The 121,896-nt window shown below is 40.1% G+C and overlaps 1 non-coding gene across 1 annotated transcript; it reads right to left on the bottom strand.

Moving 5' to 3' along the window:
* Window positions 1–9,294: 9,294 nt before the first annotated feature.
* LOC104693102 lies at window positions 9,295–68,953 on the bottom strand. The gene is made up of 5 exons (XR_002046829.3): window positions 68,822–68,953; window positions 41,975–42,091; window positions 12,375–12,575; window positions 10,714–10,833; window positions 9,295–10,217 (listed from the first exon to the last, which is right to left on the bottom strand). It is a non-coding gene; the product is annotated as an uncharacterized LOC104693102 (transcript).
* Window positions 68,954–121,896: the final 52,943 nt, after the last annotated feature.

The following is a 121,896-nucleotide window of genomic DNA, read 5'->3' as shown; positions in this document are numbered from 1 at the left end:
ACACAGATCCTTGAGCTGAAAGGAGCATCTTCCCCTTGTGTACCAAGAGAGCAGTGCAAGAGGAAAATGCACATGCAGGGAACTTCTCTTTATCCTGCACACACAGACCCTCCCCTACCCCCGTACATTTCACAGGCACCCCTGCTTCCCCTGCACCTGCCACCAGCCTGCAGCGGAGGCACCGGGGCATTTGGGGAGCCCATTCTCCCAGCTCCTCCCGGTGGTGAAAGGGAAGAAGAGCACAACACGACTTGCTTCCAATGTCTACATTCTCTACATAACCAAATCTACTCTCCACAAACTTTTCTGGACATTATCTCAAACGCCCGAGCTGCCCCTTTCCCAGACCCTTCTGACTGAAGCCTCAGAGTAGCAAAGGAGATGCTCAAGACAGACACTTGTAACACCTCAAATACCTGTGCATTCTACCACAGCCTGTCCAATCTCATCTGGCACTGACCATGGTGGTCTCTTTTCCTTAACCTCTGATGTTACACACTGGGAAGGACCACCCAGCCTCTTCTGTCACCTCCTGCATGCTCTTTGCAATATCTTGAAGGGGAAGGGAAATGCAATACTTCAACAGTCTTGGGTGGTGTGCTGCCCAAGGAATGTCAGATTGGAAGCAGCTGTGCTGGAAGGTACCATCTGCAGTTGCAATATAGCTCTTTCATTTTCAAATGACTGGATGTACAGGAAAGGTCCCTCCACCAAAGCAATGAATATTTATTTCTGAAGTCTGCTGACAGAAAATCCTTCCACCGCGTGCAGAATCTTTGCAGGCAGCAAATTTAGCAGCAATGAAGTGACCACAATGCGCCCCACACATTTTTCCTATATAAAACCATCCTTTCCATCTCTACAAAGTACAGTATTTCTGCCAACCATTCAGCCTCACGCTGCTGCAATACAAAAGTGAAACCATGACTGTATGGAAGGGGTAGGTGATTTCTGAGAGGTTTTTTGATGAAAAAACAACAATCCAATTAAAAAGACCAGTGATGGATGTGTGGTTAAAGATATTCCCAAACTTAGTGTCCTTTGACTTCTCTTGGCTACCACGTTTGGCAGCTACACAACAAAAACAAACCCTCCCTCCAGGCTAATGGTTTTAGCAGCCAAGAGCTGAAAAGCATCCACCACCTTCTCCATGGGACTTCCAGCACAAACCACGAAAGTACTCAGTCCAGCCCCACTCCCTGGCTTGCAATACCAGGTCTCAGAGGTGGAGGGGACCTTGCACAGAGGAATGTTGCAATTAGCAATAAAAAACCCTCTTAGAGATGATGGCTCTTAGTGTATTTCTCAAGTTCTGATTCAAGCTCACTGGCAGCCTCATCTGCAGTACAAATAACACTGGGGTACCACCTACTTTTGCCTTGACCTGTCTGTAACCCAGCATTTGAATTTGTTAGGAATTGATGCCATCAAGTTCTTGTACAGGACGCCTCAGAGTGGGGTTATAAAGCTTATGAGAGGAGAAAAGGTTTTCTTTACAGGAATTTGGAAAGATTCCTATTAACTCATCATGCCATGTTGGCAGATGTCTTAGCCCACTCCTGAGGAGAGGCAGGAAGTGCATTAGCAGTAAATCCATATGACAGTATGTATAGTGGGAGCCAGCCTTGTCTTCATACCTGGTACAAAAATGTCTGTGCAGTCAAGGGAAACTGAACTTTTTCCTTCTTCCTTGCATACTAGGGCATGGATGAATTGTTTCCTAGAGTGTGAGGGTAGCTTTGCTGGAACTATTGGTGTTGCAGCACTCCAAAGAAGCAATCCCTTTAGTTGGAGATGCTTGTTTCAACAGCCCACTAAGGATGCTGGGGTCTGCACCCTCCTTTCTTCTTGCTTGGTTAAGACCAGAGGGAGAAAGAAAATAAAGGAGAAAAGGAGTGAGGTGGGGTAAGCAAGAAAGAGACAGAAGGACATTTTTACTGTGATGCTGTACTCACGATAAATGGATTCTCCATTACAAACTTGACTTGTAGATTTGTGTTATCTCTTCCTCCACCTGCATGGTTCTGCACCACAGACATGAATCTAAACTTGCCAGCTAACCAGAGCTGGGGAATTATTCCAACTAAATCCCTTCAAAAAGGAAAAGGGAGGTTGTAGCACTGGCCAGGGGTTGCAGACAGCACAGAGTTAGTGGGAAGCTTCTGTTCCTGTTCACTGAGAGCACATCTCCTCAGCTCCTGCTGTTTCTGACACATTGCCATGCATTCTGCTGGGGGTGTGCACTTCAGCACCATGCTCAGCAGAGAATAAGCAGGTCTTTCCTGGCATCATGGGGGGATGATGAATTGTCATAAGGATGTGGGGAAACCATATTTCAAACCAAGTTGTTAAGAGTTTGGAAAAGACTGAGGTCTGAAGAACACTAAGAGAAACATCCTGCTCCTTTCACCTCAGAAGAGAGAGATTTCCCCACGGGTGTGGAGAGCTCTTCTGAGCACACTTCTGTGTCTGCTGTGAGGCAGGGGACACTGGAAACCTTGGGGAAGCAATGAAAAACAAACACCACATTCACAACAACTTTTCAAAATATCAGAGACACTGAATGTTGGATTTAGAGAGGTGAGAACATCACAGTGGCACCAATAAGGTGGGGAAGAGGTTGGGTTTTTTCCTTCAGATCTTTCTTTACCTCTTCCTTGCTGTTTTTCTGCATAGGTTCATAATCCTGCTTGGCATTTCTGTACATACCCCTGGCCTCAGTAAGGGAATAGTTTCCTGCATCTTATTTTTGAGAGACGGGAAGCTGCAACCCACCATCAGCATTACTGAAATCACAGTAATGGCACAATGCCCTTGGAGAAACTTCTATTTTCTCCCAGTAAAAAGTGGCTGAACATATGCTGGAGTAGGCTTTTTTTTTTTCAAGAGAATGTAAATATCCTTCTAACTGTGCTCATTTTATACTTTACATCAGAGTATTTCCTGAGGCTCTTGCCAGCTTTTCTTTTATTTCACTGCTTCTTCAGTCAATAAGTCATCACGAATCTCATTTCCATTTGTAAGTCCATTACTGCAGCCATTAAAGGGTACCTACTACTGCACTTCTAATAATACTGTGCCTTTTTTGTGGAAGCAAGTTTCCACTTAATTTTGAAAACATCTGCCCAGACCTTGAAACGTTGTCTGACTTAGAGGATGCCAGTGAGTGTGTCCTGGCAGAGGGGTTTGGTTGCCCTGGCACCCCTTCATTAAGTCACTGGAGGCATTTTATGTGCCAGCAAGAAAGGAAAGGCAATTAAAAGAAATAGGAAGGACAGAGAAAGTGAAAAAAGAGAGAAAATTTCACTTGACAAGGGTGAAATTGTTGCCTTTTCCACACAGAGACAATGTTTTGCTGAAAGTACAAGTTTAAATTCCAAGCCAATATCCCAGAGATTAAAGAAGAAGGTCAGAAGAGAGTAAATGCAAGTAAAAGAACTTGGTTATCAAACCTGATCATCATCAAACCCGACTGTACTAATCACACCTTCATTTCAGGCTCTCTGAGATGGTGCAGCACACTTGCAATGCACCTCCCATGGCTGATATCTCCTCATGGGGTTGATTCATAATAATCCAGTGACCACCAAACTCCCAAGTCCAGTGCTTGAATAAACTAGATTGTGCAATCTATCTTCAGGACTAAAACCTCCCACCAGCAATGATCCAAAACCACAAACAAAATGCAATTTCTTAAATCTTACAGGAGTATCTTCCAGTTAGCACGGTAAGCTTTACCAATAAAAAAATGTTATAACATGTTTGGAAGATTTTCTGGTACAACATTTCCTAATGGCACGTCCAGGTCATATGCCTACAGAGCTTAGCTTTGAACTTAATTACTAGCTAGGCAAAATTTGCTTGAGCTTCAAGTGCAAACTTGGGTTTCTGTGTGCCATCAAAAAGCGCAGCTCTACCCTCAACAATCAGGTACAGCAAGAGAAAACCAGAGAAAATATTAATCCTATTCAATTCTCATGCTACTGACTTTTCTTTCTTCTTGTCTTGACAAAATATGGTGATTTTGGGGAACCTGAAACTAATCTCAAAACATTACCAGGTAATCCTTTGTATTCTTTGCACCATTAAACTGAAATTCTCCCAGATACAATATTTTCTGTCCTACTTAATTCTGCAGATTTCAGAGTGACTTTACTTGCTTAAAACTGTTCAATTGCTGCTGAAAAGTATCCTAGAATTGTTTAAGTTGAAAAAGACCTCTAAGATTATCAAGCCCAACAGTAACCCCAGCGCTGCCAAGTCCATCACTAAACCATTCCCCCAAGTGGCACATCTACACATCTTTTAAATCCCCCCAGGGATGGTGACTCCACCACTGCCCTGGGCAGCCTGCTTCAGTGCTTGGCTACCCTTTCAGTGAAGAAATTTTTCCTAATATCCAATCTAAACTTCCCCTGGTGCAACTTGAGGTCATTTCCTCCTGTCCTCTCCCTTGTTATTTGGGAAAAGAGACTGACTGTCCCCTCGCTACAACCTCCTTTCAGGCAATTGTAAGAGAGTGAGAAGGTTTTTCCCAAGTCTCCTTTTCTTGAGGCTAAACAGCTCCAAGCTGCTTCCTCAGCTCCCTCAGCTGCTCCTCACTGGACTTGTTCTTGAGACTTTTCACCAGAATAGATCTGATGCTCTTCTATGACTTTACACCATGTGAAAAACATCCTTGGGACACTGCAAACTGAGCTTACCTAAAGCTCAGCCCTTTGCAGCAGAAGCACAAGGCACTAACTGTGGTACACGTTGCTAAAGTAGCAACAGCCACTCCAGGTAACAGCATCTTTCAGTGCCTCAGTTATTCATTACCTTTGTTTACTACTTTAGACTGAGTTACCATTTTATTTACTGATGACTTTAGGGTGCAAGTCTCTCCAGCAAGGTCCAGACACGACATCTATTAGCAGTTTCCATGCTGGAGATCTGCCCAGAACAGGGTCAATGCTGTCTCCTGCACTTGACAAGGACTATACTGCTGAGCTTATCTGAACCTAATGACAAACTGACTTCCAGTTTACAAAAGTGCACTGAGAGCCAACAAATTAGGGAGAACTTCTGCTATTTCCGCTTCTCTTCTCGCCTCTATTGTGAGAGGAACATGCAAGAAATACATTTTAAGTCTCAAGACTCCATTGCCCCTCCCCAATTGGTTTTGTATCCCTGAGTTACAGGGCAGTTATTTGAGGCCCTACAATTTCCATGTCCCAAGTTTTGCAGTAAGACATAAGTCCTAACAGAAGGGCTTTAGTACAATTGAGATTTAAAACTATAATAGTGTAAAACAAATGACTACATTTTCAAAGAACTTTCAGTTAAGTTTGCCACATTATGCTTATGTCCAGAACCCCTTCAGTGACCAATGTCACAAAGTCATGGCACAAAAGAAACAAAGTGTGTGTTCAAGTGCAGTAAAAGTCGTAAGTGTGCTCTTCCTGGGTACCATGAACTCTCTCCCAGCTAGGCTATGCTAGGACAGGACTCCCAATCACCTAACCAAAAATAGCTGACTAGAAATTGCTTATACTGATAAACTATCCTAGATGGTAAAAGGATAAATATTGCTGTATAGGTCCTTTGTACTAGCCCTGCTCACTCTTTTTTAGCCAACTAATTCCTATTTTAAAAATACACCTCAGTCAGGTGTCACGATCCGCTAATGCAAGCGGGGGTCGTGACAGTCAGGGAACAAGAACTGTAGTATTTTTATGACCAAGAGGAAGTCATCCTAATCCTTCACCCGCACTCAGTAAAGAGAGAAGGAATTAAAGCTATCTTTCCAGGTACACTGTCTGATCTTTTCTCCCATCTACTCTCTCTGTCCTTACTCTGCTTCTGGCTCCACTGCTGCTAGACACCCACACTCATTTTCCTTCATGGCTCTCATACTGCTTGACATTCCTCATTCCTTGCTGTTAACCTCTTTCTCACAGCACTCTTTTGCTGTTGCTTTTCAGTTTTTCACTTCTCTTCAGCTGCTTTAACTCTGCTTTTCAGTTTTTCACTTCTCTTCAGCTGCTTTAACTCTGCCTTGCTGAGTAGTTTATTGGTAAAAGAGTTTTCCTCCTAGAGCTGGAACACAAAATTTTTTCCTGAATACAACCAATTTGGTCAATGTAAACAATAGAGAGGACTCAAGTCTCTCAAAACTCTACACCGTGAGGGGAGAAGGGAGAGAGAAGAGTTTGGCTTTTTTCCCAATAACATAGGAAACATAATATCCTTTTTCAGTAACTACAGTAATGCTGCAAGCCTCTGCTGCTGGTTCAGCATGCAAGTGTAAATAAACACAATTTACAGAGTTACAGCATGGATATTATTGGGTAATCTGGGTAAATAGGATAACAAAATATTTATATTGTATGTTTATATAACCCTGCTATGTCCTTGGAAAGGCCCTTTGTGTGCTTCCTCCCATGCTCCAGTGGTGGCACAGCCTGGTACAGACTGGCAGTGCCACACTTTCCGTGTGCTCTGTGTGTGCCCCACCCACGGCTCGCTGCCAGCATTTACCTGTGTCCCTGAGGGAGGGCAGCAGGAACCAGGTCCCACTCCAGGCTGTGGAAATACAGCAGCTTCTCCCCCATCTGCCATTACATCATCTCCTCGTGCTCTTACCCATAGCTACAAGCATGGCTGGAAATTACTCTTCCAGCAGGGTAACCTAGGAGCACACTGGAAAAACAATTTAAATTCCCCATTTGGCTCAGCGGCATGAATATGCCCTTGCTGGTTACGGTCCGAAGTAAGGGTATCGGTAACTCGGTATCCCTGCTGAAGCAGTTTCCGGAGATGCTCCGAGCTCCCGGCGGGTGCCGGTGCCGAGGTGCGGGAGGCGGCGGGAGATGGCAGCAGAGAGCCCCTGCGGGAGCGGCGCGACCCGCGGGCACCCGGCGCCTTCTGTCCGCGCCGGGGAGGTTCTGATGCGTTTGGATTTAAACCCAACGGGGGAAGTAATCTTAAAATAATCTGAAAACAGTCTCACCTCAGTAACTGGTTCGTAAGGACACTGGCAGTCACCCCTGGAAGGATCCAAGGCTCTTCCCTTCCGTGACTTTTTTCATCGGGCAAGAGAGGAGCTACAGGAATGACGAGGAGCGGCTCCTTCAGCCGGCGAAAAGTCCTGGCACATGCCACAGGTGTACAGGGAAGTGGGCAAAAAGAGCACGGCAAGAGCCACCCTGCAGGAACGTGACCCCACTGGCACTGGCAGCTCTGCAGGGGCAGCTTCAGGGCACTCCCCGAGCACTGAGGCAGGTCCCACATTTCCCTGCTTTGGCTCCTTAATGTGTTCCTAGCCCTGGTATATTTGCTTATGGAAACAGATCAGTGCCCTGCTCTGGTAAGGAAGTCAGATGTCTCCGTCCTCATTTTGATTGCCAGCAGCTGATAAGGCCTGACACACCATATCATGTGCTTGGGGGAGCTCCTCTCTCTGAGACGCATCCACTACTAGAGCAAGCACATGGGAGACTGTATGTGCAGTTCTTACATCTCAGCTCACAAAGGGCTTGTGTCCATATGTTCGTAGCTAGAAGCCTAGGAAAAGTCACTTGTTCAGTCTTCCACCTGCTTTGGGGGTTGAAAACGTGCTTGGAGAACTTGGAAAACGAATCCTTTCATTCCCAAAGCACAAAAATGAAGATAAAAGTAGGGAAGAATTACAAGGCATCTGTTGCACGATGAGTTGTCTCCAAATTCCTGAATAATCATGTTTATGGGAAATCTGCTTTTCTTACATCAGCTCTGGGAGCGCTGATACAATGGAAAGATATCCCAAAGGGTATGGATGATGCTAGGAACTGTAATGTTGCTGCTGTTAAATGTACAGCATTGTAGGCCTGTGCTGTACATTAATAGCTTGGCATCTCTGTCATCAGTGTGAGCTCTTACAGCTCTGAGAGCTGTGCTTGCAGCTGTGCTAATGAATACTTTCATGTGGGATTTAATGTAACAGGTAAAGAAATAAGCTTTTCTGTCGTAGTCTGGAATGGCAGCCCTGCTCTGTGTTTCTCTACAAAAACACTGCACCACCTCACACAAAAGGTTCCCAAGGTTGTTTACTGCTAGGGTTGACTTCTAATGAGGGAGATCTTTCAGGAGTCATTTGAAGAATTGTCATGGAAGGGCTTACTCCGTTTATCAGTCAGTTCGATTGGCCATTCTCCATGGATACAATACAGGGCAAAGAATTGGGACCAACTCAGCAAGAGACCAAATGTATTTCAGAGTGGCTGGAAAGCTCTGAGTGCTAAAGAATGGTAGCTGGAGCCTTGAGAACTTTTAGCTTCACCAAAGGTCAGACAAGATGCACATTAATCTGAAAAGCTCTGTAGAACTATCAGTCCCACCCTCTGAATCTCTACTGATTTCCTCCACACTTGTCAGAACTTTGATATTGAAGGCTATTTCTTCTCTGGAAGAAACAAAAAATTTCCAGCTGTGTTAGTCTTCAGTCCTGACTTGGGTAAGGTAAGGTAAGGTGAACATCACTATTTATCCCTGCATGATGGAAGTATGTCTTTTCCTCTATGGAGCTGAACTTCTGCAGGACAATGGAAAATGAAAAAGAAAATTGGCATTTTGTTTCCAGGCCACTTAACTGATTTTTCATTTTGATTCCATTTTATGAGCCTACAGACCCTCACACACATGCATAGACATCATCTCTCTCTTTTCATCCAGCTGTCACCAGCCAGTGTTGCAAGACACTGACCTTTGATTGCAGCTGAGGTCTGCTCCTCCAGCTTTACTGTCTGTATTGATATGGTGTCACAGTCAACATAAATTGTCTCTTCCTTTGAGAAGATCCAGCATCAGAGGGTTAATTCTGTCAAGCATCATTCTTGTGAATTGGTAAGAGTGCAGCTTGTGCATGACAGGCTCCAGAGGTTTCTGTAAGATGCAGATGAGGTGAATATTCCAGTTAAGATAGTACCTCATAAATTATTTTCTAACAAGTCTCCCCTTGGGAACTGCAACCCTGTTTAGGCTTGTACAGACTTGTCATCAGGTATGAGATTCTGAAATCTAGTAAAAAATTAGCCCTAAACTAATACCTCAAAGTCATATGTGCAAAGTAATATAAAGTGAAGAGAAGCAAACCTTCTAGAAATCAACCTCTTATAACGCCAGGATAATTGTCAATCCTTTCTGCAAGTCTTTAAGCAAGAACAACTGGTTTTGTCCTTTTTTTTTTTTTTTTTAATTACTATATTCAGTGATACTTTAATATCCTTGATTTGTCCTTAAATATCACATAAAGTCACTGTTTGATTTATGAGGTTTAAAAAAGTCTTTATTAATGGTATTGTGGGGGTTTCACAATAAATGTAACAGCATGGTGCCTGGAATAAAAACCAAACCTCATTCACACTCCCAGGTGAGAGTTACCAATACCTTTTAACCATCAGATTGGGGAAAAATGATGAATTCCTCTAATGAACAAGTGAATTGGGGGGGGTCAAACCAATTGGCAAATAAGCTTTTATTGAAAGGGAAGTTTAAAGGTTCTCGTGAAAGAGAAGATAAAGCCTGTTCTGTCAGTTATTGCAGTCTGTTTGAGAGCAGTTCCATCATTAGGAAGCTGCTGCACTGAGGCTGGGCAGTGTGTGCTTTCAGTTCTGCTCCTGTTAACAAAAAAAAGGATTTGTTTCTTCATGTGACTCTACCAGGCCAGTCACCACAGCCCTAAAAGGGTCTGAATGTTACTGCAGCATTAGGATCTTGGTAACTGGACAGAGTAAGACTGAAAAAACAAGACAGTAATGGCTGGAAACTTAGAGATAACCAGAGCATGGACAGAAACACAAAATTGTTTTTATAAGAACCTCACAAAGCTTATCTTGTAGGGAAACATCCACTGAGGGGTGTGTGTACACCTATAACCCAATTAATGCTTCCTACCCAGGAAAGCATTACTGAGAAAGGTACAAGGAACAGAGCAGCAAATTATTCTGGAGAAGTGGCTCACAATTTCCCACAGCACTTTGTAATGTGCTCTTAGTTCATCTGATCTAGCTTGTGACTTCTTAATGGATGTGCTTTTTTTGCTTTAATTACTTCCACAAATTGTCAAGATGTCAACTGTAATTTTTTACCCTAGTTTATATGAGTTCCCTTGCCCAAAGGATTGTCCAAGAGGACTTTGCTTGCTGTGTTTCCTCTTCTTGATTTATTCTGAAAAGCATTGACAGGAAAGCTAAAAATACCTGCAAGATAGTTAACAAGAGAGTTTTAATTGCAATAAGGGCAACAACACATTCAGAATTGAAAATTATCTTGCACATTCAGGAGCCATGAAATCAAAACTTGGACGACCTATCTAAAAACCACAGTTACCAGCCTAGGACACAAGCTCTAGTTTGCATGTTCTAATCCTCTTGAAAAGAGGGATTTAGTAGCCTTATAAGCTGTATTCCAGCTCAGTGATTTCAGAGTGACTTTCAAAGGGATTTCATAGAAGAGCTCAACTATGCTTAAGTGCTCTTAGGACCAGGTCACAAAACTTCACTTCACTTCTTGTGTTTCTGCAAAGAGCTCAATCTGTACTCAAGCTTTGGTTTCTAGAAGCTCTTTCCAGGCTTGTTTAGAATTATTATTATTTTCCCTGGATAAAATATCTTGAGATTCATAGGATAATATGCAACTATTAAAATACAAACACAATACCTACTGTATGTGGTTTAATTTCAATTTTTCACTTACCAGTGTCTCCCATCTTTTTTGTGTAGGCATTCACAGTTCCTCATGCACAGCCTGTGGACTGAACAAACTCTTCTTCCTGTTGAGTGACCCACAACAAAGGATTCCTGATCAGCCAGAACCCTAACAAGAAACAGTTTACAATGATTTCACAATTTATTAAATAACTATTTCAAAATTATTTCAATTGCATCTGGATCTTTTTAATCTTTTACCATCACAGAGGGAAACCATGTTATTCAAAATCACACCTGAGCTGTCCATGCAGCACCACTTATCTGTGCCTGACAAATCAGGAGCACGGCCCAAAAAAGCAGGAATCCTTACACAGCTCTTCCTTTGTCTACACTACACACTTCCAAGTCTTTTCACTTCATCTAGGCTTTCTATTATTGTAGAGATAGAAAATTAATCAGACTAACCATAACTTCCCAGCTCTGGAATTCTCTGGGAGATTCTTGAATTATTTGGGAGATACTCCTTGATGTAAAGAGCTGGGGCATAATCACATTACATTTTATCTTATGTACATTTCCAGCATCTGTAGTTTTGGAAAAGAGATTGGCATTTACATGCAGGATAATTTAAAAGTCAGGCAAATAAATCACTTATTTGAAATCCTGAGCTTTTAAAGCTATCTCAAGATTTTTCCAAGAACTTTCCAAGAAATGAAACACGGCCTTAGGTGAAAGATGGCCTTTGGAAAAATTACAGGGCTTTGCCAAAATGGTGCCAAAGTCAACATATGATACACAAATATCACACTTGTTTCATCTCTTTCTGCTGCAAAAAACCTCTTTCAAAGTGTTTCAGTGGTTGTCCTGCACACCTTGCAGCTCAGCTCTCACCACAAGCATTGCATTGAATGCCTATCACTCACTTGACCATCTATTCTAATTTTTGTTATATCAGCAGTTTGTGATGCTAATTAAAAGTAGATTTACCTATCTCACACTACTTACATTTATTTTTTGAAATGAAAGTAATTCACCCTCCTGCATGAATTAAGTCTTGTCTGCCTGTGTTTTGTTTTTAAAATTTTTTCTTCAGCTATTTGGTGGAACAGGCTTAAAACAAGGTCTTGAAGTACTATAATGAGATTTCCTACTACAGGCTATAAAGATTATTTTCATAATTTGAATAATCAACACCCTTATCTCTTTGTCAATTTAAACACTATGAGCAATTCACTCATATAGTTCTGACTAGAATAATGTTTAAAAAAAGTGATAAAATGAGGAAAAGCTGTTTAATTGCACCTAGGTTCATCACAAAATACTTAGCTTTTACTGATTCTGACATTAAATACAGCACCCTAAAAGCTGGCCCTGTTAAGGACTGAGGAATGAGTGGAGTTTGGTTCTTTTAATGCTGTGTGGAGTTTTACAAAGGCCTCACGGTGTGGTAAGGAAAGTGTGGTGCTCTCCTTGCAGCAGAAACCCTGAGGTCTCTCCACTGGGATGGCAAGATAGTTCTACATGTTTAAGCAGCAAGATTCCTCTCTCAAGCTCAGGCGAGGGGAAATGACACCAGAAGTAAAAAACCCAGGAAATGTTTTCCCAGACTGTGTCAGTTTATGTCAGTGTTGGAAGGAGAATTTTATCTCCACTTACCATCTTGTCTGAAGCTGACATTGTCTCCTTTGATAAGGAACTGATACTTACACTGTTTCATCCAGTTACTTCATCCAAACACTAAAGCATCAAAGCTGAAGCAATGACTCTTAAGCGTGATGAACAGGAAAGCAACACAGAGAAAGTTCCTGTTGATGTGGTATAGATGTGCTCAAAATTTAATATGGATGCATTTTCAGGTTGTCCCATTAGATGCTCGATCTCAAATTTCGCAGCCCAGAGGAGGTTCTCCTTTGGAAAAAGAATATCAGAGTAAAGCTGTTTGTAAACTAACTCTGTTACAAATAATTCAGGTTATTCACAGTTTGCCTCTATCTGCAATTCATTACAAGCAGCACTTCTTACAAAGAGAACAGAATATTTAATTATAAACTAGTACCTCAGATCAGCTTAAGGCTACATACATCAATACTCTGGTGAACAAACAGCTTGTGCCTTGAACAGGTTTGTTGGTTTCACCGTTTTACATTTGAATTGTGTAGGAATTAGGATAAATACTAGACCATTTCAACACGGGAAGGGGCAGGAAAAGTACCAGAAACAGTTCAGATATAGAGACAGGAGGAGTATGTGAGAATCAGCACCACCAATACCCAGCAGAAGAAATGACCGTAACATCTGAAGTGGCTCATGAGATTTCACAGCAGATATTCACAGTGAAACTATAGAGAGAATCCAAGATGTACCTACTTTGATCTCTTTCAAAAAGGTTTTCTTATAAGGTATTAAAAGGTTAATGATACAGTAATACTTTACAGCAGAAAGTGAGTTCTCTGTGCAATGGGACTTGTCACTGACATACTCTTTGGCAGCTTAACTTGCAGCAAAGCAAAGTATGAAACAATGTATTATCTCAATTAAGATTATTTAATGTTGTTATAGATTCCTGGGAAAAAAGGCAAATTGCAAGCAAGTACCACTCAACTTTTCTAATGAAATACGTAATCTACTAATTCTAAAAAGTTGTATAAAAATAATTTTTCTCACAGCAATTACACCTCAATCTGTTTTGGAAAAGGAGAGGCATTTTAACATAAGTTTCCAAAGGTGTGGATTACTTTTCAGCCCATTGTGCTCTTATGTGCTGTAACTCCCATTGACCACAGAGAGGCCGACAAATTACGTGCTACTTCTGCTGGCTGCCTTCAAATTCACATTAAAAATCAGTTTCACAAGATTCTTACAAAACTTGTTGCAAGTTTGCAACACTTGTGGTAATATCCTAGCTCCATAGCATCCTTTTTGTTCCTTTTACTTACAATCTACAGAGCACTTTTGTTTTCAAAATATAGAAAGGAAATGACAAAAAGGACTAATTTCATAATTCTGTTTTGGCTGATTCTGTATTCCTGTTGTTACTCTCTATGCTGATTTTTTTTAACACATCCATCCCACATTCTAAGAATCTAAATCTTTCCTGACTTTCTTTTGTCATTTAGTTCCATTTTAGTTATGCTTAAATACTTCTAACTCCCAATCAGAAACTCATTTTTTAAGAGAAAGTCAAAGTAATGTCAATGAGCTTTATATCAAACATATAATGTTAAGAAAGCAATTAGAGAACTAATGGTTTTGCTCTATTTTTTAAATTAAATGTCAAGTAATTTATAGCTGATTTAAAAATTCTAGTGTTGCACTGGTGCCATGGGATCCTGTTTGTTTCAAGCAGCTATAAACCTATGCTTTTAAAGAAAAACACCCCACAGAGTTCCCAGCACCAAACCCACAGACTTCACGTTGTAATAGACTTTGGACAATAATAATTATAAATTGAGAAGTTCTGTTATAAATTATTCTGGCCAGGGCTATCTGCTGACATAATTCAGATGTTAAAGAGATTGCAAACTGACCTTGTTTGTTGGCAAAGCCTGAGAGGAACTGCCTTAAAGAACAAGAGTAGGAGTGTTTCATGCCTCTGCTCCACTTGTCGCAGAAGACTGGAAAGTGGATGTTGGTAATAAGAAATAGGTTGGCCAGCATCCAGCTCATTCCTTCTATTTTTCATGTGTTTGATGTACAATTTAAATACAACTTCCTCCCCTTTCTGAAGGGCTCAGTTGATCAACATGTATATACACATATTCCAAAACACTACTCAAAACTATTTCCTAACAATATCTGACACAGATGTGTGCCAACCAGCAAGAAAATACCAGTAACAAGCTTCCAAAACTAATAAAAAAGGTCAGGTCTGCTTATCAGTATTGTTTGCCTAAACATGGATTCAACTCACACCTACCCAGAACAGCCATAAACTTCAGACACAGTCTGTGTGTACATGTGCTGTACTGTGACTGCCATCCCTGCCTCACTCTGCCAGGGTCCTACAAGTGTCCCTGGAAAGAAATCCTATTTCAAGCTAGTACAGAGGACAGAGTACTGAGAGCAGAAAACAGTTATGTCATTTTGCAGATGAGCTGGAAATAATTTCCAGTTCATTTAGGTCTCTTTTCTTTGTCCAGAATCTTAAGGAACCAGGTTGTTTCCCTTTAAAAGCAAACTGGTGCTTTCTTTTTTTCTCCCCCCATTGCCCTCAGTCCGGTCATTGCCTTAGGCTGGTTTTGACACAACGTTTGTTACAGGCATTAGCTGATGGCCATGGACCCTGTGCTGTACATCACAATACAGATTGTTTGGGCACTTCAGTGACTGGTAGAAGCTCTAATGACTAAACCCTAGGTGTTGTTGCCTCTTGGTATTTTAAAGCTTAAACACTTGTTTCCAAAATTACTTGAAACTAGAATTCCTGGTGACAGTTACAACCTTGGGGGCAATTCAGTGCAACAGGAAACCTCTAGTTGAAGAGATGGATATGTGACAAGCAAATCACTTCCTTACTCTGCGGATACAGTTTCATGCCAGTCACTTTAATACAATAGTATGTAGGTGGCATTTGGCTTGCAAGGGTCTCATCACTAAGGAAATAATTTTCCATGCAGGTGCACAGCCTCCCATAAATATTGGAAGCTACACACAGTGTTTGTGCTATCACTGCCTTCTGTTGGGTGCACTGTTGGGTATGCAACAGCAATTCTTTCCAGTTCGAATACATTATTCAGCCTGGGTCTTCTTCACCTTTTCACAACCAAGAAAAGCCCTTCCAGCCTTTTGCAGCAATGAAACATTAAACTACTTCGGTAGTTTAAAATGGCCACAGAGTCAGGCCTGTGGATCTTTCCAACTGGTTTTGTTGCATAAGAGCCAAAGTGAACCACTGGGAGCCCAAACAATACTTTTATTCAGTTTGCAATGTTTCTGATATGATAGGCTTGTCCACAGTGAAGATTCTAGATGTGGCTAGAGTCAATGCAGTTTCAGGAACAGTAGAGATCCATTGGTATAAAAGAGTTGGAACCCTGGGTTCAGAGAATTCCAGTCTTTCAGTGCTGACAGGCAGTGATCCTCAAAAGCACGCTGCATTTGACCTGAGGCCTTGGAAAAAGCTTCCCAGATTATGTGATATCACTGAGATTGTTGCTGTGTAATTAAAAAAGAATTTTGTTCTATCACTGGGTGGAATATGTAAAGATGTAGAAAATTTATGTTTCTGGGATATAGAAATATACATGTAACAAGATGAAGGATTTTGGGTGTAGGCTAGTTCTTCCTCTTTCTTCTTCTTCACAAGCCTAAGTGATGTGGTATTGGTTCAAAAAACCAGCAGTGCAGAACATGAGTGATTAGTTACTGGATTATAAGTAAAACTAAATTAGTTGGCATTCCATAATTGGGTAGTTTGGGCTTTAAAAGACCTTGGAAGGTAGAACTCTGGGGCCACTATCACCTTGTTAACTTAGAGGCACATTCTGTGCAGCTACACTATAGAGAAGAAATAATAAACATCTGAGTCCGAAGAAAAATTCCACATCTCCTGCATTTCAATCCAAACTCTGAGTAAAAGGACAAAAGACAGAGGCAGAGAAAGAAAGAACAAAATGGAAAATTTAATATAAAAGCACCTGCAAAATCAGGTTCTAATTCTGCCAAAAGTGCAGTGAAGACATCACATATTGGGATTAACAGTCTTCTGAAAACTGAGCTATTACTCTGGATTTTGGAGCAGTTCTCCAACTGATGGGAGCCTTAGGACAAGTTATCTGCCTTACAGAAGACACCAGTAGCCTCCACAAAATATTGTGAGGGAAAAACTCATTCAAGAGTCTAAATTAGTTTCCTGAAGGTTGACTTCATTGCTTAGCTACATAAACTAAATTCCTCTTGCCAGATTTCTCATGGTTATGTATTTCAACAACAGCATCAAGACAATCTCAAAGCAGAATATTCATCTTGGAATCATAGCAGTCATGAGATCATAGCTTTTACAGTTTGCCAACACATACTTTGCCTTGTTGAGCTTTGCTGTTCAATTAGAAGATGCCACTTCAAACGCTGAGAAACAAGCCTGATGGTAACAGTCATGCAATTATGGCTGAGTACTCATATTGTTAGAACATGATAGACCAGGTTTCACAATTATTAAAGTAATTAAAAAAGGTCTTTGGTCAGCTGGCAGCAGCAGAACTACCAGGGTGGGTGAAGAAGGCACAGTCCTTGAAACAAGAGATGCTGCTGCATGTTCCAGGCTCCAGTCTGGTTTTGAGGCCAAAGACTCGTTTACAGCAGGAGCTGTATATGGCTGGGTTCCATATACAGCCATATACATGTATATTATATATACGTGTGTATATATATACCTAGTTGCAGGTACTGTTTGATACACCTTTCTCAGTCTTTCTCTGTAGCATTGTACAACAAACATGTCATGCAATGATATTGGACCTGGCTTGTATCTTCTAATCCTAAGAAGGACACTGACATAAAGAGAGAGAAATGCTATCATCCCTGTATCATGCACCTTTCCCTGATTCACTGGAGAGCATGTGGCCTTATTCCTGAACCCTTCTTTTCATTTTTCTTTGTATCAGAACCAAGTCAGAGCCTTTAGAAACAATGCTAAACAAAAAAGAAGGGTAATTTCTGCTTTGATCACATGATACTCTGTCCTTACATACAGCTATCTTAAACTAGATTTGTGTCTACTGAAAGTACTTTCCAAAGCATGGTTAAAAGAAAAGAGTCCACGTCTTAGAATGAAAGCAATTGATAGAAACCTGCATTGCAGTTGCAGCGAAGCCCTTTGGACATACTTTGGTGGAGGTCGTCATGCTGCTTGTGTGGTGAAAGGCATGAGACCATCAGAATCCCCCTGAAGTAGCCTGGGATGATGGAATAAAGCATGCCTTATTCTGTTTTAGTACTCAGATGAACCACGCAATTATCAAATTAGCACTTCATTCGCTTTGTTTTATTGAACCTAAGTCATAGCATATTTTACAATTCCACAGGACTTGAGCTACTGTGGCTTAAGAATAAATTACAGAACAGTAGTTTAATGAAATTCCATGTTGGCCAAGAAAATATAACCTAATTTTGCTAGTTACAAGATTTGCAGGTTAAACAGAGTTTCATTAGTTCAGTGTACGAAGTCAGCATGGTTGTTGAGATAATTTAACGATTCTGTGTGTAGAGAACCAAAAAAAAATTGTTTCTAAGGCAGTGAGGTGGAACTCATGCTTTTCTTTCCCTTTCTGCTTGAAATCATGGGATCCTTTACAACAAACCTTGAAATGGATAAAAACCTAAAAATTGATTAAAAACTAAAAATACAATGGCTAGAAGAATCAAATGCAAAATTCTAAAAAACTCACTAAAATTAGGAATTATAAAGATCCTGAGGAAACCTAATATTGCTAAATACATTACCAAAGCTGTATTTGGTACTCCTTTTTTTTACTAAGATACGTAGCTGGAAAGGCTGAATTAACAGGTTAAAACGAGCAACAGCTGTAAAATTCTCTACAGCTAAAAACAACTGGTTTTAGTAGCATATCTCACTTCTACTATGAAATTCATGGCCTTGTAGTGAAGACAGACTTAAAGAAGGCATCCTTTTTGTCTCTATCACACCAAATCACTTTTAGCTGCTGCTGGGGGCCTTGCTTAGCTGGAAAGTGTGTAATATGCTGCAAGGTTTACCCAGGATTTTCATTTCTATTTAGACACATCTCCTTATCTGAGTCACAAGTTTTGTTGTCGAGGGACAAAGGTATAACTTTACAGACACTCCAATACAGGGGTTTGTATTCTTCGGGTAATGAGAAAGTAAAAAATCCATTTTCTAGAGTATTTTATTAATGCACAGATATTTTTATTTTTGGGTAATCTTGTTAAGCAGAATGACAAGCCTTTCTAGCAAACACAGCCCACTGGCATGTGGCAAAACACTGTGCACACTTTAAGGAATTGGGATTACTAGCTGATACTGCTGAAGAAGGGATTGTCACTGTGCAAAGGCCAGGAACTGTGTTCTCCCCATTTATGCTGTGTAGACCCTTTCTCCAAGCATGATTTCTCCAAGGATTAGTTTTCTCCTCGCAGTTGTATAGTAGAAATCACTTAGACTTTACAATAAATACTAATTCTCATGATTCTGAGGCAAACACTGGAACTAAAGAGAGCAATTTCTCAGCTGATACGGAGCTTTGGAGTTATGTTGTCATCAGCTGAAGTTCTAGTCTTGAATCGAGAGAGGGAGAGATAGAGAAAAACAGGAATTGACCTTATTCAGATGTGTTCTACTTTTCCAATATTTACAAATCAGAAAATATTTCCTCAGTGTATATAAACTCCATGAATATTAATTATTTAAACATTTTAAATCTACGCCATGGTCAAGCAGCCAAGTGTGGGGCCATATTTAATAAGTGTTAAGTACCTCCTCTTGAGAAATGAAGACTCCTGGCTTTCAACACAAGTTAGGTGGTAATTTGCTGTTGGCATTGGAATATACAAAATGTCAGCTCTCCTGGAATACTGATGGGACACATAAGAATGCTAGTGGGGTACATTCCATCTCTGCCTTCATTCTGCCTTTTGGCCCTGCTCCCGTAGGTGCACTCAGCTGTAATCTCAAGGCCTGAACAGAGTAGTTTACACTCAAGCTTACATTAAAGATATAAGGCCTAGTTAAAAGGAAAGACCCAACTCTTTCACTCTGCAATTCACTCAAATATTCACCTCTGATGCTCCAGTAGCACTACTTCCCACAGGTAGAAGGGCAGCACAGTCCATGCTCACCATGCCATCCACCAGCACCTCCAGCAATGGAGCAGGCTGCAGGAGGAGCCCCTGCTGACTCTTGACTTTCCTTCCATTCGTGGCTGAGTCAGTGGCACACTCTACCAGAGAAGCTTTATCCTTTTCTTCCCAGTGTGCAACCCAGAAAGATTTTTAGCTACGAATTTTTTAAAGTTATCAAAAAATGTTGACTTAGCAAAGATTTTATCAGCTTTGCCTTAATTGCTAGGAAGGAATAACCAGTGATAAAAATCATGTGCCTTATTAATATATAAATAAATTATGATAGCAGTCTTTCTATCTCTAGGAGGTTGGCTGAAAAACAGCTTGTCATGGTTGGGTGGCATTTACTTTTCTATCTGTCAATATTTGGAGGATTTTATTACTTTGCAGTGCCAAGTTTAAAATGGCTAATGGAAATACTAAAATGGAATTAATCTAACTAAATAAAACTGGTTCTCTGTGTGCTATTCCCTTGACAGTAACTTAATGTGCTTTCTGAAACAAAGCTATGGTGGAAAAATGGGTTATGTTTAAGTTTATATGTTGTTCATTTACTTACTCTCAGAAACTTTCTTTTCCAGCAGAGGCAAGCCATGGTGCTTTATGATAACTATACCTCAAATATTTACACAGGACAGAAGGTTAGAGGTGGCCAGAGGGTTTCCAGATCCACTGACTCACCAAATGTTCTATTTTTGGAAAACACCCATAACACAGTGGCAGCTAATTACCTGTGTCAGTAGCAGCACTGCGCTCCACAGGTCAGTCCTACGAAGTCTGGCCAGCCTAACAGGGATGTCGTAACATGAAAATTACACACACCTCTAGCTGGGACTGCAGTGTTTAACAAAACTCTGGGTGTCAACAGAAGACCTGTGCCAAAAAAGAACCCTCTTGCCAAATTAGCTTTGCTGCCTGCAGTGGCAGCACCATTTTGTCATCTGTGGGCTGGATGCAGCCTGCATTTTCTGAGGGGCACTCCATCATACCTAGAATAGTTGCTGTCCAGAGACATCAATAACAGGAATATTTCTAGTCTATTCATGAAATAATCACAGAATAAGATAATTAATCTCCCTTTATACTTCTCATTGCACCATTTTTAAACTTTATACACTGACTTCTATCCTTTTCAGAAGAGTTTAATGAGTTACTTCAGTAAAGAAATACACACTTCCACTTTGGAAAGCAGGACACAGAAGACCCAGGAAATGAAACAAAACTCTGAAAAGAGTGCAAGCGTTAACTGCTGAAAGAGAGTTGAACTGAAGAACCAGCAAGGCACCAGAAGCTGAGAAACACAAAAGATGATCTCATTGTCAAAGCAGCAACTACTCCCAGCCAAGATCTGGGAGCTGTGGGAGGTAGGCAGACATGCCTCAGGTATCTGCAGTAGACCTCCTGTTCCATGCACACACACAGGGGTGCAGCTCCAGTGGATCCCACAGCTGTTACCAGCAAAGCTCTCTCACAGTTGTTGGCACAGATGCGTAAGGAGAGTCCAAGGCAGAAGCAAGACACGCTAATAATGCACACGGGACTTTGAGATGACAACAGCCTTTCCAATCTAGGCACTGAAAACACAGCAGGTGTTTCAGAAGTACATTGAGAGAAAAGGGTATGGGAAGAAACTACAGCACAAATGTTCTTTTGAGTTCACCCACCTTGCTTACAACTCCCTGACATTTACTTCCTACCTACAGATTCACGTTAGACAAGTCATTAAGCTTTGTCATTAAGCTGAGCTGAGCTCAGACTTGGTCCTAGTACAAACACACCACAAGTGTGGGACTTTTTGGCACCTTGGAAAGATTCATGGCAATTCCTTCTTCCCTTCCCACAGCCTATGTGAAGTCTCATTCACTTCTTCATTTTAATATTTTAAGATGTCACTATCAGCACATCCAGGTGTTACCTATCACTGCAGGGAGCCTCTGGAAACTATGCAGATACATCATTAGTCCACAAGAGATAGATGCAATCCAATTATTTCTAATTTACTACAGAGTATCAGCCATGACATCCAAGTCACCGAAAAGGAATGCAGTAGAGACCGAAAGGCAGAGTTTCTGTGAGCCATGCTCCACCTTCTGGCTTCTTATCAGTTTCACTTTTTCAAATGCCTCAACTTGTCCAAGGTCCTTTATCACTCATTTGTAAAACTGCCATTCAGATGAAATGTCACTTTTTATCTTATGTCTACAGAGCCATGCTGTCTTCTGCCATCATCATCTTCAATGGAACCTTTTCCACTCTTCCCTTAAAATTTTCTCTGAGCACCAGAGCCCAACTGACACTGGAGGGATTCAAGCACCGTGACTCATTCCAAAAGAGATGGAACAAGAAGGCTGGAAGTGACTCACAATGAGATAGCACAACATTTTGTCTCTTGGGACAGTCATGGTGCCTGTACATTACCTCACATCAGAATAAGGCAAAGTCAGTCAGCTCAGTCATTGCTCCAGAGCATGAAACAGGGTAATAAGATAACACAATCCTCAACCTAACTCTACTTCATAATTGCTTGCAAAAATACTCAATTCATAGACCAAATTATCTTTTTAGCAATAAATATTCTGCTGAGCAAGTCTCATTGGCAGCAGCATAGCATTAGCTGGGTAATCTGCTGGGAGTGGACTTAGTAATGCTACATCAGTCTTGATCTTCATTCCAACTTCTTTTAGACCTGGAACTGGTCTGCAAAAGATCCTATCTGCACTGTCCCATGTAAAACTCAACATTCAAGACCACGTAACGCCACTGCTCAGAAGTTATACAAATTCACTTGACCTCTGAATTAAATGCAAGAATTAATGTTGGATTTTGTGGCCCTTCCTTGAGCATTTCCCGGCAGCATCAGCTCCTCCTGTGACTCTGCTTTCAGGGATATTTGGTTGTTAGTCTACATGCAGAAACACTTTCTCTTAAGACACACCTATAACTGAAGAATCTAGAATTATCTCTAGAATTATACATGTAGCTTTAAAGTCATGAATTCTGGCACTTATAGCTAGGACCCTGGACAGACACATTGTCAAAAATGTCACAGTATATAATGCTATACAACTCACAATTAAATGGTATAAAGATATTATCACTGCAAGAAATATAAAGCTCCCTAACAAGTTAACATTGAGCCATGCCTCTTCCAGTCTGCAGTTACAAAATAAAGAAGTTACAGGAGTCTTGAGCCTACAGAAAAATTTATACACAGGGTGCAGCCTTGTGTTCCAAAATTATTTTTCCACAAACTGATGAAAAACATGTTGACAGCAACTATTTGTAATCCATCAGTAAATCAATTTTTCCCTATAGACTCCTGGGTTGTAATGAACTTGTTCATTCTGAGTGCTCTGATCTTACAGATTGAAATGTGAATCTTGTTGTCGTTGTGGTGTGGTTTACATATAGGGAGGTATAGTTTTGTGGGAACTAGCTTTATCCATAGCAAGGAAAAAAAAAGAAAAAAGATTTGAGTCCCTTCTCAGGACTGGAGTTCAATGTCTATTAGGTTGTAGATGAAGCAGCTCTTAAATCTGGGGGTTTTATATACCAGATAGACTCTTCAAATCATAAAAATACTACCAGGATTTCTTTAAAAAATATTCTGTGGAGGAGTTGTTCATTTTGATGGGACAGCATCACTTCTGCTGAATTTGTTTAGCTGAATGCATTGCACTGAACTGTAGACCTTTAAATTGATTTCTCTTCACTTTAATAAAATTCTCTGATGCTAAAATGAGTTTATTACACTTATGTATTTGTTGGCCAAGTAAGATCAATATTAAAGGTAGGACCTGTAAAAGTTGGTGAGTTTGCTCCCAGAATTTAAAAGACTAGCTGCACATGAAGGTCCATGTTGCTGCTTATGGGGTGCCCTGTGGTTCATGCATTTCTTCTTCTTGTAGAAACTGTTCCAAATATTTTTTGGATATGCAAGTACCATGAAGGTGATTTAGTGGTGTTTGTATTTCCAGGGGATTTGACTCTGCAGCTCATAGCCTGGAACATTCCCTAACCTGTCATTATAAAACTCCAAGTCTCGCTCCCTCCCATCACCATGGAGGAGAGATACTGACAGCAGCTCATTGTCATTCCCATGTGCTTTTCCCATCACCAGAAGTGCTGCTTATGCAGTTCCATTATCAACTCATCCTTATTCTTCTCGTTGCTGTGCTGTCAAATTCAGAATCTTGTCACTGACACTGATGAGTGATCTCCTTGTTTGCCCAGCCATTCCTTGACAGGTCTAATGCTGTTGCACTTGCTCCTGACAGACCGAGGCAGGGAAACCTGCCCATGCCCTTGGGAATTCATCAAGTCTGTTTTCTGCTTATGGACTTGCAAGCAATTCCATTGTGTGCTGTTCTCTTTTGTTACGGCTGTGCCACGAGTTTCTTTTTGAACTTCTGGGGAGTTACCAGCCCAACCAAGGAAATGGCAAGTGAACTTCACCTCCCAGCTATCCAAACATTGTTGGATTGGAAGGGAGATGAGGAAGCAGTGAGCAGAAGGCCAAGAGAAGGGCAAGAGGGCAATAAGTGGGATTCTGTGGCAATCTCTTTCAGGCTGTTGCAGTGCCTGAATCAGAAAGTATCTGAATCAGAAAGAGGTTTCTGTTCCAGGCAAGTGAAACTGGATCCTCTGTGGTAAAAATCTCCACAAACTCTTAAGAAACAGAACGATGGCTGAAAATAAACAGTGGCCGAGGAATGTTTGCCTTACAAAACAATTTCAAGAAGTAGTTGAAAATGTTCTTGATGCTATTTTATACTGATACTCCATTTTTATACCCTAGAGCAGATAAAAACTGTGATAAAAACCAGCTCTTGTATTAGTGGTACCTCAAGGAAGGCTTAGTCTGACAAAGTGGTGAGTGCCCTAAAATGCAGTTCTACAGTAACTGAGGCTGGGACATGACTACAGCATTTTTTTTTCTTTTAAAGTTGCTCTTTTGCATCAATTCCTTAAGCTATCACTTCTACCTTAGTCAAATTATTTCCTACAATCAAAAATTTCACTGTTTCACACATGAACATGGTTAAAACCAGAGAGGCTGCCAGAGCCTCTGAGAGAAGCACAGACAGTGAAGAAGGGCATAGAAGAACATGTTTACCTGTGGTTCTTCCAGGCCTACACAGCTGCAAAACTGCAGCACCTAATCTGCACCAACAAATATTGCAATGCTTGAACTAGTAGAAGCCATGAGATATTGCTGATTTAAATATACAAGAGTTAGTAAAGGACTAGGAAGTAAGTCTGCCTCATCATAATGTTCACCTGACCTTTCCAACACCCTCATTCCCACTCAGTTCAGAAAGTGGCATTGCAGACATTATAACATTTCATTTGCATGTCTAACAAATATTACTTTGACATGTATTATCAAAATGTGTCACTTTTGATAAAGATACTATAAATCTTCCATATGCTTAGTCAGTTCTTTAGTTCATCACTAAGTGGGGTACTAAGAGATCTGGAACGTTCCACAGTTGAGATCAATTCTGAGACATAAACTATGTAAAATTGCACACAGAAAGTGAAAAAAGCAATTTTAACATGACAATGAGGTGTCCTACATGCCCAAAGTTCATTGCCAGGAGCTTTTTCTAAAAAGCAGCCCAAGTACCTGGAGAATCATGTCTACTGTTGAATTATACTTAGCCATCTTGCTTTGTTTACATACTTCAGATGTTGCTGTTGAGCTCTCCTCTAGGCATGAAAGACGTTGAAATTTTACCAAAGGCAAAAGCAATATGTCTGCAGTTTGCAAAATGATTTAATTACTTCTCAGTTGGTTGGCAGGAGTGATGCTGAAAGCCACACAACGAAGTTGCAATCAGTTGTGTGCATATGCAAGATTACATTTTAAGGAAAGGAAAAGAAAAAATGGTTGTTGCAAGTGCAAGACATGAAAAATGACCAGAGCACTGAAAGCTGAGGCCAGAATTTCTGAAGATATTTAGGTAATAAACTGGTCATATGTGGTCAAGATCAACTTTCTATCAAGTTCTAAATTACTATATTTTGTTTCATTACTTTTTAAATGTCCCGAGTCTTGTAGTAAAACAATTTATTAGTTTTGTTTGCTTTTCTCTCTTCCTTCAGATGGAGAAACAAATTTCAGATTTTCTGATTTACACTAAATAGTGGGGAGGAGGATGATTGTGAGGATTTTATTGCCGCAAAACTGGCACATCAGTTATTTGGGGAGGTACTTGCTCATCTCGTCAGCTATCTTGTGTACTAATTAAACTGATAGATTATTAGCTAGGGAGAAATCTTCAAAGCTGTTTTTGGAATGCTGGAGGCACTTTGCCGAATCAAAAATGCAAACATCTTGATGGTTAACAGGATGTAATTAAATGCACAAGTGATGTTACAGCACTGCCTGTGGGTTTTCACAAAGCCTTCTTCCTGCTCCCACCCCAAACCAGGTATGTTACTGGCACTACACTGAGTAACCCCTGAACACTTACCTTTAATATGCTGCTGGCTTGTTCTTTGGAGAAGCTTATTCTTTATTGACATTTTTATTTGCTTAGCATATTCTACCTTGCATGCAGTGTTGACACTACACCCCAGCCGAGGTCTGCTTGCACATGGGGTCACAGGCCAAGTCATTTGTGCAATATGCACAGAGGCAGCAATTATACCCTCCAATATTGCATTTAAATAAACCTTAGAAAAGCCTGAATAACCCTGAAAAGAAAAATCCTATTCAGCATGTTATTTCTATCCAAGCAAGTGTACAGTCTGATCCCATGATGATAAAACCTGTGAAAATATTTAGTAATATTCAGAATATTTAGTAATAATCAGAACTTAATTGAAGTGTCTGAGACAGTAAGTACCTGCATATTCTGGCAAGATGAAATTAATTAAATGATTTAATCTTCATCAGTTTATCAAATTTGTGTTTAAGGGTGACCCATTCAGTACAGGTGCAATAAAATCACCTTCACATATTCAACTTTCCACTGGAAAAACAGGAAAATTTGAGAAACAGAGAAAGCAGGAAAATTTGCTAAACTGTGGTTCTGCTATCACTCCTGCTCAGAGCAAAACTAAATGACACAGGCTTATCTGTGAGTAGGTGTGTATAGACCAGAAGCTGTAATGGTGTGAGAAATTATGTGCAAGGAAGCTGACTACTAGTTCAGATGGATCAACTTCATGTTTTCAGCTAAAAACAGAGCAGAGTTTTAGTTAGTGCTGGCAGTTGAGTTGGAGCTGTTTATTTTCCAAAATGAATTTGAGCCAAGTATTTGATGGTATTCAGCAGTTTACTCTGATTTTTCCAGCCTCATTTATGAATAATGGCAGGACTCCAGTTTTTATGAATTAAAAAAAAAAAAATTACATGAAAGTGGCTAAATTGGATTCTATCTGCCATTTGGTAAAAATACAAAGTTGATGTGAATGCTATTAACGGATTTTAAGTTTGACATGTTGGGCCTTGTTAGCAAATCCCACCCATCTAAAATATTCTTCTTAATCACATCACTAGCATGCAGAACCTCCATGTCAACAATCACTCTTTCAGGAACTCACCATGTTTCAGAGGAAATTTTGGCTGAAGAATAAGTGCTGCAGGGTGGGTTTTTTCACTACTGTGGTTCTTGTAAAGAAAAAAGCTTACTGAGAGCTGTTCCTTTTGTTGTTAGGTCACAGTTAGGTCTTTCTGATGTCAAAACAAGAGTAAAACATAAGAAGTCCTCTACCCAGAACCTAAACCACAATTTAGCACATTTCTGAAGTTTCCTCTATAGGTGTGTTGTGTGACTGGAGATTCCTTAACCAACCCAATTTGATCTAAGTTCTCCTGTGATATCCCATTGGGGTCTCAGCATCCCCAGGATCAGGATCCCTCTTTTTACCAATGGAGGGACTGTGGACATGGAGAGTTGCATTACCTGTGTTGTCTAACATCACTTACACAAGCTGGGACTTCCCATCTGAGGACTGATTTTTCTTGTTGCTTGCCTCTGATTCACTCAGCTACATATATGCCCCAAAATGTATTTTGTACTATTTAAGTGCTTTCCAGAATGATATGATGCTGTAAACAACTTAGCTCCAAGAAATTTCAAAACAGAATTTCTCACAGAAGCCACTGTGAGCAAGACATTTGCTGTTACTCTGTCTGTAAACAACCAGGTATTTGACCTCTATCCCATACGTCAACAACAACAGGGTGGTCAAATTCACAGGAGCCTGCATGCTCCTCCCTAATCCCACATTGGTCCATGATAGTTACAGGAGGCAATTCCAGCTCTCAAAGCAGATGTGATGAAGCTCTTGGATTCCTTGTCTCACTAATACTGATTTTACCCATGAGGAAATAGCAGCATCTGGCCAAATAAGGCAACAGTATTATATGAAATTCACTTTCCATTGTGCAGGGGCAGCAAGTACTAAGGAGGGAAGGAAACCCCAAAAAATAGCTGCTTACTGATGTCTGAGCAGCTTTACCTGCTGTGCAGTCCTCACTACCAAAAAGTTAGAGGTCTGCCTAGGTGCTTTAATTGAGAAAAAGCAAACTGCATGTCTCAGGGCAAAAACCAGTATGATTACACTGGCAATGAGGCAGAGGAGACAGAATGCGTCTGGCAGAATCAGGACTTGGACAGTGTAGTTAAATTGTGGTTTAGGGACCACTCCTACAGTGAAAATTTACCACTGGAAGCAGAAAGGTAAACTACTGCTCTAATGCTGAGGTCCTGTTAAATTCACCTCATTTGAGTAGCCCTGCACTGTCTGATGAGACTGTATTATATAAAACTTATTTCCAGCACAAAAATCTTTGGCTGGCTGCAGAATGGTGCTGACATGTTTGCTCTAAAGCAAGTAGTATCTGGAACATGCTGAAGAATGGCACTGAGCAAAAGATTAAGAAAAAAAGTGCATTGCTGTCATTACCTTTCTTATGAGGAAATGGAAGTTACATATAAAGTGAAAAGAATCAGCACAGGACACCACTGACGTGGGTACTGATTATGGAAACAGGCTCAAGCAAATATCTTCCTTCATCCTCAGGCTTCAAAAGCCGTTTCACAGTGCACAAATCACTGCTGGTGTTTGTCACTTCCACTGATCAGACACAGAATAAATGACAGGCCAAAGAAGAGCAGGAAAAACCCCAGAACTATTTATGGTCAGAAAAGTGTTTAATGTTACTCAGCAACGTTATTTTACCTTTTCCCCATTTGTAAGAAATAAACTCTTTATGAAATGCCTTGTTTCTTTAGGCCACTAGCATTAGAAAAAACTGGATTTTTAATTAAAAGCCTTCCTCATGTTCTCTGACAGTAACCAGGAAAACAAGTTCAGGCCATTTTCTCAAGCACCTAGGCTATAGAAGCTGCTGACAGCTTGCTGGAAGAGAAGCTTTTAGCAAATAGCAATATGCAGTATCCTTCAGACTTCAGCAGCCAAACAAATGCATTTTCTAACCCTGTTATTTGAGAAGTTCCTACATTAGATGCACATTAAGGCACTGATGCCTGGACAGAACACAAAGGTGACCCTTCTGCTTGAATCATAAATTATATTAAAATAAAAGCAAGTATTTCTAAGCGGTATTAACCTAAAAAATTACAAAAGGCAGAGAACAATTATTTAATACACAGCAGAGAGGACTAAATAAAATACTCTGTCCATTATGGGGTATTATTATGAGAAGTGCTGTTCTTCTGAGATGTTTTTCTACCTTGGTGGGAAGAGTGGTATGTTTAACAAGTGCTTTGTCCTACAAGGGAAAGTACAAGCAATGTGTGTGTAAGAAACCCAATCAACACCTGAGAAACTGCCTTCATTTTTAAGTATCTAGGTTCTAGATCAGGAAAAAGAAGACCTGTAAACCCATATCGGTGCTTAATTACCCTGATGTACCTACTGTCTTAACATTTTTATAATGCTAGAGATTACTTTGCATTGGCTGCAAGATGAGAACATGCAGTCAAGCAGGTACTGGCAAATGGTGGCACCAAACACCCGAAATTTGACTACTTATGATAACTTGTTATTACTTATCTCTGGCACCTGAGGCTTTGGGAAGAAGAATTCGAGTTGCCACTCCTAAGTAATTCCCTCTCTTCAATATTCTTCTTCATCAAAGCTTCCTGAAGAACATTTTCCCTTTTTTTTTTTTTAACAAGGCCTAGTACCAAGAAAGTTAAGATTCTATAGGAAATTTGGATTAAAGTTTAATTTATTTCTTCTGATAGGTTTTACTTATCAGTGTTCTTGTTTCAGCAACCTCTACAGTTTATGGCAGCATGTACATTTCTGTATTGTAATAAACCACTCTTCATGGTTTAAAAGTGAATATGGAGTTAAGGATTAGCTGGCAAATATTACTGCTGGCCCCAGACATCTTTCAGTGCCCCATGACAGTTTGGTATAATGTTTCCTCTCCAGTCTGCCTGATTTTCATGGGGATTTTTGATTTTAATTCACATAGGAGTCACTTTTTATTACATTCTGGGATTTATAGATAAGAAAATTGGGCATTTTTCATAGTTTTTTTGTTTGTGTAGCACTCAGCATACTTAAACCCATTTTGGACGCTTGCTGACCTGAATTCCTCATGTGCTGGGCTAAACTGATCTGCCATCTCTCACACAGAAACAAACCGTGATCAGTGCCACAGTTTTGCTTTTTCATCAAGCTTCAGCCCTGCACAAGTGTGTGTGTTCACTGAGATGAGGAGGAGAGGGGTGGTTTGCTCAGGACATAGGGAAATGTCTGTAGAATCATAGAATATCCCAAGTTGAAAAGGACCCACAAGTGTTACAGCTGGGATTCTGTAACACACGTGTATCAAACCAGGAGGCCCGTAGAAAGAAGTATATAAGGACAGACTCTTGGTAGCTGTTTCAGAGATGTTTATTTCTCCAGCCGCATGGCCGGAGCTCTGCCCAGGAACTGTTCCAGTCACGGGCCCAAGGGTCCTTCTGCCTGCGCAGGGAACACAAACCAACCCATGGGAACGAGGCTGAGCAGGGGCAGGGAAGCCCCGTGTCTGTGCCCTCAGGGCCCCTCTCCCAGGGCTCCATGGCAGGGGGAAGGGACCCCAACATTTCACCCGTTTATTTTAATAAAAGGAGAATGAAAACAACTGGATAAACATAACAAGAACAGTTTTAAAATAATACAAGCCACCCTCCTGAGCCTTTAAATGTCCAAACAGATTCTGTGGAACATCTTAGGGCTGACAGAAGGGAGACAGAACTCTCTGAGCATGCTTTGTGGGGAAACTGAGGCAGGAGAGGGTTTAATTTCTTCCCTCCCCCCTCGGCATCGGAGAGGAATTGTAGGGAAAGGGAATTGTGTAGGGAAGCCATGGGGTGAAAAACGGATTAGGAATAAACTGGGGATGGGGTAAATTTAGGAAGGGGTTCATATTGGGTATAGGGTAAAAGGGGAAAGTAGGTTGTGGGTAGGGGAGTTGCTGGGATGGATGTTGTTTATAATTTTGTGCATAATGGCTGCCTTTGACTGGAATACCTCCAGGCCCAGTAACATTTGCTGCTTGTAAACCCTTCTTTCCTTGCACTATATCAAATTGTACAACTTCCCCATCTCCTACACTTTGCAGGAAATTTTTAGGGTTATTCCTTTTAATGGCAGTTCTATGGATGAATAAATCTTCCCCTGTATCATCTCGTGTTATAAATCCATAGTTGTTTTTTACATTGTACCATTTCACAGTTCCTGTGACTTTCGTTGCTACAACTCCTCCTATCATGTGCTTGTGTGTTTGTTGTGGCTGCTGGTCTTGCGTGGCCACTGCCTTGCTGACTCCGACGTCTTGGCTGGGCCGTGCTGCGGCTGCTCCGCGCCCTCTGAGCAGCGCTGCTCTGCTGTGTGTCTGGGCTCTGCACGGCCCCGCATTGCCATCGCTGCTGGCCCCGTGCCCTGTGAGCGGTTCCACTCCGCAAACTCCACGCTGCTTTGGGTGCGGCCCCATTTCAGCTCGGCGCTACGCGGCTTCTCGTGTCGCTGTGGAAACCGCCGCTTCTCCCTCCGCAGGGCTCTCCGAGCCGTGTGCTCAAAGCGGCCTGCCACGCCAATGCCCGGTTCCTGGCTGCTCGTGGCCCATGGCACCCGTGGCGCCTGCGGCGTCACTCCCTCACTTGAGGTCGTGTGGCCGGGGACCCCGAGACAGGGATGGGGTCCGCGATAAGATGCGCGCTCCTGAGGGGCTGGGCACATCCAGCGCAGGCACCTCCGCCGGCACGGCTGCAGTCACGCGCTCCTGGGATGGCTGCCCCACGGTCTCGGCCACAGGATTACGGCCATCCTCTGCTCTAGGGGTAATGGGACCATACAAATGCTCCTCAAGAGCTTCACTGATTACAATTAGTCCACGGAGAGCTTCTGTCGCTAGTCCATGTTTTGTTTGGTCCCTTATCTTATCCTAGATCTCGTACCAAAAACACCCATGACTAGTTCCAGGAGGTTCAATATCAAGAAGTAAGTCTCGAGAAATATAGAAGAAATTTTTGAAAAGCCAGTTAAAAAAATGTTCTAGATCTCCCAGAACAAACACTTTCTTGTTTTGCTGTTCAAGGATTCCTTTAACTTCTAGATACATTTCTTTCTGTGGCTCAGAGAGCCACATTTCCCACGATTCTTCCGTAGTCCAGAGAGAATATCCAAACCAAGATGAGAAGAGAGAGATCTAGAGTGGCTTTTACTCACGAATTTTCTGTCCTTAGGGATCGGTGTCTTGCCCGCAATTCTCCACCATTTGTTACAGCTGGGATTCTGTAACACACGTGTATCAAACCAGGAGGCCCGTAGAAAGAAGTATATAAACAGACTCTTGGTAGATGTTTCAGAGATGTTTATTTCTCCAGCCGCATGGCCGGAGCTCTGCTCAGGAACTGTTCCAGTCACGGGCCCAAGGGTCCTTCTGCCCGCGCAGGGAACACAAACCAACCAATGGGAACGAGGCTGAGCAGGGGCAGGGAAACCCCGCGTCTGTGCCCTCAGGGCCCCTCTCCCAGGGCTACATGGCGGGGAAGGGACCCCCACACACAAGGATCTTCTAATCCAATTCCTAGCCTGGCATGGGACAACCCCCAGCACCACACCACGTGCCTGAGAACATTGTCCAAGTGCTTCTTGAACTCTGGAAATTGTTTGCAAACTGTTTTAACATCTGTCTCTGTGAGTGATTTATTTTTTATTGTTCTACTTCTTGATTGCACAACAAGCAACCTTGGAAAATTTTACAGGGTCCTTCTGGTCACCTGGACTTTAAAGTGTTCTGTAGAGCATGGGAAGCCCCAGGTGAGCTGAACTGAAAGGAAGGAAAAACTGGATTGAAACATCTTTCAAATGCTCTTCATCAATCCAAGTATTGTGGGTGATGATTCACTTACTTCCACTAACCTGTGCAATATTTATTGTGTAGGTTAGCAAAAATTTTATTTAAATTTTATACAAGACGTGACATTCTTTTTCTGAAAGTAGGAGGAAAAGTTGAAGGCAATGCTAAAGTACTTTCTCTAGAAGATTCTCTGCTCATCCTGAACCTCTGATTACTCAAACTCCTCCTCCTCTTGCTGACCTCATGGCTGCAATTGTTTATGACCCTCTACCCTTTTGAGGGGAACTCCACTAATGATGTTCTGATATTTGCCTTTCTGTTCTTTCACACAGAAATTGCAGAACACACATTTATCTGCCCAAATTTCCAGGCTTCTCCTTTGAACTCTCCTGAATTGTCCTCTTTGTTTTTTTTGTGTGCCCAAATTAGTTTCTCATTAGCAGTTCAGCCTCTAAAGATATACAAGAGACCATGGACCAAAAGCTGCAGCTACCTTTACTTGGCAGTTATGCCTGATTTCCTGGGCATTGTTAAAAATCCTCTGCTTTAAAGATACAGACATTGAAATATCCTTAGGGGTTTTTTTTTTGAGTAACATTTTGGGTTGAGTTTTTGCAGTATGAAGTTGTGGGGTTCTGAAGAAGCAGAAGGGTTTGGTAGGAGTGGTTTATCTGTCATTCAGTTCCATTGAAATTCCTGACTTTGTTTCTCAAAACATATTTGGAAAGGCACGAAAATGAAGTTCTTATTAAACTGTCAGGCATATTTTCCTACTTGCTGCTCCTCATACTCATAAGAAATACAGAAATGCAAATAGTTCTAAATTGAAAGGGTAATTACTTTACCATAAAACAATATCTGTAATTCAGGTGCTGGAAGCGTCACAATGGGGTATACAGGACTGGCCTGTTGGTATCTAAATCAGAAAAATCCTGGATCAAAATATCATTCAAGATGCACTGGATTACTGCTAAATATAGGCACAGTTGCAGAAGAAATATAAGGGGAAAATGGCATGTAAAAACATTAATTTTTTTTCTTGTAGCTGATATTTTAGTCTATATTTGACCTGTATTTCTATATGTTTGCTAAAAATACTTGATTTACTAAAATTCAGTATTGTTAATTAGCTATAAGGAAACAGAGTAGACTACTCAAAGTATTTAAGCTTTGAATCTTTTTTTTTTTAAATATTGAATAAGGGCAACTTGTGATATTTTCTGTCTCTTTACAGTATATGTTAGAGAGGTCTGTGTGGACTACAATAATCCTTTTTTCTATTAACTATGTACTCTCAAAGTTCACTCTGGCATTTCTCATACACTTGACAATACAGGGTCTGGAAAGGAGGCACAAACTTCATTGAAGAGGTATGAAAATTGCATGAATTCTCATTCAAAGCAGGGACTGCAGATATTCAATCTTTAGAGCATCCATCTGGCGTGACACAGCTGCTTTAAAGGAATGTAGTTTTGCAGCCACGGCATGGCCTACACAACCCCCTTTTCCTGTGTTCCTACAAACAACATGTACTCTGGAACAGTCAGATTCACCCTGCCTGTGTGTTCAGTGTGCCTTAACCTTCTGCCCAGCCTGATGCCTCCTGCTTTTGTATATTAACCCCCAAAAGCAGCAGCAGCAGCTCGCAGCTCAAACATTAATTATGGAACTGCAATTAGACTACTGACAGGTCTAGTGCACAGCTTTGGAGTAGAGAAGGTACAAACCACAGCATTTTAAGTTTCCAGGTGACACAGTAGGGATTTCTCTGTTATGTAAAAGACACTTAGAATGATTTTGCTCAAAGGTTTGCACTGAAGAGCTATTACATTCCTTATAAAATGTAACTGGACTTTAAACAGCATAGCTGAAGTTTTCTGGCTATTTCCCCCCCCCACCCCATTCTCTTCAATTATTATTATTGAGTTAGTTTAAAAATGGGGTTGCACTATTCTCAAGACCAAGCTGGTACTCTGTTTAGCTAGTATTAAATATTCAACCATCCTTCCCCAAGAAAGCAAGAGAGCTTCTTTGTCTTAGGGCGGGGGCTCTGAAGCAAAGGGGATCGTCCCACTCTTTTTTCCCAGACTCTGCAGTCCGAAGGGCCTCCTTTATAGTCCTGAGATTGTTAAACTCTTATCCAGGGGCCAGTCAAAAAGGGCATGTCAGAAACCTGAAAATTACACGCATTCCCCTCTTCTAAGGTCAGCAGTGGAAGTGGGGGCAGAAGTAGGGCCCTTCATTCTTGGTCAGTGTGAGGACACAGAGGGATTAAGCCTCACAGCCACAGCAGCAGGGAACCGACATGCTGTTCTCTACATGACCAGGACCTTGCTGTGAGGGGGAGAGGTGGAATTCTGTAAATCAGCTGAAAAGAAAGGTTGAGCTGCTGCTCCTGTGCAGCAGTCGCTGATGTGGCTGGCCTCCATCAAGGCTGCAAAAGGAGAGGGAGGGAGAAATAGCAGAGAAGCTGTGTCTGAATAACGAAACTTTGGCAAAGGACATGGAAATAAGAGATACAAATACCACAAGAGCTTTCTCAGGCTTAGAGCTAGAGGTCCCACAATGCATTCCTGTCTTCCAGAAAGTTTTCATTCTGTATAAAAGAATATCACTGTGCTTCACAGAAAAAGCTCAGTACATTCTCCAAAAGCCAGGAGTTTCAGTTTTCCATTTGGCATCACTCTGACATTTCTGGGCCAACTTCACTTTCAGGAATCCAATCTGACACAGTGAGTAGCCCTCTCATGCAGTTACTGAGAGTATTACTATTTTAAGTTGAAATATTTAATCAAGCTGAAAATATGCATGTGGGACAGATATTTTAAAATCCAATTTAATTGTCAGTAGTTTGCAACCTGTGGAGCTACCCACTTCACTATCAAAAAGTGGGAAGATTCACAGTTCCCCATCAAAAGACACACTGCACTCAACCTGCAAAGAATGAGAAACTGAACTGTTAAAAAGTAATCTAAAACAGTTCCCCTTACAAGAGCAAGTGCAATCATTAATATTTCTAGTCCTAACATTAATACTCTTTTCTTCCTGCAAGCCTAGGACAGATGGATGGAAATCTTCATTCTGTGTGATCTCAGACCATCCTACTGAGGCAGGGTAAGTTACACCATCTCAGGCTCCAACCTACATCAGGTATAGTATTACAAACACAAAGGCAGAAGTGAGCTGAAGAAGTGCTCTAAAACAGCTGTATACCCATTTCATGTGGGGAACCTAAGGCAAATTTAATTCAGGATGTTTTCCAGCTTGTTCTCAAGTCCTCTAACTTATCTCAAATTATTAGCAAACTCCTTACACTGAGCACAAACACTGGAAGCTTGCATAAAGGTATTGCATTTAAAGTATGGGGCCTTGAAATATTAAGTTTTCTTTGTGGAGTTACATCCTTTAAATTTAATAGTGTGGTTAAAGCATTCTCACCAAAGACCAGCTGTAACTTCCATAAACTGCTCCCTCGACAGACTTGGCTCAGTACTTCACCCTTTGAAATTACATTGGGTTCTACTGGCTGGGGCAAGATTGGGAGAAAGAACAGAACCTTAATTTCAGCACAGACTTTCCCAGCACAAGAAGGCCTCTTGAATGATGTGATCACTGATATGTTGGGAATGTACTAAATCAGCTGCTGCCCAGCTAGGATTGAGTTGGAGACTTACAGTTGTGATTAAAAGTAGTAAATACCTTTTCTTAGCATTTTTCTTAACTTCCAATTCAGTTAGGAGGTATTTCGGAGAAAGGAAGAGACTGGAAAACTCATTTGTAGCACAAAAGTACATTGAAATAGGAAACAAAGTTCACTTTTTCAAGAATAGGTAGAAAGTAAATGTAGTTACCTGGGAGAGTTCTCTATGAAAGATTCTTTACTTGATAGAATAAAAGACATCTTCTTTCACAGTTTGTTTCCCAGGAGAGACAGATGCAAACATTTGTTTATTATGTTGCAATCTTTATATAATGCATAATTTTCAATACCTCCAGGCAAATGGAATCCCGTTTTAAGAAATGAGGATTCATGGACTGTGTTTTCTCAGTCATATCACCTCCTTTTCCCCTGCTTGGTAACTCATTTCTCTGCAACTAGAGGAGCTTGGGTAATCTTTTGGTCTTTTGGGAATTGTGCTATGTATCAAAGTGGCAACCAGCCATTCCATATGGTTTTCATTCCATTCAGTCTAAAGGAGCTTCTCTGTCCTGTTATGTGACCATCTAAAAGAGCAGAAACAGAACTTCTGACAGCACAGATACGAAGCTACAACACGACTAATATGTGTAAGGGAGGGAGAAGTATTTAAGAGCCATACAGAGCATTTGTTTTTATTTTAAGAGTGCATATTTTTTCTTTTAGGTTCCATATAAGGCAGTTATGATTATCCAGTGTCTTGGTTTTGGTCTGCCTGCCTGGTTCTCATTCTTCTGGGTGGTCTCCCCAGCCAAGTTCCCCAAAACCACAAGTTCATAATAAATATTTAGGCATTTCCTCAATGCTTTACAAGCAACATCTTCAGTTAGTATAATCCTATAATAATTCTTACAGGCTGCCCAGAGAGTTCATGGAGTCTTCCTCTTTGGAGACATTCAACATCCACCTGGACATGTCCCTGTGCAACCTGTTCTAGGTGACCCTGCCTTGGCAGGTGGTTGGACTAGAAGACATGCAGAGATCCCATCCAACCCTAAATATTCCGTGATTCTGTGAAAAAGCATTTAGCATATTGTACATCGACACAGCTTTTCCAGAGTTTCCTGATTATTCGTGGGTGTGTCCTATATGTAACAGTTACAGAAGCAACTTTGCAGTCTGGAATACCTCAATTTTTCAGGCTAACAGAAGTCCTCATATCTGCCATCCAGCAGCTGTACTGCTGATATGCTGTCAGCTAGAGGAACTGCATTTTTTAAAAGGCAAGTTCTGAAAACTCATGGTCCATCTTTCATTCCAAAGTACATTCAGAAAAGTCAATTAAGAATTGACTTCACAACAGAACCCTTAAGACACCCTTACACACCTTCTATTGCCATGAATGAAATCCAGTGTTCAAGGTTTTCAATTTCTATAGACTGCAGCCTTTCAATTCCAGTCAAGTCAATGGAAAATAGAATTCCACCTCAACAAATTGGACATGTCATAGTCAATCCTATATGTTTTTCTGGTAACATTTTGCTTTGAAAAGATAAGGTGAGTGTTAGGCAAGTTTTTATTTACTAAAATCCAATTCATTAACTACCTAAGGCTTTTTACTAGCTGTATTTTAGAGGTCCTGTAGCTGGGTGTATTTAAGTGAAGGTTAAAACACTAAAAAACCCCAGTGCGTTGTGAGAAATTAGATCATAATTTCTAAGCTCTTAAGGTAACATTCTAAAAATATATATTTATTTCTGAGTGCTATTAGGAAGACTTCCATGACCTTGTTCTTGTCAGCGTGCTATTTAGAAATAAAATCCTGATTTGCAAAGTTTGTTCCAGATAAACACAGCTGCACACATGTGCTCCCTTGATTGCAGAGTGCATGCACAACTTTGTTTATGTGGGCCAAATCAGCCCACAATTGCACTTGCAATCGAGGTCTCGAATCAGCAGAGGCTTTACAAGGTCTGCTGGTTAAAAGCTGCACCATGCACACATTCAGCATATTTGAGAAGACCCTACACAAAGCTGTCTGTTGCATCTCAGAGGTTTGATCCCAGTGGTGGTGGGATCTGGGTGTTTCGCTGGGTGTCTGCTCCAGCTCATCTTCCACAAAGTGCACAATACCAGGTTTTTCTTCCCCTCCTTTTAGGGTATTCATCTCAGTAGGGAAAAAAAGCTCAGCAATGAATTATCTTACTGCATTTACATACAGCTTCACATCCCACCTGAACATCAATCTGTTCTAGCAGGTTAATATCTGTACATTTGATGTGCAGGAGAAACTGATGCAACCTTAGTTCTTAGTCTGCAGCTTTATGTTTTTGAGCCAAGCAGGAATCAGACAGCACAGAAATGTTCATTCTCTCTGACTCATATAAGCTACATTGTTAATTTTTAAAAACATAACTAGCATCTTTATGACAGCTCAGTTTTTTGTACAGAGAAAGGTTTTCCAGCACAGCTGAGTATCATGGAAGAAAACATTAAGACAGTTGTGGGACCTAATGCTGCTTCACCAGGTCATTTGCTAGACTACCCCTCTTTCTATGAAACCCTCAGCCAGCTCCCCAAAACAGTAAGTCAGTTGGCTAAACTTGGTCCTTATGGTTCTGATTATTTTTCTGTACCTGCCAAAATCCCAAATGTCACCAGGGAACAAGAGAAACCTTTCTTGTTAACATGCATAATCAAGTTGAAAGAAGTCACAGTGTACAGCACCCCCAAGTTCACTACATTTGTAGGCTCTCTGCATTCCAACAGGCACTTCAGAAAAGTTAGTACTGCTTTATTGTTTCTTGCCAATCTTTTTGAAATGAACACAGATCAACAGGGATGGATTTGGAAAGTCCTACCTGCTACTCTGAAATAACTGTTAGTTAAAAATACCTACTGCTCTGATTAAAGTGTTAATTTCAAATTTCTCCGTTGCAGAGCTAGGACTGAGCAGTTCCTAAAGAAAGGTGATTAAAGACACTTTGAAAGGTACTTGCGCTCACTCAGAAAGGGTGGTAGCTGCAGATACAGCCTAACGCTGACGAAAAAAGAACATGCCTTCATTCAGCAGTTTGACTCTGAAAGTCATAAGTGAACACAGCTGAGAAGGCAGAGTCAGATAAAGTATTTCTGTGCAGAATTTTTAATCAAAGAGATGTGTGATAGTTTCATAGATTTTGAGGTTGAAATGAGACAATAAATCTAACAACCTCCTGCAGCACAGGTCCTCTCACACATTCTTGTATTCAGTGTAGGAATTCAATACATTCAGCCAGTCCTCAGTAGCCTACCGAGTTTCTAGCACAAGGAGTGAGCAGGAGAGGCCAAGGTTGGACACTGCACAGAGCAGGGTGTACCAAGAGTGTCCATATCTTTCCAGTCAGCATCCTTGCACCTTTATAGGAGAGTCTCTCCTACCTTAAACGGGGAAAAAAATTGCTTCCTGATGGCAAGTGGAATTAAAGGCATGATCTTAAAGAATCATGAGGACATACCAAGCAGGCATGTAAGCAGGACTAATGAGTGTGATCCAGTTCTCTGTGTTTAGGTCTTTCACTGTACACACTTGTTCAGGTTATCTCCAAGGCAATCTACTCCAGTCCTTGGATTAGAGGAAAACTTGGCTCCCTCCTGCAGACTATTATGCAGCCTTGCTGTATTTTTTGCACCAAGAGCTATATTCTAGTTCTGTTTTACTCTGAGACCATAACAATAGTTCACAATGGTCTTCAGGGAAATTAAAGAAAATTAAAGGAAAACATGTTTCACAGGGAAGTACAGATAGTACAGAGACAACTGAATTTATCAATTGTGAAGGAAAAACATGCTAGTTGAACCATGCTGCTAAAATGTTTCATTTGAAGGTGTCTAAATTTGGGTGCTAATTGAAGGTGTCTAAATTTCTGATTGCTTGATAATTCAGCCAAAGTTACCAGGCACTGTTTATGAAAACATGGAAAAAAAGAGTTTGCTCTGCCAACTGCTGTCCCCACCTGTCTGTTGGCAAGTCTGCATTCAACAACAACAACGTGCACACAAAACTGATTCTTCTCTCAGTGATACTCCTGAATCTTAATTTTGTCTCATGTCTGCATTTAATAGTTTCCAAAAGACTATATACCTCACTGAACCCTTTTCATGAAGTTAGGGCAAAAATCTTTTATACACCATGAAAAGGGAAATGGATTCTTCAAGGTGTTTCAAATGAAGAGATATAAAAGTTAAGTTCTTATCTTCTTTATATTTCTCCCAAATTTTCTACTTTGGAAAGTTGTTGAACTATAACAACTATAGTTGCAGGCCAGATAGAGAGACTTCTTGATGTTTAGTAAAAATGGAGAAAGGTCTTTGCATGCAGAAACTGCCAGGTTGGGCACGTGATCTCAGATCAAGGAATGTATTGTGTTCTCTTCAAATTCCAGAAAAATGAGGAATTTGAAAAGAAATGGAAGCTTGTTTGCCATTTCTCTTTTTTCAGTCCTAAAGAAAAAGTTATACAAAGGATGTCTCCCAGTGGTGGCCTACACTGGAGAGTACCAAAGAGCAGCTTCTTGCTTTGCTTGTGGAGGAGAAGTGCCAGGACCAAAGGAGGCTCACTCCAACAGCTGGTCAGCTTCCAGCTGTTCTGATACATTACTTTCTTAATACTTCTTCCCCATGCATGTAAGTAAAAGGCCTTCGAAGGTCTCCAGAAACAGCCACTTGAACAAATAGGTCTCAGAGCCAGGGCGTGAGCACTCTGAAGGCAGCAGAGTTTAATCAGCACGAGCAGAGTGAAGGTTGGCTGCCGTCCCTTTCACAGCTGCACAACCCCTGCTGCTCAGCCCTTCAGCACAGAGCCTGGGAATGGAGAGGAATTTCATATTTGAGCAGAACACAGTAAGAGTATTGTTATAGATCCTATGGGGCAATAGCATTTCAGAATATGCTGTGTGCACACCTTGAGAGGACACTTATGCTGGCTGGTCAATTTGATAGTGTGCATTTTCTCTGTAAGAGATTTTAGGCTAACAATTAGGAAAAATACAGATTATGGAGTTACATGGCAGATTTCTATCAATTTCAAACTGTAATTACTCAGTAGGAGTTTAAATGAAGAATATTTATTTCTATCCAGACTATGCATTATAGTGCAGAAAAAAGTGAAAGCCCAAGTTATTAATAAAATAGCAAGTTCCAGAGATCTTTATTCAGCAGGATGAATAAAAATTTAAGCATTTTAGGTTTTAGTTATTATTTAAGGAATTCTAAGACCAGATATGAATTAAATGCCAAACAGGTTCACGACTTAACCTTGGTTTGCAGTGCGCAGGGGGAGCTCTGTTGGGGGGGCAGCTGTAAAATTGATCATTTTTAGAGGACTTAGAGCTACAGCAGAAACTGCTCAGGGGATTCCTGGTACATTCTCTGATGGCATATACACAGTTGAATTACTCCCAGGTGACCCAGTTCATAGCCATCTAATTCAGAAAATACTTTCATTTTACAGTAGGAATATTTGTAACCTACTAGTACATTTGTTTTCCAAGCAGACAGGGTTTCAAATAAACGAGGCAACTCTGTTCTCTTCCTTCCAAGTTTTGGTAAAAACATTTCAATCCTCTTCAATCTTCTTCAGGTTATACTCTAGATGTAGAGGAAAGAGGGTGTAAGTGTTGCTCACAGCATGATCTAGAACAGTCTAGCAGACCAGTCATTTGTAATCTGTTCTGTAGTCTTATAAACTAAGACACACAGGAAAAAACCCCAAACGCACACACACACACACACACACACACACATATCTACAAAACCAGAAAAACCCAAAACAATCAAACCCTAAGAATGACAAGACTAATTTGCTTTTGCAGTAAGGGCAAATCTGGCTCTTGGACAAGAATTGGACTTAATGTATTCAGAAAGTTCTATTTCCACAAGAAGGAAAATACCACTGTTAATCACTCTTTCTGAGTTACTGTAAATACTGACAGCTGGATTTAGAAACTTGAACTAACATGAACTTTAAAGTTCGTTCACTGGATGAGGAGTCACAAAAAATTTTCATAAAGAGAGCCCCAGTGCCAGATCTGTGGGTTTTGTACCATGCAGTTGGTGACTGAGAATTTCCCCATATTCACTTACAGTGGAAATGCATCCTATTTAGTATGGTAGCCAGATTTTTAACAATTATTAAGCACTTTCAGATAGGAATCCTCCTAGGCTGCCAAAGACTCTAATTCTATAGAAGAAATAATAAGAAATATATGGGGAGAAGTCTGTGTCCATTTGATAAAACTATAACAATAACCAGACATTCTAAACAAAACACACTGTGTTGAATTGGTGTTCATCAGGCCTGCCAGCTCCAGAAATGAAGGGTTTTGGGTTTTACACTACTACAGAAATCTTTATCACTTAAGAAGATACTCAAGAGTTCACACCATGAGGAAAGGCTATCCTAGGCCGTTGTGCTTTTGCTGCTCAAGAATTCCAGGCTACTTCAAGGAAACCACTGTTGCCCATTGCTGGATAACAATAATTGCTTAAAACACTATGCTATGAAGACATTGAAATGATAAAAGCCATAATTCATCTCAATCACTACGAAAACGTGTTTTGCAAATCCCAAGACAACATTCGACCAATGTCTGTCCAAAAGCCCTTAATACAGGTAGAGAGCACTGCTGAGTTGTAGTCTGTTCCTTAAACTGTGGATACCAGTACACTTTGAGCTGATTTGGGGGAGCAGGAATATCTGCTCTACTTGCTTTGCATAATCAAAGAACCACATAATTCCTGGAAAAGTAGTTGATGATTTTAAAGACGGGGTGTGGTTAGCCCCCTACTAAATTTGTATCCCTTTGAGAAAATACTAAATCTCCATCCAGGACTTTGGCAGATGGTGGAGCAACATTGTTTAAAGATGAATTTACAAGGGGCATGGCTGGGGACTTGGGCTCCAGTAGCCCTTTTCTCTAGCTGCTTCCAACCTTTGTCACTGTATATATAGATGTGGGCATGACCAAAGGTATGCAGCACAAAAAATGGCCAAACTGTGGCAGGTCCTCAGGCAGGTCACAGCCAAGCAGCATGAGATCAGTGACACAAGGGCCAGTGCAGATCAGCTCTCTTCCACGACTGTCAGAATCAGAAGAGTCCTGAAAATCATCTTTGTGCCCTCCAGCTCTATACTCACTGACAAGAGACAGCACAGCTTCATTTTCAAAATGGCTAGAAGGGTGTCAGGCTGCAGGTGGCTGGAAAATGTGGTGGAAATGTCTTACTGGGATGTTGGCAGAGCTCAGGTGGGAGGCATTCCTTGTGGGACAGATTCACTGCCACGTAAAACTTCCCTGAAGCAGTACAACACAGTGATGTCTTAATGAGCTACAGAAAGCTGAGAAACCTGATCATGGCTATTAATTCAGTAATTCTGAGTTTGTTCAATACCCACTGCTTTTTCCCCCCTTTTTTTCTATTTTTTCCCCTCCTTTTTAATAGAGTAAAAAAGCCTACATTCAAAAAACTTGAAAAAGGTGGTTTGTTTTTTTTTTTTGAGGGTGTAATGCAACTCAAACTTGTTGCAGGATGTCAGAATCAAGAACTGATAACACAAGTGAAATCCAAACCACATGAATATTGCTCATCCATATATTTTTGTTGCAGTGTTTTTGAAAACCAGTCAGGTAAACTGAGATAGTCAACAGTGCAATAAATTTGGTGTATTTCTCTTCTAAGGCCATGGACAAATGAAGAACACTATTAATACATCTCTTTTTTAACTCTCAAATTCATTGATCTCCATTTAGACATCCCATTGCAAGAATGAAATCTCAATTGTCTTAAAATCCATTTCCACTACTTCCTTTAAGGGAATGCTACAGAGTCATAACTGTAACACTAGATCTAATTAATTGGGACTTTGCGCCAGCACAAATATCAAAACAGCTGATACTTTGTTTTTTGGCTGTCTGTCCCCTAAGACTATTCAGTAGGTAGGAAACTCAATTACTTTCTTCAAGTTCCATTATTCTCTAAAAGAAATGCACAAAATTACTCTTTATGCTGTGATTTCATTTAGTTTATCCCCTGGCTCTGTTATTGCTTCTAAGGATGAAGTATCATTGCAACATTTGCACGTAGTGTTCACCTAGCATTTAAAAATATATCTGTGCTCGTTAAGGAAAAGCCCGAATACACTGTGACAATTATGTCTTTGTTTTGTTTAGCTGGGTACATAATATTTTGCAAATGTGTGTGTAGAACATATTGCACTTCATTTCAGTGCCATAATGGAAGTTTGGGCACCAGAACTGGCTATGTTACCAACACAGCACTAGAATAATTCACTCTAACTTCCCTCAAAAGTAAACATGTATCCAGCTATGTTTATCACTGTTCCCTAAATTTACCTTTTGCATCCTAAGCAGGGTTGCTAAATGTCCTAACTCAGGAAGGTGTTTCAGATGTTTTCAAGTATCCCTCTCACCTCTGATAGCTGGCTGGGCACATTTCTGGGTACTTTCCTGAACAGAGGTCAGCTTATGCCACTACAGAAAAAGCAGCAAGGGGCAAAATCCACAAGGGACGTGTCATGTCTTACTCAAGTATCTTGTAGGGATGCCAACATCAGGGTAAGTGTTGGCCCTCCTATTACTGCTAAAGGGCAAGTGGAAATTAGCTGTGAGCATGATGCTGCTAAGAGGTAAATTCTGATGCATCTGACAGCACAAGGGCATAGCTAAAATGGGGCTGACTATTTGGTACTGCCTGCTGTTGCAGTAAGACAGTCCCTACTAGGTGATCTACTTTTCTTTCCTGTCTCCAGGTACTCAATAGCATCCCTTTTACATTATCCTTTCCATCTAAGGTAAACAAACCAGCACTGGAGTAACTTTTCCATGCAAAAGGAGGTATGGCTTTTTCAGAATCTGAGTACGATGCAGCTATAGATTGGTGTGGAGGAGGAGTTACTGTTGAGCACTTCCACTGACCTCTCCATTTTGGGCTTTTTGTCATGAAGCTTGCCTGAGGCTAGACACTCCCCCAGGCTTCATCAGAGGTCAACTTCTGATTTGCATGCATCACACAGGACCACTTTTAACCCTAGACTTGTTAGGACAGGTAAATGTTTCACTTCAAATTGGAGCACCTCTGCTAAATTTCTTATCAAGGCAAAGCAAATTTCCAGCAATACTTCCTGCTGCACCTTCTTTTTGAAACTCTACTTCCTTTCCCCTTTTTTACCCCTTCTCCTAACTTTGCACAGGTAAAAGAAGGTTGCTGCAGAGGTAAATCCTGTAAGTGTCTAGTTAGGGTATTTTATCATCCCCTTTGGATTCTTAAATATTGCAATGAAGCTGTATCAGAACTTGACATCAGGTCATGCATCTATTTATGTAAGTACATTCAGAATTCATGTTTCCTTGGTATTAATCATTAGAGCTCATCCCAGAATCTAAGCCACAAAAGCAATCTTCTCATCTGAACTTAAATAAATAAGAGCCAATCTGTTTGTGCAGGTAACTTCTAATAGTTTTGCTTTTATAATTAATGCCTATTGGAATACTTAACATATAAAGTTTAAAATAAATGAGAGCCTACTGGCATTACCTAGATATATGGAATATTTTAAACTACTTCAACAAGCTTCAAAAATAATCTTCAATATCTCCAACGTTTAACAATCTTCCAAATTTAACTACTCTGCAAGAAAAGTCAGGAAATAAAATGGCTTTGGGTAAATGATACATACTTAACTCACCAAAATTAAAATCAAGGGTCTTGCTTCGTTATGAAGTTTCCCTATCAGATGGAGGAATTTGCATCTATTCCAAATAATATCAAAGCTTTTAAATTATTCTACCCGGGATATAAAGATAAAGTAAAAAAGTCTTTCTAGTAAATAGGGTTGTTCATGTTTTAGTCAAGAATATGTGTCATGAATCCCTCCACAAAACACCAGTTTTGTAATTTGCCCAATAGTTTCACTGCAAGATAACAATGTTTAGCTCTGAAATTAAAATTTAAACCAGTGACACTCATTTCTTGACAAGCATTACTTTAAAAGCGGTAATTCTCACACCTATACCAATATAATGGCATCAGCTTCAGTAATCAATCTTATTACTGGGTTGATAGGCAGAGCTTGGCCAGTTCTTTAGTTCTGCATCATTTGGAGTCCCCTACAGTTGTTTCAAAGGTGACTGACGTTGTCCTGTTAAAATCTCTGCATCTTTTCTCCAAGTCTTTTTCCACATTTATATTAAGAAAGCTACGGAGGTAAAAGCTAGGGGAAGCAAAATCCCAGGGGATAAGCCATCCTACTGATATCCATTGAGAAGCATTTTGGCATGCCTGAACATCTCATTGCCATTGCTGGAATCCTATCTGACCAGCATTTTCAAGTGCACAGCTACCAGCCAGGTGTGAGGATATTGAATCAGTTTAATTAATGCACTTAGAAGCGGTCGAGGGAAACATCACAGGCATGTTGAGCTTCACCTCAGAGGATTCACCAAGAATCTTTCTACAGCTACCAATTCAGTACAAAAGAATTGTCAGTAGATCAAAGCTCTCCTTGGGCAATATTTAAACACCTAAACCCCAACACTAACCACCTTATCTGATTCCTCCAAATATGCTGAATACACTGCAGATCACAGTAAAATGACAGTAAAGAGACACGAGTGGCAAATGTTTTAGAGTCTTGCACTTACTTTGACCAGGTCTGTTGATATTCTTAGAAAATACGTCAGTTCCTGGTACCTCACCTTTGATTTTATGCTCTGTGAAAGTTCTAGGTCTAAGCTAATGCTCTGAGGGGAATATCCTCACTCAGTAGAAAACTAAGCTGTCATTTAATGCTGCCTGGTCTGAATGACCAATCTCATATTGGAAACAAGATACATAAATCCTGATAGTCAATTTTACCTTCTGCTTCATGTGATAAGGCAACACTCTGCATAGTGATAGTAATTTCAGTTTCCTTATCACCTCCTGGGCAGGCTTTGCACAGTGTCAGGTTTTTGCAACCATTTTCATTCCAGCTATGCTGTGCTATTCTGTACTTCACCACTGTGCTGGTCCATGCTTTTTATAATATGCACTCTAATTTTCATATTTACTTCAGTTTTGCAATAACATTATAAACATAATAACATTATAAATATAAAGGCTACCAAATACTGCAGGATGCAACTGTTTGTTAAACATTTTAACACCATTTATCAGCCTTGGTTAGTTATTGCCCTTGACTCTTCAGAAAATCCTATGTCCCTAGAAACCACAGTACCCAGCATCAACCTTAAAAAGCACTGCACTTTCTTATCTCCCCAAACAACCAAGTACAGTAGTAGCACCTATGGTTCAGCCTTACAGGAGCTCCCCTGCAGAAAAACTTGCATTTCTAATTCAAGCTTCAGGCAGAAGATAATTTTTTTGGCTCATCATTATTGACTGTAGGTTGAATCTGCTTAAGGGAATAATTTATCACCACACTCTGATTTCCAGGTGCATAAGACAGATGAACTAATTATGCTGGTAACTTACAACAGTCTTGGCCACTTGAACTGGAGCTACACCAAAATGTGGTGAACCACAGTGTGAAAAAGCTGGCTTTATTCAGAAATACTCTATATGCTCTCTGCATCCCACTATCCTTCACTTGGGCCAATTCATCTGACTTAAGCAGTTGTGTGCATACGCTGATGCAGCCTGGCTCACTGGTACCACAGCAATTTATCCCTGCTAAGGCTCTGACACGGTAACTTCTGTATCAGGAATCAACAATGTATGTTTTCTCATCCTGTAATGAATGGAATGTGTTGTGATTCACAGTTACAATAAAAATGCTGAGAGAGGTGTTTAGCCTGATTCTTGCATCCCAGCTATATTCAGGGCAAAACTGAAAATACCCATTGAAAAAACACTTTGTCAGCTTCTCCCAGTAACAGCAGCTGGTAACAATCCTTTAGCTCTTTTCCTCTCTGAAAAGGAAGTGAAACCTGGGGCATCATCAGAACCAGCTGTTCATCATCTGGGATTTCCCTCATGTTGGCAGGAGCTCTCAGGTCTGTATTTCAGGTGGCTTTGTAACCCTCTGAACAGACATGCACAAGATAAGGCAGAACTAAGTTGCAGAAGGCAGAATAGATCTGTCAGGAGTGTTGGCCCTCCTATTACTGCTAAAGGGCAGTAATAGGAGGCAGTATTACTGTTTTGGATCCACAGCTTGCTCCTTCAAGTCTGAATGAGCAGTTCAGTTGGTCTGGACACTACTCAATTAATTCTCCCTTCCTCTTCTGTCCTCCTTTCACCGGCATCTCTCTCCCCTTCTCAGCACTACATCACAGGAACAGTGAGGTTGCCAAGTTTAGCCTCAGAAACAACAAAACCCCCCCCAAACAAACCAAAACCACAGACTCCAGCAGATTCTCGGGTATGGAAAATTCAGTTCAGTTACATTTTGGCAAAGACCTTATCTTTAATTGTTCACAATAGGAAGTTTCAGCAGTAATAAGCAATTCTGTCAACCTCAATAATGGTAAATACAACATTAGTGCTGTGCATATGCACACATTCACATCTATTTTCATACTGTGCACAAATTTCCTGCACAATAGAGTAATTTCAGTTTTCCCATGCTTCACAGCTTGGTTCTGATCGGTTAAGGAAAAGTGGATAAAATACCAGTGTTGAATATTTATTTGCTAGCTTATTTCATTTCAGTGGTTAAGGGGAATAGCATACGGTTTCCTAGAAAATATTTTCTTCAAATTGCTTCTCAATTGGTCTGATGTCATCCAGAGTATTTCTGTCCATAATGAATAACACATTAGGAAAGGGTATTTTTCACAAATAAAACAAGGAAGTAATTTTAACTCCACATCAGTACTGTTTCAGACTTTTCAGTATAATTCCAGAGTCAAGTTTTTATATTGTTGGTTGTCTGGGATTGGGTTTTGGGTTTTTTTTTTTGGTATTATTACAGCATGAACAAGCCAAAAGAAAAATCTGTGTTGCAAGATGACAATACACTGAGCTCAGTTTAATCAGTCTAAAAGTTTGTGAATTGAAAACTATACACTCCTGGTAAGCTCCTCAGAACTGACTGTTGGGGATTCTAGTCATGGACTCTGTGCATGAAATCCTGTAACTCATAAAATCACTATACTCATGCAAAGCACGGCTGTGCCTTGTTATTGCTGGAAACCCAGGACACATATTTGGCCTTCCTGTTTCTGAAACATGCTCTGAAAAGAGCTATTTTCCTTATGAAATAATTCATAAGCTGTTTTAAGGAGCCTTTCTGATAAGGGTTTTTCCTTTACAGGAAAACTGTTCATCACAGTTAGGTTTGACCTGAAACTGACACAGTGTTCAGAATGAAAAAAGATTAAACCCCACATTTCTCAGCTTATGCTTAATATTTAAATTCCTTCTCTTTTTCACATCTGCTTAGGGAGAGCTAGAGATTGCAAGGTGTGTGGGCTGGCCATTTCTACTGGCACTCCTCAGAGTCATAATGAGCATTTGATTTACAAGTTCTTTGAATAAAGCAGTTTATCCAGACTGGCTCTGGATCAGCCAGAGACTTTCTGTGTTTCAATGAACAAATGCATTCTTTGCAGCCATCCCACTACAATAGAGTCTGAGGTGCTTGGGCCCTGCATTCACAATGCAGAGCCTTGCAAATTGTTGTTTTCCTTTGGAGAAAAGTGCCTTCCTGGAAATTCAAACCACATAATACAATTATGTTCTATACTTCCGTCTGAATTTTATTTAACCCTTTTAGTGTGGACATGCCCAGACTGTCCATCAGAGGGGTGATAGGAAGCTTAGACTAAATGAATGAAGGAGGACAGAGGCTGTACCGCTTTATGATGGTCTCAGAGTCAGAAACTGCAATCTGTGGCTTTCCTGCTCTAATATTATGGGAAAGCTACACCTTAATTTTTTTACGTCTTCATTTTTTTGTCATCTCTGTTATGAATACAGATGTTTCTGAATAATCCAGCCATTTTCCAGTCAGCTTTTCTGCAAATCATGAATAAACTGATACTTCATGAGTAAGTAGAGATAGCAGGTTTGGACAGCTGAATGTATCCAGCAAAGGCATCCAAATTAATACAACATTTGGACACATTGAAATCCTACCAACTGCAACTGAATGTGGTCACATTCACCATAACGTGTATGGTGACTAAATCAGGATTCCAAAATTGATCACATACCAAGGGCAATCTTTGTACAGTCAGTTGTTTTAGTTATCAGGCGACGTGTTTTGTAACTGGCCTCTGGGTAGTGCACATAAGGAGGAGGAAAAATTTAATACTTTCATATGAAAACAATCAAACCATGCAAGCAAGCAGAAATATCTTAGCTGAAATATCTTAGAGAAATAAATTGTGCAGAATAGACTACAGCACCAAGCATATGATACACAAGTAACCTTAATTTAGATGCTAATTAACCCAAATGTAAGAATTACAGGGTTAATTAAGCAACATATCCCTCCCACAATTTTATCTGCTGCAGACAAAGGTGAGAGGAGAAGGATCTTACCATTTGATTAAATTAGCCACAAGCCACAGTGGGAAGTTATGATAAACATTTTTGGAAAGCATTTAATTATGAGCCCTAAGTAGGATGGATTCTGCATTTAGATTACATCTATTTTTATTATTGGACCTGAAATATCGAATGATCAAGAAAACAGCCACTTCAACAGCTATGTAATAAATGCTTCTCCTGCAGCACAGTTGTTAAACCAAAACATGCATTTCTAATCAATTTAGTTGTAATGAGCATGCAGAAAACTCATGAAGTTTAAATTAAATCCTTATTTCAAGCACAGTTTGACCACTCTTGGTACAGTGGCTTGTTACACAGAAATTTTCTTTTCAAGCTCTGTTCTCACTTTTCCTTGTCTGTGACACCACCCCAGCTACCTGTAAAGCAATATTCTCTGCTTAGGCAGCTTGTTAGTTTGGTAATGGTGAGAGAAGCCTTCATGCAGAGAAGATTCTCAGCTAGACTAAATTTATTCTTTGGGAACTGGGAGAATTCCATGACGTTTATAGCAATGTTCCTTATTTGAGTATTGATTCTGCAAGATCCATCAACAGCTGCTTTAACTTACAACATCTAAAGTCACTCCTTCCCTAATAAGCCAGCTTGCAAGCAGAAGACTTGTTGAGAGCAGACCTCAGGCTGAAAATATTTTTTAAAAGTAAAATCTAGAAACTAAGTTATTTTCTTCAGCTATTTAATTCCAAAAATTCATCAAAAAAGATCCCTGGCAGAGAATTCAAAACACAACTCATGGCTCACAAATAGAACTATTTTATCAGCACTGCAAATCCCATGAGGAAAAACATCCTATTAAGAATATTCAGAATGATGCACAGGATTTTCAGATTAGTTGTACTTTAAGTGGTAAATGCTGAATTTGGTCTATTAATACTTTACCAAATGGCAGAGGCCAAGACTCAGGATGCATTGGGGATTTTACAGAAAGTCAAAGAATATACCTGACCTTTTAGGTTCAAGGAAAATTTGTAAGTTGCAAGCCTACTCAAGGATTCCAGGGCAAAAGCTATCCTGGTATGTCAGCCCAAGCCCTGCTTTAAAAAAGCTTCACAGAGACAATAGCTAATTTTCCAAAGACCATCCTGAAAAATAGGATGAAGTAGCATTTGTTCTCTATGGGCTCCAAATCCAAATATTTAACAGGATATTTTTCACCATGCCACCGTACTGTACAAAAGCAGCCAAGATAAGAAAAAAAAATAAATTAAATTTTATTTTCCAAATCTGCTATACATTTTTCTAAGATGTTTTTAACCAGCCAGTTATATTCCTAAATTTAAGCTGGAAAATTTATTAGCATAACACTAGAAATTCTAATTTAGTTACTTGTGCTTTCTGAAAATACCATGCTCTGCAGAAAGGGCTTAAAAATATTTTCACTGCTGTCTCATAGAACAGTTGCTTCAATAGGTTGCCCTGAGCTTAAATACAAGATCATTGCTGTTTCTAGAGAACAGTCTTATTTGAGAGAGTTTGTATTGCAGCTATTGGCTCCCAAAGTAACCCAGATTAATATCTTTAAACTTAATTCTTAAACTACCACAAACTGTCATACCTAAACTCACTCCAGAAGAGTTAATGACAGAAAACCACTGAATTGAAAATCCTTATCCATTTGATAAAAGAGCAGGGTAGAGAGATGTCCTACATCAGGGGCCAAAGGGGAGTCAGGACATAGCACACTAAACTTCTCATTGTGTTGTTCTGTCAACAATTCTGAGTTCATAAACATTTATCTGCCCATTTTATAGGGTTCAGTCACTCCTCAGAGCTCTCCCACAAGCCAGTCATTTTAATGTTAACCAAATATTGAACTTGCTGCAAGTCAATAAAAACATTTGTTGACTAAAATACTCAGCCTATAAACAGGCACAGTTAGAGGACTTCTGTTATAAAAGAGTGACAAAGTAGAAAGAGGTGATTGGCAGATTGGAAAAAATGAGTAATTCTCTGACATTACAGTTAGTAGAATGCACACTATTAAGCATAGTACTTCTATTTACTGGAATAAATCTTATCTAGTATCCAAATAAGATACAGAAAAATGTGTATTTACAAAGGCACACAAGGCTCTACTCTGCAAAGCTTAGCAAGAAATGGTTCTTGGGTCTTATTGGCATCTTCATGTTGGTTCACCTAAACCTTTGATATCATTCATATTACAGAGCAAGGTGACTCAGATGCAAACCCCATGACTCTGTCAGCAGCAAGATTCTGCATCTCTTGATGTTTCACCTCTAAACATGAAATGTAAGAAACCAATTGATGGACCTACCTCTGTTTAACACATAAGAAAGAATGGTGTAGAAAAATCCCATAGTTCCTAAGGTCATACGAGGGTTTTCTACCAATACTTATTTATGTCCCATCCATCACTTGCACATTTTTTTTCAGAATACTTTTTCCATTTCTGATTTTAAGACTATAAGGCTATATCTGATTGTTTCAAAGAGCCACAGATATTTCAGTGTGGCTAAAAAAAATGTAGAGAAGCATTGATTGTTCAAGTTTTGTGGTCATTTCAAAACATCATTTTACACTGGATATTTAACTATTTGTGTTTGCTTTCTCTAGCAATTTCAGATTTCTTTCCTTCCCAAAGCCACAGGTATTCATGCAAAATAATTTAAAGAAATATTTGCCAAATTTATAATGGATATGAACCATCTGTAATAAAGGGGAGACATAAATTGGTATTTGGAGTACTAGACAGCATGAACCCTGCTATGGAGCAAGCAGTCAATTGAGAATTAAAATCTTTTTAGGAGCAGCTTAATTCACTTGTGATAGCTGCATAACAGTTATTGAATCTTCATTTGTAACGTGGATTTCCGTACCTACCGAGAAGTTGTATAGATTCCATATGCCAGCACTGGAATCAATATAACATTCGGTAATTCACTGACAGTGAATCACTTCCTCTTCTTGCAAACAATTCATCAGGGTTCTGACAGCTTCCAGGCACACAATGGATCCCATTAAAATACGGATTCATGTTTTTCTTTGTCAGAGTACTCCAGACCTATTCAAATGTGGCAAACCCTCAATAATTACTCTTGCAGCCCAAGAATGTCTTAGTCTAACCCATGAAACTGGCTGCTCTTCATGGAAGTGTTATTAATCATGCTGCACCCTTTATTTATCCACATAAATGGTCCAGGTTCTTCTACAGAATATTCAGTATGAATGTAATATTCTCAATTACATAAATGCTCGATCTTGTCTGTAGCTTTTTTTTATAATCAAACCAAATTTTTGCCAAGTCCAAGAGCAAATAGTGCTTGTTTGGGCCAGGAGCCACCACGTGAATGGCAGCACTGTGTTAGCAAAATGAGAATGGCCTCATTATAATCTTAAAAGACCATAAACCACACATATTAAGTTAAAAAAAAAAGAAAAACCCCAAAGATTTTTTCATCTGATAAGCTTGTGTTTTCAGTGCTCCTTATGGAGTCAGTGAAGTTTAATGTCAAAAAGATAACTACATACAGTAGCTAAAGAACAACTATAGCTTTATATTTCTGGATAGAAGCTTAATAATGAATCTTAAAAAATAATTTTATCAGTTGTACACATGATTAAAATAGCTCTAGCTTTATAATACTGATGAGATAATTAAAGTAATTAGAAATTACACCTACTTGAACAGACAGTCAGTAAAAGCAGCTTTAATCACAATCAAAACCTTTTCTTCCCTGAAGGAAGAATTTTTTTTTCCATATTACAGATTTTTGGTAGTCTCTCATTCATTTTCTTCAGACAGTGATTAGAATAACCCTTGTCAGTGGTTGGAAGGAACACATTAGGAATGATTTTACATAGAAAAAAAATCAATATCCCATTCCTGGCATTCAGAACTCCTTTCAGCTGACTTCTTGTTCCCCAAACGTGCTTTCCCTTGTTTCTCAGAAAAACTCTCTTTACAGAAATATCTGTCTTAAACAAAACATTTGCTTGTACACTTAGAATAAAGGTATGACTTTTATAATACAGAACACTACAAGCCAGTTTGACAGAATTTGTGTGCTCTGATACTGGCAAAGGCTTAGTTAATACTGTTGCAAATGAACCTCCTGAACACTCCTTTCTCGAGCATCATCTTCTTTTCTCACCAACATCACAAAGGCATGCAAGGAATATAAGACAACTTGAAAATTCTGTTCTCTGAAAAATTCCAGGAGTGCAGCAGCTAAGGTGGGTTGGATGCAAGAGCAGACCAGATTTTAATGCAGTTTTCAGAGTAAAGGCATATATAAAGCTAATATTTCATGTTCTACTCTGCAGTTCAAAATAACTCCATTCCCCTATTTTTCAATTTTGCCATTCTTTAAGATGTCAGTTCCTTGCATATTTTTTAAAATTTATTTTTAATGTTTACTTTTGGACAAGACAAAGTGTTTGCTCATTCTTATACGATACTTGCAAATAAAGATGCCAGTCAAGTTACATCTTATTTATACTGAGTACAAACACCCTTGCCCAATATTTAATGAGCACTTAAGATATATATTTAAAAGGGGTTTTATAGTATTCACTTTGGGAGCATTGAACCTAGCTCTGCCACACCCTAACCCCCAAAGTATCTCTATTAAAAGCCTTTAAATTTGGCCAAGATTTCTGTAAGCCAAAGACCAGAGAAGGCAGCATCCACCCACAAATCTGCTTCAGCATCAGTTTGACTTTTCTTGCCACAGATAACCATTTGACTGTGAAGCTGGTTTGATTTAGACAGGAGTTCAAGTCAAAATTTGTCTTGATTATTGATATCTGTTAACTACCAACAATTTTCTTTGCCCTTAGGACAAGTTTTTCCAGATTAGAATGCTATACTAAAATCTCCTCCCATGAATCTATTATGGAAAATCACAATTAAGGCCATGCTATTTCCAAATATTTTTCCTTGAAATTTCCCATGAAAATGGTTAAAACGAGGTCTTACATGTCTTTTCAAGCATGTAAGATTCTTACTATGAAAAGTTAAACAAGAGGTGTGTTTTACATTATATAGAGCTTGTATGAGGAAGATGAAATCCTCACTGAGGTTATACACCAATGGAACTGCAGTCTGAAGACAAGTGATTCAGAAGTTCAGATCCCATTAGAGATAAGAAATCAGGCTTCTATTCCTAATAGTTTCTGTCTGAGTTTAAAATAATCATACCATATGTTAGCACAGTAAAATACATGTTCTTTATTTGAGACAACTGTTTTAAAAACAGATGAAATGCAGCTAAGCGTAGATTCAGCAAACCCAGTATTAGCCTTTTTTAAAAGTGCTAGAGAATTCTTTTTGAAAAATACCTTAACAAAGCAAAGCATTTACTTAAGACTAACTGGCTCTCTCTGACCTGAGAGACTGTATTTTTGAATGTAAATTTTGCATAAGAAGTTGAATGGAAAGATCATATGTCTTTTTCTGCATACTTCTAAGCTGTGACAACCAGGAGTGGTTTGTATTTGAGTGGGAAAAGCTACAGACAGGAAGAAAGGCTCAACCGACTTGGACTGTACTACCAGAAGGATTTAAAAAATAGCCCCACAATTTTGGGAATCAACTGGAAAAGGAATTAGGGAATGGAAGTCCTTTAATCTGCAAGGGGTTCGGTTACAATATGTTGATGAGATCCTGATAGCCACCAAAACTAAAGAACAGTGCTGAGACCTGACTGTTGAATTGTTAAACTTTTTAGTTAAAAGGTTACAGGCTACCGAGGAAGAAGACTGTGACCTTTTTGGTTTTTAAATTTTCTGAGGTCAGATGAAACTAAGCACAGAAAGAAAAAAAGCTGTCTGCCAAATCCCAGAGCGACAAACTGTAAGAGAATGGTGTGCCTTTCTTGGAATGGTCAGGTGGTGGATCAGTAATTATGGATTACCAGTCTCACCTTCGTGTGGACTTTTAAAAACCGCCTGTAAAGATTTTATTAAATGGATTGATCACACTCAGGCCGTGTTTGAACAACTTAAGAAGCACTAATGAGGGCTCCAGCTTTAGACTTACGGGATTACATGAGGTCTTTTGAATTATTCACTTATGAGTGACAAAATATTGCCTTGGGAGTTCCAGCAGAATTCCCAGGGGAACAGAGGCAAGCCGGTGCACACCTTTCTAAACAGCTCGATGATGTGAGCCAAGGGTGGCTGAGCTGTCTGTGAGCAGTCACAGCCATGGTGCTGTTGACTCAGAAAGCTCCTAAATTGACTCCAGGACAAAGCATGACAGTCTGTGTACTGCATATGGTACAGACAGGCTTGGGACAAAAGGGGGCCACTGGCTGTCCCCCAGCCCAATTCTTAAGTACCAAGTGGTGCTAACGAAACAGGGTGACATTACCCTCAAAACCACCTCTATTGCTGATCCTGACAGGTTTCTGTTGGCCACCAAAGTAGGAAGTACTCCAGAGCATGATTGTTTACAAATGATCAAAGAAGTTTATTCCAGCTGACTGATTTAAAGGACAGCCCGAAAGAGAACCCAGATTGGGCACTATATACAGGCAGAAAAAGCTTTGTTTGCAGTGGAAAACACATGTCAGGATATGTGGTAACTACCCAGAGTGAGGTAATTGAATCTAAGGCTCTAATGTCAGATGTTTCAGTGCAGAAGCCCGAGCTGGTTGCTCTCACCCAGGCACTGGAACTGAGTGAAAGGAAGAAAGTAAACGTCTGGATGGGTTCTAAATTTGCTTTTGGCATAGCGTGCATCCCATGGGGCAATTTGGAAGGGGGAGGTTTGTTATCAGCACATGCTACGTCGATCAAACATGGGACACAAATATTACATTTATTGGAAGCAGTACAAAAGCCAGCTGAAGTTGCAATTATGCACTGTAGAGCACACCAGACAAAATAGGGCCAAAACAAGAAAATGACTTAGCTGACAGGGAGGTGAAAGAGGCTGGAGAAAAAGACATCCACGTTTTGGGTCCACAGTGGGAGATTAGCCTACCAGATATTAAGACAGAATATAGTGCAAAAGATTGTCAATTAATTGAAGCATTAGAAGCTAGATTTCACCCTTGTGGATGAAACAATTATGAGAGAAGTAGTAGACAGAGAACACCAATCTATACTCTGGAATGCATACAAATTGTTAAAACACTTAAGAAAGGCAGTAATTATCTCCAAGATGACTGAGGCTGTATATTCAAAGACTTAAAATTATGGCACATATAAAAGAAGTAACCCAAATACTGGAAATAAAGTGGTAATAGGGACTATCAAATCTGGTAACTCCCTGGAAGATTATCAACAAATTGACTTTACAGAACTTCTACATAAAGACAGCAATAAATATATTTTAGCCTGGCTGATCTTGGTGTCACTGTGGGTTATGTGGCTGCTGTGCCCTCAGGGGGCCATGTCCTCATGCTGGCCACAGCTGTGAGGCTGAAAACTCTCAACATCACACTTCTGGTGGTGTGGCTGAGAGGCTCAAGTGGAAGAGGAGTTTCAGTTGTCTCGAGGCTCTTGCTAAAAGTTATCTCTGTGGGAGAGGGCAGGGCTGAGGTGTGGTGCACCCTTTCTCTGTGTTTGAAGTGAGTCCTGCTGGAGTCAGCGGCGCGGTTTGGCTCTTCCCAAGGCAAATTGCAGTGTTCTGCTTGGGTGATGGGAGAGGGCTAAACAGCTGATATTTACTGTACCCTGAACATCCTTGCTACAGGCAGGATAACAGGGAGCTGTGGCTGAAGCTCTGTATTGTTTGGTGCTTTCCAGATGCAGTGCTTGATGCTTTTCATCTTTTCCACTATTGTGAAGCCGTAAAGTGTTTTGCAGCTAGCAACGTGTGACACTTAATGTCTAAGTGACTGTTACTTCTTCCCAGGTGGAGATAGGAAGTTACAACGATGAAGAGCTGCTGTTGTTTTGAATTATTTGCAGGTTTGAGCATTCGGGTTGTACTTTGACCACCAGAGTTCCTAAGCTTGTCTTGCTCAGATCATGAAGAATACCAGAAGACACTGTTGCAGCTGAGCGACTAAAAGGGTGTGGTACTTGCAGTGTATTTCAGCCAATGCCCTCTGGAGAGGGAAGAACTAAAACCTTAAATGAGCAATTACATATAAACCAGGTAACAAGGATGATGTTTTTATTTAGCACTAATCTAAACTCCTTGAGGGCTAAAGGTAAGTTGGACAGTCTTTTAAAGTGCCTTTATTAATCATGGGATAAACGCACTAAACCACAGTTGCCACTGTATGATTTGAATGTATTCCAGTAAGTCACACAAATAAGATATTTATATATTTCCACTTAACGTTGTGGAATTGTTTTCCTGCTATTTTGTTTGTACCCAGATGGATTCTATAAAGCATGTCTATTATTCTGCTGGTGTGGTGACTAGTTAGGAAGCTGGTCTTCGTGTTTTATTCCAGGTCTTGCAAACTGCTGAGCATGCTAAATTTAATAAAGTGTGCACAGAGCTCACTGATTTATCCACCTGGCCATGGTTTTATATGCATTTGTAGAGTGTGCTAAACTGAAATTGCAATACTGGGTAATCCACATAGAAACACAGCTCTTAGAAAATCAGTAGGAAATGTTGACCACTGCTACTCATCATTCTTGAAGGAGGTACTGAACATTTTCAATTACATCAGCTGAGTGATTTTAATATCCACATCAAGGGTATTAATATCAAATGATGTAGTTTTGCTACTGTGAGCAATATGATCATTTAAGTTAATCAGGGAGATCTTTACTCCATCTGCACCAAAGAGCATCGTAATCATATCCAGAGCTATGCATCTTTTATATGTTCTCATTCATGGGTATTCTGCCTGGAGAACTAATGGATATTGGTTTTTGCTGTGCAACTTGCATTTTTCTGGCAAATTCTAATTTTCATAATGCAGAAATATAAAGATAATAGGGTGTGTTTGGTAATGAAAGCAACTATATTCAGAATACAAAAATTATGATGTAAACCTGAGATTAGAAAGAAATGGGTTGAAGGTGAGGGTGGAGGGAAAGGTCTCCTTTATCTATGAGTGCATTACATTTCTGAATGCCTGTGATTAGGAAGGTAGGAAAGCTCAGTCCAAAGCAAGTTTGAGAAGCTCAAAGGTTTAGATGATGGCTGTGAGTTATGCTTGGGTTTTACCGAATTACTGAATGATTACAGAATGGGTAAATGATTGTTAAATGGGTCAGAAAGGTGTGGGGGGCCTAGCAAGGAAGAGGTTTTCTACTTTTATTATAACGTATTCATGCAATTTGAGAAATTCAGTTCCTCTGCTCATGAGTGTGCAGTAGTATAGTCTCAACATATTATAAAGAGTGATTAGCTTACATCCCTTTGAAAAGCATAGTTTGTGCTGATTTAGAAGTCCTACACATAGAAAAAAATCCTGCAATGGTTATCAGGTGACAGCTATTATTTGGTGCTGTTGTTTGTAGAACAACTGTTTCTAAAATTTTGTGTTATTCTGATTATGCTATGTCTGTGGCTGTCTGTATTACACTGTACACTGTGAGCAGTGGTTAAAACATTGCACTTTAGCACTACCTACAAACACACAAGACTTACAAATGCAGCTTTTTGTAGCCATTTTTTTTTCCAGATTATGATGAATAATTTATGTTTAACATTTCATAAGAGGAAAAAGTGCTTAACAGTCCTTTGTTGTATGCCTTTGGTATGAGTGAAGGAATTCAGTAATGCATGAAGGAATTTCCCTTTTTTATTGTCACTTTATTAACTGATTTGCTCAAATGTGAGAATTAATGGTAATTCAGCTGCACGGTGTTAATGCCCTAATCATTAATTTGCATGGGAGATACTCTAATAATAATTAGAGAGAGCTCATTTGTTATTAATGCGGGAGCAGTGAGCATGGCTTTAAAATAATAATCCAATTAACAGGCATTAAGTGGAAATTTTATAGTTTCCATAGCATGAGTGTCTGCTGCTGTAATTTGAAAATATTATTTCATGGCATCAGGTAACAATCTCTAGCAGCTCCTGCCCAGTAAGCCTGGCCTCTGTGAAGGATTGTCTGTAAGGCTGCTACCAGGGTTGGAGGCTGGGCATGTGTTCATGAAATGAACTGAAACCCAGAAATGCTGCTCTTCATAACCCCCAAAGAGCTTTGCAGCCCTCCAAAGGTTCATCTTGAGCATCCCTATTTGTAATCTAACTCCTGGTTTTGAAAGCTCAGGTGTTATGTGCTGTATATAGGCAACCAATAACCTGAAACTGTGGTGGTTTAAAGAACAAGCCAATGAATCATATCAGGTGTCAGGAGTTAATTGTGCTAAGCTGACTGCAGGAAGTAGGAACCAGCACTGATTAGCCTTTGTGGCAGCTTTCTGCAGTGTTCATTAAGCCCCTTTTAAGGCCACAGAAAAATATTTACAGAGGAAAGAATAATCTTCCTAAGTGTCAGACGTATGAAGTACTGACTAGGGCAGGAGGGGAGAGTAATGGGCGAGTTAGAAACTTCTTATTGATGATTTGTGTAGATACTGATGCTTTTGGCTGACTGTTCAAGGAGGAAAGGTGTGATGAACCTTTGCATTACAGTAGATAACAGGCTGTTTGGAGTGGTCATGTAGCCCATAGCTTAACAGGAGACAGTCTTGTGTAAATCTAGACAAACCTAGATCATTGTTTCCAGCAGTCACTTCCCTGTGACCAGTGTGTGCTGAATTCCTTTGGTCAGGACACCTCTGGCTAAAAGAGGTCACAGCTGCACATGCTTTGTGTCAGCTGGGAGGAGAAAGGTTACTGTTAGTGTGGGTTGATATGTCTTACAGTGACAAGTATTGATGTGGCCATAAGGGTCAACCAGCCTGCAATCCTCATCTTCTGTGTTGTACTGCTTTAGATTTCATCTGAGGGATTTTGTGTAAGAGAGGCTTGTTCTTAGGTTAATGTGGTATGTCAATGCTATTGTAATTTAGTTACAAGGTCTGTGAACAGCTTTCTCTGACTGTACAGGACTTGTAGCAGGAAGGACACTGAAAGTGAGGCAAAGTACCCATCTTGGAAGTCTGCACAAATACCCCACGGAGCTTGTTCAAAGTTGGTTGAAGGACTGCAGTGTGTGTATATATAAAAAATAAAACTCGCAGAAAAACAGCTTGAAAAATGGCAGCGAGAAGGATGACAAATTCTAGACAAGTGACTTCTTACCCACTATAGAAATTACATTTGCTAACAGAATTTAGTTGTGTTAGTGGGCCTGGCTGGCAGTGTTCTGAAGGTAGTATTTCAAATTTGTAAAACCTTCTCAACACACTTTGTGCTGAAAAGGATATTGAACTGTGCGATGTTTTACCAAATTCTACATTGCACCAAGGCAAGTGGATTTATTGCTGAAGAAAGAGGAAATATTGACATAAACTGAACAATAAAGAGTCGAGGGCAGAGGTGGTCCCCAGGTGGAATGAAATATTTCTAGATATTTGTGTCAAACCTCTTGGGTAGTGAAAGATATTTAACAATTGTAACTGCTTCATGCTCCTCATTCAAGAGGTAAGTGGTGATATTCAAATATCTTGTTGTTGACCTGGGAACAGTGTGACTTTTTTACCTTTTTCCTTCTGTCTTTGAGAACAGAATAGAGGAGACTTTTCTGCTTGGACTGCTATCTCACTTCTGGAGAAAAGCTCTTGAGATAAGAGGTTCATCTGCACCAATCCCATGTGTTTTCTATTAGGCTGAGTAGAGATACCTTATCCTGCTCAGCTGAGAAAGATAAAAGCACTCTTCCTCCTGTTACATTTATCATGCATCTACCACGCTCCATGAATGAAGTAGTGAAAATACTTTTGGTTCCTAGCTTATTAATATTTGCAGCAGCAGAAGCAACTACATCTTGGAACTCTGTAACATCCCTGGAGGATTTTTAGGTGAAGTTGTTGTGAGGGTAAGTGCATTCTTTTCTATAGTAATCATCCATGTCTCCTCCTCAAATAATCTCTCATCTAATTGCAGCTAGATCCTAAAGTACTTGCTAGAGATTAGGGGGAAAAATGAGAAATAAATGTTAAATGTAGGCGTTTCTATTGTTCCCTGAGCCTTTGAAAATTGTGTGTAGTGTCCAAGTCAGAGCCAAGGTGACTTTGCAAGCAGCCATCCACGTCCACCTCTTACAGAAATCCACAGCCTTAAGGTAAGGCTCTGCTGTATTTGTGCTGACCTCTTAGGGAGGTTGTTTGTGAACCTCAGTTTTCACTGCTAAATTTAATGTAGGAACTAGAAAGCTTCCAGTGATACTGATTTATGGATGTTAACTCTGGTGATTTTGGTGGTTTAGATCAAGCTATGTTGGGCCACAGTAAAAGATGAGTTTCTTAAACTGCTTGTCAGGACTGAATGTGCAGAGATGGTATTTAGGCAGTCCTGGAGGAGAAAAAAAAGTTATTCTTTGATATTCACAACCTTTTATGACAATACATTTTAGTGAAATTAGAAAAAACTGTTTGTGCCTTGTCGAAGCTGTTGATGGTGTAAAATTCTCATATCCCTTTCTCTCTAGATGACATGTTTCTAGTCTATAATCTAGCCTCATACAGGATTGATACATATCTTTCATTCTTGTTGCCTTTCCTGTGCTGGCTTAGTTCTGTTACACTCATTTTGAAATAAGGAGAACTGGAAAGCCTCAAGATAAGATTTGCTCCATGAATTTATACAGAAAATATAACACTCTATCCTTAGTTGTTCTTTATTCCCCCCAGCATTTTTCAGATCAGTTCTGAATACTTTGAATAATGCATGTTCCAACACAGGTCTGTCTGGGACCATGCTAGTGAACTTCTTTTATCATGAAAAGATGCTTTCCTTCCTACTTTGTTGTTTATGTTTTAGTGGGTTATTAATGCTTGAAGGCTGCTGCCTTATATTTGTAACAGCCATACATCTTCAAAAGCCTTCGAGATATCTTGACACAACTCTTTGAAAAGTTGAGTTTGCTTTCACCCTTGTCCACAGCTGTCCTACTGTCTCAGAAATTCCCAATAAACTTTGTTTTCTTCCTTTGGCAGAGATATGCTTTTTTTTTTTCACAGTTGTTTTAGCCAAGATATCTGATGTAGTGCAGAATTACTACATGAAGGTTTATGCTGTTAATGTCATCGTTTGGCGTAGGTGATAGGGTGGGCAGTGTTACCTTTAGAACTACATATCTGGTAAAAGCCTGTACAAAAGCAACCAGAACACAACAGATCCTCTTTCCTTTTGCCCCTTATCACTTTGATTTCCAGCTTTGGTTCTGCTAGCACCTTTACTTGGGACATCTTGCTAGTCATATCATGTGCTTTTTCCTTCCATTTGTGAGGCAGCTGAGCCATTCAAGGAAGGTATTTTTTTTTTGTGGGCTTCTCTATAGTTACCCAAGTTCTTGTCATCTACCAGCTGCCTTGCTGTAATGTTCCTGGGGTAGCCCCCAAAGAGCTTTTGAGGAACACTGTAATGCTAAAGAAACACCTGCTTTCATAGTGGTATGTTCTATGCAGAGTGAGTAAATAACCAGAGTTAATTCAAGGGCCTTAGAGAAAATCTTGTCCCGGCTGCTGTTACCAGAATGTGAAGCCATGGGCAATAGTTACACATAGCCTTAATAAAAATCACTGCCCTTATTGGGTGACATACTCAATTTGTCAGACCAACAGAATCCCAAGACCTGAAAATTAGTCACTCTTAGAAGCAGTACCTATTTGTGTACCTAATCCTTTATAGCTTGTCCTTTTAAGTGGGCTGTTGAAGAGTGGATCTGACCCCCAACAGCATCAGGCTTCAGTTGGAAGTTTAAATTCAATCTAAATGTCTGGCTAGGTAAGACAACTGGATGCAGAAAGCAAGGTATTTGAGGCTCATTTTCAAATGGTTGTAACTCAGATCTATTGCTCTGTGGATTTTTATCCCTTAGTTCATCACTTCATGGTACTGGCTGAGTAGCAGGTATAGTTCCTTATCAGACTTGCCACACAGATCATGTCTTTGTGTTTTTGGCATAATGCACCATTTCCCTGGAGACTCCAAAAGTTGATTTTGTCCTTGTCTGCTTTGGGTTGGATAAGTCTTATTTTCTGGTCAGATTCTTACTATCTTAATTTCCAAACCACCTTCAGATCCTAAGTCTGATTGTTCTTCCCTAAGAGACAGCGGCCAGAGGTCTGAGCTTGCCTGCCTGCTATATTTCTTGAATTTTCTGTCATATAACTGGCCAGAGCTCTGGTGACTTCCCTTACTCATCTCATGAGGACATATTACCTTGTCAGATACATTTCATCAAATGTAGAACAGCTGGATGTCAAACTTTAAGGTCTTTTGGAGTCTCAGCAAATAGTCACATCTGCCCAGGAAATACATTATTATTTCAAAGAGAGACCTTTAATTGGAAGTAAGTTTTATCATACCTTCTGGTTAAGGAGGTCTTCTTGTTTTGCAGTGAATATTGATGTTGGCAGATGTTTATCTGTAGGGGACTTGATGAAACATCTTTTCGGAAGAAAAAGTGATTTGCTTACATGCAAGACCAGCATGTTCCTTTGCCCTTGGAGGCAAATAGGGAGCCAGTCTCTTTGATACAGAGCTATTTTTGTCTTCCTCTGAACACTGCTTATCATGCATTATGCATGTTTTTTTTTTTAAAAAAAAATGCTGTCAGCAGATACAACCAGCCATTAACCTCGAGTACTTCCTATTTAAAGATAGCACCTGTAGTCAGTTCATTCAATTGTGTGGGACAGAGGCCTTAGGTCACTTGCTGATGATGGCAGAGACCTGATCCTGAAATGGCATGTCAGCATTTTACATCCTGTCCTCTTTGGGAGTTTACAGCTCCATATATCTGGAATCTGCTTTGGTCATGTGGTGGTTTAAAATCAGCTGGGATTTAAACTCTAAAGAAAGAGCTCCCCTTTATCCCCACCCCCTCTGGTGAGAGAGGGACAAAGGCAGAGACTATGGGCTGAGATAACAATTTAATGAAAACAAACAGCAAAGGCACAAGAAACAATGACAGCAACAATATTAATAATGAAAGTATAGAAAAGATGGGGAGATTTACACACAAGAAGGTGCTCAGCACCCCAACCCAGTTCTGAATGGCTGATGAGACAAAGACAAGATGGTGAATGTTCCTGAAGCCTGGCCATGATGTGCCGCTATTCCTGGGACAAAGAGAAGGATGGTGGATGTTCCCACAGCTGGCACTCCCCTTCCCTGAGCCAACGAACAACAATGATGAACAAACTCCCTTGAGGGATGGGAAGGGATAGGCAGTGGTGTGAGAGCAGCAGGGTCCACAGCACTGGCCACTGGCAACACCCCTGAAGAAAAACAGAACTGAAATGGTGCCGCTTCTGCGTGTGTTAAATTTTTTCCTTCCCTGAGGTCATGCCTCCAGTGATGATGTGGATGGTATGGGATAGTGACCCAGCCATGCTCACATGTCTCTAGGCTTCTCTCCCTCAGCAACTGTGATGAAACCAGGACAGTCAGGATCTTCCTGTTCTCAGTGCTGCAGTGAGTGTTTTCAATATTTGAGTTATTTCAATATTTGAAGTATTTCAATATTGCCTTTTTGAGTAACAAGGGTAGGAAGAGGGGACTTGTACATAAAGCAGTAGGTCAAGTGGTGGTGGGAATAGATTTGCACCCCTCAGGCAGAGTGCCCTAGGCAGCGAGGTCACAGTGCTCCTGACTAACGTAGCATATTTGCCACTGGACAATGGGAGCACTCTCATAGCATAATCATCTCTGCAGGCTAGGCAAGATCTACATCAAGGCCTTCTGTCCTGCTGTGTGAGGCTAATAGGCTGATGTAACTGGTTGAATAGTTCTTTAAGGTAGAAAAGCTTAGGTCACTTTTATTTAGAAAGATTTGCTTAAAGGCTGACATCCACATTACTGACTCACTGTGAGAGAGGATGGTGGTACAGACAGGAAGGTGTGAGCAGTGAGGGAACGTCAACTGCCTGAGCATTTGCTGCCTAGGTTTTGAAAATACTGTTCCAATTAGAGCCATCTATTCAAATTTGTTCCTCAGTATTCTGTTTTGCCTTGTGTTAGCTACATTCGTGGTGTAGACTGACAAGATGTTTAGTGGTCCTGGCAGAATTATGGTTGACTGATGTAAACAGTTCCTGCCAGCATATGTTGAATAGCTTACATTTGTCAGAGTCAATCCATCCTGGTCTCTTCCTGTCTGGATCAGTACCAAAGCAGAGTCTGTAGTTGCAGGAGTGAACAGCTAGTCAGTCTGTGAGAACTCTACTATTCACTGTATCTCCTAAACTATATTTGCTGCTGCTTTGTTGAAAGTGTGCTCTTGTAAATTTAGAGGAGAAATCTGCCTGCTGTTAAAGTTTAGAACTGTTTAGTAAAATTCTTGGATTTTAGAGTTTCACTTGATACACCAAATGGAAATGAGCAGTGTCTGCAGCTTGCCTGTGTGGTGTCCCTCTACTTTGTACCAGCTGGGAGCTTAACCAAATGATTAACAGACATCTGTGCAGAAATATTTTACTCTAAACTGCTTGTATAAAAACTTCAGAGGGATAAAGCAATTTTGTCTTTACAGATATTGCACCTATGCATGTGAAACATGAACAGACCTTTAATGTTTTGGTAAATTCATTGCACTGGATTTTTAGCCAGTTGGACCTGAAAGTCCTACCAACCCAGATTAGACCGTGGCTACGTAAAGCTGTCTAGAGCTTGTTTTTGGGGAAACTCATTCTGAAGTGGTTGATAGTTCATTTCTAAGATAGCATGCTTTGAGTCTTCCCTGTGAGAAGTGGATGCTATTTTATTTACATTCAGTGGTCGCCTTTACTTCCAGCATTAACTTGAACTAAATGCATGCATGTTGTGGGCTATCAAAATCCTGGCATCCAGACTGAGGACACAGCTGGTAGCTGTTTCTGATGCTTCTGATGCTCTTCTAGAATCACTGTTACACAGGTGGATATATAGGAATAGTGAATTTTGTGTCACTGTTTAGCAACTGCTACGTACTTGCTACCAACCAGGTTGCATACTGTAGTATCTGCTCACTTGAGGTAGTAGAAAATTGCATTTCCTTGGGAAATTGTGTTCCAGATACTAATGCTCTAGTTAGTGTTCTGCATCCTCCTTCAATTTGTTGAAACTGTAACTGGAAGATTTAAAACTGCCTTCTGATGCACTCAAAGTTTCTTTTTCCCAATAAGGGATACATGTGCAGGTAGCTTTTTCTGGCTCCAGAGTGTCTGATTCATCTTCTCGTTTACAGAAACACGGTACTCAAGCATACAGACCACTTTACTCTTTGCTTTCCCCCAGTTCTGCCATCAAAGGAATTGAAAGTGCACTGCCATCAAACCTACTAGAGGTAGACTTTTCTGCTGCTGTTTCTTGAAATTCCCTCGTACTTCACAAGTTGGCACAGGTCGTGGTAGTGGTCTATTTCTGATGGAGAGGCAGGAATTAAAGTTACTGGGCTAGTTTCTTGTGAGATGGCTGTGCCTCTGCACGTGGCCAGACTGAGAGCCCAAGCCAGAGAACCATCTCCTTGAGCATAAAATGGATGGGAATGCTTGTACCCTTAGTGTTGTGGTTTAGCCCTAGCTAGCAACTAAGTACCTTGAAGCTGCTCACTCTCTCTCTCCTTGGGAAGGGGAGGAGAATCAGAAAAAGGGTAAAATCTGTGGGTTGAGATAGGAAGAGTTTAATAATTGAAATAAAGCAAATACGGTACTGCTACTGCTAACAACAATAATTGCAATGAAGCTGTGAAAAAGGAAAACAAAACACAAGAAAAATAAGTGATACACAATAGAAATGCTTACCAGCCACGATGCTCTCCTTTTGGATTCTTCTGCAATTCACTCCTTCTGGACCACTCCCCCCAGTTTATATAGTGAGCATGGGTTCTGTGGTATGGAATATGCCTTGGGCCAGCTCGGATCAGCTGTACAGTCTGTGCTTCACCACAGCTCCTTGTGCTCTTCTTCTCCAGCAGAGCATGGGAAACTGAGAAGTTCCCGACTCAGGGTTAGCACTACTTAGCAACAACCAAAACATCTGTGTGTTATCAACATTATCCTCACACTGAATCCAAGAAACACAGCACTGCACCAGCTACTAAGAAAACACTAATTCTACCCTAACCAAAATCAGGACACTTAATTGTGGCACAGCTACATGGGATAGAAAGAAGTTCTGCTAATATGGTGGGTTTTTTCCCCCTCTGTGAAACCAAGTTGAAACGTGCAAAAAATGTAATAAGAACAGGAGAATTGGCTGAAGGCATAGAGTCACATTTATCTCTTTCACTTGTGAAAAAAACTTATTGATTGTGATAATTTACTGTTCTTACATGAATTAAAGAAACATTTCCCCTGTTACTGGAGAGCAATTACGATTATTTTCAGGACAGAGAGTCGTGATCACAGGCAGTAATTGCTGCTGTGTCACTGGCCCTTTGTCTTCATTCTGAATAATTATCTGGTACTGATTGTGTAGGAAAGAAAGCTGTATATTTTCCTCCCTCTGTATCCAACATCATGCAGTTCTCATATTGTACCACATCAGCTAGCACATCCCCCTGTCCCACAGCACCAAATGTTGTTTTCATTCAGCCCGTTGAAAGTGCCAGTTGGCCATGTAGTGAGCCTGGGACAGCTGTGCTGCTGAGGAAAAGAGCTCCATTCAGCACTGGGGTTACTGCCACTGTGTATGGCTGTGCACTGAGGGAGATGGAAAAGACCTTACTGACCTGGAGGTCTGTAGGTAATGTAGAGTGTTTTGCTAAATGATCCAAGTGATCTGATGGATTATTGGGATGGGAACATCTCTCACCATGCAATTTTTCAATGAAAACTTAGGAAAAGAGTTGATCTGATCATTGAATCTAAGTGATGCTTTTGGAGCAGTGTGGAAAGAATTAGTGCAGTTTTATTAACATCTGAGATTGTCATCTTGAATTTGGTGTATAAGTTTTGGTAAACTATTTTCAAGAGTTCAAATAAAGTAAGGATAAATGAGAAGAAAAGCTATTAAGGGATTCTAGGGAACAGGTCTGATTAATGAAGACAAGCTTGTCTTGTTGAGAATATTTAGTTTAGTGCAATGAATGCTGGATTGTGGACTGTAAATTACTAAGAATTGCTGAGAAAGGAAGAAAATGAAGGGAACTGGTAAGAAATGGCTGTTGTAAAGTATTTGAACCTTGATAGTGTGCCCCAGCCAAACCATTTTTAGTTATTTTTGCCAGAGCCCTCAGAGTGGGTGGGACCAGGCTGGAATTACCCTAATGGGCTTCACCTGGCCTTCCACCTTCAGCTGCAGCACATCAGCCCCAAGAGGGTTTTTAAGCTCCAGTCTGAAGGTTTGAGGAGAGAGGTGGGGTAGGTTTCTATCTGCTCTTTGTCTTTTGCTGGCTTGTTGTTTGGATTTCCTGGACTAACTTGGCTGCTGATCACTGGATGGGTTTTGTTGCTGTCAGCATCTTGATGCTGCTTGCCTGGATCAGGAGCCTCACCTGTTAGAGCCCTCAGGAATTCATCAAGGACTGAAAGGTAAACTGTGCTAAACTGGAAAAGAGTTGGGCAAGAAGAAGCTGAAAAGCTAAATACCAAGACAGCAAGGACTAGATAAAAAATGACTGTGCTGCACTGGATTAAAACCAATCATATTATCAGAAAAGTGCATGCAGAGCTCATGGACAAAATAGAGATACCAATCAAGCAATGTGAGCTCTCATGCAGAGCAGATGCAAAATGTATAAGTACTGTATTATAGATAAGTTGTAAAATGTATAAGTAGAGTAGTATGTAAAAGTAGGTAGAATATATAGGAAAGTAAAATGTATAAGTAGTGCAAGATAAGTAAGTAAAGTGCATAAGTACTGTATTAGGTAAAAGTTGTAAAAGGTATAAGTACGTAAGATGTATAAGTAGTGTGATATGTGAAAGTTATGCATTCTATAACTTATAAGTAAGTATACTTACTGTATAAGTTATGTATAAGTAGGGTATTATGTCAAAGTTGTGAGATGTGTGAGAACAGGAGTATTTTAAACAATAAGATGCTTCTGCATAATCATATTGATTTGTTAATCAGAAGGCATGAGTTGCTGCAGACAGCCCAAGAGCATGCAGGTGCAAATAAGTGTGAAGAAGCATCTGGTGCCAAATTAGAGGTCTCCTGCCTGATGGTTACTTTTGTAATGCTTTTTGCATGGCAAAATGGTACCAAACCAGCTGGTTGTACTATGGAACATTTAGAGAAGCATGGTTGCCTGAAACAGGGACTAGTGATCCAGGGGGCACTCATAGTAGTTTCACTTCTTCAGTGGCTCTTGACTAGGAGTTTTACTTCATCAGCTTAAAAATTGTAGCTGTCTGTTGTCTAGACTACAGATTTGTTGTGTAAGCAGTAAAAGAGGGAATAGTTTAGTGTATTTTGTAGCAAGCATAATATTTAAGACATAAGCAGACTGCTACTATATCAAGGGTTAATAGGCCTCTCAAATACTGCAGAAAAAAACTATTTCAGCAGCTGCATTGTACTTTTCTCCTTTTAGAAAGGAAGAGCTTACAAGTTTCTGTTTCCCCTGACTTCTTTCCAGTAGAAGTGAAGCTAAGAAGAGGGTGAACTTTTTTATCTTCTACTTTCAGGGTGGAAATAAGGACTAGAGAAGGGTGCTCTGATATGAATATTGGGCACTTGCCTGGTACTATGTTGATCTGCTTTTGCGAGCAAGAGGAATGTGAAGCCTGCAGTAGGATCCCAATTCATGCAGCTGTTCCTCCTCTCCTTACTGTAGGATCTGCTATAAAAAAAAGATGTACTTGACTAATCCTTGCTTGTCTAATACCTTCTGGGTTTGTATGCTCCTCCTTCAGACCTAGGAATCACAGCAGTTCATGCCTGCTCTGCGTGTGCTTTCAGTGGGTTTGGACCTCCCTTGTCCACTCAGACTGTGTGGAATCTGCTGGTATTTTGCCACTTTTTCACTGCACAGATCATATTGAAATATTTCCATGATCCACTGTAAATACCTCGCAGATTTCTTTCCTTTTACTGACAAATTCTCTTCCTTCATTAATTTTTGTAGTTAACTTGTATTTGCCTTGCTATTTCAAATACTGTCAAATACAGCTACTCCATATACCCTCTATAGCCATCTGTTAAGGTTATTTTTCTGAAACAACTCCTTAGTCTGTACACTCTGATAGCTCTGACAGAGATGGTTGCAGAGCAACTAACACCTGTGAAGGAGGTCAAAATTTCAGCATTTGAACTGAGATTTCCTCATCACCATAAGCTTTCTTCCAACATCTAGATCAAACTGTCTTCAGAATTACATCAGCATCCTATGCTTATAGCCTGACACCATTCTTAAACTTTCATGATTATTGAACCTTCAAGCATTCTCAACTCTGCATTTGTCTCCTCAATCACTGACTACTTAGGCGACTACAGGTGTAGAACTTCATGATTATTGAAATAAGATCTCTACCAGTTGTAGGATTGTGATCCTATGATATCTGTTATTAGCTTTGTCACCTGTTGTCTAGATAAGCTGGTCCATCAGTAATTTATTAGGCAGAAGGAGTGAAACATCTTAAGATCCTACCTGGATCGAAGCCAGGGACAGCATTAACTTGTCTACTTTGATGTCTGTTATATTAATTCAAATAACTTGATTAAATTATTGGGCTTTGTTTTAGTCAGCAACTTTTTTTGTGTACTATAGTTCCGGTCTGTCCCCAAAACTATGCATTTTGACCATGTGGAAAAATGCTTAGAAATTTGCATAGGTGAGAACTGTCCAGTGTTTCATACTGCCCCCTCAATTCACCAACAAGTTGATTAGACCATGCTATTGTTTTGATGAGCTTGTTCTTTTTTTCTCCTGCAAGTACTTCTGCATTCTTCCCTTTCAGAAAGGGACAACATGATGGCTGAAAGCTGGAGATGCTTTCACTGAATGCAAAGCTTAGCTTCAAGGAGAAATCTAAATAGTTAGCTCTGAGTAAGCAGATAACGCGTCCAAAATCAGTCATTATTCCTATAAAATGTACATGATCCCTGAAGGCCCTGTGTTCTGTGTCAGATTACAGAGCTCCACTAATCTGCTGTGGTTTTGCTGTAATGAGATGAGATAGAAAGGGCATAGATGGTAGATGATACATGAACTACAGCAAAAAATAATCGAGGAATGAGGATTACATCCAAAGTGAATGGAAGATTCTCACTTTTACACCGGGCTTTGTACTATTAGGTAACTGGAGCATATATTTTTAAGGTCCAGGCCATTTCTACCCTTTCCCTTGAAAAGGTGAGCCTTAGCACATTTACCAAGTGCTTTCCAGTTTGCACACAGGTTATGTGAAAGACTGTAAAATCTGAACACTTGAAATATCTTGTGATTCCCAAGTATCATGCTTGCTGCTCTAATCCCTTAGTTCTCTCCTAGGCCTGCAGATCAAATCTCCAGCAGATATCCAGGCAGGGTGCTCACAGCAACCTGGGCTACACATGGACTAATGAAACTTGCTAGTTCCCTCTGTGCTGCTGCTACATGAGCTGGATTCAGATATGTTAACTTTGTTTTTGGCAGCAGTTGGAGCAAAGCTGAAATTGTGTTCAGGTATGTGCATGGTTCTGTTATTTGCTGTCAAATTTCTCGAAATAGTTCTGTGGCAAATCAGAAGGCAGATTTACAGTGCTACTTCTGATTAGCTGAATTAGGCTGGCTTCACAGGACTAGGGCCAAACCTCATTTTTTCAGAAAACATTTGTGACTTGAGGGATAATTTGAGAAGCATTCTATGCTGTGGTAATTGTGCATGGTAAGTTATTTTTGGATGCAGTGGACCTAATCAGCTTAGAAAAAGTGAAGACTCTTGTAAAGATCTACTTGCATCAAGGGTGTTATTCTTGATGTGTGTGAGATGTAATTGTGCTGAATCAGGAATGCCATGCTACAGGAAGTAGGGTTAGGTCTTGCTGTACAGAGTGAAGAGGGGATATGAAAAGCATTGGCTATTTTGGCAAGATCTTTTATTCTATGGAATCTCCAAGCTTTTATTTAATGATGATTCTGTAAAGCCAGGTATTGCCTAGGATAGGAGCCCTTAGTGAGTATGGGCCTTGGCTTTTGCAGTTGTCAGGCATGCACCTGAGCCACTGTGCCTGTGTAGTTAAAGGAAACCCTTGCAAAGCCCAGTGGAGTTTTTTGGCGCTCTGCAGTCAGGGCCATGCCACAGGGTTATACTGTGGCTGCTGCTCTAAGTTAGGTGGGATTACAGCTCTACTTTCTGATATGTCTACCATTAAAACCGTGGTGATTGTTGTTACAGTTTGTGTTGCTTGTAGAGGAAGATTGTTAACTTTTATATGTGTAAAGTCAAGCCATTTTTTCAGCTTAGAAGTGAAGAAGGCCTGGGGACAGAGCTTACCACAGCTCTGAAATATCATCGTTTTCAAGGGCTGGATGGTAGGCAACGCTGTTCGCAATTTCAGAATATCCTTGTGTTAAATCTTTATTAACTTCCTCCTAGCAACTAGACAGACAGTCTCATATAAATTCTCAAGTCATTCTTTGTACATAAGAATGTAATTCTGACTGGAGCCCAGTCTCCTATGCTGAGCTAGTAAGGATATATGCCAAAAGTGAGGGTGACTTGATATACGTTGGCATCTATAGAAGCAAGATGAGTGATCTGGAATCTGACACCGTTCTGCCACTCTAATCACAATTTTAGGATATTTCACTTGTGTATTAAAACACATTCCTTTACAGAAGAATCTTCTGAAGGCAGTAGTCCTTTCTGTGGCTAGACAGGAGTTGGGAGGAATAGTTTTTTAAATGTGGAATGTAGCTGTTGCTGAATCTGTTGGTCTTGACTCCCCCAAGGAGGGTAACTTGGCTGGCTGTAGGATTGCAGAGCTTTGGTAACAAAGGGATGTCACACATATTCTTGAACTTATCCTAGCTTTAGCCTTCTGCTCCCATAAGATTTAGAAGTCAAAACTAGTTAAAAATTGATCTTTGCAGGCAGAGAAATGGTTTTTGTCATGATTTTCAAATAATTTGATTAGTGTGGAATTTAAGATTCCCTTCTGATTTTCTAGGAAAGTGGTGGTAATGGGATAAAACTGGAGTTTGATCTCTTGCTTGATTTTAGTATCTGTTGCTTTATTTTATGTGTACAATTTCAAGGGAAACAAAGAGGAGATTTTTCCATAGAAATTGAAAACTGTGGGGTTTTGTTCTGGAATGAAAATTAGTGTTCCCAGTACTTGAGCAAACCTTGGCAAGCCAGCAGCATGGGGCTACTCACTGCTGTGAGTGTTCTTCATTGGTATAGAGCCAGTTAGAGTGGCCAGTCATGTGGAAGTAACAGCAAGGGAGGGAGTCTAAGCCTTCTGTTTGTGCTTAGTGCCCTGCTGTGGCTTGTATGGCACAAGTAAGAGCTTGCAGGCCAACAGTAAGATGTTGAGCATCTGGATGTGTGAAGATTTTGATATGACAGCTTCTACAGAATTGCAGTGCATCAGAGGAACAGCATCAGGATTCTAAACACTTCTGATTAGTTTTTGAAATAAATTTGGTAAATGGTTTGCAACATGTGGAATTCAATCTCTCCCAGGGGTTCACTTATTGGCTGTGCCAGGATAGCACAGAAGTCCCAGTCCTGTGGGTAGCCATAAGTGACCCATGTCTATTTTGTTTTCTGAAGAAAAGAGTGTTAGTGAAGACTGGGCAATGCTTGATAAGTGTTTACAATATAGGACTGTGAAGGATTGCTAGAACTGTCTGAGGTGAGACGCATGACATCTGACAGAGCTGTTGAAAAGGAGGAGTTGAGAAATAAGAATAAGCTGGAAAGTTTTATTAGGAAGGAAAACTGTCTAGTACAGTATGTGACCATTCATCCATAGCCTTGTTTTAGAATTTGTCTTTGGGAGTTCCCTGCCTTAATGCTCAACATCTCTGACATCCTTCCAGGTTAAAGTTAACAAGCTGTTGTGAGCCTTCATGAGAAGATAGAGCTATGCCTGTGAGGCAGGTCCTTTTTCTTCTAACCAAAAAGGATGGGGAGCAGTGGTGAGTTCTGGCATAAACCCTTCTTGGATCACCAAAGTAGAATTTTCTTTGCTGGTTTATTTATATAATTTAAATTGTTTAAGTTGCCTTTATTTTGGCACCAACATATTCCAAAACAGCCCTGGCATCCGGGTTATCCCACAGTACCAGGGGAGGAAGGAGAGGAAAGATGTAAAATAGAATGTTTTCTGATATGTAAAACCCCTGCTACCCTAAAATTTAGAAGAAATTTGAGCATAAGAATGGTAAAGTCAAAAACAGCATATGGGAAGCTGATAGCACTGTAAGGTGTAGGCTGTTTATAAACATCACCTTGAAGAGAGAAAATCAGGTCTAGAGTTTGACTCAGCAGGCAAGCAGAAGCTGCTAGAGCTATTGAGACAAGTAGGTTCAGTCCTCACTTTCCTCTGCTCCTAACAATTCACACCCCCTCCTACCTCCAAGTGATCTGTAATTGTTGGCATGGAGATTCAGAGGCAGGAGAGGCAGCATTTAAAGTACAAGTAAACGGAGAGCGAAGTGGTTGAATGCTTTTTAATTCATAGCAATGGTCCTCCAACTTTTAACTATGCATGAAAATGAAAGCATTTAATGCACCATCTAAACAGTCTGGGTGGACTAAAGCTAAGGGTATTTATGCACAAGTATGTTTATCATTAAAATTGCAAAATGTTCTACCTGGTACGGTCTGTTCTTAGTGCTCTTCCCTTTTTAGCAATCTCAAAGCTATAAGGCAATGTTCTGACAAACAGAATCAGATAATGTAAGTTTGACTGCTCATTGTGGTGGTATGAAACTAGTATGAAACTTCTGAATGTGGGGAAGGATGTATGAAGTGGATCCTACAACCTGACTTTTGAGGAAGTTATGAAAATTTTGGTTGTTTCTGAGATGTACATCTCCAATTGAGAAACTAAGTGGTGGTTTGGATTTTATCACTTCTCTGCAATGCCTGTCCTAGCTAGCATTTAAAAAAGTGGAATTTCATTAATATTGTACTAATGGCAGTTCCATTTGGTAACTTATAGCTACATTCTATTTTAGAAATGAAGGAACACTTACTTTGGCTAAGTCAGCCTTTGAATAACTACTGCTGAAGATAAATCTCTCACAAGTTCTAATGTAAGTCAGGCTTTTATAGCTTGTCTTTTATTCCCCTTGAATGCCTTTTTGACTGCATGGGAAAGGGGCTTTACTTTTGCTATAAGCCTACTGATTCTAGCTGCTGTTCTGTTTAACTTTTAGATTTTGGTCTAAATACTAAATGGTGCTTCTAATAGTATTTGAATTTCTGAAGTGATAAAGCATTTGTTCACTAATGAGAAAAGATAAGGCACTGAAATATGCCTATTGCTTATCAAATAAAAAAATCGTCCTTGCTGCTATTGCTAGGAGGAGGAGTAATAATAAATAGATGAAAAATAATTAAGCTATGAAAACCATCCTGGTCAAAATGATAACCAGATTGTGATATCTTGTTGGATTACCTTTACTAGTGACCTCCGAGCCAAGCTCTGAAACAGCTTCAGGCTTTCACTCTTCAAATTATATGGACAAGGCTGATCAAAATAACCAGTGGAGCTCTTCAGACTTGCTCTATAAAGTGGTCTGGAAACACCTGCTGCAACTGAGGGGTTTTTCTTTTGTTACAATTAACCAAAGGAAAGCTCAAAAATTCCCTGCTGTTACAGAAAGAGTGAACAAACCAATATGCTGATCTTGCTGGGGAATGTTTGCAAGCCAACAGACAGGGGCTCATTTATGTGTAGTGCTTCAGGTCCTGGTGCACAGTGAAGTACCAAGGTACTGGTCTCTGATTTCTAAAGGAACTGTAGCTTGCCTTTTTATTTAGAGCTGGAATGTGACTTGGAGTATGTGGAGGTGGGTGAGACTTTTTTGCTTTGTCTTCTACCAGATAATACTCTCTGTGTGGCATGAAGCTGTTTCAAATTAGGTAAATGAACCTATGCAACATAAGCATTTGCTGAAAGTCACCAATTCACTGAGGACTTGCTCTGTTATGCTGACATTTATTGGCTGAGTTTTTATAAAAAGCAGGAACAGTATTGCACTGGCAGAGAGGCACGGGAATTTTGCGCTGCTGCTCATACCCCCAAAAGAAAGAGAAGGGGCAGGGCAAATGATTAGGATATCCATGTGTTCTAAGCCTTAGGGAAAAAAGATCAATGGTGCCTGATGAAATTTCTTCACTTGTGTGACCACGACTAACACTTTGAGGTGCTCTGCACTGTGTTATTTGAAGGTAGTGTGAATACGCAGAGATAAAATATACTTCCCTATTTGTGTGTTTTCCTTCTGTGCTGCTTCTCAGTCTTTTCATTCACTACCACCTTGCCCCTTTCAGTGGAAATCAAACTTAATGCTTGAATCTACTTTTTTGAATCAGTGCTGATTCTTGCCAGTTAAGCAAAATGAAATTGAATATTCCTGGCACTGAAATTGTGGGACTGATTATGCTGCTTGTTCCCCCTGTATTTGGTGCAGACTACAGGCATGCTTTTCCCTGCGCACTCATTTTCCTAGTTGCAGGGAGGGACAGCTGGAGTGAGACTCCTGCCCTGGGGTGTCTGTAAATCTTAGTGAGAGATTCTTCAGAGAATGGTTTTTCAACACCTTAATTAGTTCTCTGCAGTATCTTTTTTCTACTGACTGCATGAGGTCTAACATCCTGAGTTATGGTGTAAAGGCTCCTTGCCCATGGTGTTTCTAAAATATTTCAAGAGTTTTAATTAGATGCCTTCCAAACTATTGCGAAGATATTCCTCGATAGTCAAATTTTCTACAAGTGCCCTCTTAAGACCAAGACCCATGATCCTGCAATCAGGGGAGATCTGAACTGATTTCTTAGAAATCTTGTTTGACCTTGAGTATGTGTCTTAAGGCCGGTCTTCCATGTGTTGCCTTATGCTGCAGATAGTGGAGTTAATGAACAGCAAGCTCTTTGAAAATCCATAATAAGCTCCTGGGGACATACTGTGGTATCAGCAGTAACTACCTTGGTAAAAGTCATGTTTACTGCAGACTTTCTGATGATAGATGCTAGCAGGAATTTGTGTAGTGTATCTCCCCAATACTCTTGCTAGGTAGTTTCTCCCTTCATCTCACTTTCAGGGTTCACCCTGAACCCATGAAGTAATGAAATAATTAACAGAAAACCCAGAGAAAGAGTGTAATGGAAGTCTTTGATCTTTGGGTGTTCAATCAGTCAGAACAAGGAGTAGAAATTACCACTGTAGGGAAGAGTGTGTGTATATATGCATACATATATTCTAAATATATGTAGTTTTTTCATTGCGTCAGCTGAAGGCCCTGATTTGCAAATGAAATTTGGCAAGTAGATTTAGTGCTCTGTGCAAATGCACTAGCTAAAAAGTAGAAGGGGATTTTCCATCCTGTTCAGGGCATCAGAGTGGGATGGCCAGGGTAGGAAGTGCTAATTTAGTTTATTTGCCTGAAATAACTTTAAAACTGACAGAACAGAACTTTCTTGCTTCAGAAAGAATTGGGACACAGATCCAGTAAAAGCTTAAGGATTTTTGACATGAGAACATGAGGTACCTGTGATAACCTATGCAAGTACCTGTTCTTCAAATGTGTTTGTTTATTCTAGGTATGATTTGTCTGGAAGTGTGATAGCAAGGGAATAAAAGAAAAATGTTCTCTGAATAGTTACAAGTATATCTAAATTTTCTCCAATACATCTTTGTGCTAGAAGTAATTACATATGATTGATAAAGCTTTTGACTTTATAGAATAATTGTGGAACATTCCAAAGGGATAATAAAAATAATTTGTTATTTTATGAAACAGCTTAAACTGCAACAACTAACAGATAACATGCTTAAGCATATGTACAAATGAAAGAAACATTTAATTTTACAACTCACTGTAGCTGGGGGATTTCTTACCACTCTACACTCAGCTCATAAAACTTCAGGTGTTTCTCACTAAAGCAAGTTTGCATTTTCTTGCAGTTCAATTGGTCTCAACCGTCTTCCAGTGCTCTCAAAGTAAAAATGAATTTGTCTCAGTAAAAAGTGTTAGAATGCCTCAGGCTCAAGCTTGTGTTAGAGCTTGATGATGGCCTGACTTTGCTTTATTGGGACATTGTATGCAGGCATATTAAAAGACAAGTTCTGTCTGAAGAACACAGCAGTTTAAAAAAAGGTCTGTGAGTGAGACAAAGCTGTAAAAGTGAATTGACTTGCCAGAGGTCACAGAACTTGTCAGTTGCCGTGCCAAACCTGGCGTTTCTTGCACTCCAATCCAGAAATGATCAAGCTGAGGCATATTCAGGAAAATTTGGGGGTTTGGACTTTTATCACTTTTTTATTTTCAGAAAAGACAAATCAGAAGTGTGAAGCTTCTCCATATGTATGGGTCAGCTAACTGCTCTTACCATCAGTGCTAGCACTACAGCCAGGCATGCTGTAGGAATCTGTGCTTGCATTTGTGTTTATTCCTCTGCAGCTTCCAAGAAGATTTACTATGGCCCTTAGTGGTGGAGGAGCATTTGATCTACTCTTTCTCATTACTTTTTGGATAAATTACCACGGGGAAGGAAAGAAGGGGTCTTAGATTAACTTTAAATACTGTGGGTATGGGATCATGGATTTAGCTTCTGAATTTGAAAGAACAACAGGGAATTTGTCTTTAGTGGACAACACTGAATTCAAACTTTTTCCTGGTCTATTCATAAGCAAAGGCAAAAAATGCTTCATGTTGACTGTTAAACCTTATACATTCCCTCAGTTCTCTCCTGTTCTGAACAGATATGAGTAAGTGTTGTTAAAAGCGCTAATCTTTTGTCAAGACATAAGTAAATATTTAATAGTACACATAGAATGATGCAAAGAGAACCTTTCCGTTCTGGAGGGTGATTCAGCCTGTAGGTTGGGTAGATTTCATGCACATTTTGTGTCCCTGAATCCTTGTGGGAGAGGGAAGACGTGTGATAGAAAATCCAATTTATTCAGAGCCAAAAGATGGTAACCTTGAAACATTTTATTGAAGCGTTTTGATTAGCTGAGGTAGATGTTTCTTTCATGAGCAGATGTTCCTCAAACTCTGCTCAATTAGGTGCAAAGTTTTCATGGTGGCAGATAACTGCTGCCTGGAAGGGGCTGACGTGGAACCATTGAGCTCTCATTTCAAAGGAGTCGAAGGCATGGGTTCTAACAGTAAAGTCACAAGAACAGCTGACTTGAAAAATTACTTTTGGGGTTTTTTTGGTGTATTTTACCTGGATTCACTATTGACTTTAGAGGAATGCTATAGCAGTAAAAAGGAATGAGGGCATTCATTTATAGTCTCTACTGAAAATCAATAGATTCTACATCTGAAATCCAGGCTTTCAGTTTAGGTTTTGTCCTTTCTTTCTGGTAGATTAAGATGCACTTTTTTTTATTTTTCTTTGCTGCCTTTTTCTTTCTGAAACTGAAAACCTTGTTCTCAGAGGTGTCCGAGGACAAGATGTGACTACCCATATGAAGGGTGTGAAGATGACACATTTGAGACTTGAGCTAAAATAAAATGACTGAACTCTCTTTAAATACTGCTTTTTCTGAAGACTTGCTTTGGAATGGTGAAGTGCTGTATTCCATTTTACACAATGAGACCTTGCTAGTTTTGTCAGTATATGTGATTAAACAAGAAGGCACTTGCAAATTATTCATCCTAAACACCCTGTTGAAAGTTTGGAAGGGGGGAAAAACCCCAACCTGTTATTGACTTTACTGAACCTAGACATGAAGCTATCTGGTCACACCACAGTGTAGTAAGTCTTGGACACAAAACAGCTCTGGGGGAAAGGAGAGGTCTGATGGCTGCTTGGGTTCTCCCCTTGGCTTGCCCACGGGTCCTGCTCCTGAAGCAGCCTGGCTCTTCCTGAGCAAGTGGTCAGAGAGCCACCCAGGAAGAGGGATGATGGTGAAGTGTTTGCTAACTCACCTGCTGGCTCTCTGGATATTTTAATCTCTTCTGCTGGAAGCAGTTTGTACTATTTACAGCTCTGCTGGCTGCAGGTAATGGAGCCTCACTCAGGGGAAACCTGTTTTGCTGAGGATTCTCTACAGTGCCTGCTGCTGATCATGATGGATACAGGTTGATGTTTTTTTTCTTTGTGTTACATGTATGCAACATGAGTGTTGCTTGTAGTCATTGGCTAGCACAATACTCCATCTTTCCATGAAGCAGAAAGTTTCACACTTTCCTGTTTGAGGTCAGGTGAATAACTAGCAAGTAATACTTTTCCTGACTCCTGTTAAGTTACAGGAGTTTGAATATCTGGCCTATCCCTTCCTTTTCTCTCCAGTAAAGATAGGTACAAATGATTGTTATTTTAAAAAGATACTAAGCCATCAGACTTGCTGAACAACAAAACATAAGCTGAAAAGAATCAAAACGATTAGGAATGCATGTTATTTTCATCAATAATTCTGTGCATGAAGCTGTGTGTGCATGTAATTGGGTTTAATTGCATGCATTGAAATAAAAAGACTGACCATTGCTCTTTTTGTTGTAGAACTCTTACCATGCTTTCAAAGCTCTGGTGTCTGTGTACCAAGGACGCTTAAAATAGATAATGTTAGAATTTACTTGCTGACTTACAGCCTTGGAAGTCAGTGTCCATTCCGTAAGGGCAGGAGAACAAGTAACAGAGAAGTTGCAAGTAACAGCTGGTTCTTGGAGGAATTTCAAGTGATTTGAATGTACAAAGGAATAGGAAGGTGCAATTGAGAAAGTTAGCTTTGTACTCAGACTCTGATTTATGGTCCATGAAGTCTGTTTTTGAAAGGACTTGCACTTTTTCTCCTGTGCAGAAGCAGCCAGAACTTTGATATAAGTATAAAAATACGTGAATCCAGTCTGCTTTCCTTTGTCCAGCTTGATAGGCACTGAAAGCAGCAACTGTGAAGGAAGTGCTACTCAGTCTTGGATTGTAGAATGATCGGGGCAGATGGTAACTTCAGGAAATTGAGCTGCCAGATTCTAACCTGTCAGTTCAGAGCATGGGCAAGCTGCAGCTTTATAGAGGCTTAACACTGCCAAATTTGAAAGATTTTATAGGGCTAAATAAGAAACATTCCTGACAGCTTGATAATTTTCAGTCTGTGCTCAAAAGCAGATGGATATAAAAGCTTTTAGACTTAACAGTTGTTTAAAAATGTTGACAAAACAGTGTTTTTGCATTGAGCAAATAAACTCTTTCTGCATGGCTGGAAGAAAAATCCCAAGTCTGAGACAGTCTGTGGGAAATGTCATCCAAAATGACTTGGGACAGGGGAAAGAGATTAAATGAGGTCTTAAACACAGAAAATGTTAGGTTTCTTTAGCTATTAGTGCTGGCAGTTTGGGCTGTGATAAGCATAGGGAACCTGGCGTGGCAAGGACTTGTACCTCTGTGTTCTGCTGGCTGCCAAATGTGACTTGCCAACCAGCCTGCTTTGGCTGTGACTGGGATACTTGGCTCCCAATCCATGCATTCCATCAGCTGTGTATTAGAGGGAGTCTTCTAAAGGAAGGCTAAGACACAAGTGAGACTGATGCTTACCATTACATTCTACTCTGCCTTTTTCTGTAAGGGGTTCCTGCAGCAGAAAAACTGAAATAGATGAGCTTAGGTAAACATTTGTAACTGAGCCCCCAGGAAGCACAGTGGCTGCACAGGGGTGTGCATTAACATTCTGGTTGCAGAGACACACCAGGGAGGCTGGGCTCTGCTTCAGAAAAAATGCCTCCTTAGCTTGGTGAAGGTTAAGGGTTAACTAGAAGCTGCTTGCTGAAGAATAGCTTGAACAGTATGGGTGGGGATTGTTTTGGAAGGGGCTCTAATGAATGTATGAGAAGAAATAGCTGCTGTTGAAATATGGGGCATCATCTAGGACTGATCTAAGACAGCAGAGGGACTTTAAGATTGGAGTTGAAACCTGTTACTTCTTCATGGTGACATCTGTGTGTTATTGGCTTCTCCCCTAGACTAGAAGAGGAGCAGAAAGTTTTAAGATGAAGTTTGGTGCAGGTGGGAGAATATATGGATGTGAATCTTTACAAGCCTTGTTTTTTCAGTGTTGGACCAGTTTGTACAACATTTTTCCCCATGCACACACACACACACACACACATACACAAGTCTAGCTTCTATCACTTGCACCATGCATAATCAGATGTCCTGTAAATAACCTAAATATGCCAAGTGGGCTAAACTTTTCTTGCGTTCAACTTTTTATCACCATTGCATTGCACTTCTGGCATGGTACAAACAGGTTGCAACCAAGGTTGATTCACTTCATGCTTTCATATAGGTAAATACTCAGCTATCAGCCTCTTTAAACCCGTACTATTAGCTGCCCTTTCAAATTCCATTGTTCTTAGCAAGATGGGATCCCTGGAGTATTCCATGGAATCTTTGATCTAGAAATTTTTGGCCCTGGGTCTTGCTTTCTGATGTTTTAATATCTGGTCAATTTACACAGAAAAACTAAATATAAGCCACAGGGTGAAATAGTTTCCTGCTAATAAATCCTGCACTACAGTATTTTGTTTCTCTGATGCTATGTTTTTGTTTGTCTCCATTTTTCAGTTTGTTCTGCAGATGTGTTTACTCATTGTCATGAAAATCATTGTTCTCAGAGATCTATGTGCAAAGCAAAGTGTAAATGGTCTGTTTGCTAACATCAAAGTAAAAAAAAAAAGTTATCAATTTTCTTGGTATTGAATTTTGTGGTTTTTTTCATGCTTCTGTTGAGTGCTTAGAAAATGAGTTGTTCCCCCTAATATTTTATAGAATACTATATGGTAAATTTTTCTACTTATATGGTAGGGAAGTTGAGGACACTTTACTAACATTCAAATTGGTGCCAGCAAGGTTCAGTCCTTTCTGTAGATCTTATGCCTTGTTGACTGCTTGGTCTCTGGAATTTCAAAATGGTCTGTAGCAAAAATGTGTCAAAATACTTAGAATCTAGAAAATCCAGGCATTTTGTGCAGTTCTGAAAAAACCATGACTGCTACTCATATTTTTATGTCTCCATGCCATACCACTGCCAGGTGTACCAGCCCTCGAGTGCATTGCATTGTCAGAGGCACTGGTCAGAAGTCTTTGGCTGAGCCCTTTTCTACCTAGAGAGAAATATAATGTAGTTAGCTGTCAGACACTGAGATCACCTCTGGCACTCTTAATTGAAGCAGTTAAATAAGCTCATGAAGACACCCTTGTGGCCCAGGAGCTTTGAAACGTACTTGTGGTGTGAGTTGGAGAAGAACGATGCAGTCTCCCTGTGGATGTCACCTTGGTCTTTTGTCCCCCTACTCCTCCCTTGGGGCAGATCTGCAGCAGCTGCTGGAGTGTCCTAGCCCTGCTGAAGACAGTGACAGATGTGCATTTCCCTGCAGCTGCACATCTGCCTCTAGGGAAGAGAAGCATTGGACCTAGCAAACCACATTTAGGAATATTTTGCAGGTCTCTGTACGTAACCAGTTTCCCGTCTGGGATGTTGAAACTGCAGAAGATCCCCGCTGCACCCTAGACACAGAACACCTTGGCAGCTCCACTTTACAACTTGGTGCTTAATTAGATCTTTGCAGATGTCATAGTAAATCAGGCTTTGGAATTTCCTGATTCCCAGTTCCGTTCCCCCCATACTGGCCTGGAAGCCACCATGTCACTTGTACTGTAGGGCATTAAAGTCTTAGATAAATGGAACCAGACTCTCAAAACGGTAGAGAGCGATGGAATGGGGTAGCAAGAGGTGACCAATGTACCAGTGGTGGAGGATGCAGAATGTGCTGTCTGGCAGGTACATGCAGCATGTGGAAAATGTGTAGGTATGTGAAGGCAGAGAGGTTCTGGCCTACAGCAGTTATGTCTTACAGAAAATAGTTCTTAAACCTAGTGGGTGTGATCTTCAGTGTCTGTATTCTGTAACATGCTGTGAGTCTCTAGGTTATTACTGAAAACAGGGTATGCCTATATTCATATTGTGCTGTACCCATTACAAAGGGTCGTTGTGTCTTGGTTTGAAAGACAGGTGCCTGCCAGTGAAGATGGGAACCTCCCTTGAAATGGAAAATATGACCCCTTACCCTCTACATTATAATAAACTTTGAAATTATGGGGGTTTCAGGCAAAGATACAGGAAAAGGAATAACAGTTCTTTACTAATAGATATCAAACAAGATAAACAAACATTGCTCTTTTGTGTAGGTTCTTGAGAGGAGACTAGAGAAAAACTGGGATTTTGCTGAATGAAATAGCTTCCACAAAAGTGGAGCAAAAAGTTGGGCATAGCTCTCTGAGATGGTATAGAAAAGGTTATTCTTTGTACTGGCTCACGGAAAAGGGTGAAGGTTTGGCCGAGTAGTATTTTATCTGAATTGATTCCCTCAACCCAGCTATAAATCAAGGCTTGAGTAGTGTACTAGGGAGTATAAGATACTGAGATATAAATCAAGGCCTGAACACTGTACCTGTGAGTATAAAACACTTGATGTTGTACAAGTCCAGGCTCAAAAAGTGTCTGTATGAAAAGCTTGGAGAGATAAATGGTGGCACTTGAACACTGGCTGTTTGGAATATAAACCAGGGTTAGATGTCTCATTTTGGCATTAGTTCTTGAACACACGTGTACCTTACAGTTGCCAACTCAAAGCAAAATATTCCAGTCTCCTACCTGCCTGCTGAGATGGCAAGCACTTCAGAAGTTATTTCTGTATACAGTCTTCTTAAAAACTAATTTTTTGGTGTGTACTGTACTTTGCATAAAAGAAAAGGAATGTTCTTTTGATAGTAGGAGCTTCTGTATTTTGGTATCAAATATAATGAAAATTTCTTAAATAATTTAAATGCATATTTTTCTGAAGGAAGATGGCTCCTTTTCATTTACTGATATGGCAACATGTTCTCATCTGGGGAATATGTTGTCCTAAGCTTTCTAGACAACCTGTTTTGAAGAAGGATTGTGGCTCAGTTGCCCAGCAATTTACTTTGGCTAAGAGTTCTTTTAACTCTCCTGAACAACACTTATCAGGGATTTTATCTTTGGGTCCCCTTGATTCATACAGACTAAATCAATTGCTTGTAAAGAGCCCACATCAAATTAATACAGTATTGAAAATTCTGAGTGGAATCTGATGGACATATATGGTCATGGACAAAATGTTAATGTCCCTTAATTACCCTGAGACTGATTCACAACCTCATGATCCAGGGGTTGAAGTTGTCAGTCTCGAGGTGCTGGAAGAATCAGTAGAGGAGACATCATAAATTATCTGCTTTTAATTAATTTCCTTTTCTATAAATTGCACTGATTTGTGAGGTAAGGCTCATATGATCACTCAGTAATTTAGTAAAACCGTTCTAGAAAAGATTAAATACCTGTGCTGGCAGTCTTCCTGAACACTCTGTCTGTTAGCTATTAAAACTATTTTTACTTCCATATTGTTGAAAGTCATGACAAGGTTTTATTAGCTCCCTTCTCAACATCTTTTTAATAAGCCCACGATTTGCCATCTTTCCAGTTTCCCTTCTATCTGGTACAAACAAGAGTGAGATTTACAGTGGTGTTCCATCTGTGCAAGGTAGGAGACATTAACTTGTTTGGCTACAATACCTTGACTTCAAGTTGAATTACAGTTCAAATTTCAGTGTCACAGGGATGCATTACAGCCTTTGCTTTGAAGAGTTGTGGTTTAAACAAGGTATAAGAGAATAAGGTAAATGAGTTAGGGTCAGTGCTCTTTGTTTAGGTGCAGAACCTCCTTAAGTAGAGGACACTTGTCATTGTACAGAAGTCTGGGAAGCCTTACTAAGCATCAGTGTGAAAACTGTACCTCTCCATCCACACATAAGTACATTTCCAATTGTACCTCTCCCCAGTCTTCATCTTTCTTAGAAGTGCAGATGGAAATTTAAGGGTAATTGGTTTGGAACAAAATAGAACAGTAGTATTCTTTTTAGGTTGATAAATGCTGTATTCCTATGTAAGGCTTTTGTGCTGATAGTGGCTCAATTTATGGACAGAAACGAGTGTATGTCTTCTGTTCTCTAACCTGTGTAACTAATGCTAGAAGTCTTCCTTCTGGAAGATGCTGACTATCTAATTTCTAATGCTGGAGGATGGTTGAAATGACCTTGAGGTTCATGCTTTCCTGACACACTAGGTAAATGTTCCCTTCTTCAAAATATTCCTTACTGGAAGTGAATGAGAAACCCCATTGCACTGCCTGGAGTTTAATCCCCTGCTCAGCACAGTAGCAGAAAATCCTGAATTCAATTTCTGCTGATTATGAACGCAGAAGTTGTGGTGGTTTCGACTGCTTATTACAGAAGTTGAGTTGCAGAGACAGTTTGTGTTCTCTGTACAGCAAACTATTGCCCCGTGATACAGAAATACCCAAGACATCCTACCCCCCTGCTTCGCGAAGTGCTAAGGCAGGGAGAATTTGTGTTTTGAAAGGGACGGAGCTGAGTGCAGTTATTTTTGAGTAAGATCAGAGTCATGGAAAACCAGGGTGGAACACTGTCTAAGACCCATATCTACTGTTCACTCAGTGAGGGGAAAAAAACTCAAATTTATTAAGTTATGTAATTAAGGACTAGCTGGGTGAGTACAGATAGACAAGGGATAATTTGTAGTTGTAACTCAGTCTGTATATTTTCAGACTTCTGAATTCTTGGCTCTAAGTTTTAATACTGTAGCACAGATTTAATGTTATCCAAATACATTTTTCAGTAACCTATTAGCGTATTTCTGTATTTTATAACTTTTTACTCTTTCATAGCTCCATTTAGTTTCCATTTGTTCTTTTCTTCATTGTTTAATCTAATTGGTGACCTTGGACTAAGGAAGTAAATGTCAAATCTTAGCCAGTTTCCTACTTTCTATCTTAAACGTGATCAAGTTCTTCCTTTTCAGAAAATCTCTTTAGTTAAAAGTGCATATTTTTATTATTTCTACATGGAACCTCTTGTAACTCTTTCTTGTTGCTTGTTTCCAACTTATGGGTATCTAAACTTTTCCGTTTACATAATGTTTATCAGATGGTCTGACCTGAATTTAAAACAAGAGTAAAAAAAATGCACACATAGGTTCTTTTCTGCAGTAAAGCTGCCAAGCTCATGTCATCTGAGTAAAGTCATTTTAATATTGAAAGGTATCTAAAGAGCATGGCAGCAGGTCTGCTACCTTTCTCCTTCCTCTTTGGTTCCACTTATGTGGTTAATATTAGGGGTATGATCAAGTTTCTGGGTGTTCTGATCGCTCAGGCTTCAGAAGCTGTTAGTTACTGCCCCGAAGCAAAGAAACCACATTTTCATACCAGCTGAAATAAACACAGTATTTCTACAACTGTGTTTACAAGGATTTATGCTGAACTGTGTTATCACAGTTTAAGAATCATCCTAGAAAATTCAAGAGTCATCCAGGAAGGATAAAATAATTGTATTCGCTGTAAGTACTGCAGAATTTTTAAAAAAAGCTCCACAGGTCATAGATGGCAATGGAAACAGTTGCAGCTGAAACTTATTCATAGCCTGAAATACCTATATGGACTATCCCTCATGTGGGCACCCATTTGACTGAGTATTAGTGAAGTATCTAATACACAATTTGCTTGGCTCTGCTATTGAGGTTGTAAATATGCATTAATGACAGGCCTGTGGATAGTAACCCTGCTGTGAAAACTTAAGTGGCAGCTTAGAACTGGGTGTCCAAATATTCCCCTTGAACAAGGTGAACACTCTGGACTTCCTTTTTCAGCACAAGAGGAAGTATCTTTCAAAGATCAATTAAACTGAAAGGCATATCATTACCAAAATGGTGGTTTAGATTATTTAAAGTGCAGCTCTAAGGAGAGAGGTCACCTGAGGGCTGAGTAAATGAATGTTCATTCCTCAATGGAAGGATGGAAGGGAAGGCTCTTTAAGGGGTTAAGAGATCAGAGTGCAGATTTATAGTAGGATATCACCCTGGAGATCCTCGACTCTTATTTTGGACATCACAGAACAGAAAACAATGAATTTCTTCTTAAGAGGAGGAAAAAGGTCTCAGTTTAAAGAAGGAGTTGCTCTCGTTCAAAAAATATAGCTCAGAGGAGTGCTTGTGCTCCTGTACTTTTCCCAGAGAGGTGTAGTTTTGGAAGCAGTAATGTGTCAACTGCTGTGCCACAAATCTCAGTAAGGCAGGCTCTGAAGGAAGAAGCAAAGAACACTGCTTATTGTTAGCTTGCTCAGAGTTGGTGTTTTTCTGGTGGTTTTTTGAGAATGCAGTTAATTACACCACCTTGATCTACCTTGTTTTATACATTGTGAACCAGTAATAGACTGCTACTGAGGCCATTGTAAAAGGAGAATTTTGTTGTTTTTCTTATTCACTGCAAGTAAAAGGATTGTTGTTGTTCCTTTCAGCAAGTGCAGTGTCCTTCTTGTTTCTGCCTCAGGTTCAAACTTAGGATATTGAGCAATTATATGAACCAATTTAGACCCTACTGCAATCTTGGTTCAATTCCTTCTGGCAAGTTTTAGTCCTCACCTAGAATTACACCTGAAGACGGCTGGCATCCTTATGTTGGTAATTTTTTTCCCTGTTTTCGGTTTTTATTTTCCTGTGAGAATTTTACCAGAGAATTAGCTAGCATTCATGCACACAAATTACATCTGTCTCTCAATGTAAATGTAGGTTTGGTGGTTTTCCCATTTGAATTTTTGAATTAACTCTCTTTCCTACTCCCCCCAGGCTTTTACAGTGTCTAAATTTGAGTTAGCTCACTAGGAATCTATGCTAATGTCATCTTGTATTTGTGGACTCAAATGTATTTATGCTGTATAGGTTCATTCAGATTAGCCCAACTGTTCAAGCCATTGGTGTTCACAACCAGGAAAAATCTCATTCAGCTAGCACAGAGCAACTCTATTAGTGCAACTACTGAAGCATGAAATAACACCCCCAGCCCTAGTTAAAAATGAAGCAGCAAGAGAGACCTCAAAAATCAGAGCTTTTGTTTTCAGTGTAGCTTTACCAAACATGCAAAGGTATCACTGGCCTTATCAACCTCATCCCTCCTCTGTGTGGTTATTAACCTGTGAGTTATGTAACTATGCAACACTCCTGACAATGCTGTCTGAACATGCTGGGGAAAGTCAGGTAGGATTTTACTTGTACATCATTCTAACCATTGAAGAATTATGCATTTTATGGTGAATTTAGTTCCTAAAGCACATTTAATTGGAGTCCTTGAGTGCCCATCATCCAATTACCAATGCACAGCTCAGATGCATTGTAAAGGCTTGCGAGTCAGTTAAGCCCAGTATTTTTTTTTAAACTAAATTTTAGTTTTTCTAGGACACTGTCCATGATCACTTGTGATCAGAGAATGAGCGAGCTGAATCTTCCATTTAGGTGTGAAAATATTTGTCATTGCCAGTAAGAGATTAACTACCTTCCATTGCTTTAGCTAGTTGAAATGTGTCAAGGTGCTCTAGGTTTGGTTTATCTATTGATCTTATCTACAACTGGATTACTCGGTGCCTTTTAGCTTGCAGTTGGAGTTGGATTGGAAATCCTTTTGCAGCAGTATTGAGAGACATCTCATAAGGAAATGCTAACACGTGATGGGGAGCAACAACAGAAGTTCATGCCATGGTTGCATGACAGCCCCTCGAGATGAAGCATACCACAGGCAGCAGAGTGCACTTAAGCCCTGTTTTATCTAGTCTTATGTGAAGTTATGAAGTAGCTGTTTTCTTAAAGCTTTGTACAGCATCCTAATGCCTCCAAAGCATTGAGTGCCTGGTTGTGACTCCAGAGAGGACATCTCGTGCCTCTGTTAGTGGAGCTACTTCTTCTCTTTTCTTCTGCATAGATTGCTTCCTCAGGAAAACTCATGCAGGCTTTCTAGCACAAATATGAGCACTAACCTGGACAAAGCTTATCTAACTGCTCTGTGCAGGCACAGGATCTTCTGGGTAAGAAGCTCTTTCTAAAATTTGGGTCTGTTTTTTAAGTTTGAATTTCATGAGTTGGATATTCTGCAGCTCTTATTGTTCAGCCTGTTAACTCTGCTGAAAGGGCATGCTGAGTTAAAGGAATCAGCTTTTTTCCTACCTTTCTTTTTCCTCAGCTGGAAATGGACTAATTGTCCAAACTTGGTAAAGAACATTCACATGAAATGCATGACAGGTTTTGCTTGTGTGTGTATTCTCATGTTTCCAAGTAAAGACAGATCCATATGCATGGTACCAAAGGCAATATTTTCTCTCTGGGGAGCTGTCCTATATAGTTTATGAAATCAACCTTTGTGTAAGTATGCAGAAAGCTACAGGAAAGTTTTGTTCCCATGGGAAATCAAGTTCTTTTCCAATACTGAAAGATGGAAAAGCAGCAAAATCTAAGGTTAGAGGAGAAAATAAAGCTGATTTTGAGTAACACAATGAAAATAGTGTAATATTTAAACTGAAAAAAGCCTGTAGAGAATGTTGAGGCAAATAGAAACTGGCCATCTGAGATGAACATTTAGATGCTTCTGTTAGCACAGCCTGACCTGAAAGGCAGAAAAATGAAGTTGCATGCATTCAGTATAAATATTTTTGTTCAAAGCTCCATGGAATCTAGTTTGCATCTGCGTAAAAGTAATTATTTCTTTAAAAATAAAGCTTGCTTCTGCATAACAGCTTTGATCTGACTCAAGGAGAGGAAAAAGTGTTTAAGAAGACTCTAAAAGCTACCACATCTGGTTCCTTGTGCAACTGCTCTGCTGGGCAGATTTTTTGGCAGGGGCTGCTAGAGTCCAGATTTTTCAGTTCTTCCCCAAAAGCAATGCCAGGTCTTTTGGAGAAGGCAGACAAGCCCAGGGGCTGAGCTTAGCTGACTGTACTGAACAGTACATACTCAGAGGTACTCAGAACATGGGATATGCAGGTTGAAATTTTCACAGCTCTAAGAGAAGGAACAAAAGAAGCAGATCTAGTGAGTACATCTGAAAAGTCTAGAGGACAAAATCAGGAGAATAGGAATAGGAAAACTAGTGGCTCTGGAATGATAGAGTGTTGAAGCTCAGGAGGAATTAAGGAGCATAAGACAGCAGTGTCAGGGGAGTGTTTTTCTCCCTTTCTACCTTCTGTGCCCTCTCCCATCCTTCAAGAACTGTGATATGGGCAGACATGTAGCTCTGTCCTGCCTCCTTAGCCAAGCAGTGGGATTGCTGTTGCTCCCTTTCCTACTGTCATCTTTTTATCAGGCTTTGTATTGATGTCTCAAATTATTTTTTTTGTTGCTGTGACACTATAGTGCTCTAAAATGCCTCAAAATTGTCAGTTCCTCCTGAAAGGGGCAGAGAGATAAATGCTATACCAAGGTCAAGTAGACTGGGATACTTCTGGAAGTACCTTTAACATCTTTGCTTGTCTTCTCACACAGTTTAAGATGAAATAGTTGTAAGGGGTACTCATCATATCTGCCTTGTTATTCTGTTTGTTATACTGCATCACTGCAAGGTGAGATAGAAAACAAATAGCAGCCTCATGTCTGATTTTTCTTTCTTTTATGTTAGAAGTAAGAATTTAACCTAAACCACTCTAGCAAAGGCTTATTGCCCTTTAATTCTTCACCTTGATGTCCTGGAGTCAGGAACGCTCATGTAATAAAGTAAATTGAGAAAAAACAAGAAGATCCAATTGATTTCAGTTGTAGGGCTAAATCCAGCTTGCATTTAATTACTCCTCTGATAATAAACCAGCCACTATTGTTTTTCTTTTAATGTTTTTTTGAGTGGAGTTTGCTGTATCAAGGTATTTCAGGCAAAACACAGTCCCTGCTACTTCATTTACTCTAGAGCTGACTAATCACTGGGACATTTGAGCTGCTAGATGGCAAAGAGAGAGCTATGATCTGATTACTGAGAATGCAGAAAATTAATGCTTTTAAGTTCTGAGCAGAGAGATAAGAGCTTCCTGAAGATATGCTTAGATGTGATGCTCTTTCTTGTCCTTATCAAGTTGTTGGTGAAACTGCCCTTTCTATACTGAACCATGATGTAATCCTGTTCTGCTGTGAAAGATTTCAGTTGTTGACCTGGTTGGTTTTTTCCAGCTATTCTGTAACACATATATTTGTTCTTTCCACTGAAAATTCAGCAGCTGGTCACTGGTTGATTGGCCTTTAACACTGTCTTAATTATCCCCATCAAGAGATATGTTGGCTTTAATAATTTCCATGTGAAGGCTGTCTTAGCTCATGGCCTTTAAGGTCTGTCTGTCAGTTGCAGTAGGGAGAGGTCTCAAACAAATGGTATTTCTTGCAGCTCTGGAAGTCTCAGCTAACACTAATGTAGCAATTTTGGGAAGGTTTGGTGCTTGTTTGGAAGAACTTGCAGTCAAAATGTCAGAGGAAGAAAAGGAAGAAGGGAAACGATGCACTCAATGTTGCAGAGGTCAGTGGCAAGTGCTCCTTTCTACTCCAACTCTTGTTCTGTCCTTCTGTGTTCTCAGAAGACTTCTGAAGCACTAATTAGGGGATGACATTGCTATGATATGAACTAGAATATTACCAAATGTTTTGTAGGTGTCCCAAGTTAGCACTGATAATATGATATTAAGATGGTGAGTTAACAGACATATCCAATGGACAAGCTGATGAAGAAAAGTAGTATTAGGATGAAGGCAAAAATTTCCTGGAATCATATAGGTTTTGTCAAAACAACCAAACCACCCTCTGCATCCTCTACCAACACCTACCCCCTCTGAAAAGAAAAGGAAAAAAAAGATGACCTGAAGAACAATGCCACCTTACAGTGAACATTATACTTCGGCTAGCAGAAGCTTTAAGGTCTGTCATGAGCCCAGCTTGAGTTTCATTCAACCCTAGTATCCCCATCAAAGCTTTGATGTATCATAATGGCAATTTCAATTCCCTTTTAAAAGCTGCCCTAGAAAAGTAATTTTTCCAATTTTTTAGTGGTAGCTCTTGTCAGGTACTTGAAAGTAATAAACACTGAAGGGACAAGGGAAATATTAGGGACAACCAAAAAAAATTTCTTTATATGACTGCTAACTGGATTGTTTTTATAAGTCAGGCAGCCTAAATTGATTGGTAAGAAGTGAGCAAAGCTGCAGCCAGTTTCTGGATGGGGATGGTGGAAAGAAATAGCTCTGCTTACTACTGAAACTTGACACCTTGTCTGAAATCCGAATTGTAGCATATCTGCTCTCTAAACACAGAAGTGATTTAATGGTGTTACTTTGAAAGCTCCACGGGTCACAAATGAAATATGAAAAACATGTAAGAGGGGTTATAAATTAGAGCACAGAGCTGGGGGGGCAGGTACCTTGGGATGCTTAGTTCATGCTGAGCTCACCCCAAGCTTGCAGTTTTCATCGTGCCTTGTTTCACTATCCTTTAAGGGACAGGCAAGTTGTAAAGTTGCTTATATTAGCTTTGCCTAAGAAAGTTGCCTTTATTCACATGATGCTTACTCATCTGATCAAGCTAATGATATTAGCACTTCACTGACTGATCCTTATTTCTCTTCTACAATGCAGGAAATAATTTTTTTACATAACCTTTGGATCATGTGAGACAACTGCAGTTTTGACAGTGAAAACAGTCATGCATTCAACTTCTACTTTTTAAAGCCAAAGGCTCTGTCAACTTACTGGGGTGTTAGAGTCTGAGGGAGATAAGTGTCTGTCACAAGTAGGTATGTGTTAGTGTGTGGAACTTTCTAAACTCGTATAAGGACTGGAAAGAAAAGATAGAAGGTTCTTACCCTCGACTGTGCTTTGCTTCTAAGCATAAATGTCCTTAGAGCTGCTCTAGAGCTGCAGTAACAGTTGGTTCTGAAACTGTGCTGGAGCTGGCACTGGTAGGGATGTCTGCTTGTCATTTTCTCTGGCCCTCTGCTCTAAGCAGAGTCAGTAAGAGCAGGCTGCTCAGCCACTTCTGCAGTCGGGTTTTGTAGGTCACACAGCCTCCCTGGGCCCCTGTTTCAATATATCTCCACCTTTTGTAGTGATTTCTTTGCTAGGAGTAGACTTAATTTATAACCAAGTTAAAACCAGAAAAATGAATCTCATTAATACTATTTTTGTTTTACCTAAATCTGTATATTGTGCATTTCTTGTTTGAATGCAAGTAATTGTGCAGAACCCTGACTTTTCACCATAGCTCAGCTGAAAGCACAGTATTCTGTACTTTCCAGACTACATGAATTGCTTATCTAGGATCTATATACAGAGATCATTGATTTTTATGGGATGAATCCTTGATTTTGTTTGGGAGCATTATCCTGTGTGGGTTATTTGACCTTTCATCAGTACTGGAACAGGTCATACTGGCTTTTCAGATGGAAATCAAATGTCTGACAATCTCAGTTGTGTGCACTCTGTTAACATTGGTCTAAATAATAAGAAAATTAATTGTTTCTGTCTAGAGTTACTTCTACCTCGTTTACTGCCAAATTATTTAGCCAGGGATGCAGGGCTCAAGAGTTCTTTCTCTGAATTCTTAAATATTAAAGCAGTACTGATTCAGAGGAGGTATTTTGGACCCACTCTTCTGGGTGTGCATCAAGATAGCCTTAACATTGGAAGGATATTTTACTCCCTGTTTTGCTGTTCTGTAAAATGTCCTCCAATGAATGAAACAGTAGGGGTGATTTAGGTGATCACTTTGACACTGAAGTAAAACAGTGATTTCTTTTATCAGGTGTTTATGCAAGGCTCAGGGTTTTGGTAACAATTTTTTCTCCTAATTCAGTTAGCTTCTTCAAAGACTTCACTGTTTACTGGTGCTGTTGCCAAAGAGCAGAAAAGTAAAGAAGCATGCATTTCCTCTTAGCTTGAAGAAAGAATTTTTATTTGAGTGTAAGAGGGCACAGGTTTCAGCAAAACAGGCTGAGAAACTAGCCTGAGGGCTTGTGTAATGTGTAAAAATACTGAGCTCTGCAATAGCAGAACCAACCTGCAGGTTTAGCTCTAAATATCTAAGAAGCTCCACATGAGGAGAGGTGTCATGATGCCTTGCTAGAAGGCATTTCCAATAGCTACTGCTTTAAAGGGACTCATTTTGGAGCATGGCAAACAAGGCTGCTTCAGGGGAGGGCTTTGTGTGCCCTTGTGTGCCAGGATGTGCCAAATGCACTCACCTTGCAGGTGATTGTCCAGCCATGCTCTGATAAGGGCAAGAGTAAGATTCATGTCTTTCTCTTAAAAGCCTGAGTCACTCTGAAGATAAATTTATTGCTTCTACCCTATGGATTAGGCCTGTTGAAGTGTTTTGAACTGTCATATGCATACTTTCCTACCCTTTAATAAGATATTTCTTTAAAGGATTAAAGCTTTAAACAAGTTTACTGTAATGAAGCATCAATTGCTGGAATAATGAAGCTTGAAGGGTTTGTGTTCTGGTAGTTAAGAGCTTTCTGCTTCTAAAAAGATAAGGTGCCTTCTTGCAAAGTGGAATTAGCTGAATGTTAATGTTTATGTGCTTGACAGTGTTGGGTCCCTGGCCAGTGGCTGCTGTCTTTTGGAAAGGTCACTTAAAGTCCTTATCACAAAAAATACTTAGGCATAATGAAAAGCATATGAAAATGGTAGAAGTACAGAAGTGTTCCCTTCCCCACCATCTGATCATTCTCTAATGGTTTGCTTGTGATGTGAAGTGTCTTCTTGTTAGAACCAGCAGCCTAATGGCACTGATCTGAGAACAGAAGCAATCTTCCTGTTCTTAACAAGTATAAGTTTGCTTTAGCTGGGTTTTATGCAGCCCTTCATAAAATCCAGATTTTGGGGTATTTTGATGAAAATTACTTGTATGGTGTCTCTGAGTAGGCCAGAAACTCAAGCAGTACATGCTCCAGCTGGTAGCTGAACCGTGTGAAGACACAAAACCAGCTGTGTATTATCACAAGAAAAAACTGTTCATTGATTTCTCTCCCTGCTGTTCATTCCCCCTGTTGTCACAAGAAGGCAGTGGTTGAAAATTAGAGATGAGCCTGTTGGTTTTGGACTGGCTGGGTAATGTCCACACGTGGGGAATAGTTGTGTGCAATGACTAAAACATTCCTTGGTGGATATGCTGGATTTTGGAACAGCTACCACTGAGCAGTGGTGACAAATCTCACATTTAACTCCTAGTTCTATCTGCTCAGGGCCTAAACCTTTATTTTTGCATTCAGTGCTACCTCTTCCCTCATGCTGTTTTGAGTTTTAACCTCGTGTCCTGGCTTAGACTCCAGCCTGATTCTGGACATTTGCTCTCAGCCCCACTCAATGGTTTCTTTGGCTTTATATTAGGCTTTTTCCCAGCTTTCAGCTTTTTCTAGAAATTCAGTCTTCTTCTGGCTTTGCCTTGAGTATCTTGCCATGCTCTCCTGCCAGAGCCATTCTTGTAGTTAGTTGACTTCAGGCCTTTTCTGTTGGGTGCACATCTCTAACTTCTGGTTCCTTCAATTTTTGTTCTTCCCTTTGATTTCCATTTTCCTGGGTGAGCACGTTTTCTCCTTTTCTGGAGATTCCTGCTACGCAGGGACTCCCTGAGATGGAAGTTGTGGCTGTCCACTGGGAAGGGCTGTCCCATTCCTTAACAGCCTTTATCACCGCTGTGTGTGCATTACTAGCTTGTGTGTCTTGGTATAATTTAAACCTGTTTGTAAATGTCTACGATAATATTCTTCCATTGTTTCTCTGCAGCCTGATTACATAAATGTCATTATTGTAATTTGCATATGCATTGTGGAAGGTGTGTGTGTGTTATGTCGCATATTGGCACGAGTTATGTGGCGCTGCTACGTCCTGTGAAGTTTAGCATGCTGGAAAACACAGCAAATGAATTTTAAAACTTCTCTCCAGTGAGGGTGGTGGTGGCTTCCTGTGTGTAGAAAATGCTGACATTTTGGGACATTATGAAAGGGATGACAAAAATGGCAGGAATCCTGGAAGTCATCATGAGGCTCAAAGCACAATAAAATTTCTACTTGAACGTTAAAATTTCCCTGAGTGTGATACACAAAGTACTTTGTCATAGTAAAATACTGTTAATAGAACTGATTTATTGTTTTTTATCTTTTTCTCTAGTGAATGTCAGAATACTCCCTATGACTTCATGTAGGTCCCCAAAGCAGGAAGCTGTTAACCAGAGCAATAGTTTATGTTCCCACCTACTGAGACACTTGGCTAAGAGTCTGCCAAGCAGCTGGCTGTGAGACTTTCACTCATGATCAGCTTCTTTCATTGTAGAATGTTGACCAATGTAAAATCAAAAAATACTCCATTTGCTTCAATTTGTTTTCAGGGAAAAGGTCACTCTGTAATCCTTAACCAAAACTTGTAAAACTTGTGAGGGAAAGCAAAAGCTAAAAATATTATCTCAAATTTAAATGCATTGATTTTAAGGGAAATGCCTAGGTTCAGTGGACAGTGACTGGAGCTTATGGAAACATGCCTTTTTGAAACAAAGTCTAATTTCCATATAAATGTGATGGTTGGAACACACCGCATTTTGCTTGCAACAGTAATGGAGTTTACTCAATGAAGCTATTGTTTTCCAATGCATGCATATCTCAGTGAGAGTGAAATATTTTGAGAAATGGAATAGCCATGATAGCAGTGATGTCCTGCTGCTGCTAACCAGAGGATGTTAAAATATATGCTGTAAACTCACAGTGATCAATTCTTTGTAAAAGCAGTGTTGGAACACAGTTGTTGAAGTGGTACCTTCACACTTGTGAGTTCTCAGAGGCACGGACTGTCATGCTGTGGGCCCTGTGGTGTCCCTCCATGGGGATAGAGCAAATAATGCAATTATTATGTGAAAGTAAAGAAAACAGGGGTCCCTTTTCTGTATAAGTGTTGGAGGTGGGGAAGGAGTGTTTTTGTGTGTACTTCTTACTTTTTTTTTTTTCCTGTAGTGATTTCACGTATCTGCAAATAAATTTATAGTGTAGTGCTTTCCAGGAAAGCACATTGATACCTCTGTATCTCAAATAATGTTTAAGCTTACTGCCCCTAAATTGAAGAATTTAAACTTAAGGCTTCTGATGGGGTGGCTGCAACTGTTTGATTCTTTAGAATAAGTACTAATCTAAGGCTAAGTATGCTTTTTGCACGTGGGCAAGACTTTTATGTATCTTAAGATTTTCAGCTACAGCATGTGGGAAAAAATGCATAAGGCAGAGAAAAATTTGGTTAAAATTTCATTTTCAGTCCATACTAGGAACTGATTAACTGAAATAGTTCTATCAAGCCAATTTTGACTGAAAATTGAGCATGTAAAGGATGAGAATTATTTGCTGGGTGTATTATATAAACTGAAAAAATAATTTCTCTGGGTTGCAGGTCTCAAATGAAAGCAACAAAAGATAAATAGAAAACTTAGCTGATGGCGAACTGCACAGTGTAGATCCCTCTTACATTTTTGAATGCTTCCCAGAAACTGAGAGATGCAGGACTTGTGCTGGGAGACTTTTATTAGAAATGAGAAAAGTGGTTAGTTTAAAAGACAACTTGAAAGTCTGAGGTTTGTGTGACTGAGCGGGATGCATTTTTTGTTACAGAAGTTATCACTGAATGACAGCCATTATTAGGTGTGGGTTCCAAATTTCACACTAAAGACATTAAGTATCAGCCTACAAGACATGGAGTGCTGCATGCATCTGAAGCTCACTTATGGAGGTTTTGTAGCTCCTATGCAGCTGGAATATAATATTACTGAATGGAACACTGGCAAGCAGCTATGGAAATCTGAGTGGTTTGCCTTGTGTGTTTATATTACAGCTGAACTACTGTAGCAAATTTAAAATCTTAATTTCTGTTTTCCATTGTTATTAAATTAAATAATTGGGCAAATTAGAGTTGAAAACTCTGGTTGCGTTTTTTTTTTTTTTTTTTTTTTTTTTTGCGGTATGTTACCAGCCTTTAATATTTGGAGCAAATAAAGAGGCAATTAAAATACACATAGAAGGTTCAAGAATGTGCAAGACAGACTACATGTTACCTTCTCTTTTGAGGTGCCCACGTCTGGTTACATTAACTTTCACAGTGAAATGGGCCAATAGGTTTCCTAAAGGGGCTTGTGCTGTGCTTTTCATCTTGAGAAAACAAGGTTCCCTTTGTCTAAGTCACTTACTAACAGTATTACAACCAGTAGGTTTGGCCAGGGAGAGAAAGTCTTCAACCTCCATTTAGGATGATATACGTAACTTAGGAAGAAACCTACTCTGCTGAGATCTGAAGGAAATAGGGCTTCATGGGTTTTGATTTTCATTTAAATAGTGCAGTTCTGTATTGACCTACCACTATCTGTGTTCTGCTGAGCCCCCACTACTACCAGAGTGGTGATTTGCACATTTTTTTGGAAGTTTGGACTAATTTATCTACAAGTCAGAGCATATCAAACAAAATTCAATAGCTTTCTGGAATCAATTATACTGGAAGTGAAGCAAATTTAATTCCTACTAGTGCATTTTTCTTAAAGCCAAGGGGTCTTATAAAATCAATGCATGTAAAGAAGCATGAAACTTTATAGTGAATTTTGTTTTGTTTACATACCCTTGCAGAAATAGCATCTTTTCTAGTGTTATGTTTTCCTAATGAAAAATACAATTTCTAAAGCAGATATTTTGGATTAGATTACTACAAGGATTTAATATTTTATAATTACATTAGTTTTGCACATAGAATAACAGTTGGTGAGTGGACATGTTTATCCACATTATTCTAATTGAACGTCAATAGACACTTGATAAACACCAATAATGCACCTCATACACCATCCTGCAAGGAATTTTTTCTTAAAATCAGACTGTACTCCAAGAGTTTTTTTTCTCTGGAAATGATAAATATAATACAAACTTCCCTTAAACCCATTAGATTTTTATGCAAATACAATAATCAAAGAAGCTGTAAGTTAATCTGTTTATTTTACGTCAATTGAAAGATACAATAATTGCTGAAATATCTGAGGGAGTTGGGCACCTTTTCTATAGATAAGCTTACTAAACTCTGCACTTGGTGAAAGTCTACCTAAAAAAAGAAAGTGGCAAAATATCTTTACAATTAAGTGTTAATTTCCACCTGCATCTGTTAGATGCATGTCTGTTTTTCAGGATGAAGCTTTAAGTAGCTCTTTCACTGCGTGGTTAGGAGAAATTTCAGATGTTTCAAGATGCAAATTTGCCTCGGTTTTCTTACCAAAAAAAAAAAAAAAAAAAAGGAAAATATCCAAGTGACTGTAAGTGCCTTATACCCAGTACTTCTTTTGTACTTCAGGTGCAGAGTCCTTAGATTGCCACCAGCATCAAGTTCCTTTAGCTCGGAATTTTGACTTGCACTTTCCTTCCTTCTTGAGCATTGAGACCTGAAGAGAAATAGGAGAGCTGGTGTCACCTACTAGGTGCCTATACCCTCTGTTAGCCTCTTGCTGTAAAGATTGAGCTCCTTGTGCTGGTGTATAACTGCAGAGGGTAAATTGCACGTGACGTGGAGACAACCAGTCACTCAGACATAAAGTAAAACCACTAAGAGGTCTAAAGATGCACACAGACTGTATTCTAAAGACTTGTGTGAAGCAAAACAGGCCAATAGCTAGAGCAAAGCTACCAAATCTCCTAAATGCTCAGTAGGTTACTCTGGGTATTTTCTTTTCCATTATCAGCCAGTGCATATTCCCTGTAGCTGGCTAAGGCACTGGAAATGCTGTGATTCTTTGACAAGTTCTGGGGCATGCTTGTGGTCCTGGAGGCAGCTGGGATGTTAGGCATGTTTCTCTCTGTCATGTTTGCAGTGAGTATAATTTCACATTAGTTTAATCAAGTCTGTTAGATCACTTTTTAATGTGGAAAAGGCCAGGGTCTGAAACTACATTAATTATAAGTGATGTATGCTACAAAATTTATGAAGAAGTCTATTTTGTGGTAGCTAGGTCAAGTAGCCATCCTATGTAGGATTTATTTAAGGGGAGCTTAAAACTTTATGGAAGATGATCCCTAATGCTAGAAGAAAGACACAAGAAAGTGTCTTGCTCCAGAAAGCTGTAGGATATATCACGGGTATTTTTGAGGAGTTAGACAAGTATCCATCAGGAATGTCCTAATTCTAGTGGTTATATGATGGAATAAAAGAAGGACTGGCTGCCCTTGTTTATGAGCACTCAATTCTGCTCCAGCTGGTAGGAAAAATTGCCCTGGTACTTGTGAGTGTTTGAATTCCCATTTCTGAGGAGCTCGGCTATGTGTACTATAAGATCTTCTTTTTGATGCTTTTTGTCAAAACCAGCCTTTTTATACAGCTAAGAGACTGGTACTGCTCTTTGAGCTCTGGGTCTCTGAATCTCTATGCCTGATTACTGTCCTGCATGTGTGTGTAGCGGGGAGTCATGAGTCAGCTCATGTCAAAGGATCAAACTGAGAGCTGGGCACTGCTCTTAATTTGTACCATTCAGTTTTCTATCCTGTTTTTCTCTGTAGCTACTACACTGTAGGTAAGGCTTTGATGAAGCATGTGTGTCGTAGCTGTATCTTAAAGTTCAGGGATGAGGGTTGAAAAGAATTCTCACTTCCAGAAACAGAAGGTCTATGAATGCTCTCATAGCTGAGGGCCAGCTACTCAAGAGGTGTTTGTGTATTTGTTAACTAAACACTGTCAAAGTTACCACCAGCTGCTTAACCAGCTTTCCACCATTTTACATCCTTTTTTATTCCTATTTAAAACTCTTATCAGCTTCTAGCAAAAGCCTTTTCTGCATTCCCTTTCCTTGGCACAAGAGCTGGGTGGTTTAACAGGGCACTGTCAGAGCTAGTGGACTATAATTAAACCTGACAGCTGTATTTTGGTTTCTGGGCATTGATGAGATCATACAGATCCTGCTCTATTCTGCCAGTATGTTTTGTTCTTGTCAGCAGCAAAAACTACTTAATATAGGTTAAAAAAGTATTTTCCAGTGTCAGAGAACAGGTTTCTTGTCTGTCTGTCCAGAAGAATGCTGTTTCCATTCTTTGCAGCAGTTGTCATCCTTAGTGTAAGAGAAGGGAGCAAATGTCTCCAGAGGGAGACATGGCAAGGATGTGCTGATGCCAGGTGATGAGTTTGTCCCTCAGCTTCAGGTGTGACAGCCTCTGGGTTGAGGCGTCTGTGCCCTGGGACAGTGAAGCTGCAAGCATGGTTTGCACCTGAAGCACTCTGGAATTAAAATGTGCCAAAAACACCCATGCTGACAGATGCACAGAGTGTTTCTACCTAGCACGAGGCTTAGCATTCAGGAGCTAAGAGTCTGTCTTTATTTTATCACAAATACTTTCTACTAAGCAGTACAACATAAGCAGTGAACTTTGAAGAGGTCTTTGAGTTCAGAAGAGCTTCTTGCTACATTTCCATGAGTAGGGAGATGTTTTGGAAGAGTGAAACAGATGTGGAAGGAACATTAACCCAGCTGCTTAAAGAACTTGTCCCTGTGCTTGGCTGTGGTGCATTAGAAACAAAGAGACACAATTACAATTAAGTTCAAGAAACAGAAGTAGGTACAATTATAAGCCACTGCAGTGGCTTGCTGACGAGAGCTATTTGATCAAATCCCTAAAAAAGGATGGAGTGTGCCAAGAATTTAAAGATGAATAGTACCTGTGCAGTACCATTAGGGAAGAACCCATATTTCGGGATTTTCTTAAGATTGGGTTGATGCTGAAAGGATGTATGCTGTCTTGATTTAAAATCTGCATTTCTGTTTGAGGTGAATTCTGGGCTTTCAGTCTGATGCAAAGCTTTTCTTCACCAGGCAGAACTAATTAATGTGCAGTTTGACATTGTAATGTCTCCAACAGCAAGCCAGCATGAAAGGTTCCCTCCTTCCACATAGTCATTCCTGCCTCTGCTCTTCTGTTCTTTACCTGTGTGGGTGACCTTAGCAGGCTGTTGTGAGGTTGTGCTGTACAGTGGTGAGTGAAATGCTGTGGCCTGAGACATCCTTGTAAGTGGGAACAGTAGTGCAGCAAGGGTCTGGTAACCTGTAGCTGAGTTTGTATCTTTGCTTTCAGAGTGCTTGAACTGTACCATTACTTTCCTAATATGTAGCCTGGAATAAAAAAAAGAACACTATTTACAGCAGGAATTTCAAAACATTATTCTGTCTGCTGTTGTTACCCAGAAGGAAATTTTCTACAGCATAAAAAAAAAAATTGTCTCTTTTTATTCAAAGAATGCTGATAAGGGTTGTTGCTAAGGGAGCCATTTAATGTCCATCCTTGGATTTGAAAGTGTACCTGTGCAAACTATTACAGAGTCAACGTCCCTTTATTTCTTAGGGCAGAGGCCACCCAGAGAGAGAAGAGAGCCACCCAGAGAGAGGCTTTTAGAGAGAGAATGCATGATGTCTTTCAGCATATGTGGTTGACTGATAAAATGAAGGCATGTCTCTTGCTAGCTTCCTTTATTTTTTTTTTGTATTAGAGAGTATAATTAATTACATTGCCCTAAACTGCATTTTGATAATATCCAGGAATGGAAACCAGAAGGGCATTTAATACAAGCTTGTGTGGAAGTGGAATTTTATATTCTTGCTTGATTAGCATTGAAGAGCAGCAAAATAGAAATGAGCCTTCTGTTCTGTAAAGGAAGCTGACAGGTTGTCATAGGCTGCTTTTGGGGTTAGGTATATTGGGATGAGAGTAGGGGACACTTGTGCTGTGACTATGAGGACTCAGTTCTCAGAAATTGATGGTGTTCTACAGAGAAGGCTGGAGTACAAAAAAGGCCTTTAGAGGCTTTGCTTCAGTTAAATGTTGCTTATTGAATTAGCTATCCATTTAAAACTGCTATCAAAATATGCAGTGTGTAGTTTACTTCCTTCCAAATTTGTTCTGGAAACAGGGGTTTCTCTACAGCCCTTCTAGGACATGTCACCATGGAAGCACTTACAAAAATAATGTTTCATATCTTTTAAATAGTCTTGTTTCTCTGAGATTGTTTGCATTTGATAGAAGAAGAAAGGGAGGCTACAAATTGACATTTACTGGAATGAAAGCTGGTCCTGCATATTTTTTTTAACAGTACCGAAGGTTTAAAATGCAGCATTCCTTGACTTCAGGCTTCATTTGAGTGCTTTTACTTTTTAAAACAAGATGTATTTTAAATCAGGTATGAGCTTACCATCAGGTTGCAATTAGAAATGAAAACATTTTGTGTAGACTTAGATGTATTAGCAAAAAAAATTACTCCACTGTGTTACTGCTACAGAGATTTTACTTTGTGTGTAACTGCCATCAGCTGAACATAAAGGTTTCTGCTGCTCACAGGACCAAGTCATAATTACCTTTCTTCACTGGCTGTATTCTTACTAGTGGAAACCTCAGCATTTGAAACACAAGTTCAGTAAAACATGATGCCCAATGCTGAATGCGGTTCATAGTCTGCCTGTGAATTGTAAACCATCCTTTCTTGTACATTTAATGACTTGTGGGATATGGATGGATATTTTTGTATAAGTTTAATGTAGATTGAAAGGTTAATACAAGTAAGTTGATCTTAATGAAGTCACTTGGAATTCAGTGACAGAGTGGTTTGCAGTGGGGAGCAGAGCTATAAAATCAGTGACCTTTTTGGCTCATGGGACCTTTCCTTGGCTCAGCTCAGCCAGACAGTTACCAAGAAATGGAGTGGTGCTTTAACATGATGGTATGTTGGGCAAATGGAGACTGTTTCCAGGCAAGGGATCAGATGTGGAAGGCCAGCTAAGATGGGTAAGGCAGATGTCAGGAGAGGAAAAGAACTCTACTGCTGCATCTCCCATGCTGGCTGCTGGTTCTTGGTCTATGCAGAGCCAAATTCAGGCCTTGGCAAAAAATGCAGTACAACTGTCCACATTAGCAGAACCAGAGTGCTGCTTCCAATGTCAGAAATCATGTACTGCCAGATAATTTCTGCAGCATCTGTGCAGGATGAAATGACCTTCACTCTTTTGTCATGCAGACCTAACAAAATTAACTCACCCCCTCCAATGGACTGTGTCCTCTGGGAGGAAGTCATGGGGAGAAAAGTTTGTGTTCTTTAGTAAGTCTGTTTGCAAGAGGGCTAGGTTAGGTCACAGCTCTGGTTCGTGTTCATGTCAAACAGAAGGAACAAATCTCAGTATTTCTAATATTCCTGTGGGAATTGCTCAAATGATTCATTTTTGACTGACTCCAGTTGTACAGTGGAAACTGAAGGATTGGGGCAGAAACTGAGTTTAAAAATAAATTGTGAAGGAGTCCGGCCTTTGGGTATTTCATTTTTTTAGACTGTAACTCCCTAGGCAATACTTCACAATGAAGAAATGTTACACACTTGGACATTCCCTTTCCTGTCACTAGCCTTTTCTTCTCAGACACTTGACAGTATTTTTAAGAACAATCTTGCTGACTATTGGCAAATAGCAGTTTTTGAGCTGTTGAAGATGTGTGACATAGAGCAAAGCAAGTGTTAAAACAAAGTTAATTTCTTCTGCTTTCTTGAGCTATCTGTGGGGTTCAGCCTTGCTGATTGTCTCCATAGCATCCTTGCCAAATAATTTCATGCTCGTGTTCTCAGTATGCCTATGGTGATAGGGACAAACTAGTGATGAAATTGAAGTTGATACCTTGATTATCTGATGTTTCCCTTCTTATGGACTCACTTTGAAATCTAGATCAAAGTAACTGTATTGAGCCGTTCATAATCACTGGCTGCTAGAGATTTACTGAAGACCAAGTCCTTAGAAAACCAGATGAGAGGTATTAATTTCTTACTGCTACTGCGTTGGGCAACAGAATGTTCTTGAAAATTGACCAACTCAAAAGAAATTTAAGAGAAGGCTGAGTAGAGCTTTTGGAGCTGGAGAATCATGTGACAGTATGTTTGATTTCCACCTCCAGTTCAAAGAACACAGAAATTGAGTGAAGGTTTAGCTAGGTGCAGAGTTTGGTTTTGGTGCTTACCCATGGGACTGTGCCTGCCCTTAGGAAGGGGTAAGGAATTAGCTTCTTCTGCTCAGCCTGACCTCAAAGTTGACTCTGCACTTGTGTGTGCCAACTGTAGTGAGCAATGGGAAAGCCTCTGCTGCTCGTATACTCAGTTTTGAAAGAGCTCTTATTAAATGGAAATTAATGAGTGATTAATGAACATTATTAGGGTTTTTTTCCCTGGGAAAGCTTTCACCCTGTGCTTTCCTGAGATTTCATGTAGCATGGAATCAGTCACCCATTTGCTTCAAAAAGGGACTCTGGCACAACATCCCAGATGCAGATAGATAATGGCTTTTACAGCTGCAGATATAGGACTGTGTTCAGAGAAGAGGTACAACAAGGAAAAAAGGCAAATGTAAAGCCAGCATCTTCCTGGCTTCCTTATTCAAAGTACACTGAAGTTGCAAATGGATGTGGGAGCTGCAGACAAGCCCATTCAAAGTGGAAATGGGGCAAGTGAGTATCAGAGGGAACATAAAAAGTGCTGGCAGTGCTGCAGCAGCCTGTTAAGCAACGTGGCCAGGACAGACTGGGTTGATGAAAAGAACAATTAATTGCCAGCCTCTAAGGAATAGGTAATTAAAAAAGAGATGTGGGAAGCACAGTCATTCAAATGGCTTTGTTGGCCTTTCAGCCATTTCTATAAAGGTGTTTCCCAGTTCTTAATTGTCTAGTCAGCTGAAGTGAGATTAAACCTCAGGTATGCTGCAGGTGTTCAACTTGAAAACCCTGTTATCAGATGTTTGTACAGAAAGTTCACTGCCTGCCTGGCCCCTTGCATTAAAGCTGCTCCCCCCATGGTTTTTGTAAAGTTGTTATCTGAAATATATTTCCATAGTCAGGTTCAGTTGTGCATGCTTGTTCTCCTCTAAGGTAATAATGCCTGCAAATAAGACTATTTAGCCTGGGGGATGAGGACTGAGCAAGCTAGAAAGGGGGTTAAATTCATTTGACAAGAAAAAGTAGTGGCAATACAACTAGTCAGCCAGGTTAAATATTAAATTTAATGAGCATTAGTGCAAATGGTATGTTGGAGATCTGATGTCTTAACAAGTCATAAAATAAAATTTTCCTCAGGAACAGCAGCTTTATGGCTTTTTGGATATCCACAGAGGGGCCAGATGGTGAATCCTGTGCTTATTCTCTTATTTTACAAGTTCAGTGCTGAAATGAACAGGGCTGTTGACAAAGCCAAGATATTACTGAGTGCCAAAACCTTGCTGGCTGGCAATGCCACTTGGTACAGATTTAGCCAACATTGTTCCTCAAATGTGCTGCACACAGCTGGAGTCCTGTGCAGAGATCTTACTGCAGTGTTGAGATGAAGGCAGTGAACTGAGATGCAGGTGGTCACAGCTTGATTTCTGTCACTGCTAGATCTTTCTGCATGCCCATTCCAAAATTAACTGCACCACCTTTTTTAAAATTGGCATCAGTAAGGGAGAGTTTTGGAAGAAGTTCATTGACATGGTGGTAAAGCTACCAGTAGCACACCATAAGATCAAATGGTGATTTTTCAGGATCCCATCTTTATTCTATCTCTCTGGCCTAAAGATTTTACTGGACAAAATTCAGCCATTGTAGTAATTTTATAAGTGTTTCAACAATGAGCTGAAAGCTGTGAGGACACAGATGAAGCAATGAAAGAAAAGACTGAGCCCTAATAATTTTGGTTATCCTCAGGAGGTAAAAATATGTTGTGATAGTTCTAAGTCCAAGAGATGGTAAAAAATGCTAGAGCCAGCTGGCAACATAGGAAGATTCAGGTGGGAAGATTGCACTTGCTGTGGGTGATGCCTTCTTGTCCTTGTAATCTAAATTCAGAATATTGAGGAGCACTTGCTAAACCAGCTTTGCCACATGTCAAAATCTGTGAAAAGCAGAAAGTTAAGTCTGCCTTCACACTTTATTTTTTTTTTTTCCAATTAGTAGCTGAGTGCAAAGGTCTTATGTATTTGGAACTCACTTGCTTTTAGAGGTTTCTTACATCCCAAAATCTCTCTTGATCACTGACACTACACAACTTTTTGAACAAAAAGAGTGCTAATTCTAGAGAACATTATTTCTGTGAAAACATGTGAGCTTGGAGATGTTTCCTGGAGTTCTAGCCTGAAATTTAATACAGCAATGTCAGGTATTAAGACAGGAAGCAAACAAAATAAATACAACAGTAACCAGTAACCTTTTGGTACAGCATTTTCGTAACAGGGGCTGCAAGAAGCTGCAGTGCTTCATGGTCCTGTAGCTCTTCCCTCTTGCATGACCTTCAGGCTGTACTGCAACACTTCTGCTAACAGAGCCAAAGAGTTTGCTTACAGTTCCCTTAGTTTGAACAAGTTTTGGGCTTACTGTTAGCTGTATTAACGTGCTAATTGAGGTTACAATGATTGAGACAAACTGAAATATTCCTTGTTGCAATAGGAAGTTTTATAGCTTCCAGTTGCAGACTGCAGCAACGTGATTTTTCCTGAATATTTCATAAAAGGGACATGAATGTTCTTGGTGTGATACAGTAACATAGCAAGGCACATAAGGCAAACCCTAAGAGAGATCTATATTGTTTGCAGAACAAATGTAAGTAATACTTTGGAAAATGATGCATTCTTTGGAGCTCATTTTTCATTTTCTTCTCCATCTGCTTGTCTCCCTTCATATTTTCCAAACACTCTTTTTTTTTTTTTTTTGCCATCCAAAAGTAAAATTGTGTAGACCTATGTTTCTAGTCCTAACTTTGAGTTTTGAAAGAATTCTATAATGAAGGGGTCAGAAGATTGATAGGAAGTGTTTCATGGCAAGACCTACAGGTTCAGGAAATAGTATTAATAGTGTAATGAAAACCCATAATGGTATCGATTTTCATGAATGGGGAAGAAAAGGTGCAGTCAATAAACTGCAGCAAGTGTAAGTGGCTCAGACACTGGAATCTTACCTGCTAAACAATTAGATCAGAATTTAAAACCTTAATTTTGAATATTCCAAATGTGTTATTTTGAATTTATACATGTAAATACATTAACAGGACTGGTAAGCTTTGTGTACAAAATGTCTTGGGGTTTTTGGGCTGTACACAGATATATGTGCATTTATGGCATGTATGGTTTAACATGGTCAGGCTCCCCTCCCTTAGCAGGAAGATCATGTTAGCATGGGGAGAGGGTAATCTTTAGCTCCCTTGAAAATGTCCTGGACTGTGGAATTCTTTAGGAATCCCTATCTTTTACCAGTGGTTTCAGTTGTCTTCCCCATGTTTCCATGAGGAAGAGATCACTGTGAAGCTCACCTCTCTCAACTAGCCTACATGTGAGTCTCAGCAAACCCTGTGGAAGCCTCCACCCTTCCCTCTGGATCACACTGAGGGAGTTGAGTACACTCAGGGTCTCCTGTGTGCCTCCTGGACAAAACCCTTCCTGGTAAAAGCTGGGAAGGACTGTTTTGACTCCATCTCAGCTCCTTAGTTCTCACTGTTAATTATTGCTCCAAAACTTGTGCCAAGTCACATTGCCAGACTTGTCTCCCCAAGTGTCCTGACAGGATGTCTTTTCAATGTGTTATATTACAGGCTATTTCTTGCAGGGTTTCTTCAGTGTTGAAGGAATTCTTTAGGACTGAATTTCTAAATGCTCTTTTGCAGGAGTATTGCAATGGAAGAAGTGACCTAATGGGATAAATCCCTTTGCAGTGTCCATTAACACCTTTTCATAAAGTTTCTTCATTTCAAGCTTAATGTTTGGAGCAGCAGGGAATTAAGCAGCAGCACTTAAAGCAGGGTACTGGCAGATGTCAGTGAATCAATGTGTCAATATGACTTGATGGAGGTAGTGGACAGCATTTCTGAGCTTCTCTGCTTTTGGCACACATTTATAAGGAGGAGCTGGGGCAAGCCAGAGAGTAATACTTGGAGGACTATGAGGAATTAACCTGAACATGGATACTTTCGGCTCCTGGGAAATCTGACTGCATCTCTTCATTTGGAATAGATTACAGCAGTACAGAGCAGCCAATGTAACTAATTGGTCAAATTTTTCCTGCTGTTTTACAAAGAGTCAGAGTATCAGTTATCTACTCATCTCTTGGGAAATTTATAGTGAAAAAATCTAGAGGTAAAGTTGGTTGTTTCAGCAGAAATGGATTTGCAGCTGCTGAGGAGAATCTGATTATGTGCTACTTTCAAAGAAATGCGATACGTCATTCACTCCTGGACAGAAAGCCTTTTCTGTGACTAAGATTTTCAGACAGCCTAGGATAGCTGGGGAATAGGACTGGATTTCTTCTTTATATGCCTAGTGTTTCTTAAGTTCAAAGTGCATTAGAAGCATGCAGGCATTGGGAAATGTTACAGTACATATATATGAAGAGTTTTCCAATAATTCAGTAAAATGTTAAAAATCTCAAGATGGATTTCTGGCTGGAAAGATGTCTGCTGTTTTGAAACAGTGTTTCTCACCTGTTGAAGTACTGGCTTTGTAATCAGCTCGTAATGCAAGAATTGAGACAAGGTAGTTGCACAGTAGAAATCCACTATGGTTGTCTCATGTCTCGGAGGATGAATGTTCATTTCTGCACACACAAAATTCTTGTTCTTCTACTAATCACTGGAGCCTTACAAAATGAGCTTGTGCTCACAGAAATGAAAAAAATCATTATTGTGGTGAGTCTGGCTGTAAGATCATATATTTATTGAAAATATTGGTGACTGAGAGGCGTCTGCAGAAGACATTGCAGACTTACAATTGTTAGAAACACTGGTGGAGAATGGCAGGAGGCGTTTTGGCAGGGAAGCTGCACCATGAGCCTGTTTAAAGGTTGAGCCTCTTTCCAGAGCTGGCCTCACAGGAAGCTCTGAGTAGTGGTTGAACTGTGATACTGAGGTGGTTCTTGGGATGTGCAGAGCTTTGCCACTTGACAAGGTGGTGCCTGGGGAAGACTGACCATCTTCCTGATCTCCACAACAATGGCACCACAAAATCAGTGGGCCAGGTTTATCCCATCCCAGCATACGCTCTGCTGAGAAGAGCACCTCCCAGCAGATGGGGCTCAGTGAGGCAGCATAGGTTCCAAGGGGGTCATGCAAAGTGCTCTACGCTGAAAAGCATGTAAGAGCCAGAACTGTCTGGCTGGAGCCAAGGAAATAGAGTTCATGGAATAAAAATGTGATTCCCCAGACTGAAATAGCACCAAATCCTGCAGGATTCTTCATCACCATCTGTTTGCTGAGAACACACAGTAGAGCCTAAATTATGCACCACGCTGTCACGCTGGGGAGGAGGAAGCATGGGTGAGCAAATGCATTACGTGCACAGGGAGTTCTTTAACTGTGTCACTCCCTGTTTGCAGCTTGAGGAACCCTTAGGTGCACAAGGTCATTACAGGCATGACTCAAGCTGAGATCACTTCTGGAAGAACTCTCTTTTTCCTGTTCCTAGCACTAGTAGCATCACAGACAAATCCTGGGAAAAACAAAGGAAATCCACCATTGATTTTATCACCGAGGAGAGCTGAGTTTGAATACAGCTTGTCGCTATTTTCAGCACAATACTACATTTATTCTTGGCTTTCACTGCCCAGAGGGAAGCAGTGTAGGTCAAGTTAGTCCAAAAGATGCTATATATGGTTGAACCAACTTGCACCTTACATCAGCTTTTGCAGCGCATTTGGCAAAATGAGTGAAAAAAACCTTTTTTTTCGCAGTCCAATATTAATTTCTAATTTGCTTTAAGGGAATGAACCAGTTTAGTGTTAAGCTTTCCCATACTCATGTAATTATTCATGTGTCTAAACAGCTGCAGTTTTTTTCTTCTTGTACCCAGAAATAACAACTAAATTCACTTGGATTTTTAATACTACTTGGAGACAGTGTTATGGATAACTTTATCCTAGGACCTACAGGCTTTGATTTGGAGAAGTCGTTATTACTGGAAGCAATTTTCTACCAACTCCTCAGTGAGCTGTGTCAATTTGGTGTTGTCCTTAAACTCAAAATGCATAGGGCATTCATATGGGATTGCTCTGCATAGGAAACACTTAATTTTATGCCAGATGAATTTAAGTTTAAACAATCCACACTTTGAAGGACTCTAGCAAGTTTCCCTGCACCCTGAAATTAATTTGTTATTTAGATGTCTCCTTAGATTGCCTTAAAATTGTTAGTTTAGAGTGTGATGCAATTCTTATTTGCATGAGATCTGCCAAGTAGATACCTGAATATTTTTCTTTCATGCAAAATATAATTGGACATTAATTTATGGAGTATCCTCTGAAAGTTCTTTGTGGAGAGGTGGATTAATGATTTTAACTTGCTTTACCTCCATAAATCCAGATAACAATACCTTGTAGAACCCAAGTGTTCTAATTGTTTCCTGGCAGGCAGAAATGAAGACCTGCTGTGCTCCTTTCCCAGTGCTTCTGCATCTTTTACACTGGTGTTGGAAATCTGTGAGCTTTCTGTGCAGGTTTCAGTTCATGTCTTCACTGTGACCTTAGCTCAGGGCTGGGAAGTAACAAGAGGGTGCTGTGAAGAAGATCCAGCATAGCTTAGGATCCCTAATGAAGATCTGGTTGGCTGAGAAATCCACACACTTGTGTCTCAGCTTGCACTCATTTGTTTTCTGTTTCTGTGTGATGAAGCTGCTTGATAGCTCTGAGCTGTGATTTAGCCAGTTCTGCTGGGATGTTTTGCTGGGAGTCTTTCCCAGGGGACCAGTGTACAGGAACACAATTATGGTTCACTCCACAAGCCTTGCTAGTCTGTTTCCAGTTTCAAGCCATTTCATGGCCACAGTGAGAGGATGAGAGGAAAGGCAGATGCCTTACTAGTGAGAAGGGAGGAAAATACACATTAGTTGAATACTAACAGAGTTTTAAGTGGTTCCTTTAGCTGTAAAAGCCTTACCACCCCTCACTTCCTGCACATGCTCACAGTCTTCAGCGTTGCAGAAATACACATCTTGCACCCATTAACAGTTCAGAGATGACTCTATGCAACTCCCTTTAGAGACAGGGAAAAGAGTGTGGGAGCAGTTTGGAGTCTCAGCATCTGTTATCCCTTCTGCCAAATTGCTGCAGCATGGCAACCAGATGGGAGTGATGCCATTTCTCCTCAAGAACGAGCCACCCTTTGAGTAAAGCATTTCATTAAGAACAAAATCCTGGAACCTCAGGCACAGCTCTCCCTCTGTGCTTGGTGGGGGGATTTTTAGGGTTGGGGTTTTTTGTTGTTTTGGTTTTTTTGTTTGTTATTTTCTGGTTTCTTTGGGTTTTGTTGACTGTCAAATATATTTTGATTAGAGACACTGCAGAGTGGAGAGCTAATTTAATAGAAAGAATAAAATTATTGTATTTTTGTAAGAAGAGAAGGAACAGAAGAAATCAAGGGTATGTAGTATATGGTGAACAGTAAACTCAAACATTATTCTTTGATAAACATACTGATTTTTATACACTTAGTCTTAGCCACATGCTTTCAGCTTTCCTCATCCATTTCACATGTTAGCACAGGTGAAAATATTTAGTTAGTGTTAAGATAGTGGCAGTAGTATTAAGTGTGGTTAAACATTTGGGGCACACTGTTCAAACTGCATTATAATGTGTGTACAGTAGTGAAATGCAGAGCTACCTTTGGGCATCTGAAAACAACTGTTCACTCAGCTTGTCCTTGTAATTATGGTAAGTGCATGTGCAATGGCAAGAAAAAGCATGTAAGTCATGGGCATTTCCTTGAGGAGTCTGTCTTTACAAATCTAATATCTAGATACATTATGAAATTTAAAGCATACAGATTTAATCCAGGCAAGTTTCCTTAAGCATTGGCTGAAGGCATTAGCCTCACAGTTATTTGCAGAGAAATTTCATGTACAGCTTCACATACTTGCAAAACTTCATCAGCAATGCACTCCAAGTAATTTCATCCACATCTATATCTGGGCAAACCATTCGCTGAGGTATTTTCTGCCATCTGTGAATGTTCATCTGCAGTTTATATGCCAGATGTGTATTGGCAGCATACATGCTACAAAAAACAAGGATCCAGAACTGTAATAGTAATCCCAGTGCTGCAAATCAAGAAAACTTTTATATTATTAGATAGTAGATTGCAAATTAGTTTGCTAAATAAATGTGTTGTTCATAAATAAAGAACAAAAGAATGACTTGCTGTAAACGTGGGTCTCAAGAAAGCCATTTCCACAGGTGCATGAACCACAGCAGTTGGGGAATTCAGTTGATCCTGGCTGGTCTGCCCTGGTGACATTTAAGTTATTTTCCCATGACTTGAGTATTCCAGTTGCTTTACAGCATACTTTGTGTCATTTAACCTTGGCTGACTTGTGGAGGATTTCAAAGCCACTGTGTTAGTATTGGATTTCTCATGATACCTCCACTGAATCAATTCCCTTCTCTTGGTCAGTGTAGGGGGTGAAGGGACAGCACTGTGTAACCCTAATTTAGTACAGTCTCAGAGAAAGAGGAAACTCTGGGACAGTGATTTAGTTAATGCAGCAAGATATATGTATATATCTAGGGCAGGGTGTGGTGAGAAATCCCCTGAATGTTCAAGTTGTGTGGGAGGTATGCATACAAATCCACTTAACAGTTGAGTTACTGTGTGGAATATTCTTCCCACACAGTATATTGGAAGAATTGAGGAAGTGTATTTGAGGAGAGCTTAAGACCTGCTAATAAAAGCCTAACCCACAGGCCTGCTAGGCGAGTCAGCTCATGCTGAGCCTTGTGCTCTTGTGGCCTAAGTAGCCTGATATCAACTGTGGTCTAAATTTACCTTTGATATCTTTATATTACCCCTATCTGTGACTGCAGCAGACATTCCCTAAGGCTGCACTTATGCTGGTGAGGCCCCCTCATGAGCTAATGAGTCCTGAACCTTCTCACATTCCTCCTGCAGGAGCTGCTGGCTGTTGAGAGATGTCAAAGGTCTAACTGAAGAGAAGCCCCGGCTGAAAAGCAAATGTGCTGTCCCAAGGATCAAAGTCACTCTTCCTATATCCCAGGGACTATCTCAAGCATGACCAGAGTCTTTCTAATCCTTAGTCTCTGTAATCAGGGCTCCATTAGAGTCTTTGTTTGCTTAAACATCAATACTCCTGGTTCCGAGCTGTAAGAGCTGTCTAAGTGGAGCTGCAGCCGTCCTGCCCAAGCTGCCTGCAGCCAGAAATGTGCTCCCCATGTGTGAATTGCTCTCTGTATCTTCGTAGACTAAAGTCATGGGAGCTGCTACCCATGAACCTGAGGGAATTAGGGATGCAGTAAACTGAGCCCTTGCTGACTTAGTTATGGTCCTGTTGGCAGATTTACAGAATCCTTTCTTAGAGACCTTTTCTTTTGTCCCATAGCTTAAGTTATTAGGTTTCTTCAGTTCTATAGTCTATTCATATGCTCAAAAGACAAGTTCCTTCCCCCATTCTCATTTTTTGGGAGTAAGAATCCATAGTTCAGATTGCTGTTGCACAACCTGTCCTGGGACATGTCACTGAAATCACAGCAATATATAGCACCTCTCGGGAACCAGTTTCCCTAGCCTGGTATTGCAAAGTGGTGATGCCCACCACTTGGACTGTGCTAATCCATGGCCACAACACCCAACAAGACACATTTTATGATTTATGGACACTGATGTTAATGACTTTAACTAGAATGGGTTAAAAAATGCACTTACTACTTACATTGAAAACAGCTTTTTTAGAGAGAGTAGTTTAATCATAGTTTATAATATCTTAGTCCTGCTCAGTCGACCACCCCTAACCTCTCCTACTTCTGTTTGTAATATGTTTATACTGCTTTTCATTTTATTGGAGTTTAATAAGCTACTCATAAAGGCATTTTTATATTGCGGCCCGATTCCTTGAAGTCAGCTTGCCTGGTATTTTAAACGTCATCTCTAAAACTTCTTTTCATGTATAAGACATTATTTCTGTTTTAATTGTCACACCTGTAATGCTGAACTTTGTACATGTGCCAGTCAATTATGTTTTCACTCTGAATGCTGTGCCTTGAGTTGAACGGATGACGTGGGAATGGTGGCAGTGCATGGTGCAAGCCCCTTCCTGTGTGTGGGGTGTCCCAGGGCAGAGGATACTGTACATCATTCTGTTTCAGGTACAGCTTATGGCTGTGTAGACACAAAAATCAGAAGAAGAGTATTTCAGAAAGCAAAAGTCCAAGTTATTTTGCATGCATAGTGGTTACAGGGAGCTTGGGTAGATTTGCATGTAAAATGTGTTCTGGCCGTACTCTGTAAGAGGCAGGCTTTAATGGCTTTTAGACCCCACTGGGTGGGAGGCTTTAGGTTATCCCTTAGTGTTTAATTACATGGAATGTGTGTTCAGCAGATTGCTCAGCTATCACCTGGAAACCTTCAGGCTGGATGCTGTGAGCTGCTGATAGCCCTGATGGTGCAGCTCCGTGGGTGCTAATATGGCAAAGAGCAGATTTCTCATTTGGGGCTACTTGTGGTGGCCCTTTGCTTTGGCACTTATCTGTCAGGCCTGGCCAGGTGGCTTTGCACGGCTGGTAATGAATGTGGAAAACTGCTGCATAATCTATTCCTAGAACTAAGATTTGTGTGTCTTGATAAAGGTAAATACTAGGTTGGTTGAGGCTTTTCCAATGTAACTTGTTTCTTTGGTGGAAACATTTCAATTTTCTGGGCTTTCAGTGTTCAGTTTTTCTGTTTGTTTGTATGATGTGGTATGGCCAAGCAATACCTGTTCCCTCTGTAGTTTGCAAGAGGAAGTTAGGATGGAATTGGAAGTAGGAGCACAGCTGGTTTTGCAATGTGTATGAGAAGCAAATAGATGTCATTAATACCTGTGTTTAGTTGGCTTTGTCCTGGCTGTTTTAGAATCTGTTACTATTACCAGTCACTCATGTTTTCATTTTCTGCAAAACAAATAAGTTGTGTTTTGGAGACAAAATAGCACAGAAAAAATTTATTTCGTAGGCAGGTGGTAGTGTATAACTAAGTCAAAACAGCTGTAAGAAGAAATAACAAATTAAAAATTAGCTTTGGGAGAGAAAAAGAAGAAATTAGTTCATCTGATGGCAAGAAAGAGAAGGACAATTTCCCCAAATCAGGAAACCAAAAAGAAAAGTAACAGTACTTCACTTTAGGATAAAATGAGGCGTGTGCAGGAGCAGCACAGTCAAAACAAACAGTGATGCATGAAAACAAACCTCAGGCTGAGGAATACCACACAAAAATGTGTCAGTCTGACTGGTCGTTTTACCTCCCTTTGTAGCACAGAGCCAGGCAGCTTGCGGGTAAGGGATGAAAACTCAGTTTGCTGTCACTGGCCTTCAGGCAGGTCAGTAGTGACTAATATTTGTGATAGCTGTGATGGCAGCCTTTGGATTTCTTTGAAAGTACTCTCTGATATTTCAGCTATTAGCTGACAGACACCCCTTAAATGCTGGTCTTGGTGAAAAGGGAAATTAAATTGAGTGTCCTTTGAAAGATTCACCCCAGAATGAGCAAATACCTTGAATATTTGGTTTTGCATGTGCAGTAACTTGAGAGTACCACAGGAGTAATCTTAAAACAGCTTCCAGCAGTTGGGGCTCTAATGTGTGTCTTGTCTTATGCTAATATACCACTTAGTAAATAACGTGGTAACAAGAAGGCTTTGTTGAAGAGTTCCCCTTGTATAGAATAGCTGTAGGATGCTGCAGTGGCACGAGCTTATGAATTCTTCTCCAGAGATGCCTGTTGGCAGAGTGTGGTGATCCTGTGCTGGGAATTTGAGTTACTTTGCTGGAGGGAACTCTATCCATTTATCTTCACAAATGGTAAACCTACTTGTGCTGAAAGAATGAATCCTCCCACTTAGCTGATCTAAATGTGAGGCTTAACTTTGGTGGTGGGACACCTTGCACTGACTTGTGAAAAGCAGTTTGTTATCCATGGGAAGGTGAGGGCTGATCCTACTCACAGGGAGGAGTTACCTCCAAAGAGGACCCAAACAATAGACTTTTAAAAAAGATACTCTTTGCTAAATGAGTCTACACCAACCTTAATGTTATTTTCCAGGTAGAATATTCTGCCTGATCGGTATCACTGAAGACCTCAAAATGGATACGGCCGCTCTCTGGGAGTGCAGTACAGGGAAGGATTTGTGCTGGTAAACTCCATGCACAAATGGCAGTTGCATAATTGTAAAACTCATCCTTCTTATTTTGCAGACCTGTGGTTGTTTCACTTGTCCTCCAAGTCATTGACAGGCCAGCTCTAGTAACCAGCTCTTTTTCAACGAGACCATGAAGCTGCAGCATGCAAGGTAAGAGATTTCAGATATTCTCCAGGAAAAGTAAATGATCAGTCAAGATGTGCTTCTCATATTTTAAGTGGAAATCTAAAGAAAACCTGAAGAGAAGTTCAGATTCTCTGAGTCTGAATATTCAAACTGACTGAATGGTATAAACAATCCCAGTGTCAGAGACATAATTCTGAATAAGGGACCTGTCTTAAAACACACTTGGAGGCGATACCTTAAAGACAGAGGAAACTTAAGCAGTTCAGAAACAAATAAAAAATGTACCTCACTGAGATTAACCAAGATTACTGATTGTTTTGCATTAGCAGAAAAGGATTGAAATCTAGGCTGGAAATCATAAGAAGAATCTGAAATCATAGAGGGGGGAGCTGAGACTGTCATTGCAGCTTGTAATCTGTAGTTAACAGGATGCTGACAGAAGTCTATAAGCAAAAATTCCTGTGCTGAATGGTCATGGAGGTCAGTCTTAGAGGACCTAGGGGATGTTACCAAGGTGCTGTCATCCTAACGAGGCCTGTTTGTGGTATAAAATAGAGTACACACTCTTTTCTACAGGTCTAAATTTATACAGCTCTAGTCACATCAAAGGAAGATTGGTCCGTAACCCTTTGGGTCTGGTCCTGTACACTGTGTGATAGCTCCTTTTTTCTAGTGTGCCATCCACTTCAGTCCATCTTTCTGGCTCTGAATAACCTTCACAGCTTTAGCACAGCAACATTGCATAAGGCAGGATCTACTAAAATTGGTTTTCTCAATTTTAGCAGTGCCCCTGGACAGGTTTCAGCTTCAGGATTGCCAGTTTGAAACACATGAATCTCACAGAAACATTAGTAGGGTACAGTCTCAAACCTGGTCTGCCAGTGTTGCCCTCCACAAGCCGGCACTGGGAGAACCACCCAGACAAGATCAGCTCATTAAATAGGAACCAAGGGGGTAATGCCCCAAATGAGGGTTCAGTCACGGGTTTAAGTTTAGGAGTATCAGAGATTGTAGTCAAGACACATATCCTTGTGTCCACAGAGGTGTGGAAGAACTTCAGGGCCACTGAAATAAACTTTGTTCTTCAACTCTCCCATCTATCTTGTGGGAAAAAGGAGACAATACCTCTCCAAAAGATTTTCAAATAATGAAATTGGGAAATAATTTCCAAAGCCCTGAACTAAATAAGTCCCTGCCCTTGGGCTGCACAAAGGGCACTTTTTTCCCATAGTATTCTCTCCCCTCAAGTAGGAGCAGTAAGCAAATCCTCTTTAGCCAAGCCAGGTAAAGGTGAGGAAATGGTGATAGTTTTTGTATAAGGGAATCAGCATACTGTAATATCCAAAGTCTCAGGCTGGCATCTGTTCAATTACCTGGCTGCTTCTGGAGTCTTACAAGAGCCTGGGAGAGCCTGAATTCCCTTCCTGCAGCTGCTAGCATGCTCCTGTTGCATGGTGGAGAAAATCATCTGTGGGCAGCAAACACAGTGAGGCTGAACCTCTAACATTGCTTATCAAGCCATGGGGTCAGGTGGATACAGGAGGGGAAGGGAAACAGGAGGCTG

The sequence above is a fragment of the Corvus cornix genome, chromosome 9 (genome assembly GCF_000738735.6).
Source record: "Corvus cornix cornix isolate S_Up_H32 chromosome 9, ASM73873v5, whole genome shotgun sequence".
Lineage (NCBI taxonomy): Eukaryota > Metazoa > Chordata > Aves > Passeriformes > Corvidae > Corvus > Corvus cornix.
Note: the sequence above shows the minus strand (reverse complement) of the source record. Positions and strands in the feature narration are given on the sequence as shown.